Source organism: Oryzias latipes, chromosome 6, assembly GCF_053564925.1.
Source record: "Oryzias latipes strain Hd-rR chromosome 6, Olatipes_Hd-rR_3.1".
NCBI classification, from domain to species: Eukaryota; Metazoa; Chordata; class Actinopteri; order Beloniformes; family Adrianichthyidae; genus Oryzias; species Oryzias latipes.
In genome coordinates, this window is record NC_136242.1 from 9,217,973 (window position 1) to 9,333,598 (window position 115,626).

The 115,626-nt window shown below is 40.7% G+C and overlaps 2 protein-coding genes across 8 annotated transcripts; both read left to right on the forward strand.

Moving 5' to 3' along the window:
- Nucleotides 1-29,351: 29,351 nt before the first annotated feature.
- calcb (calcitonin related polypeptide beta) lies at nucleotides 29,352-33,514 on the forward strand. Of its 5 annotated transcripts, none has more exons than XM_011475715.3 (5): nucleotides 29,352-29,491; nucleotides 30,313-30,404; nucleotides 31,203-31,337; nucleotides 32,827-33,010; nucleotides 33,199-33,514. In XM_011475715.3, exons 2-4 carry the CDS (start codon nucleotides 30,319-30,321, stop codon nucleotides 32,987-32,989), a joined length of 384 nt encoding a protein of 127 aa, XP_011474017.1. In that variant the 5' UTR covers nucleotides 29,352-29,491; nucleotides 30,313-30,318; the 3' UTR covers nucleotides 32,990-33,010; nucleotides 33,199-33,514. The 5 variants fall into 5 exon arrangements, with proteins under 5 accessions (XP_011474017.1, XP_011474018.1, XP_011474015.1 ...); XM_011475716.3 differs by having other exon boundaries at nucleotides 32,830-33,010; XM_011475713.3 differs by lacking the exons at nucleotides 32,827-33,010; nucleotides 33,199-33,514 and adding an exon at nucleotides 32,009-32,590.
- Nucleotides 33,515-38,434: 4,920 nt separating this feature from the next.
- On the forward strand, nucleotides 38,435-114,499 carry insc (INSC spindle orientation adaptor protein). 3 transcript variants are annotated; one of them, XM_004069393.4, is made up of 13 exons: nucleotides 38,435-38,863; nucleotides 65,108-65,199; nucleotides 89,625-89,991; nucleotides 91,446-91,498; nucleotides 91,578-91,701; nucleotides 93,485-93,598; nucleotides 104,015-104,140; nucleotides 107,736-107,907; nucleotides 107,988-108,166; nucleotides 108,286-108,352; nucleotides 110,086-110,241; nucleotides 111,690-111,766; nucleotides 113,815-114,499. In XM_004069393.4, the coding sequence occupies exons 2-13, from the start codon at nucleotides 65,126-65,128 to the stop codon at nucleotides 113,941-113,943; spliced, it is 1,638 nt and encodes a 545-aa protein (XP_004069441.1). In that variant the 5' UTR covers nucleotides 38,435-38,863; nucleotides 65,108-65,125; the 3' UTR covers nucleotides 113,944-114,499. The 3 variants fall into 3 exon arrangements, with proteins under 3 accessions (XP_004069441.1, XP_078805377.1, XP_020559457.1); XM_020703798.3 differs by lacking the exon at nucleotides 38,435-38,863 and adding an exon at nucleotides 50,821-51,089; XM_078949251.1 differs by lacking the exon at nucleotides 111,690-111,766 and having other exon boundaries at nucleotides 113,815-114,076.
- The last annotated feature ends 1,127 nt before the right edge of the window (nucleotides 114,500-115,626 follow it).

The following is a 115,626-nucleotide window of genomic DNA, read 5'->3' on the forward strand; positions in this document are numbered from 1 at the left end:
AATGACCTAGAAAATAAAAAATGTTGACAAAGGCATGAAAAATCTGTGTCATCATTCAGTCACAAGAAATGGCACGGTTTTGTGCTTCAAGTTGTTTTTCTGCAAACATATTGTGTGTTTGCATTTATGTTGCTTGTCTTGTCAGCTCAGATAAATCCGGTTTAGCCATAAAAAGGTAAACTGCACCTTATTGTGCTTTTGTCTGCGCTTTCAGAGAGATCAAGTTAACCTGATGAGAGGCTTTTCTTGTTTGAATAAAGCCAGTTTAAAAGAAAACAAAAATATCAATACATTATTTAAATGCTGATTAAAGGAGAGCTTCAGTTAGTAATTTAGAATCAACTCTGCCTGTCGTAGAGTGTGACATGTTTGAAACATGAGCTGTGTGTCTGTTTGTCTGGTTTCTCCTCAGCCACATTTCCACTGATGCCACTTTATCAAGAATCCCTGAGGAGCTGCTCAAGAGACTTTTAAAGTTGACTGATTTTCTCTTTAACTATTACAAGTTTTCTAAAATAATGTCATTATTTAAATTGAGAAAAGTAATGTTATGGCAATAACACAGCATCCTCAAGCATCAAAGTTGATGGCTGGATTAATTGAAAGTTAAGTGAAAACGCTCTTCAGTTTTTTTCTCATTCAAGGTGATGCCAAATGAGGGGGGTCAATAGATGAGCCACATACGGCGTCATTCTTCTTTTCTTTACTTCCTCAAAAACTATGTAAAACTACAAAATGAATGAACTCAGTCGGGGTGGGATTATATAAACTTGCTTCTTCCAACTCTTTTTCAAGCATTCAATAAATCAAGCTCTGCTTGAATTTAGTTAATGATCACTATATTTAATTAAGAAAATGTGACTTAAGTGTGTCTTTGTCTTTCTTCCTTTTTCATCTATGCTTTTCATCATTTCTGTCAGGAGTTTGATAAATATGTGTGATTTTTTAAAATGTATTGACTACAATTAATGCTTGAAATAAAGAAAAAAAAATCGAATCTTTTCCATGAACCGTGTTCTGATTTATTCTGATGTCAGGATCTTAATGCTGACAAAGTTTCAACCATGGACACATGACGGACACGCGTGGGGAGGGGAACGGGACATTTCAGGCGGGGACTTCCAGCTTTCGGCGATCCCTCTTATTAGGCTCCACTTTTGATCCTCTTTTTCTGTTTCTGTTGTTTTCCATAGACAGTGCCTCTGCCCCTCCACACTCCGTTGATGATATCTGATGTATCTTTGATCCAGGAGGGGGGGAACGTGGAAAAGAGGAGGGGTGAATTAGTGAGACTGTGCTGACGAGATCCGCTCCTCTGCCAAGGCAGCAGCGGCGGCAGCAGCAGCAGCACGACGGCAACCATTACATCAACGCTCCAGCAGCCTCCTCCTCTGTGATTAAGATTGTAGAGGCTGTGCTGAGCTCAGCAGGTTTTTTTCCCCTTATTAAACTCTGCCAAAGAGCCCCCCCCCCCACCCAACCATTTAATTTTTCAAATGGAGGGCAGCCTGAGTCACTGCATGATGCGTCCAAGCCACATTGTGAGCCCAAACTTGGAGGATTAAAGCTGGACTTGGAGGAGTGCCTTCAAATGTGCTTTTAGTGCACAGAATCCCCCCCCCACAGCCACACATCCTTCATGCATGCAGACACATGTTGCACTAAATCCTTCATTGCTAATATGCCTTTTTTTTTGTTTTTATTTACACGGGTGGGCTCATGTTTGGGGAAGGTGGCATCTTTGCCAAGGTTTGCATTCGTCTGGCAGCTGTTTTTTTTACATTCCAGGTCAGAGGTTAACTGCAACCGTGCAGCCAGCAAAGGAAATGAAGAGGTTCCAGGAGTCCGAACAGGGAACATTTGACGGCTAAAAGCCAAACTCTTACGTCAGAAGAGTCCTGCAGAGATGTAGTTCACTTCCGTCCGTCACTTCCCTGGTGTTGATGAAAGCACTTATGCGGCATTTTGGTGGCAAAAAGCTCTCTGGCTCAGTTGAATCCGGACATTGTGTGCTTACTTGTGTTAGAAGTCTCTACGCCTGCGAATAGACAGCGAATAGGTATGAAGCCAAAAAAAGGGATTCCATTGATCTTTGCATGAATGCACAGCAGCCTCTGAGTCAGTCGAACTCCTTTCACCTAAAGCTGAAATGGAATTATGAATGCAGTTAAACGGAGTCATTTTAGGAACTCCAATCATCATTTTTATAATCTTTTTCCGGGCGCAAATGTCGTGAAATGTGTACACAATAGGGCCGCAGAACCGGAGCGCATCGCATTAATTTTCTGATTGAGGCTGACCTCAGCTCCTGGAACTGAAGTTTGAAGATTTCCTTTGATGGCAGCTTTCCTTTTTTCCGAACCGTTTTTTTTTAACCCTCTCTGTGGTCATGAGGAGCAGGAGTCCATCTGTGTGACACAGCGTCATGTGACGGACAAGAAAAGACACCAAAGGGTCATTTTTTTACAACGTATTCCCCCAGAGCAACACGCGCATTACACAACATTCAAAAGTTTCAAACAAAATTTTGAAGCGTTTGAATTTGCTTCCATCATAACTTTTATTGCTTTTAATTCTTTCACTTCATGCATTTCCATGAAATCCAGAATACTTCTAAGAATGGATAAATAGTTTGATTTGCTCCAGGGCGTCTGCAACAGTGGTTTTGCTTTGATATTTCAGAGGTTTTTCCTTTCTGAATTTCACAAACAGGCTGCTCGGTGTGTAGTGGTTAGCACCCTCACCTCACAGAAAGAGGGTCCTGGTTCAAATCCTGACGTGTTGCAACCGCTTTTTAAGAATCCGCTGTGTTCTGAATATAAAAACAGTGATGGTTTACTTAAAATATAAAATATAAATTTGTCAAAATTTGTTCTGACGCAATGCATTGTGGTCTAAGTCTACCAATCTAGTGAGCATCAATGCACACTGGTTTTTCGCTGAGACTTCTGGGAAATTTCTATGGCACTGGATTTAGGAATTGTAGATTCGGACAGCACTACAAAATTGTGAATGCACTTTAGTGCACTATATAGTGCGTAGTGAAGGAATTTGGACATAACCTATGACACATGGGCGCACATGTGTGTGGATTTTCTCCAGGCTCCTCCCACAGTCCAGCAACATACTAAATTGTCCATGTTGGCCTGCAACAGACTAGCAACCTGTTCCGGGTGAACCCTGCCTTTGCCCAGCTGGGATAGGCTCCAGCAACCCCTCCTCCAAAAAAAAAACAAAAAAAAACCAATAAACAAAAACAAACAATCACACTCACACACAGTTGAAATGATTGATAGATTTTCTCAAATCTTGGCAGGTCATTATTATCTCTATACATCAGACTTTATTTAGGTTTTTAGAGGCTCTAACATCCAGATTCTTGTGATTTTTGATTGTTACTGACAGTAGACTCTGTTACTCCACACAAAAGTCAGTTGAGGGTTCAGTGGGCAGCAGCAGGATGAAGCGGGGGTCTGTGAAGACAACTTTGGTGGTAGAAAACCAAAGGAGACCCTTGAAAATGGCTTTAATAGAGACGTGTGGACATTTCCATGGTTTGAAAAAAGTTAAATTACCCCTGATGAGCACATCTATAAGTTCATTCAAATCATCTCCATAGAAAATTTTGAGTAAAAATATGACTTAGAATTACAAAACGGAATCTGTTGCACACATGCTTTTGTAAATCTGACCATTTATCATGTTTCCTACACTATATGGCGAACCTTAAAGCCTTGATTTTCTTTTTTTCTGACATTGTGCCTTATGATCTGGAGCGCCTTGTAACCCTTGTGCTATCCTTGGCACTTTAACATTGGGAGTTGGGTCATCTAGACCCACTAGACAGTGCTTTGAACCTTTTTTCTTCAATGATTTGTGATCTTCACTGGTGTCTATAGATTACATGAAATCTTTCCACCTTTATCCACCTTTGACATGGTAGGGAGAACACGTCAATGTAAGGGTGGGGTCATCTAAGATAGCACAAGATTTCATGGAATCCATGAACACCAGTGAAGATCACAAATCATTGAAGAAAAAAGGTTCAGAGCACTGTCTAATGGGTCTAGATGACCCAAATCCCAATGTTAAAGGGCCTAGGATAGCACAAGGGTTACATTGCTTTGTTGAAAATGGAATAATACAAATCTTAATACAGCGATCCCCGGCCGCATTTTCTTCTTTGCCGGGCGTCAACAGCTGATCGTGTAAACAATGCACCAGTGGTTCGTTTTAGACCCAGAAGTGGTGGAAAACAGTCCAGAAAGAGGGCAGCAGACATGCCACTCTACTCATTATTGTAAAAAAAAAAAAGGTCCATGTCTGTTAAAAGAGTTTGTATTAAGAAACAAAAACAGCTAAGCTAACTGCCATAAGCTACTGTAAAAAAGATCAAATTAAAAATATATATAAATAAATAAACGTCATTAGTATCAGGATACCTAACTGTCTTTCTTTTTTGAATTTCTTTCCTTTTAAATATCGCTACGGTCGGCCACCATTTAGCTGACATTAGCTCTGAGCTTCTTGATTTTGTTTTTTCCATCCATCATCATAAACCGACTCTAACCCTGTCGGGGTCTCTGTGCTGCCAGAGTCGTCCCAGCTAAAGTGGGGTACACCTGGACAGGTCCAGGGGCTGGAGTGAGTGAGCCTGCTCCTCCTGTTCTGGGATTAAACTGGCTGGCGAAGCAGGGATCCCCCGCCCCCGCTTCACTGCCGCTTCCCGCTGCCCGGTGGGCCGGCGCGCGAGCGGGTATCCCCCCCACCGCCTGCTCGGGTTTTTAATAAGAAAAATGTCACAAGAACATGTTGAAAACACACTTGAACGGGAGATTGCAATACATCAAACCGCACAGTAAGTTGGCGGGAAACACATGGGTCAACCTGACTGCTCAAACCAGCCAGGTGGAAACAAGGCAGCAACAAAGGTGCACCCAAAGCGACCTCACATCATCCTCTGCAACGATCATTACAAAAGAGATACACTCAAAAATCATGCGATAGAAGTGATAGAATACTCCAGACTTCTTATTTTTGTCTGTGTTTCTTTGTAATTTTCAACACAAAAATACACTGAGATTCTTTTAGTTCTGACTGATTTCCAAACTTCCATCCTTTTCCTCAGTTTTGTTTGTCTCTTCTTATCAGCATGTCTGCAATCAGAGAAATCTGATCACTATTCTGGCTCTCTTTAACAATTTTTTGAACATTTTTATAAAAGTCTCTGCTTTGAAATCCAACTAATTCACCATCAGAGATGAGAACATTATGTTCCTTTATACCCCAGAACAATTCCAAACTGGGCTGATCTCAGCTGCGCGGTCTCTTTACATGATGACACATGATTTGACGACAGCAAAAAAGCTGGAAGAGGCTCAGGATGAGTCACTCTTTCTAATTGAATTTGATATTCCTGAACAGATTGTCGTTGTTTTTCTTGTGAACAAAGGTAGAATTTACAACAGATCAAACCAAGACATGGATGCTCGTCTGATGCTGTCTGACAAAATCTGAGTTCTTGACTCATGAAGATCTTTCAAGTGAGGTGGATACTGAGGTCACTTCTAGAAATGTACTGTACTCATTGAACAGTACTGAACACCATTGACAGAAAACTGTGATGTTCCTGTTTTATGTGTTTTTTAGAAAAAAAAACTATTTACTTAGTGATTGATGAAGTCAAATTAAAGCTCAATGCACAGGAGACCATTGCTCCAAACCTGAACTTTAAAGTGACGCCATCCTGACACAGATCAAGGAAGTTACCATTAACCCTTCCTGCACACTAAGCAATCTAACCGGTCAGATGCAGTCAACAGTGGGGGTGGGGGGGACTTGGTAGTGTTCCCCCTCCCATGGTTGCCTTGTGGAATAGCCCCCCCCCCCCCTCTCGGTTTTAAATGCACCTTAGACAAATAGGACCCTTGGTGGGGGGGGGGGGGGGGGTGCCTGGACATCACTGCCAGCAAGCAGGAGATGTCCTTTTAGCACCCTACCTGCCAATTTTAACTGCCCCCCCCTTAGTACACACACCCTTTAACCCTCAAAATATACACTCCAACATTTACACACATACATGCAATTCATAAGTAAGGTGGGACCTAGGACCATCTGTCCCCTACCCCATCCCTGGTAGGGGAACTGGGCCCTTGGCAGCGGCGACCGTGTTCCCTGGGTGCTGGTTCCTGGGCCCGGCGGCCCTCTCTCCACGCAGGGAGAGGGATCCCTGATCTCTCTGGCAAGACCAAGAGCCGGGGATCACATTATATCTGAGTCAGGGGATGTCTGTGTCCCTGTAGAGTGGGTTTTGGTCCTTTCCCCTGAGTGCTGGGCCTCCCCAAATTTCCAACTATGGGTGAGCCTGGTCGGGCCATGTTTACAACACCTCTTGTGGACCCCCTCTTTTCCTGGGTGCCCTCCTCCTGGGCGGGGGCGGCTGGCTCCTTCCTAGACTAACCGTGGGCCGGGTGGGTGGCTGCCTGGAGCGCGGGGCGGGTCTCCCTTGGGGGATCCTGGCTTGTACCTGGGGTTGGGGTGGGGGGATACCCAGAACTCCTGGGTGGTGATGAGGTGCTCGTCTGGAGCTTGGGGCGCTCTTCTGGGGCGGGGTCCCGCGTTGGGCCCTCCCGGTGCATGGGGGGCTGCTCTCCTGGTTGGGCTGGAGCTGCACTCTCTGTCCCTCCATGCGTCCCTGCTCTCTGGGTTTGGGGGCCCCCGTAGCAGTCCTGCTGGCCCTGGCCTGGGTGGCGGATGTGATCACCCGGGGGGCGGTTGTTCTCTATTCGCTGCCGTGCGGGCGTTGAGGGGTTCTGGCTGCCGCTGCTGCTGCGGTGGGGTTCTTGGTGTGGGGATGGCTGGGCACTCCCCCTCCTTCTTTTTAAATTCCATCATCCATTTAAGAGGAACATAAACACTCACTTGAGCCTGAGCACAGGTGTTAGCTCACCTTTGCACAAATATTTTGCGTGATTGAATGAAATATTTCACACTAGTTGGTTTGAATGCATAAGTGTGCATGTGTGAACATTATTTGTATTGTGTACATGTTGACATGTGAACATTTTTGGAGCCAACAGGTGTGTTTATAACATTTGAGTGTCTGTGTGGACAGGCCCCGCCCTTATAGACTTGTAGTACATCTGAACCTCACTGTAATGAGTACAACCATCCAGCAACTTATGCTGCTTCATGGTTTTACCCCCCCCCCCCCCTCTAATTTCCCTCTATCTTCTTCCCTTCTTTCCTTTTCCGTCCGGTCCAACACAAAAGATTTTCAAATATGATTAAAATGAATTAAGTTTGGCCTCCATTACAAAAGGGGTTTATTCAGACATACCTCTGGTTTGTCAGAAGATTCATAACCCCTGTTGTTAAAGTAAAATAGGTCAAACACAAGAGGCCTTCAGCTCTCATCTGTATGCCCAGCTGTTGGACAGGACAAGAACTCCCTTTCAGTCATTTGTTTCACTTTTTTTTACTGTTAAACATTGTTTTTTCCAATGACCCTCCTGGTCCTTCAAGGGTTTAAAGCCATCAGGATGGATGGGATCAGGTCAAAAAGGTGAAAATGTACAACATGAACTAAACAACTGTAGGAGTGGAAGAAGAAACCATTTTTAAAAGTTTAAGTGTGCATTTATTAACAAAAAAAAGGTTTACAAAGGTTTGTAGCTGAGCACAGATATGCACGACTGGCTTCAGCGAGTGCCGTAAACAACCCGAGCTGCAGTGTGTGATCATGTCATCAGCCAGGATGGAGAAATGCATCCTGACATTACGTAATATTGTGTATTTGATGCAGCAGTGCAAGCATGAGAGCATGTTAAGGCACAGAGGCTTTCCAATCAATACTTTCAGATAAGAAACCCAGGCAGCAGCCTCGACATGAACGGATTCTGGGTAACAGGGAAAGGTTAGCTCAATTTGACATTTATTCTTTTTGACTTTTTCACTTGGTTGTTCATAAAATCCACTTAAAAAGCTCAGGAGTCTAGACTCATTGGTATACATTTGTTTGTATTGTTTTATAGACTTCAGAAATAAAATAAAAGTGATATTTTTGGTCTTGCTTCACAGCAGCTGCTGAAACAAAGCTTTGGGGTGAATTGGATCTTTTGTGGGCGAGTGTTGCTCTGGAGCCACCTGGCTGCTCAGGCTAATCATTTCATTAAAGTCCCTTAATGGCTTCTTGTGCTTCAGGATCTATCATGTCAAAGTAATGGCTTTTACGAGTGAATGTTTCTTTTAAATGCACTTGACTGATTGGAAAACCTTCCCTTGTTGGGTGGTGAAGAACGGACTGCAAAGGCTGAGTACACCTTATTAATTTCACTGTCATGCTGGTTGAATCATTTACTGGTGGCAGACATAACTACCTAAACACAGGCGACGTAGCACGGAAAAGTTGAATTCCACAGATCATCTAGGTTTCATTGGCAGCTGATGGTTTATCAAGTGATATAATGGACGAAAAAAATAACACCTTTTCAAAGTGATCATGTAAACATTTTCATCAGGTTAAAAGGAAAACCTCATGTTGAAAAAAGGATAAGGGTGAATACAAGGATCAATAAAGACATGAAACAGAAAAAGAGATGTATGTAACCACATTTGAATCCTCTGAGTTTCTTTTCCCCAAATGTTGAGGATCTTTGTTTCCATTTAGTAGTGTTTGAATCCAATGACCAGAATATAAAGACCCACTGATGTAGGACCTAAAATACAGGAGACCAGGCTTGGTGACGCAAAGGTAAACGTAGACATTTAAGAAGTTAACCCAGAACATGTCAAAAACCCCATGGGGAAGCAAAGACAGGGACAATGCGGGGCAGAACAGAAAACCCGACGCTTAAATACACTCAGGGCAATTGACAGAAATAAAAACAGCTGTGGATGATCAACATAAACCTGGAGTGACTGATAGGGGAACAACTCAAAACATGACCAAAACCAAGGACACAACTGGAAAACCAAACGAAATAGCAGGATCCTTACACCCACTCCAATACAAATTGTGTTTTTGGTGTTTTTTTCTGGCATTTTTCTCATGTAGAGCTCAAAATTGCATTTCTGAGTATTTATTTATTCATATTGATGAGCATCAGAAACAAAAAAAAAAGCCATGTGAAAAAGCTTGTGGGTGTGATGGAGGTGCTACAGTCAACATGGCCACAAACTTCCTGCTACGCTCCATTCTGATGCATCCATTTATCTCCTTGTCTGTTTTCCTCGTCTGATCTGGCATCTGGTTCAGAACTGTACAGCTGGATAGCTCCAATACGTCTCGCCATTTCTGTTGCACCACTACTGTGAGATCGGGAGACAGTGTAAATAAAGGGATGATGGGAAGTCAGGGCAGGCTTATTCCACGTCAAAAGTCCCGTCTACAACTCAGAGACAAATTTCTGATGAACTACTAACGCTCTGCAGAAAAAAAGCCCAAGAAAACAACTTTTTAAAAAAAACATTTTGGCTAAAACAGCATTATTAATCTTCAGACAACCAGGGGTATGTCTGAATAAACTCCTTTTGTAATCGAGGCCAAACTTTATTAATTTTAATCATGTTTGAAAATGTTTTGTGTTGGACCAGACGGAAAAGGAAAGAAGGGAAGAAGAGAGAGGGATGTTAGAGAGAGGGGGGGATAGGAGGATGATCATAGCAGGGGGGGGGTTAAAACCATGAAACAGCATCAAGCAACAAGCTACAGGATGTTTATCATTACGATAAGGCTAAGAAAAGGACAAGTAACAGTGAAAGACAGGCAGACCATCATCACACTGAAGAATATTGGCTTTTCTGACAGACATTGTAAAGAAAGTTGTGGTGTCCATGAGTGCAGTTTCTTTTGACATCAAAACGCCTCAGAGACTGGAGGAACCCATTGACTGCATAGAGCACTAGACTGGGTGACCCCTCCCCCTGGGGTTCCAAACAGGAGCCGCTGGGTTCAAGAGGCCAGAATCCCATAGACTTCTATAGAGAGATATACAGCTGTTACTCAGTCATTGTATTGGTCAGAATAACTATTCTTGATCTGATACCTTTTATTGAAGTGTTCTTGATATTCCTCATTGTTTTCATATTTTTTTCTGGATTCAAGTTATTCAAGTTATAAAATGACCAATAAGAGGTCTTAATAAGTGTATATGATCTCACGTCAACTGTTTGAAGTGTTTGATTGACAGACCCTCCTCACTACTCTCTCTCAGTGGTAGGGGTGTGGCCTTCCAACAAGCTCACTCCTGATTGAAGAAAGTGGTTGCCATAGAAACGTTGACTCAGACAAATTCAGACCAGTCACTGTTTATTGATGTCATCTGGCTCCACCATGGCAACGTTTCACAACAAATTTCAGAATTGACTTCCTTTTTCCGCGGGGGACGTCACACTCACTTGGTCCAGTTTTCATACACATCAACAAAGGAAACTCTACCAGGAAGAGTTCTGGCAGACCCAAAGTCAGAACCGAATCAGACCAAAGGTTTCTGAGAGTTAACAGCTGCATGATAGGCGGTTCACCCTCAAGGACAGCCTCATTTTAGTAGGCAGGATGTGTTGCAACAATGCTGAGGTAACAGAAGAAGATATAGGTTTGTTTCAGCCATGAAAGATCAGTACAGGACTAATGAACACTAGAAAAAGGTATTATGGACCATTGAATTAAAGACCCAAAGAAGAATCTTTGTGGATCATCAAAAAGGTAAAGGATGGCTCTACAGTGCGTGAGATCAACTGAGAAACATGCAGGAGGGAGTGTGATGGTATGAGGCTTTTTAGGTGAATCTACTACAATGTGATATGATAATACAATGTGACAAGCTATGCATGAACTACCCAAGGGGAAAAGAATAAAAAGTTACTGGAGAAACATGGAGTGGAAAGCACAGCCTCCAGACTTGTAGCAAAAAAGTCAGCATTTTTGAGTGCTTTTCAACTCCTAAATTGTCCAATAAAGACAATTTACCTTGATTTCCTTCGCTATTTTTCCAGTAATGTACATTTCTTACATAGTCAGTGTTAAATTCCTAAACAATAAAAAAAAGAAAAGCTGGAAATGTGCAGAAAACTGAACTCAGTTTTAGGTCTAATCTGTAGAGGAAAACTGTAATTTTAGTCGTTTTGATTTGTCCTGTGAGCCAAGAATTTTCAACCCTCATCTTTGCTGCAGAGGCAGAAATAATGTCTGCCTCCTGGGTCTCATCCAGTCTTTATAACCGCATAACGTTTAACTTTCTATAAATACCACCGGATGCAGTCCAAGTTGATCAAGTGTGATTGAATCTGAAATGACTCCAGTGAAGAGAGCCAAGTTTCCTTACTTTGGAGGAACTGCTAGCCTGTGCCCAGCTTTTGACGGGGCACTGGCCTGAGTCACGCTCCATAGGATGCATCTGAGTCTTCATGCAAAAATAATGGATCCATTACACAAAATCTCAAACAGTAGCGGAGCATTAAAAGGGTCATCTTGGCATGGGTTGCTGCCTTAGGATAAGCAGTCTGCAGATTGATCCTGGTCTGAGATGTGATTTTGTCATTTCCATAACAACTTATGCTTTAGGAACTTGCATCATATGGGGATTAACCGGTAAGAGAGTTGCAGATTTTGGATTGTTTGGGCCCCTGGAGGGTTGTAGATAGGTGAGGCTGCACCTTACAGGAGGCAAAGTTGTGTCCTGGAGTTCTCTTGATGCTTGTATGAACACCTTACGGAGAAAGTGGTGATTCTTTATAACATGTTCTTTTAGCCTTTTACTGATGATGGATGACATATATAAAGAAAATTAAGCACAAAATAGCATTTGTGAATATTTTTTTATTCAAATCATTGTGAACCAGAAGCAGATGAAAACATGGTAGTTTGAAAAGGCTTGGAGTTAGCCGTGTGGGGCTTTTAGGTAGCGGGAGTGAGTGTAAATGGATAACGGGAAGTGGGGCCTGGCATACTCATGCCATAAGTTCCATCCACAACTCTGAGGTGAATTTCCAATGCAGTGCATTGGCCTCCAGTCATCCATCCGTCCATCTATCCATCAGTCCGTCCGTCGATCCATCCATCCGTCCGTCCATCCGTCCGTCCGTCCATCCATCCACCCACCCAGCTATCTATCTTACCCTGCCAACCCCGAAACAAAAACGAAAATCCAAAAGGAAGTGAGAAGAATAGCACTAATTTTATAAGCATACAAATTTACAAATGTTAATGTTCTGTTTGTTTTGTATTTGTACATATTTATCAATACTCATATTTCTGTATTTATACTTAAACTATTTTATGTTTGGACTTTGTTTTAAGCATTTACTGGTTCTGATCCACAGCTACACTCCACATATTGAAACACAAAACCCTTTTTAGTTTTTATATGTTTCTTGTATGAGATCTCAATTTTTTCCCCTAAAATTGTATTTTTCCTTTCTTTTAATAATTCTTTGGATTGTTGATGTCATGATTAGCTATGACATGAACAGACCCAAGTGCTGGAACCCGGAATGATCACGCACAAGGGCTTGACATAAAGTTTTTATTTTGCTGTCACCAGAGAGGGCGGAGATGAGGAGTGGAACAGAGGGTAAGTTGTCTTCTTTGCGTGTAATGGAAACCGTTTTGACATGGCAGGTGAGGTTGAAGCTTGTAGTTTTGATCCGACAGTGGCATCGTGGCGTGGTGAGGGCGGTTTGGCGTGGAGTAGGGAGGGCCCGTTTGACACGGACGCTCCGGCGCTTGTTTCACCTTCATGAAACAGAGTGTTTCGGCACAATGTTTCGGGGCGTGTGTCAACTAGCGCAGATCACGTGGTTGATGACGTATGAAGCACCAAATGCTTCGTTTGGTTGAACCACGGTTAAGATGTGACTTGTGTTTGGGCGCGCTATTCTCTGTAAATAGTACAAATGAATCCCGAATGTTTCCCAACAAGTTCTATTGTTTTCCCTGAATTGGAATCAGCGTCAGTTCATTGTATTTCACCATGGATCCTGGTAAAAAAAAGTACTGTGGCTCAGGATCGTTTCAACTCGGCTTCTCCTAATAAGACAATTCACTATGACCGTTAATTATAAGGAAAATACTTCTAGCAAGATATGATGGTGATGTGCGATTGCAGAAGTAGAGATAGCTCAGCAGAATAATCATGGTGTCTGCATCCCAGAGATCCTGGGTTCAAGATTAGTGTTTTACAAGTTTTTTATTTTTTTATTTGCTTTGCATTTATTTTCTTCATGTGATGTGTGTTTTGCTGTGTCAAGCACTTCTCACAGAAAACGTATCTCGTGTTGTTTTACGTTGTTTTTTATTATCATTACCAACATTCTTTTGTTTTACGTTTTTTCATATTAATTTCCACATTGAAGTGTTACAAGGAGCTTAGTTGAAGCTTATGATATACGTCCAGTTCGCCACCAGATGCCGCTGTTTTAAGTGGTTTCAAAGACCTGAATGGTTGGTTCATTTTCCGGCAAAATTACATGAACCCCTAGGAAAGCTTCATGGGGCTTCTATTCCCATCCTTAGCGTGGAGAAATCGCATGGCTGGAGGTCTGGATGGCAAGGTGGACCTAATAGCCAGGAGCTTGAGGATGAACCCAGGTAGGCACTTGTGATGGATGAAGTTCTGTAGACAGCAATGATAGCTTGGTTACTTGAATAATAAAACGAGAGGTTAACTTGGCAAACGAGCCTTTCACAAGAGATCAGGTACTGCACCATACTGGGAAACAAACTGGCGATTAATACTGGAGCAAGGCCATCTTAAATGCAGGAGTGTTGATGAGGGAAGTGCCAACAGCTGGGTTAAATCTGTGGAGGAAGAGCAGAGAAGGGAGGGGGGAGGAGAGGACTCCCGGAGGTACCATGACACTTCATTCTTTAGATATTCATTTTTAATAATTTGTTATCTGCCTTTAATATTATGTGACTGTACAATATGCTCCTAGATCACAGAAAATGAGTAATTTTCAGCTCCTCATCAAGCTCTGCAGCAGCCTGACAATGGCAGACATCAAAGGCAGGTGTGTTTGAGCAGGGTTGTATTAAAGCAGTGCTTCTCAATTATTTTTTGCAAAGTCCCCTTAGGAAAAAGAAAATGTTTCGTGGGGCTGGGAAACTCTTTTTTAATAAACTCCTGCCGCCCTGCAGGAACTATGTCCTTTTATATTTCCTAAAAACGGCATATTCATAATTTAAAGACCACTGGGAACAATTTTACAATAGATCAAAAGAGGATCCGAATGAGTCTTTAAGGGACATCTTGAAAATGGAACGAACCATTGTTGTGTACGTGGTACATGTACTGTGAAGTATTGGTAAGGATAAAAAGAGCGTGTCAGTTACATGCTCTTTTGACGCACAGATGATGCCCTGGTGCCTCACTTAATCAAAAATGAAGTGCATGTACTGACCACGTGCAAATGCCGCACACAGGCGTGTGCAGAGAATACGTAAGCATCCGAGGGGCACCCATAGGATCCACACACAAACCACAAGTCAGGCTGCAAGCATGGAGGGCGCAAGGAACAAGTACCTATAGCTTGAATAGCTCTTGCGAGCTCCTCTCGCAGTGCGCCGGGCACGACCTTCCATCTCATGTGTGCCACTTGTATACTTTGCACAGGTTTGCCCATTTTTGCCCCCCGCAGACAGCCCGTATCCACAGTTAGGGCTGTTGTCCATTCGTTTTTTCCGCACTAGGATCTGTGTCAATACACCTGAGATGATAAAGAGCTTTTGGTTATATACTGTTGAGGAGAAAGCAACCCCCCATCTCACAATCGGGGGCCAGTTTCAGGTCCAAAAAGAGCTGATGAAGTGTCCAGGCTGTGATTGGAGCATCACTGTGTGGGAGAAACGTAAAGAACGGACAGTTAATCAGCGAAGTATTCACTTAGAACATTGCTCTCCACCACCTTTGCTTTCGCTGTTTCAACACCATTGTTGATTGGAACTTCAGTTGCTATGAAATAAACAAGAAAATAAATTGTTTTATGACATGATTGCCACCATGTTTTCCATATTCAAGCTGCCAGAAAAAAGCAGCGCAATTGACTGCCCCCTCCCCACATTAATGCCGGTCAGGTCTCCTCATTCATTCTGGTGTAATCATAACAAACTGCTGCAACAGTCACTTTTCCCAAGCAGAGACTGGCTAATGTTGCTTTGTACCTCAGAGCATTTGTAAGTGTCTGGCTATTGATTGCTGAAAGGTCTGTTTTTCCTCGTTTGCTCCTTTGTCTTGAGTTCAAGCAAGAGTTCAGACGATGATTCAGTCGCTGCCAGGGGGGGGGGCTCCATCCCTCTCGTGCTGTGGTGCTGAAGGCCCCCCTCGATGAGCCCTTAAAGTTTCCACTATTTAATGCAATTTCCTTTCAGTCTGGAAAAGAAATGATGCCTGGAAGCACAGACTGCCACAGATTCTCACATCTTTTATCAACTCCAAATATTAGCATGTCTTCCAAATGCTAAAGGCTGCTATAGCACCTGCGTGGCCACTTGGCTCATGGCTGTGATGAATTCTCTGCAGGTGTTTAAACACTCCTCTGAAGTTGAACCACAAAGTGGCACCGCTTCCACTGCGCACGTTTAATCATGTCATGAGCTTCTTTTGTGGTGGCAAGCCACTGATTAGATTTAGAGATTGAGAGCCATTATAGGAAGCTGCAGTTGGATAATGACTTAAGTGCTGTTTTGTCTTACTTTCTCCTCAGGAAGTGATTTGTCTGGATGGCCCTGGCCTTAACTGACTGGGATGTTCCCAGCGGTGGGCTGTGCCATGCAGGTCACATCAGTTTGGCGCGAGCTACGTCCCCGAACTGCTGATTTATAGTTTCTGTGCATCAAAAGTAGAGTCAGAGAGTGTTTGATGAAAGCTAGCTTTCCTTTACTCTGAATTGTTGCTGATGTTTTAGATTTTTTTATATTCGGGTTGATTTATCAGAATTGCTGCTGCTGCAACGAGACATTTATTAATCGATCATTGAACACCTTCTTAAAGAAAATAATACAACACATTTTTTTTCCATTTCGTATTATTACTATCACAGCCAAACATAACAGATGATGAGCTGTTCAAAGGTGTTAAAGCGGCAAAGCATTTAGGTCCTCATTCTGTGCAGTCAGTGTACAATAGATTCAATGAAGTAGCAGATAACATCCCAGTGTAAAAAATGTAATTCAAAGACCCACTTGGGTAAAAGTGGTGCTTTGGGTGTTTTTAATGTCTTTTTGTAGCATTTTTCTCATGATGGAGAACATATATAGGGGAAATTAAGCTTCAAACTACATTTCTGAATTTTTCTTTATTCAAATTGTGATGAATCAGGAGCAGACGAAAAGACACAGTTGGAAAAAGCATTTATGTCATAGTGCGTAGGCAAGACCGACCCAGTTGCTGGAACCCAGGATGATCAGACAGGTAAGGGATTTGGTAAGTAGTGTTTAATCTCCTTTTGAGCAGCAGGGATGATGAGGTGAATTGGTCACAGTTGGTGGGGTCAGCAGAGAGAGCGGGGGGAAGAGGACTGACAGAGGCACCATGACAATTTATTTGTGATGTAGAAACTGCAAAGGGTGGGCCAAAGTCTCCCTGTTCTGATGCATTCTGATGCATCGTCTTGTAGACAAATAGATTCAAGTACGCCTTTGTTTTCCTCGTCTGAGCTAGAATCTGGATCAATTTTTGTTGCATCAATAATGTTAAGGGTGGGATTGTGAGGGGCTTTAAGCAATCAGGAGAGAATGTAAATGAAGGGATGATGGTAGATAAGTGGAACCGCTTTTCGTCTACGCTCTGGGTTGTGTTGTGATACCTCAGGAAGCCACGTGACACCAGAGGAATTCTCATGGAACTGTCTCTGTTTTTGCTCTCGTTATAACTAAACACGTGCCTAAAAATGCCCAAAACTAAAAATATAAAAAGTTTAAATTAGCATCAAAATGAAATATAAAGGAAAAGATATCCATTTTGCTCAACTCGTCCCGATTACGAAAACAGCGAAAAGGGGAGGGGGGGGAGGGGTCAACTTATACTCAGGTCGGAAGGACCTTAATAGCATGAAACACAATTAAAAGATTAAAAAACTATACAATTTTGTGTAATAATACTATACATTGTGAACCTGTTACATAACCAAAAACGTTCTTCCACGCCAACAGTTCCGCTCACAACTCAGTCGATTTTCTGCTGCTCTGCAGGCTTGTATGTCCTGGAACAACACACGTTTTTGTGATAATTGGAGTGGGACTTTAAGCACCTGACCCATGTACTGCCTCTGAATTTTCTCCAGCGTGGAATGAGAGGAGGAAGAGGCGCTCAATTTTGCAACCAATTACTGCCATCCATTATTTCTTTTCCCAAAATAATAATAAATTGGGATTTTCTGTGCTTTTCCAGACGCTCAAAGCGCTTCCAATGTGTTTCATCATTCATTCTCTTCTTATTCACACTTGGTGATGGTAAGCTACTGATGTAGCCACAGCTGCCCTGGGGTAGACAGACAGAGGCGTGGATGCCTCTGACCATCACCGGGACATTCATACACATTCACGCACCAGGGGAGCCACACTGGAGGCAAGGAGGGTGAAGTGTCTTGCCCAAGGAGCGAGGATCAAACCGCTTACCCTTTGTTCATTGTCTGACCTGCTCAACCACTTAAACAAACAGCTCTGTGTGACCATGTAAAGTCACTGTTTAGATTGCTCAACTGATTTACAATTGGCCGTGCATTTACAGCAAGATCTAGTTGTAGTTTCAGCTCTGCACCTGTAGAAGATCTTGTCAGGCCATGTTTCTAGTATGTCTGCATTCATGCAGCCTTCCTCAATTGCAAGGTCTGAGGCCACAAACACTGCAGGACAAACCTCAATTCAGCTGCTCAGCATAACGTCACCAACTTTCAAATCACAAGAAGAAGCCAAGTTTCTCCTTTTAACTGGATCATAGAGTCAGCACGTCTCACTTTATTAGACACTGATGTTTGCTGAGGCTTCAAAAAAAACCTCCATACGCTTTTTTTTCTCCATTCAGTGTTTGCATTAAATTCTATAGAATGAGATGATGCAGAGACAGTTTTCTCTCCATTTTCTTTTCTGTATTTCATCCGAACTAAAAAATGGAATCGTCGATTTGTAGATCCCTCTGAGATTCTGACATGGAATTTCTCATGTGAAATCTTATATTGTTTTGACTGGAGTTTTGACACTAACTCATTTGATAGATTGAAAGTCTAATGTAAAGCCTACCTTTCTTTTTGCCTTGCTTTTTTTTCTTTTGACCAGCTTTGCATAAAAAAGTACAGTTGATATTGGCAGAAAGAAAAAATGTTGACATTTTTGAACCAAAATGAGAAAGAATTTAGTTTCTATTTTCCCTCAGAGCATTTCCCCCTGAATCTACAGTTATGAGTTATGGGATCAAGCGACCACTTTCAATGAAAAGTCTATATAAACGAGGGTAATAGCGCATTTTGGGCTTCTGCGTTCCAAACTCTTGCATTTTCACATCGCTACACAAGTTTTCTTGCTTTATGTACAAAATGCCTATCCAGTAAACGTGCATTGAAAGTCAAACCAGGTTAAACTTTGGCCAATCACAGACTTGGATTTAGTAGTGACGTATGGATGGCGACCTTTTTAATTCACAGAAGTGCCAACTATTTTAAAATTGATAAAGGAGAAATTAATAATTGCGGTTTTGGCCCGGCTGGATTTATACGACACCAAGGATGAATCTGAATTGCTTCCCTACCCCTCTGGCTCCTCCCTGTTGCTCCAATTGTAGGGGCATTTGGAGCTGTAGTGGTGTCTGAAAGTGTCTTTTTAAGGGGTCGCCATAGCGACTTAGGGCTGGGTTTCCCTCTGCCGGGACAGTGATCTGCGTTGCACTTGTGCCACGAAGAGAATTGCCTTTCTTCACGTGGGTGTGCTCTGAATCACAGAAGTTTACATTTAAATGTAAGTAATAACTTTTTGTTTTAGCATGACTTGTCAAAGTTATAAAACCAATGTTTTTATAGATTGTCAAAGTGCTGGCAGCTACCCGCTAACATAGGTGACTGTCTCATGATGACACCATCGAGCGGTAGTTCAGAACATCATCTTCACCAAAGACTGCCATCACCGACTCATCTACTTACTGTTCTTAGCATTGTTGTCACTTTAAACTGCCACTTCAACCATATCATTGCTCTTTTGCATTATTTGCTGTTATTCTTCTTATTATAACTGTTATTTTATCTATTTTATTGTATTTTATTATTTTACAGGCTGCTTGCACTGTGGGGCGAGAGGAAAGTAATTTCATCTTGTGTATGCAGCACATTTGACAATAAAGCTGACTTTGACTTTGACTAGCAACATCTGAGTTTGAAGACACAAATCTTCCCATATCTCTCCGCTTGGAGGCATAAATGTATATATAGGGAAGAAATTGGGATTGCGCCCAAGTCTTTCATATATCGGAATAGAGATGTGAAAGAAAGAGGCTAGAGTAAGATTTAGTCATTTCTCACCAAACCTCTTCCAACTGTAGGTGGTGGACATAAACAAAAGAAGGAACAAAAAGAAGAAGAAGAAACCCCTCCCTGCTTATCCAGTGTGAACACCGTGGGATAAACACATGTTCAAGAAGACACGTCAAAAGACCATTGTGAATGAGATGATCTGATAACAACGGTTCAACAACTCTAGTCAAAAATATTGGCATTTCACCGGATCATGTATGTAAAATGATCTTACTTTGTTCTTATAAAAGGAATAAGAAACAAAAAAAGATAGGCAATTCATGACCATTTATCATGCACCTTAAATTGATGTCATTTTTTATTTTGTTTTTAATTGTGCAAACTATTCTGCAAATTAGTCATTATTACTATTTTACGTCACGGCAGTAATAAAAAAATAACATCAAACAATGTTGCTTTCAGGGATGTTTGCAGAATATTTTCACTTTAAGGACAAAATAACATGAAAAGTGAAATTCAAAGCCATCTGGCCTTAGACGATGCTACCTACATCTGTAAAGGCCTGAGTGATGTCTCATTGAAAGCAGGGATTACAAATTCCTCTGTCTTCACCAAACAAGCTCATTACTCTCATTTTAAACGCCCTCTTTACAGCTTTATTGAAAGCAAAACAACAAATATCCACTACAGATCCAATAGCCAATGTGAAGTGAACTGCTTTTAAATGGTTTTGTGTGGGTGGAAAAAGTGCTAACAATAACCTATTAGCACAGTGAAGCGCAGTGAACAAAGATTGATCCTGTGGTTAGCTTCAGTCTAATGTTGGTCACTTTAATGTAGCATTAGAAAAGCATGACCATCAGTTCTTTTAGTGGGTTCTTTTGGAGCGGTGGCATGATGTTTAGCTCCACCGCTGTTGCTGGGTTGTGGTTTCAGAGCATAATGTGAATCCAGACAAAACAATAATACTATTGAAATTTGAGCCTTAATCGGGGATTGCAAAAACGAATATGGCGCAAAAAATAAGGGTTAAAAATGCAACATTTCTGGAAATCTCAAAGGTTAAATAACAAAAACGGCCCAACTATTCTTGAATCACTTGAGGTAAGGTAACGGGGTGGGGTCAAAATGAAGACAAATTGGTTTCAAGACCAGAAAGGCAAAGAAAGATTCTAGCAAAACAGCATAAAAAAGTTGACTTATGAGAAATGTTTTTCTCGCTATTCTGCCTTCAGATATCCTGGTTTCAAGCTAATAATGAACAATAAACTATAAATATTTTGAAGAAAATTATGGAGCACTTAAAGCACCAATATATATGTAAAAAAAAACGCCCCTCTCACCCTCCGCGGGTGGTTTCTCCTCCAAGCTCGGGTCCTCTACCAGAGGCCTGGGAGCTTGAGGGTCCTGCAGTATCTTAGCTGTTCCTAGCACTGCACTTTTCTGGACTGAGAGGTCTGAGGTCTTTCCAGGGATCTGTTGTAGCCACTCCTCCAGCTTGGGGGTTACTGCCCCGAGTGCTCCAATTACCACAGGCACCACTGTCACCTTCACTTTCTATGTTTTCTCCAGTTCTTCTCGGAGTCCCTGGTATTTCTCCAGTTTCTCATGTTCCTTCTTCCTGATGTTCCCATCGCTTAACACTGCCACATCCACCACAACGGCTTTCCTCTGTTCTTTATCCACCACTACAATGTCTGGTTGGTTCGCCATTACCATCCTATCAGTCTGGATCTGGAAGTCCCACAGGATCTTTGCCCTCTCATTCTCTACCACCTTCGGAGGTGTTTCACATTTTGACCTTGGGGTTTCCAGTTCATATTCTGCACACATGTTCCTGAATATTATTCCAGCCACTTGATTGTGGCGCTCCATGTATGCTTTTCCTGCCAGCATCTTACACCCTGCAGTTATGTGCTGGATTGTTTTAGGCGCCTCTTTGCACAGCCTACACCTTGGGTCTTGTCTGTTGTGGTAGATCTGAGCCTCTATCGCTCTGGTGCTCAGGGCTTGTTCCTGAGCTGCCAGGATGAGCGCTTCAGTGCTGTCCTGTAGGCCAGCCCTTTCTAGCCATTGGTAGGACTTCTTCATATCATCCACTTCAGTTATGGTCCGGTGGTACATCCCATGCAGGAGTGTCTTCTGTCTTCCTGCACTGCATCCTCATGGGAAGACATTGCCTGAGACATTCACTGAGCACACTGTCAGTTGGGGCCTTGAGCCTGATGTACTCATGCATCTTGGATGTTTCATTCTGGATAGTGGCTTCTACGCTCACTAGTCCTCGGCCTCCTTCCTTGCGGCTAGCAAACAGTCTCAGGGTGCTGGATTTGGGATGGAACCCTCCATGCATGTTGAGGAGCTTTCGTTTTTTAACATCTGTGGTCTGTATCTCTTCCTTTGGCCATCTTATTGTTCCTGCAGGGTATCTGATAACTGGAAGTGCGTAGCTGTTTATTGCTCGGGTCTTATTTTTGCCATTGAGCTGGCTTCTCAGGACTTGCCTTACTTGTGGAGGTATTTAGCTGTTGCTGGCAGAGTTATATATATATATATATATATATATATATATATATATATATATATATTTTTTATACTTTATTTATCCCTCAATGGGTAAATTCTTCTCCACATTTGACCCATCCCCTGGGGGAGCGGTGAGCTGCAACTGAACTGCGCTCGGGAGGCAGTAGCGTTAAGGGCCTTGCCTAAGGACCCTCACTGAGTGATGTTAACTGCTCGTCATTGATATGGTAATTGCCCCCAGTACCATTGTTTCTTCCCCTCCGGGAATCGAACCCTGGATTCCTGCATGGTAGCCGCTCACCTTACCAACCAAGCTAATATATATATATATATATATATATATATATATATATATATATATATATATATATATATATATATATATATATATATATATATATATATATATATATATATATATATATATATATATATATATATATATATATATATATATATATATATATATATATTTGACCCAGGAACATCATCTCTGTTCCTCACAAATGAACATAACAGGAGGGTTAAAACAAGAGACTTTTCCTTTCTTAAGACTTTTTGCAGAACAGAAATATTGGTTTCTGATATTAATTTTGTCATGCATCTTGGTGCAGCCATTCCATCCCTTGTGACATTCTGTTCTTCCCTTTTTAAAATTTAGGAATTCAAACCATTATGATACACGACAATACTTTTTAAACTCAAGCAGTGATCATATACCGTGTACCCCCAACGCGTCCACCTTTAACCCTCTAACCACAGTTATATCCTCCCTACAGTTCTGCCACTTTTCCTCACAAGATCCCTGATAGGCTGAACAGTCATGAGCGTGACATGCAGCACTTTTGTCTGGTTCAATAACACCACGGCTACAGCCGGATGTTGTGTCCACAGTAATAATTTACACTAGGGCGAGTGTGTTGATCTCATGAGGGAGACTTGCTTCAAAGGTTACTCTATTGACTCAAAAAGTTTTTTCAGGAACTGAGGGGGAAACTTTGCAGGAGTCAGCGTGCCTCGAGCTTGCCGCTCCCTTGGGTGAAGTGTGGTGCAGATGAGCCAAGAGAAACGCCCACGCTGAGGGGATGAGCACATGAACAGACGGATGCACAGCAGAAACACATGACGCAGACAATGGAAATGTAACAAATAAATGTGTGAGGACACATTGTGTCTCATTGCCCAAACCTAACAGGAAAAACTGATGTGTTTTTGTCATAAATTTACTCAACATCTTAATTTTTTAAGCAATAAACTGAAGGTAAGTTGACTGTGATAGCTGCATGAATCATCTGTGTTTTTGTCCTGTTCTTGTCAGATCAATGACATCTACCGTTCATCCGACATTCAACATTCAAGCACTAACTGGCAAAAAAAATGTGAATCCTTGCTGCTGAAAAAAGAAATGAACCAGACAACAAGCCAGGAAATACGTGAAGAAAAGGCATAAGAAAAAATATTCAAAACTAAATAAAAAACTAGCGACATCCATTTACATTATTAAGCAAGAGAAGGTTAGTATTTTATTAAATGGTAGGCAGCAAGCTTCCGTTATCATAGACCCTGGAAGATCAGCTATAATATAACACATATAAAAATGATTTAATTTAGATTGAAAAAGAAAACAAAAACTGAAGCTATCAATGATAATAAACTGCACATTAGTTAAAAGTGCCATGATCCCAAAAGGAGACAGACCCAGATGCTGGAACCCGGAGGGAAACACAGGAGAAGGAAAGGCGAGTTAAAGAGTTTATTTTCCTGGATGGTGATCCGATGGTGAATATGGTGGCAAAATTCAGGCGATGCGAGATCAGACGTGGAACGAGAGTTTTGGTTGGGGGTCGTGGCTTGGCTGGAGGCTGTAGCTGTGGCGTGGCTGGAGGTCTTGGCGTGGACAGGAGTCGTGGAGTAGTAGTATCTGCTCTGGAGACGTAACTCAGGTGAATACTTGTGATGAACTTTTCCTAAAAGTTGGCGAGAGGCAAAACTTCATGAGCAAGAATGTACATGTACATGAGCGACCAGCACCATTATGAGGTTCCATTTGTGCCAAAAATATGTATTTGTGTCCACTGTCTATGCCTTTGGTCCATTGTCTGTGTCTACTGAATGAGTTTATTGAACATTGGTTCATGCGTTATGATTAAAACTTTGCATTTGTCTTTGTTATTGTCGTTACCCCCCTGTCGTCTCACTATGTCGTCCTTAGCAACTGTTGCTGGTGTCGTTAGCTACGACGTTTCCCCATGTCGTGTGGTTAGATCTTGTCGTTTTTCAAATTTTGCCAAAGTCGTCAGAAAAGTCGTTTATACGGACGGTAAATTGTTTCCTTATTATATAAAAAATTGTGAATTTCTGGCTGAGGATCTCCTGAGACTGTAAAGTTTATCTGCTGACACTAAATCAACAGTGAGAGATGTGACTCTGTTAAAATAAAACAATAAAAGATTTAAAGCACATATTATTTTATGCTGCACACGTGTTTGGGATCAGATGAAGAGCAATAATAGGCAAAAAAAATGACGGCTCACCAAAGGAGACTTAATGTATTTAGCAGAAGAAGCATCTTTAAATTTTATGTTAATTTTCACAGTGTCTTCTGTTTCAGAACTCGTGTTTGTCCAAACGAAAAAAAAATTACTCATGAAAAAAAGCTATTTTGTCTTAATATTTCAACATTTATTGATAAAACAACAGTTCAGATACAAATCTTAAAAAGTATTACTTCCTGCTGGACGGAGTTGGAGCTCGGACATTTTTTTTTTCTGCTGCAGACATTTTAAACACGCTGGTCACTACACTGACATAAATAAATACACAAATTGGTTTGATTATAGCTGCTTTGCTGCTCCTTCTGGGTTTAACTATGAGAGAACTGGGCCAGAATGGTTGAAAATGGTAGAGTCCCGTACGAACAGAACCGACACAAAGTCCATGTCTGCCTCCAGCGCCGTCAATATGAGACAGACACCTGATTGGTTAGAATCTGGACCAATCAGCAGCTGTTTGCAGCTTTGTCACGTTAAATTGAAACTCAACTCAGCAAAATCAAAGAGAGGTAAAAAAGTGAGATAGGTTAAAAACGTATGGGGAAACTTTTTGGGCGGTGGCAGTTTTATCAAGCTAAGCTGCGCTCAAAGAAGCCAGCAAAATCAAAGATAGGGAAAAAACAGGATTTGACACAACGCACGCAAAAACATGTGTTTTGCAAACACAAAAAAAGTTTTTGAAAGCAAAAAGAAAAATGGAAAGAGAAAAAATAATATCAAAGCAGAATAAAAAATTATTGAAAAGCAAATATTTAACATTTTCATTTGCAACTTAGAAGGTTTTTTGTGCAACGTGGTGACAGAAATATCAATCCATAATGATCAGGAAGCAGAGCAGAGAGGGGAGGGGGAGGAGAGACTGCCAGAGGCACCATGAAAAAAAAAAACTGATCAATCTAATCGAATCCAAAATGAAAGTTTAAATCAATGACAAGTTTGTGTCTCCCACTATTAAAGGTTCGGATTTAAAGTAAAGCAGAAAAATATTTCAAGTACATAAAAGATTTTGGCAATTTGAGTAATACACAGTGAATAGCAGATTGTTTGAAGGCTACAAAGATTCCACTGAGTCCCACAGGTGGTTTGGCAGAGAATTTTGCACCGGATGCTCTTCCTGACAAAATCCTGCATTTTATCCCGGCTGGGGACCGGCACAGGGAGACCCAGACTTGGGGCCCTTTCTGGCTACATAGGTAGGCAGCAGCGTGAAAAGCCTTGCCCTAGAATGCACACTGGATAAAGCTCATCACAGCCCCTGGGAAACAACCCTGACTTCCCACGTGTCAGTCCTACAACAAGCCAACTGAGCCCTCCAGCCGCTCAACAAAGCCTTTGGATGCAAAACAGAAAGAGATATTGCAATTTTATTTTTGTGGATTTAATCCTTTTGGATTAGATTTATCTGCGCTTTTCCAGGCACTCAAAGCGCTTACAATGTGTCCAATATTCTTTTAACCTTTCATTCATACTTGATGACGTTAAACTCACACACCAGTGGTGCCACACTGGAGGCAGGGAGGGTGAAGTGTCTAGCCCAAGGGCATAACAACAGTTGACTGGGTGGAGCGGTGATCGAACCGCACTTCAATCATTGGCCGACTTGCTCAACCGCCTGAACCACTTTCGTATTTGACCTATCCTCTGGTGGAGTGGTGAGCTGCACACAGACCACCACCATTTGCACCATTTCATGGTACTAACCCAAATTCCCCAATCCAACCCCTTAATTCTGAGTGTCAAGCAGCGAGGCATCTTTGGTATGACCCGGCCAAAGAATGAACTCACAATCTTCCAGTCTCATGCACTGACACAAGGCCCCTACGTTTGCACACATGTTTAGGACATTTATCTAGGCACTCCGGCGTCTCCCCCTGATCAGTGACGCGTGACTTGACTTGAGTGTGTGGTTGTCTGTCCTGCCATGGACAGGCGAATTGTCCAGAGTGAACCCCACCTTCACCTTATACACTACAAAAACAGAATCTTAAGAAAGTAAGAAGACTTGTTTCAAGAAATATTGTTGTATTTTTTGTTTTGTATTTTTTGTCTACATTTTTACCCCATTAGCAGATTTTCTTTTAAATAACCAAAATTTAAAAAATTCTGCCAATGGGGTAAAAATGTAGACGCATTTCTAAGTGGGCCTGTTTTTGCAGTGCAAAGATAGGCTCCAGCATCCCTATGACCTCACACAGAGATGATACCATCTGCAGTTTTTTCATCTATGAAACTATTTTCCTCTGCAACCATTATCATATATTTAGCATAAAACATGTAAGAGACCACACGTCAAATGTGCTTGAGGCTTAAAAACTGTACAGAAAACTTTTCTAATATGCCGTTTCAATGCGTGCAGAGTTACTAGTATATACAGCATAGTCATACCACTATTGTCACTTTATGTATCATACCTCATAGTATGTCTCAAACTTGCTCTGTGCATAGTTCTGTAGATAATGCTTGTCTGTATATTTCATATATTAATTTTTATATTGGCTTTTTGCACCGTAGGATGAGAAGACATTTTATCTGTACTGTATATCATGTGTGCATAACATATTTGACAATAAAGCTGACTAGATCTTGAAGATTTTGAACTATGATGATGTTTGACATAGACATGTTTGACTTCAATATATGGACTAAGACAGCTCTGTACGTTTTTATTCGCAGAAATGAAGGTTAATTCTGGGGACCGAGACCCACCATTGCAGCAAAAAAAAAGGCATGTGTTCAAGCAAAAAACAGAAACCCTGGAAATTAAAAGAAACACTGCTGCAAATAAAAAAAAAGCCACAACAGAAGTGGATTCTCGGGGATTGCTTTTGCCCGTGCACCACTGTGAGAAGAAGGAAGATACAGAACATGAGTCTGAATTGGAAAGACCACTAATGAGAGGAGAATCGAGTTCTGTAGCTTTAGTCCAAAATGCAGCAAAACACATTTTACATGTCAGTCTTTATTTGTCTGCCACAGACAAACACAACAAACAACTCAGAGCCCAAAACGAAGACACATCCGAGTGGAAACAACTGACGGCTAAATACTTCCAGCCTCTTATTACGGTGGTAGTTGTTGTTTTTATCATTAATAAACATGCTACAATAATCTAAGGTTTGGGTAGCATTAGTTATTTGGATGAAAGTATAGTTGGCTTTTTATTTTTGCAACATTTTTTATTTTTTTGCAACTGTTTTTTTTATGTGCAGAGTTTCTTTTTTTGTTTGCACAGTTACTTTTTGTTTTGCTGCGATGACCGGTCTCAGCCACCGTACATACGAACGCACTAATGAGTGATGCAATATGTGATGCTGGGGTTTCTTTGTTTTATACTTTTCAGGAGCGAGCAAAAGGCAACAGTGGACACACATTGAATTGAACATTTAGGAAGAAAGTTCCAGCAGAACCAAACTCCATAAGAGCAAACATCTGAGACAGAATCGCGTTTCTTTACTTATATATATATATTTTAAAATAAAGGTCATTTAGTCATTTGAATTGTACTACATTTTTGTTCCAAATGTTTTGGGGCATTTCTTGGCATCCTACCTAAATGGTTCCTCCTTGCAAAAGTTTGTAACGGAAGTTCTTGAGCCTGAAAGTGAAAGTTGCCTACGGCTGCAGATATGCAGATCCGGATTCAAGTGCATAAATGTGGCTTTAGATCCGGCGGCTGTCTATTCAGCAATGACTTAGTGGCTGACAAGGCTAAGCCATGTGGCTCAATAGCACTAAAAGGCTCATCCAGTCTAATGGGGTTCCTCTGTGACGCAAACGTGGAGAGGCAACCCCTCCCTTTGGTTTACTCCGACATGTTGTCTCACAGACGTTCACTCGATGCCCATTCATTTAGCGCTCTGCACGGAGACGCTGAGCAAACACGGGAGCATGTAGTCCCATCTCAAACACACTCATGTGACACGCCAAAAACCCCCTGCCCACTAATAAAAAGGCAGGGCAGCCACACAATGGGGCACAACAAACAGTTGTGTAATTGCTTTTGAGAAACGGCTCTTGTTGCAGGCTGTCATCGATTGGCAGTTTACTCAGTGTGTAGGAGGAGGCCGAGGCAGCAGCGCTCATTACTGAACCCACCGTGGGATCACTTTATTAACTCCATACAGTTTGATGCTTCGCTGTAGAGCAGAGGGAGAATATCAGACTTGTCGTATCTCCTTCGTACAGATGACTCAATATTCAATTGGACAAAATGGAAGAGAAGTCACAGGAGTTGATCTTTTTTTGGGTGGGGGGGAGCAGCTCAAATAGCACTGAATCAAATCAATAAGAAGCTGATTGCATCAACTCATTTAAAGACATTCATACTGCACAGTGTTGTGCAAAGCGCGCTGAAGTTGATTTACAGCGTATTATGAATGAAGTGGCTGGAAGTGCGTCAGTGTGTAGTTGGCACACTTCCCCAGTAGATGGCCCCGCCTGCAAATGCTTCCTTGTGAGGGTGGTGGTGGGGTAACGGTGGCGGGGGTGCTGGTACCCGCAATGATTTGGCATTTGAGACAATCTTACACTGTTTTGGAAACTTCTTCAAATATTTTTCGCTGCCGAAGTTTTCTCAACCGCTTTGCGTCGGCCACTTTTTAATTAGTGACATCAATGCAAATGGAGGGAAGGAAATGGTCCAAACGACGGCTGGATTTTGTGAATGGGGCACTTAGTGACTGAGGAATGACGTCAGCACAGAAGCAATATCTCTTATGAGTGAGCCAGGACAGAGGGGAGCCATGCCATTGGTTTGCCGTAGCATCCGAGCCGTCTGATTGGCTGCCGGCTCATAATTAAACACCTACACAGTCAATGCACAAATCCAAGTGGTGGGATATATAGGCTGGTGCGTTGGAGCTGCATGCAACAGAATCAAGAGTTGTCCTACAAGTTGAGAGAAAGTTTACTGAAAGGTTCATCTTATTTTTTGTTTTGCGGGGCGACTTTCACCAAAGGTAAGTGTTGGATTTTGTCCCGTGTTGGGTGCAGACTTTGACTGTCAGTTGGACTTTTGTGTGCGTCAGGAGCAGCCGTGTTAGATTGCGGTGATGGGAATGGAGTTTGACTGCCAGGGTCACCATCATCCATGCCATTCTCTTTGTGTGGGTCCACAATGTCCACCCGGGGAAGGTCAGATGCTGAGCTGAGCAGGGGGAAGGGGGGGGGGGGGGACGGGAGGAGGAGAGGCTGGAAAAAGACTAAGAGGGTTTTTTTTTCAAAACTAATGGCAAAGAAGGAGAAAAACCTCCAGCAGACGGAAAAAAATGTGCAGGAGAAACCAGTTTTGAGTGCGTGTGTGTGTCCCAGACGATGCATGAGGTAGTGGTGGCAGCTTATTACACTAATGCACTGGTCCCTCAGGGAGCTGGCAATCTAGAAGCCACCCCCTCCCATCCTCAACACACACACCTCCCTCTTTACCCCTCCTCTTCTGCAAGTTCTACCTACAATGCAGAGTCTGGGAACCTGCCCAACCCTCATCCAAACACACACACACACCCATCCTGATGGCATCTCCTAGGCACAAACGGGATGGGGGGAACTGCGTGTCCTGTGCTCTCAGCTGGATAATTGGGGGAAAAGTGTGTTTCAATGGACAAAAGTAGAGGGGACTGCTGCGTTGCCACCAATCGAGAGGCTGGGACGCGGGTTGCTCCTTTTTTCCCGTAGCAACTTTCCTCCCCACAGAAGAAGAAGGAGCAGACGGCAACAAGTGGCCCCGTAGACATTTCTGTCAACAAGGGCGCTGATGGGGTTGTCTCTTTTTGCTGTTTAGGGGACCATGGTTATGTTGAAGATCTCTGCTTTCCTTGTTGCCTATGCCCTGGTCATTTGCCAGATGTACTGCTCACAAGCTGCTCCTGCCAGGTGAGAAACTCAAATTGGATTTCATCTTCCAGCCTGCATTTAGCACAAATTTTATGGGTGAAAAAAATGCAATAGGTAGGAATTGTAGACGTTATATTTTATATAAAGATGCAGAGTTTGTAGTGATTTTCTTAAACCTCTTGATGCCTATTGATGCAACAATATGTATCAAACCAGTTCAGTTTCAAAATGACCTTAATTTATCATCTACTTCAAGGCAAAAACATTTTTTTTTGTGCTGTAAATAAATGTAAGCGTATTGCTTTAAACGGCTGCATCAACAGTTGGCTTATCTCTTATTTTCAAAAATTCCTCTTTCAGAGACTGTTATAGAAAAATAATCCATTTGAACTTTACAAAAAAAAAACGAAAAAACAAACTCGTTTTAACTTATGGTAAATAAATGAGCTTTTTTGAATTTGCCTGTGAACCTGCTTTCCAGCCACTCCCCGACTGTTCTCATGAAGTGATCGATTTTGTAATACATCTCCAGTCGGCTGCACACCAGCCTCTTTTTCAAATGGGGCACTTTCCTCAGATTGTTTCCCCGCCTTGTTGGCCAGCGGCCCTTTTCAGCATAAATGTCATTCCTTCCACAGGACAGGAGGTTAAGTCCCTGCATCTTTTTCCCTCTATCCCTTAAACTCATCCTCCCTGCTCCCCCAGCCTCCTGGAGACCCCCTAAACCACCCTCACATACATCCCTCCTTTAGACAGCAGGTCAAAAGTCAGATGTAAGATTTACATGAGTGCTCTCCTGTCTGACCTCTAACCTTTTCAACCCCCCCCCCCCAATAGACCGGGTTTAGAGTCCATGTCAGACCGAGTCACGCTCACGGACTACGAGGCACGAAGGTTACTCAACGCCATCGTCAAGGAATTTGTGCAGATGACGGCGGAGGAGTTGGAGCAGCAGGCTACTGAGGGAAACAGGTACATGTGAATCTTTTTTTTTGTTTTTCTGATACTAAAAGAGAGACGTTACAATTGAACCTATGGGTTATTCAGGAGATAAAAGGACAGTTCTTTTTCCGGGCTGAGCTTGTCCATGTTTTACGGTGGCTCATTATCTACTGGTTCACTTTTACCCCACTGAAGATGCGTCTCAGGTTCAATCAGAGCTAAAGGTATGTAACTTATCAGACAACCAGAGGATGAGAGAACTAAATCATATAAAAAGACAATGAAAAATAAAGATCTGTATTCTCTGTCATGGCCTTTCTCCCGCATGGAAGAGTGAACTTTCTGACTATATGTGATCGATGCCTGCTGGGCATGTGAACGGTCTATCCCTTTGGAAAAGTGTGCATGAGAAGCTGCATGAAAGTGGAAAGCGTCTGTTTGAACTTGAGGGTCCTAATGTACGGCGGGTGGGATTTTTCCCGCATGATGACCTTTAAATCCTTGGAAAGGGAGGGGTTGGCATGGTGTTGTACAAGTCTGGAACAGTTCTGTATTTATACCGGTCATAGCATGGGTCAGACATGCATGTGAACGCAATCCTGTTTTTAACGAAACGGGTTTAAACAATATCTATCCATCTGCATGATTTCCCAAACCTATGAGTCTGTTCTGTGCATGTCTTTTGTGTGTCCCCTCCCCAGCAGCATGGACAGGCCCCTTACCAAGCGCTGCTCCAACCTCAGCACTTGCGTGTTGGGGAAGCTGTCTCAGGAGCTGCATAAGTTGCAGACGTTCCCGCGCACAAACGTGGGAGCAGGAACGCCCGGAAAGAAGCGCAGTGCGCCTGAGAGTGACAGCTATGCAAGCTACGGCGAGACGTTTGACAGCATCTAACCGCATCTCTTCTTCCTTCCCCCCACCCCCTCTTCCTTTACCTCCTTCCCTACCATCTTCCTCATCCCAGTTTCCAGTTTTATGATTGGCAAGTTGCATGCTGACTTACCTGCTCGATTGACAAGACCAGAATGTGACTTTTTTTTTACTCTTCCCTTTTCATTTGGCAGAGAATAATTTCTTCCTTCCATCTGAGATAATCAGATTTCATGACAAACAAATGTGCCACTTTTGAAATCCATCTCTGTACAGCATGTAGAGTCATCTGATAGCGTTCCAAAGCCAACGAAAGTCAAGAGTTAAGAGACATTCACCTAATCTAACCAATAAAATCATCCACTCATGCGACACCATCAATGTTGTTCAATAAATGTATTTTTATACCAGGATGCCTTAGTCGGTTTTCATTCTAAGATGCATAAAAAAGACCCAACCTTTTGTGTGCATACACCGAATTTAAGAGTCTATAAAAGTTAAAGAGAAGCCCTCTCCAGTTCAAAAGGTAAGACAGATTTCTGTGCATGCCTGTTCGTGTTTCAAATGAAAGTAACCAGGATCCTGCGATAAATGGTCTGGAAGAAGGTGACATTTGACCTTGGCGGTAACCCCTTCTGCTCTCCTGAAGCAGCGTTACAGCACAGAAGCGAGCCTGCAACACAGCGACCTGCGTGACTCACCGGCTGGCAGACTTCCTCAGCCGATCGGGGGGAATGGGCAACAGCAACTTCGTCCCGACCAATGTCGGAGCCAAAGCCTTTGGAAGGCGGAGGAGAAGCATCCAGATGTGAGATTTCCCACAAGATAAAATGGTAAATGCTTCTTACAAAAAATCACAAGATGTTTAAGTTGATGCACGTCTCTGATTTTATGATTTTAGTGGGTGAATTTGCATATTCATTGGCATTAATGCATAAAAGAAATAAATGATGGTGTAAAGATGAGGAGCAGCTAATATCACGTTGATGACATTTTTTCTCTTTGTTTTCTCTTCTTCCAGGTCAAACCCTGAAAAGAAAACTTCAGAAAAAGACGTGTGAACAAAAATAAAAAAGAGAGATAATCATTACTGAGCAGAAAATAAACACCAAAACTGGCCCTTTATCCACTCATCAAGATTCCTACCGGGAACGAAAAAGGACATTTCCATTTCCATGGAGTTAGTAAATCCTTTTGGTTTTGGCAAATAAGAGACAGAAAGAAAAAAAAAAGCACTTTACTTTGTGTACATGAACAAACGAGCTCCTTAAAAAAAGAAAGAAAAAAAATCCTCTTTTTCTACATGAATATTATTGGAAAATAAAAAGAAAGCAGCATTGGTTATCACTTCCTTATTTTCCCTCCACTCACCTCCATAGAGCACATATGTACCCCCACCCCTACATGTCCGTCTGCCTCCCCAACTCAGATCCATACGTAACACTGTCCATCGGACGTCTTCCTGCTATCCCGTGTGCCAGAGGGACGCCATTACAGATCAGCCTACCCAAGACTCCCCCCTCAACCCCCCCATCCCCACAACGGCTGTTGTCTTGTGCCTTGATGTAGAACAATTTACATGAACGTGATTGTACAGCTCTGTTTCAAGATAACTACCCCAATGAGGGTGAAGAGATGAAGACAGACTAATATTGTAAACAATATTGTGAAAAACAATTTCAGCAAGATTAAAATGTATTTTAGATACACTTGGGTTTGGGGTTTTGTTCTTCAAAGGCTTGTGTGGAAGGAAATAACACTCGAAAAAAAAGACATGCGGTGACACTTATCACTAATCATGATTAACTAAACACGGTTATTACCTCACAGCGACGAACAGACAAACACATCACAATCACACGCCGGTTCGTCAACCGTTGCAGATCGAGGTCACAGTACTGTTCATACCTGCTGCATTTCTGCAAATGTAAAACATCACATGATGCAAAGAAAGCCGTGCATGGGGAATTACAAAATAAAAAGCAGCCAAACTTGCAGTCAGACGTGTTTTTCTTCAGTTGCGCAGATTTGCACTGACGTGTAAATGTTGGGCGCTGTTGGCTTTTTTGCATCACACCACATTTGCAGTCAGTGAGCGGTAGATGAAGACTGGCTGAACGTCTGAGGCTCCACTTGTTTTTGCAGCAGAGCTCCAATAGATGGCAACGTTATGATCCTCACAAAAGTTTCAGTCAAGCTCAGAAACGCCTCACTGGCTTTCAAAACAGCAATGAGCCACGGAGGAGATGCTCAAGGAAAAATACCCCAAAAGGGTTACTGCTGTTCTTACAAACTAAAAAAACGTCCAATCACTGACAAGAGATATGCACATAAACATTTTAATTCAGTTTTACCATTTAATGATGTTATACGAAAACCCAAATGGACATGAATGCTGCTTTTCCATATGTTTTAGCTGTTTTTGCTCATTTTGAGTCCAGTTTAAGGTATAACTTTATTCATAAAGAGCAAGTAAAAACAAGAAAAGCAGAAGGAAATTCTTCCAGGCCTCTCGGATGGATGACAAGCACTGCAGGCAAGAAGTGGAGCTGAAGGGATAATGAAGTCATTCAGATGAGGAGTAAGTGAAAACAGGACGCAGTTGATCCTGTTTGGCTGCACGGATGAATGCCAAACGACAAAATGCCGGATATTTGTCACTGTGTGCTTTATGCATGAAGTAAATGAAGACTGTTGACACATACAACAAATTACATTTTTATGGTGAGTTGTTTTACTGATTTTATGAACTACTAATAAAATTGTGAAATAAATAAGTAAAATGTCGATTCATGATGAAATGTCTCCCATGTGAGAGGAGAAATAAGATGTCACAGTGATAGCAGTCAGGGGGATTTGAGTTCCATCTCCTCTTGATCCTTGAAGCCCTCGGGGTTTTATAGCTTTTCTGCACTCTCAGTGTCACACGTCTTTGTCTGCATATCTGGCAGACTGAGCCAAGTTGACACAGAAGTCTGAGGTATGCAGAAATCAACATTGAAAAAGGTTCCCAGCTTATTGAAAAAGGGATAAAACCCTGTTCTGATGGTTCTTGATAACTGATATCTGGTCAGCTTGGTTTTGAGTGGGTGTTTCTTCAGCAACCTAACTGTCCCCACAGAGGAAATTTGAAAAGCAGTCCTAATAGCACACAGCTGCTCTGAACCGGGCCTTTTCATTTCAGAATGAAATACCATGTTTTCCGCTCTTTAACGTTCAAGATTTAATTTTTTTTCAAGAAATAACATCATAGGCCGGCAGCGCCTTATATTCATTCTGGTTCCGGGCTTTATGGACGAGGAGTGAACTGTAGAAGTAAATTTGATGAATTTGATTTTTTTTTACGTGTTCCAAACACGGTTGGGTGAAATTTAGGGATGTCCCAATACGATCCCTTGATCGGAAATCGAGCCTGATCACATGGTTTCAGACATTTCAAGCTTATTATTACAGATAAATTCTCTACTAAAAGTGTGCAAATCAAAAAAAGGATTGCAACATTTTATAGCTGTGAAGCACAGCGGAAAACAGTAGCAGTTTGAGCGGGAGGCGCATAAAAAAGGTAAAGTTAGCAAGATGTTCACTACTAGACTTCAAAGCTCAATAACTCTTTTAATAAACGTTTAAACCTGACAGCTAGCATCTCTTTCATTTTGCTTTGACTCAAACGAAAGCATTTAAAAGAAAAAAGATCAGATGTTTGTTAATTTTTAATGAGAATGGCTGCTGACAGAGATGGCGGTGAGACTGCTGCCAAGACACCGTCTACAAAGTGCAAATTTGGAAGAAAGTCATCACTATCTTTTAAGAATTTTTAACAGACATTTGAATTCCATCTGATCAAAAATGTTCAATAGCTCTGAAGATACTAAAACTACAGTCACCAAAGTTTCTCACATGACTAATTATGACTTATTTTTAACCATATGAATTGCTAGCTATTTTATACAGTTATTAGTTTCACCATTTTTACTTGATTGTTTTTTTTTTCGTGTTGGAAACAAGGTACAGGTATTGTGAACACGCTAACATGGCTAACGTGTAGCGGTGTCAAACTGCTTGTCTTTGTGTTACTAATAAGGTTTGGAGTTCGATTAGTCACAGTTATGTTAGTTTTAGCTGTATCAATCTGTCTTTTGACAAACCAGGTTGTGAATTACGGGTATTATAAATACGCTAACGTGTAGCGGTGTCGGAATGTGTTTTTTAAGGTGTTACTAGCAAAGTAGAGCGTGGCATAATCACAGTAACTTTTGTTTTTTTCGTGTTGCGACCAAAGTTGGGATTTACAGGTATTGTAAATATGCTAATGCCTCCAATATGGCTAACGTGTAGCATATTACAAACATGTTCTAGGCTATGCCTGAATTCTCACCCTATTCCCCAACAACTGAAAAACTATATGGTTCAGGCCTTTCTAGTGCCTGGATTTTAAAACCAATTCGGACACCATGCTCACTACTTTTTTTTGTTTTAAACAGCGGAAATGAAGTAATCGATTTAAGTTAAACTCTAATTCATATGAGTGTTTTGCAACAATCGTTCATAAGTCCACTGTCTTTTGAAAATAAAAATATTAAAGGTTTAATAAAAAAATAGAATTCAATACATTTCTTTGGTTCGGTCCAACGTGTATTGTTAAACCACTAGTAAATAAAGTCTAACTGACTGACAGATTTATCTCTGACTATTTTGTGTCATTGAATGCACCTTATAGTTCATTGTGCCTATATATGATATAAGTTAAAAAATAGAACATTCATTGACGGTGCGTCTAATGATCTGGTGCCCCTTTTTGTATGGAATATACGGTAGTTTATATAAGAGAAACCAAGTTGTGAGCCGCTGTCTCCATAGAGAGGACATGCCCCTCGTCCATTTCCCAGAAACCCTCACCACAAACCCGCGTGAAAACCTCCGGTTTTGGAAGACGCTTCCTTTAAATGTTTCTAAGAGCAGTCTGACATGGGAAAACTACAGAGTTGAAGTCAGGATTCTGCTGGTCAGCCGCTTTTGCTTCACCGGCGTTTCCAACTTTGCATTTTATTGGTTTTGCTGAAACACGAAGAAACCCTCTGGTTTCTTTTCACATCCACAACATTTTCCAGCACTCATGGCAGACAGTGGGGACCCCATCGCATAGTTGATGTTGCTTTTGACAACGATAATACTTATTTCCAATTTATTAAATCAATGATTTTAAAAGTTAAAAAAAAAATATATATATATATATAGTATATAATATACATATATATATGTACCACAACAGATGGTTCCTGTTTTTCCTAAATACAACATAATTCGTGATTTCCAAAAAACCTTTAAATTCTGACTCACCCTGATTAGTTTCTAAATTTATCCTTGTAATTTCTGTAAAATGTTGTTTTTACTTCTGTCATGTGGTTCAAGTCTTTAACTTTTTTGAAGCAAAATATTGTGCCTCACTGCCTGACAGCACACAACCGTTAGGATGATGCCAAAAAATAAAACTAGAAAGCTGGTCCTCCAATATTCCTTTTTAATCCAAATTTATTTTTGGTAAAACCCTGTGTAGGTTTCCAAAGTGGAGGTTTTGGTCTCATTAATTCTGGCTTATCGTGCTGCTTTAACCAGGAAATGAGGTCAAATCTGTGAGGAAATGTGTTATTTAGTTTAAGCTAAAGCTAATATTTGTAGCCTTTACAGTGTGGGGTTTGCATGGTATAGTTCGCGCAAATCTATGTGACGTACAATCGCGTAATAATTCACTGAAGAATAAACATTACAAGCTACAGCAAACCCAGAGCTGCAGGGTCTTCACTGTAATGAGAACCAGCTGACCGACGGCCGTTTATACTTTGAATTTCCTTCATTTTTAAAGCCCACAGTTTTTCCAGGAGGAAGCCATTTCCAAGGCTGAAGTGAAACCAGACGCCAAGGTGCACTCTTGGTAAAGGTCCAGAAACAACCCAAGGCCAGACCCAACATCCTCTCACCTACCCCAATCCCCCTTTCCCCAGTCACGTGTGACTGTGTCTGGGAAGGTAAACACACCTCCACCATGTCAACGAAAACCTTTTTCTTTTGGGGTTGTTTTTCTTCTTTGCTGCCATGGCAATCTCTTCATTTGGGTCCCGTTTCTGTCCCTCCCTCCCCCTTCTTCTCCAGCCCTCCCTCCTTGTTCAGCCACATCTGGAACCCAGCTTCCCATTTATTTATGCAGTCTGTTCTGTTTCTTCTTTTCCACAGCGTTATTTAAATGTTCTTTACCTTCTCTTGTTGGCAGTTTCACTCCATCTGATGAGGTCTGCAATTACTCCTCACCATATCTGGTCACTTTGCAATTACATGCTCCACCACAGAGTCTTACTTCCCTCCTCTGAGCTGCACCACTGCTCATGTGGCAGACCGAAATAGAATAGTTTCATGTCTGTTTGGATGGTGGCCCAGCTGCAACTATGCTCCAGCCTTTGACTGACAGTGGGATGAGGACTTTTCTACTCACCAACCACTTTTAAGGGTGGTCCCAGTCCTGCTCCAAAAGGCTTCGGAAGCAGTTGCCCAGACCACTCTCTGAAACAGAGTTAAAAGTGGGGAAAAGCCAAGCAGGGGACGTAGAGTTTTCAAAGCCAAGGAAAAGAACTGAACTCCAACGATGAGACACATCGCAGGAACTCTACTTTTCAGATGTTAAACAGAAAAAAAAGGTATGTTTTGAAAGTTTAGTCTGCATTCTTTAACGCTAAAAGTGATACTTCTGATGCTGCGTTTTGTTTTTGATCAATTTCTGTCAACTGAGTGAGTCTAAAGCTGACAGACTGTCCAGCAGATACGTTTCAAACAGTGATGCTGCTGCCGTGTGCAAGGTGCAATTGAAAAGCGTACTCAGATTTCATTGGCTGTCAATGGGCCGTCATAGAAGTCAATGAGAAATGTCATGCACTAATAATAATTGGTGATTTCCACTTTGGGGTATCAATAAAGTTCTATTCTATTCTATTCTATTAGTTGCCCCCATTAGCGACCTTTACAAAACCAAGATTTGTAAAGATTTATTCTGATCATTTTTTAAACTTTGCCAAGGTTTAGCTCAATAACTCTTATTACCTCATAACACAAAAGGTCCTGTTCATTTCCAAACAGCATATTTACTACCCCTCTGCATGTAAAAAACAACCAAAAGCATAATCTTTGCAGTTCACACAGGTAAACAGGCCTATACCAGAATAATCCCAGACATGTTGTGAGATTTAAAGCCTCGGAATGAAAAGAAAAAAAGCTGTTCTGCTGAAATTTCACCTAAACCTTGCAGCTTACCAGACGTAACTGTCTCCATTTTGCATCCCAAAAGAATTGTGCGGTTCAAAATAAAGAGTAGCTGATGAATTGCTGTGTTTTGTACCATTAGAGAAACTATTTAATGTACGTTTTTTCCTCTGCTTCATGGCACCGTTCATTGGGTCAGTGGTTAGGGGCCCCTGGTTTACAGAGAACTGATGACTGACTGATGACAGTTCAAATTCTTTCCTCTAGCTGGAGGGGAAAAAACGACAGAGTGAACAAAAAGGCCAAGAATCTAAAACAATGTTTGAAAGATACGTGTGTTTTCAGCTCTCAGTTTGACAAAGGTGCTGTTTAAAGTCTTGCAAAGGTCTTCACAGGTCCGGTGTGGTTGATTTCTGTTTTCACAAAGTGACAAAGAGCGCTACAAAATCATGTTTGGTTCAAGCATGCTATCCTATACAGCATACAGCAACTTTCCATCACTAAATGTAAAGGCAGGTCACTAATGGGAGCGAACCTTTTGGTGGAAGTTCTTCAAAAAACAGAGTAAATGAAGATACAGCACAATGCTCTCAGATGGAAAATGTGTTTTGCTTTTTTTCCTGACTCATTCTGTAGGTAAACATGGTGGTGGAGGTTACAATCGTTTGGAGAAGAGGCCAGTCTGCATTGTGTGGGAGTGATTTTAGTTGAGATGCTACAAAATGACCAAAAAATGACTGAGGCTGGCAGCAGTGTTGACAAAGCAGCTGTAATGCTGTCATTACTAAATGTGATGCCAAAAGAGGAAAAAAATAAATACATTTGCATGTGATAAAAATGTCGGGGAAGGTTCTCATTCCTCTTGAAGTTGAGTCGTGGCTTCTGCACTTCAAATATTCTTCCTTAAAAACTCGACTGGTGAGGCCGCTTGGATGAGTGACGAAACATTTCAAGAAAGAAGTCCAGATGTCACAACTCAACAAGAGGAAAAAATAAAAAGAAAGAGAGGTATACTAATCCTTTTGGATGCTGAAAATGTAGTTGTGCTTAATGTATTCCAAAAGTCCATAATGTTAGAGTTACTCTATAAATAAACAGTGAGGTCTGCCATCGTGTGGTGGCCGTTGTACCACCGGAGTTGGTGGTGTTTTGATGTCATGGTTGGCTTTTTACCTCACTGCAAGGCGGTTTGTGGTGATATTGGCTGCTGTTAGTGAAGTTTATTAGGTTTTTCTAGTTTCAGGTTTTCTATACATCTTTAAAAAAAATAATTTTATGTTTTTTAATTGATTGATTCTAGTCTTGGGTATACATGCAGCTTATTGAGTTTTTTTTTAAGTAGAGAAGCTGATCTGCCAGGGTATTCCTATATTTTTTCACATATGAAGGCGCTCTTGAAAGCCTTAATGAAAGAAAATGTATATCGAAAATGCGTCTCAAATATGGATTAATTCTGGTTGCGTTTACTTTTTTTACTGGTTGTAACAAAATGTCTGGTTGGGAGGTGTTGTGAATACGCTAACGCCGCTAACAGACTGTGTTTTTTTCTTTTTTACCTCACAGTAATGTTGGTTTTAGTGGTGCCAGTCTGATTTTTTACATGTGGAAAACCATGTTGGGAGTTACAGGTGTTATTTGCTAACGCGGCTAACGTCTAGCATGTTACAGACAAGTTCTATAGAGTTACTGTGAACACAGTTAATAAAGTCTGACTGATTGAATTCTCTCTGACTTTTGTCTCGCTTAATGTGCCTCATAGTTCGGTGCGCTTTTTACTGTATATGACATGAGTTCAAACATAGAGCAGCCTTATGATCCAGGAGTCCTGCGCCATGACACCATGATTCATACTACATTTTCTTTGTAAATCTACTTACCCACTAAACTGCAATACAGTAACTGAGTCCAATCCAGAAAAAAAATTAAGAAGGATGAAGGGACAGGTGGTACAGAAATCCATTGATACCTTAAATCCCACACTAATCCTCTTTTGATCTATTTTCAAAGCATCTAAAGTGGTCTTATAGTTATGATTATGCTGCGTTTAGGCAAAATCAACAAACCTGTGTCATTTTCTAGGACATAGTTTCTGGAGAGCAGCAGGAGTTCACTAGAACCTTCCACTCAGAGGGCGGGACTGTTGGTGCAGAGCTACCCTACCTCCGATAAAAGAGCTCTCTGTTTACATGGCTGTCCACTGGCTTACAGCCCCCCACAACCCCAACCTAACATTGCAGCCGCAGCAAAAATGGCGAACAATTTTGTGCCAGATACAAGCTCTGATGAGGAAAACAAAGACAAACATGGATTGGGTAACAGTAGGGTGGTCGACATCTGTTCAGGAGACTGCAGGTTCGATTCCTGCTTTACCTGCCCGTATGTCGAAGTGTCCTTGGGCCTTACTTCTGGTGGAAGGTTCAGCAGCAGAGCCGACGTCCGTGTGTGTGAGAGGGTGAAATGGAGTATGACTGTAAAGCGATTTAGGCCTTTGAGAAAGTTAGAAAAGCATTATATAAGTTAATTTAGCCATTTTTTGGTTTGCAAGTAGTCAAAATGGCTTGGAGCAGGGTGCTTGTGGCCCACCTAGCATAATTTCCACCAAATATGAACCATTACTGCATTTTTCATCTGCTCCTGATTCACAACGATTTGAATTAAGAAATACTCAGAAATGTAATTTAAACTTAATTTAAGCTTGTTCTTTATATATATCCTTCATCATCTGAAAAATGTTACAGGAACAAGTTAAAAACATCAAAACACAATTTTCTTTAGAGTGAGTCTTTAAGAAGGATACTTCACTTGATGATCAACCAACTTTTTGTCTTTGATTTTTGAAAATGAGTTTTCTTAAATTAATATAAAATATTGTTTTTGACCCGCCTACTTCTAGGACCTGTTGGAAATGCCGTTGTGTGTGTCTGGTGTGACCGTTTTCACTGACTAGAATGAGTCCTCTGATGCTACAACTGCATGAGGCGTAACAAAAGCTTTTCATTTTCCACACATCTGAGCATGACTCCACTGTGAGGGTTGTAGATGATAAAGTTGGTTGACTTGAAATAAAAGACGGTTACTGCCAACCATAAACATATATTAAGCGCTATACTCTGACAAACATAGTGGCGGCACATAAATCAAATGGGGATTCTGAGTCAGCGTGCCTATTAACAGCTTAAGAGGTGTGTGTCATGGTTGGCGTCAATGCCACATGCAGGTGTGGTCCTCACTGTGGTTCCTTGCTGCTTGGTTAGTTTCTTTTTCTTTCCTCCTTTGGGGCGAGGAACATCAAGGTTCCCGCAGTAAAACTCTCGACTTTCAACAATCCACACAGTTTTGGAAAAAGGAGAGATGCCACAAATAAATCAGTTCTGCAAAGAAGTAGAAGTGAACTTTAAGACCATGACTGAAGTCAGAAGCCGACTGTTTTGACTTTTGCCTGTCTTATTCACAAGAAACAGTCAAAGGGCTTTTAGAAGTGCTGAATAAACAGGCTTTCTTTAAAGTCTCTGCAAGGTTTTCCTGGATGATCTGATGCTTTCTCTGTTCTAAACTATTTTTTATTTCCCATTTTCCTGTCTGCAGTCATACGGCTTTGCTGAGCATTAAACGTGACCCTGATCGTTTTATTTTCTATTCTGTAAGTTGGCTATAGCTAAGATCTGATCATGATTCTTGTTGTGGTTTTAGGGCTTTGTTTGCGTGTGAGACAACACCTAAGGTCAAGGAAGGGTGTGGTAGGTGAGAAGTAGATGTTTCATACATACTTTTTTAAGCCCCCTCCCCTCATTTTTACATACTGTGCAGGGAGCCTGTGAGAGATAGAAATGAGAAAATGGGACAATCAGAATGTGGTTTGTTCCGGCATCCTACTGGCAATTACTTGTGTGCAGCATTTTAGCATGGTCCATAAGGAGCCAGGACTCCCACCTTACAACATCATCACTTATACGTCACAGGTGCGTGAAACCTATAATATTTCTGAAATACTGTACTTCACGATAAATTTACCACGCTGACGACAATTGTGAGTTTCATTTTTATGACGTTCCGTAACCGTTGTGCTATCTTAGATGACCCCACCCTTACATTGACGTGTTCTCCCTACCATGACAAAGGTGGATAAAGGTGGAAAGATTTCATGTGATCCATGGACACCAGTGAAGATCACAAATCATTGAAGAAAAAAGGTTCAGAGCACTGTCTAGTGGGTCTAGATGACCCAACTCCCAAAGTTAAAAGTGCCTAGGATAGCACAAGGGTTATGGTGGCATCATGAGCCTCAAAGGAACCACAAGACACATGTGGTCGCTCATCTCTTTGACCATCTACGGGCCCGGACCACCCCAAACCCTGTATCACCCAAATGGGTGCACGTGACAAAGGCTTTATGTAATTCTATCTCTGCTGCTTTACATTATGACAAACCTCAGCCCAAGGATATTTATCAGCCAGATTTAAGCTCAGTATCATGTCCAGAATGTCCATGCTCTGCCAGTCAGTATCTTAATCCAATTTCTGGACCTTTCTGACCCGTTTTTATACGTCTCTGGCTTTTTGCCAGTGCGTTATGCATATTACATTTATTGACTCTGCTGACATATTAATTGCATGTGACTTGCCCAACCCTGAGTCTGTATTGAAGCAGAACAAATTAGATTACAACACAGTCTTGGAAGTTCAATGAGAGAAAAAAGAAGTTCTGACGCTGTGATTTCCATCTACCTGCATTGTTTTTTAGAGTTTCAGGTTTGAGCTTTGTCTCTTTCAGAAACTCCTGATCCATTTTTTTTTGGAGATCTCCATGCTATTGTCACAAGGCTATGTATGCAGCAAACCTTTCTTTAACACACAGGAACTTGTATACTTTGTCTATTATAATACAGTTTTTCTACTTCCTGTTATTTATACGTTTTATTTAGTCTTCAGATTTGGAATATTTTATTATCATTATGCAGTGCAAAACCAAATTATTTCCAGCAGCTCTTTTCAATACATGCCTGTACATTTAAGCAAGACTATACAGTAAAATGAAATGTTTATTGCACATAAATTTAAAGTGCAGCCAGAGCATGTCAATTCATGCATTAATAACAATTGTCTGCTGTGTCAAGCAAGTCTCCAGTGTACACAGTTCTTGGTTAAATGAAGTCTCTGTTACCAACCAGGTTCTTTTTCTGTTGAGTTTGTGTTTTGACTTTAATGCTGTGTATGGCTGTGTATCCTTTTTATTTTTGTTAAAATAAAATTAAAAAACAGCACCTATGATTTCTCCAGTTGGAAAATACATTGCTGAATGTGATTAGTCAATAACAAAAATGTGTAAATGATGTGATTCAGACCCTAATAATCAACGGATGCTACGACTTATTAAAAAATTTCACTTGAATAGGTTTAAAAGGGTTCAAACCATCACTCACCGTTGACTGACACACATTAAAACTGTGGGACAATAACACTGAAGATCCTGCATGTGTGGATGCTGCTGCTGTGCAACACGTGCACACCAGACGCTGCTCTGATGTGGAGAGCAGTCGTCTGCTGTAGAGTCACTTTCATAAGTGTGACGACATTTGCGACTTCAGAAGACTCTTCCATGTTTGGCACCCAATTAGGAGAGTGCAGGCATGCCTTTTTGTGTAGGTGGAGCCACAACAGCAGACAAATCCACGGCCCCCTGGATGGGGGGTCAATCAATAAATGACCAGTTGAATCAGAGCATCTTCAAGCTTCTGTTGACCTGCTTTCTACTCTTTGTTCTTTTCTTCCCATCTGCATCAGCTAATTGGGAGGAGGACACGGTTTACTGAGCTTTGGTCTGTTTATCCGCCTTTGCTGCCATTGCTATCTATCTTAGCTGCTATATGCGGCTGAGGTTAGGTTCATCTGGGAGCTTTTGGAAGAAAATGGAGGCTCCAGTAGCGCTGCGCTTTTATTTGCTGTGAGATTCACAGAAGATAGAAAGGTCACCACTCCTCCCCCGTCTTGTGAAAACGCCTGAGGGAATTCTGAGTGGTCGCACTCGCAGTTTCTCTCAACTTCCTTGTGACGATGTTTATCTATTTGGAGAACCCTGCAGTCTCTTCTGTTGTCCGCCTGTGGCTCGCAATAATAAAATATATTCAGATTAAAATACAAAAGGCGTAGAAACAGCTGAGAGTTTTAAACAAATACTATATAAATGTGGACTTTTCATCGGAAGTGGCGGCTTGAACACGTGTTCCTAAGGGCAGTGTGAATGCAGCATCACAGGGAAAACCTGAAAAACAGAAGATGACAAGACCCGGGGAAATTTTGATTTTTGATTTGATTTGAAATGGTTCATTTTAAGCAATCAAAGCAAGAATAATGTACAAAACAATGCAATCAACATTCATATATTCATACAAAGACATAACAAACGTAGGATGATTAGACTGTAAATCAAAGATTGTCACAAAATATCACAATAGCTCCAAACTAAAGTGAACAATCCTCACAAGCTAAAGCCACGAGTGTAACTTTTCAGAAAGACTTCAGAAGTTTCACTTCCTTGTCATAACTCTAAAATCTCTCATTTAAATAAATTAAATAGTCCATTTATAGTCCATTAAACATATATTCCTAAAACCTGTGTTCTGTCTTAAAAACTGCTTGAACTGTTATCGGCCTGCATGTTGATGTATTAAGAAAAAATGTTGAAGAATTATTTTAGCTGTTCTCTGTGAAGAAAGATGAGACTTAAAAATAACATTTCAGTATGACGCTTTTAATCACTCTAAGTATTATAATAGAATTTGCTGCATCTCAAATTAGACACGGCAGATGTAATTAGCCAGAAAAACTTTTCCCAGAGTTTACTTTTCATACCCGAAGTGGAAAAGAACAGCACGGAAAAGGCTTTTTAAGTGCCACCTGGTTTTTTGGCGGTCACACATGGAACATTTTTTGAATAGCTTGGGGTTTCTTGTAACTGATACTGAGTTATAATACTGCCTCCATGCATGTCCCATTTGCCTTTTAAACTAGTGTTGGAATTGTTGTCAGCAGAAAGGGGTTGAACAGTCCCACTGAGGTAAAATACTTCATCTGTTTCTTGGCTCTGATCTGGGCAGGTCATCTCTTCAACTACAACTCTCTCCCTAAATCTGCACTACGACCCAGCCCCGTTAATTCACCCTCGCCTCCTAATGTCAAACAGCTGTAGCGTTGACTTGCGAGGAGTTGCTGCCTTTGCATCCTCCTCCCTGTTGTGTCTGTTCTCTCTACTGTCTGCCACAGACCTCAACCATTTCACCTTGTTGAACCTAATATCAGTTCAATGAAAAGCCCAACTGTGGGGTGTAACTATGCAGCCAATTCATTCAAATGGATCAATTGTGGGTAGGTATTAGTTCATGAGTTTAAATCATAGGTGAGTGTAGGGACCAACCGCTCACTCTAAATCAGTGGTCCCCAACCTTTTTGTCACCGCGGACCGGTACAACGCAAGGCACGTTTACCGCGGACTGGTGGTGGTGGTGGGGGGGCGCTGAGGTGCAATGCAAGGTGTGTATCACGTGATGTTTGATGTCGCGACTTTGACGTGCGTTAAGTGTTACGGATGTAACAGAGAGAATCCGGTCACTTTTCAAAATAAAACTTTTCTTTCGAAAAAAACAATAAAATGGAAATTATTTTTTTCTTTCTGTGCGTCCCGGTGCCAAGTGTCCCGCGGCCCGGTACCGGTCCGCGGGACACTTGGCACCGGGACGCACAGAAAGAAAAAAATAATTTCCGTGGTGGTTGGGGACCACTGCTCTAAATGACCCAGCCCTCGCTTCTCTTTGTTGTACTGCTTTATATTTCTGCTAAATTCAAACTACCTGATCCCATGTGTCCTAAAGCATATATGTATGTTGTAGGACTGTTTAGCCACACAGAGACCAGCTTCAGCTCATTGACCTTAATTTCCCAAAATTGCGTCAGAAACTTCCAAACTTTAGAGAGGGTCCTACTGCAGATAAGATGCCACCTGACATTATACAATTTACCCTAACCCTAAGCCAGAAGTGTTCAGGATTTTTTAAGCTGAAAAGGCCCTTTTGAAATTTCGGCTTAAAGCTAGGTTCACGCTGCCCACGGCAACAAATGTTCAAGTAAGGGACCAGTTTCGATTAAAAAGTCTATGTCAACACCTGTGTGACCTTTGTGAGTTTCTGGCTTCTGGTTCCAAAACACTCCCCCCGTTTACGCATTGCTACACAAGTTTCTGCGCCGGTTTTGTCAACAAGTTTCTACGACACCCTTTTTAGGCTCTATGTACATAACGAGACTTGGATCTAGTATGGATGGTGTCCCTTTCAATTCACAGAAATGCTAACCGTTTGAAAATTAACAATGGACGCCACCAACAAGTCTGAACAACAAGTCTTTCATATATCCGAAAAGATTTGTGAAAGAAAAGGCTGGAGCAAGATTCACTAGGTATGCAACATTTCACACCAAGCCTCTTCCAACTGTGGGTGGTGGACATGCGCTAGTGAACAGTAGAAAAAGAAGAAGAAGAAGAAGTCCTTCCCTGCTCATCCAGTGTGAACACCATAGCTTAACAGACCCTCAATGAACGCGCATCACATTCCTGCTGATGTAGCATAACGACTCAAGACAGTGCAGAAAATCAATCAAATGTTTCCAGATTTCCAAAAATTTTATTGTAGGCACATTTTTTATAGGTCAACTATCACTTCTTACAAAAATAGGGAATGAGACAAAAGGAGAAACTGTTTGACTTCATGCTCGTTTTCTGTTGTACAGTGCTTTAAACTTGATCAAAAGGGGCGTTTTAACAGACTCTTTTTACAGGGTTTAGTCTTATTTCTCTTGGTTTTACTGAGACTTTGTGCTGTTTGAGCGGCTCCACCAAAGCAGTTGGGAGTTCAAAGTCAATTTATGGTTCCCTGAATGCTGAAGTGGAAACCTCTCCGCCCTTGAAGAAACCTTTCATGGTGTACTATGTGATGACATTTGACAAAACCCCAGGGTGGATTCAACAAAGACTGCTGTTTTTTTTTTCTTTTGGAGCTGTTATTACGAGAGCTAACCATTTGTCATGAAAGATATGACTCAGTTCTGTGGTGTAGTCTTTATTTTTTTTAGAATGAACTGCACATCTGGGCTGCATGGTGGTGTAGTGGTATGCACTCTTGCTTCAACCAGTACTCTGAGAAATCCCGGGTTCAAATCCCAGCTGGATTCTTTCTGTGTGGAGTTTGCATTTTCTCCTCTTGTTTTGCATGTTCTCCTCTTCCACACCATTCGGGGTTTAACCTACCTTTGCCCAACAGGGACTAGGATAGGCTCCAGCAACCATGTGAACTTCGAAAGGGATTTAGCGGTTCAGAAAAAAGATAGATGGAGGAACTGCACAACTCATTTATAAAACTTTGGTTTAAACTCCTCAGTTTTCTTTCAGTCTTGGTGCTTACTTCTCTAAATGCTGGACTGGTTGGACGCACAGTCATTTGAATTGTCTGAATTCTGTTTTTATGTCACATGTATAACATTCAAGGGCTTCAAAAAAAACCACACTATGCTCAAAGAATATGTTGCATATATTGTACATCAAGAATGGTCAACTCCGGTCCTGGAGGGCTGCATACTTGCATGTTTTCCAACATACCCTGCTCTGGCACGTTCTAATTAGCTGGACACACCTGAACCAGGTAATCAGTCATGGGCGGGGCTTGGATATTTAGAAATCATGCAGACACACCGGCCCCTCGAGGCCTGGAGTTGCTTATCCCTGATATACCTTGATCAGTGGAGAACTGCAGGCAGTAGATGAGTATACCTATAACAGGATAAAAAAGGGTTTTAGCCTTCACGGAAGCTATTTCTATTCCAAACAAAATTCTTAAGCAGTGTTTGGCATTTTCTATTGTTTTAAAGCAGTAAGCTTGTGAAAATCTGGACCTCCTGATGTGTTTCTGGTTTTTGGTGTTGTGAAGTGTGCCCATTTTGGAATTGTTGCAGTCTGCAGTGCATGGAAGTACAAAAGGTTGCAAATCCTAATTTTGCTTTTTTTTTTTTACAGTCCCCTGCATGGTTAAAAGGTTCAGTCTTGAATTTGTGCAGTAATAGGGAGTTTTTTGTTGTTGTTTGGCAGGTGGGTGAACCCAATAAAACTCATTTTACTCTGCCTAATTCCCCGTTTTCAGAATATAAAACTACCGTTATTACACCTTTCTTCATGCTCAAAGGGTAATGTCAAAGTTTATTGTTAACGGGTCTGAAATGTGGACTTGAGTAGACTAGAATTATCATTTCTAATTGATTTAATAAGAAAACCACCCCAACCCCAGTTGCCATTATTAGAGAAAAAAGTTATAAACATTTAGACTGTTTTTGACAAATTGTTGTTAAAGCTTCTCCGGGCACTCCGGTTTCCTTCCAAAGTCCAAAAACAGGCTTCTTAGGTTAGCTGGTTGGTCTGGAGTGTCCCTAGGTGTCCATGTGTGGTGTGGGAGTGGCCTGTCCAGGGTGTAGCCCGCCTTTGCCTTACAGCAGCTGCGACAGGCTCCAGCAACTCTATGACCACGAAAGGGACATAGCGGGTTAGGAAAATGGACAGTTAGATGTGTCAATGCTGACTTTTTAAACCTTTAACTATCCAACCAAGGCAGTAAAAGGCTTAAACAAGAAAGTCCGTTGGAATTCGCTCACTTCTGAGACCAGTGGTCATCGTGAAGAACTGCAGTTTTTTTTTTTTCCCTAGTTTGTGACAAATTTGGTAACAGGGGTTGGCACCTTGTTCTGCTCAGAGTTTAAATGAGCTCTCGCATCTGTCAAACAAACTTGACTGTCCAAATAAATGAACTCTGGTGCAGCTGGAACAAAGACATAGTGTTTCCAGAGTGAAAGAACTCTCAGTATCTCTTTTCTTTGTGAGGTTATCGTAATTCGAGTTTTCTCTGAATTCCTATCTTTTCATGCTTTAATAGTTTTCTACCACTTTTGTTTCTCTAGATTGACTGGTTTTCATTTTTGTTTGGGTTTTCCTTCTACTTTCCATAAATAATGCATATAAACCTTTTGTAGTGACATCATGCAGAAGCAACATGTGACATTACACCAAAAAAGAAGGAAACAAGCAATCGTCTAGGCTACTATGTGTTTTCATTTTTACTCTTAATTCCTAAAAGGTTATGAAAATAGTTTTGGAAACCCAGTCTGGCACAGAAGACACTTGCAATCCTAAGAGTGATGACAAACTGTTTAGTCAGCAACTTTTGTCAAGTCCCTTTAACTGATTATAGGTATACACATATTTTCCCTCTGTAAGCTCACCTCTAATTATGTCTTTGAGACTCCCTGCCTGCACGCCGTATGGTGTCTGTGCTTGTGTGCAGTGTGTGGTGCCACTCTCCTTGCTTTGCTCATTCACTATTTAGCAGCTCCTGATGTTTTGCTGACCGTGACTGCTCTGGTGTCAGGTGCCCAAAGGATCTTTTTCATTCTACCAGGCTGAGTCAGGATACAGTTCTCGTCTCTCTGGCCTGTTTCCGTGGCTCCCAGAGCTGCTGAGCTCTTCTCCAAAACCTTTTTTGTTTACTCTGGATGTTAAATTCTTCTTGCTTTCCAAACACGAACCTGGGACGTTTGGAATATGCTTGGATTGTTGTCTTGACACAGGCGGGTTCTCAGAAGGTATGGTTGGGTTGTCATCGGTTTTTATATTCTGAATGAAAACTATGGTAGGGACTAAGGACCATATGTTGTCTTTGGGTGAAGCAGTGTAGCTGTTTATGCAGCTGAATGTCATTTTTGGAGTCTCTTTAACCCATTTGGTACATGATCTTTATGTGTGATTTACGGTCTTTTTGCTGTCCTTGACTATTAAAGTGATACTTTACAGGCTGTCTGATCTGTGCTACTGGTCAGTGAGTGAGAGACTATTTCTGTTAAACGTATGAACGTGATCAGAAAAAAAGGACAAAACTTTTTAAATATCCAATCTTTTTTTCATCGTTATACCAAAGGAAAGAACGCCTCCGAACTCTGGCTGCACAGTTTTTGGCCTTACAAGGAAACCTTTTCATATTGTGCAGTTAGTCGGGTTTTTTAAGTGGAGGAGCTTTTCATATCAGGTCATCATGCATGCAGCGGGTGATTTAGACATGCAGGGAAACTGCTGGAATGGAAGTGGTTTAAAAATGGACTTTAAAGTGATTAAACACAGTGTGCACCCCCCCCTCCCCCCCCCCCCCTGACAAATGTGAATTCATGGTTTGTTCTTTCTTGAAAACAAAAGAGGAAGTTTGGTTGACTTGTTCAACGTTTGCGTCTACAGTAGAGACAGAACAAGACTGTGGCTCTTTTGTCAGGTTTGCTGTCGGGTAAATATTTCATACTCATCTTCAAAACCTCATGACTGTGGTGCCTGTCAGGTTCCACAACTTCTTTTTTTTGTTTTACTTCACAGAGACTTACATGATCTATCACTTCTTTTTATCGTATTTTCCAAACATCTGCACAAAAACAATAAAGGGAAAGTTTTCCACCTTGCACCATCTTTACAGAAAGTTTTCTGAAAGCCCCATATTTTCCATCTTTCTGCAAAATAGCTCAACAGGAAAGAGAAAAATGAAATATTTCCTTTATGTCAAATTAAAGGGTCAAAAAAGAAAACTAGAAACTATTTACCATGTTTTGATATTAACATTGCTGCAAAGGACATACAATAAGCTTTAAATTATTTTTAGTTTAGTTTTATCATTTAATTTCTGTAGAATTATTTTTTAATTTCTAAATTGTTTCATTAAAAGGTTTTTTTTAACCCCATAGTTTTGTGTTAATTCTTTCAGGGATAAATACTTCTGGTTTAACTTGCACAGAAACACAGACTTGGCAACAAAAATGCAGTTTTACTGTGCAACTATTCCTGCTTTGTGAACACTGCAAACAAATTTACATTCTCAACAAATTCTAAAAGATTTAAGCTAAACTTTTTTTTTGTGTGTGACTTGGTTTCATTGTAACTTTGTGTGTATTATTTCTTTGTTCAGCTGGTATGAAGCAACACTGAAATAACATGCCGTATTTTCCACTCTATACAGTAAAACATAGAAAAGGTCATGTTGTAAGATGCAAAACATTCTTGGTTTATGTTAAGACAAGCACCTTCCCTCGCCGTGACCTCCATGGCTTACTGCAGTTCCACATTTCTCGAAATCAGGGTTTCGAAATCAAACACTCAAATAGGCTAGAGTCCTTACACTAGCTTGTTGCGGACGCAAAGTTAGACGCCATATTGGATAGGTGGAGATGCTGGCTCACTGCGGTGCTACAACTGCCCAAACAGAGCTGGAAAAACCAGGAGGTGACTTTTCATGGGTAAATTATTACTGTCAGCAAATAAAGGAGAACTTATAGAAAACATTTTAGGAAAATCTGTGTGAGTTAATCCTCAGAATATTGAACATTTGGGTCAATCTTGTGGTCTATTCAAAGTCAACGGTAGCTTTAGACTTCGCACTATTTCCACATTTTCCGGCAGGACCACTGATCTTTTGGTTTTGAAAAATCTTGTAATTTTATTTAGTTATTTCATATTTAGATTTATTTCACAAGCTGCAGACAAGGTTGGGTGTCATTCCAAAATATGCTAACGCGGCTAACATGTAGCCTAGCAGAGACAGATAAGGTAGGGAGTTAGCATGGTCGCAATAACGTTTGTTTTAGTGGTATCAGTCTGGTTTACAGATTGAAAAAAAGTTTGTGAGTTTAGTTTATGAATACTATGTAAGTTTAATACATATAAATTAAGTAAATAGAACCAATTTCTTGCAACGAAAATAAAAAAAAAATAAAGCCTAAATCTTTATTAATGACCTTTGTTCCTACCACAATAAGACAGAACAAATGTTTACTATAAATAAAACTTTGAGGGAAAAGGTGTCATGCCTGTAGCTGTCCTAAATATTTGTTTAAGGGCACCTGATAAGTTAGATTTCATTAAATTACATGAATGTTTTTAAAGGGAATACAATCACAGCAGTATAGTACAAAAATAACCTTAAGGTATATATTCACCATACTTTGTTAAAAAAATGAACAGTCTTCGTAAATTTATATCCTGTAGTCCTCGAGTTCCCCCCCCCCCCGTCTCTATCCAGAACTATAAGTGACAAGACTGTTTGTGCATGGCCTTTTTGCTATTACCTTTGCCGCCCACGTTCTAGCCTCTGCTGTCATCTTCCCCAGGTTTTCTCTTCCTTTTCAACTATTTTCACTTGTCTTTCCAAAAGCAGCCACTTACTGTTTAAAAATAAATGGAAAAAGCAAGAACACATCCGCTTTTCCCCCGTCACATTTATTCCTGACATCACATTCAAGTCTCTGACGCTGCTGAGGCCTGTCATCCACCCTGAGACATGCCGGGATGTTGACAGTGTTTCTCTATCATTAGCCTCCCTGTGAGCTGGTGTGCCGCTGCTGCACAGAGACCAAGCTAGGAATTTTATGTGTCTTCTCGCACAAAGGACATAAAAATTAGATGAATCCAGACAAAAGAGAGAGAACTTTGTTTCCAGCGGCGCTAACTCACTTTGCATCTATATATGACAGAAATGTCAACAGTGTAGAAAGTGGTGAAAGACCGAAACTTAACCTGGTCGAAAATGATTTAAACCTTTATGTTGCCAGTATGTTTTCCAGTTTTTTCTCGTAACAACCTTTTTTTTTAATTGAAAAGTCATTTACCAAAATACAAGACAACTTTTTGACAATACCTGGTGCTAATGTGTCATGTAATTTTACAAATTTGACATGCTGCAACGGTCATTGATTCAGATACTAGATTTGGATTCAGGACTGCACAGTCCCTTGATTGGGGGATTTAGGTTAAAAGGTCCTGTTGAGTCGACCATTTTGTATTCTCGTGTCAGAGTTTTAAATTTGGTGCAAGCATCCACAGGAAGGCATTGCAAACACCTGAACAGAGATGTAAACATGTGTCCATTATTGATGTGTCCATTATTGGCTCGTTAATAATGAAATGTGCAGCAGCACAGCAGATTTTTGCAGACCATTGATTATAAGGTGCATTTAGCAAAACAAAACAGTCAGAGAAATGTAGTGACCAATCTACCCAGAAGGCCTAGAGAGGCCAAGAAGCAGACGATTGGTTAGAGGGATTGACGGGGAGTTTCTCTTGTGAACTGCGTTGGTTTTGAACCTTTAAGACTAGAGATGTCACCGGCAACGCCTAAATTATACTCATTCTTCGACATACTGTAAAACTTTAAAACTATTTATGCAATCAAAGTTAATCAGAAGATTCTTCCAAAGAGAAAAGTAGCTAATTAGGAAAGCTGTTTTTTCCCCAATTCAGCCGATTTATGTCTATTGCGTAAGCACATGGCTGTAAATTGTTGCATATCGGCACAAGCCTACTTTTCTCTGCTTCAGTCTCCGCAGGAATTACATTAATTGTGAAAATAAAAGAAGAGTTACGTATTCGAAAGGGTGTCAACACTGGAGTTTCAAAACTACCGATGTGTTTCATTTACAATCATTTTCTACATTGTTCTACACCCATAAAATACTAAACGTTTTCTTTTTTTTTAGTTCATACTGTTCGACGCAAAGGACTTATCCCTCCCCTAATCACGGCAGCCGTAAGGCTCCAGCATGAAGCGGTGCAGCTTTGTTGTCTAACAGTCATCCTAAAACATTTTAACCAATTTTTGGGCTCCATTTATGAGTTTGAGGTCAGAAAGTGCAACCAGAATTTGCAAATAAGACGCATGTGACAAAGTAGAAATATCTACTCGTCACCTGTCTGTCATAGCTCATCACTTTTAGACACATTATGCATGTAAAGCACAATCACCAAATGTTTAAAACTGGTTTGATTTTTGTAATGTTTCTCACCTTCTCTTCCTGGTGCCCTAGGAACAAAATGGTGGCCAAGGCCTTTGCTTCCTGTTTAATAGTTGGGCACAGGAAGTGGAAAGAATTTGAATTTCTTTGTATACCTTTTGTTGTAATGATTTGAGTTGTTTGTTTATTTATGTTTGTCTTTATTTGCAGGACTTTAACTGTATGATTTACAAGACATTTCTATCTTTTGTTGTACATTTTCTTTATTGTTGTTTAAAAGTGGCTTCCTTCCTGGGCGTGGCTTCCTTCCTGGGCGTGGCCAGCCAATTAACTGGAGCCCATAAAGCGAAGGAGCTCAATGTAGAAAGGGCAGAGCATGAGTGAGCTGTGCATCTAAGGTGTGATAGAGAATAAAAACCTGTTCCTGAAATCAAAAAGTCATCTGCCTCATATGTAAACCAGGCCACTCATGTTACATCACATTGTGACAACGCACTATCCATTTTAGAGAGAATTAAAGGATTTTAATTTGTTCCTTACAGTCTGAAAAATGCAGTAAATGCTTAGCAAACAAGCGCATAAAACATAGGTTTTTCCCTGAAATATTGGGAGCTAAGTTACTATAACTGATGGTGAGATTTGACGCTTTAAACCTTTTAAACAAAACATTTAATTTCTGAATAGGGCATCATTGATTTTTTTTTTAGTTTTTAATTGGTAAAGGGAGGCAATTTAAGGTAATGGCCATTTTCCCGAAGACAGTAGCTCCACTTTCATTCACCTTTAAATGGATCTCAACTTAACAATTTACAAAATTAATGAAATTGTTCTTTTTCTCACTGGCAATTTCACAAAGCTTTTTGCAAATTCTGGCACCCACTAAGAGTACATTTCAGTGATTAAGGTGGATCAGTTAGCCGTCTCCACAGATGACAGGAAAGACACAAAGACAGCACAGTCTTTAAGTCTGAAGCCTCAAAAAACAGTTGGATCCAAGTGAAGTGCAGCAACTCATAGGTACAGTTTTGACTGAAAACCTGTTTAAATTCCATCTTCTTTTTTTAAGTAGAAAAATAATTTAACAAAATTAACAATTTAATAAGTAATATAATTACAATAATAAGAAGAAGTAGCTTTCATACATGTAAGCCCTTTATAAAGGCTTACAACATCAAACACATAAAAATTGATTTAAATTATTCAAAACCTTTGAAGACAATCTCTGCATGAAAAATACACCTGAATAAAAACTGCTAAACACAGTTTTGGGGTTCCTACAGAGTGAGGGGAGTGACAGCAAAGATGGAGGGCTATTTCCCCTCTCTGAACTCACAGAATCAGTTTTATTTGTGGGCTGTTGATAGTTAAAATATTTTACTCACTTTTGTGACATTACTATTTTTCCTCCAAAAGGCTGTATATGCAAACATTCTGCACATTTGGCAAAGGCATCATTAGTAACTTCTAGTGACTTCTGGGTCATCCAACAGATGCGTTTTTTTTCTGGGGAGTTGGCAACAATGGGGGCCAAACGCAGCATTTTTTTCAGATGTTTAAAGGACAAACATGCAGCTTGATGACCCTAAAACAGAACAGAATTAACATTCCTGTATGTAGTTTTCCCACTCCTGACATCTTGCGTGAACCACCTGAAATGACCAATTCTTTGTGCTTCAGTAGTTAGGAGCTCCAGGTCAGTGTTATCCTGAGTTTACTCTGGTTTTTTCATCATCGTGACACCATTTTAACAATATTTTCTAAATCAGTTTTTACAGTTTCTCCCTCCAAATCAAATTTTATTGACTTTGTTTTATTATGTGCATTGGCAAAATACAACATATTATTTAATCTATATTACAGTAGTATATTGCTTAGCACTAAAATTAGACATAAAGATTGGGGTAATAAAAGAAAAAAGTAATTTTTAGCCTGAATATAGCATTCCTCTTTATGCTTTTTCCTTTATGTTGACCGCTGGACAGTGGAGGCAAGAAAGGCAGGAGTTGGCGTGCGGCCAAACGTTATCCTCAGAAATACTCACATCCCTGACCCCAATTACTCCAGCAGTGCTATCAATAAGTGGTTGTTCTCACTGAACAGCTCTTGTGTTGGAGGAGCACCTGAAGAATGCTGAGGAAGCTGAATTAAGGTTGCAGGTATTTGAACTTAACAGGAATGAAACATCATCCTCACTTTGGTTTATATCTATCTATGTAACTCCACAATTGGCAGATGTTACAAACCTGATGCAACGCTTTGCAATGGGATTTCTTTTGCATGCATTTGCTGCAAGTCTGTCAAGTGTACGTGCCTTAAAATAGTTGTCCCGTACCAGTGTTATCAGAGGAATGTTCTCCATTTAAGGATCACTGAGATAACAGCTAAGAATGTTGCCATGTTTGATGAGAAAACTATGCCCCTCAAGATTCTGTTATTTGTATAAACTACAGGGATTTATCAAATAGTACATGGTGTATACTGTATCTGTACCTTCCTTGAAGGCCCAAAGCACTTTGCAGTCACAGTACCATTTACACGCTCCCCTGCTAAACACTGGCGCCAACCCTCCACCAGAGGCAAGGTGTGGTACAGTGTCCTGCCCAAGGACACGTTGACATACGGGCGGGCAAGGCGGGAATTGAACCTGCAATCTTCTGATTAGAGGTTGACTGCCTTACCTATGCTGCACCACGGCCGCCCCATAGACATGAACATTTTCACACTTTTTTCTCTTGTTTAAACTCTCAAAGTTCAAACCTTCATAGATAAATAAGTCCAGTATTAATATGAAAACAAAGACTTGATCGCGATCAAAATGAACGCATTCTGAGATGGAATTCCGAGATAAGGTCAAGATTTTAGACATCTTCCACGCTGCGAGAAGAATAATGTGAACTTTAGAAGGAAACATGCTGCATACTACAATGAAAAGCAGGTTTGATTGATTGTCAAGGTCAATGGCCAATCAGGATACAAAATACAGTGCCCTATCTTCACAAAGATTCAATTTTAGTTTATAAAAATAAAAACTGTAACCTTTTGGGGCGGCTAAAGCTATTTCCCTTTGTAAATGCAGCAGCAGCCTTGTATGGCAGGTCAAGCACAAGGGTCTGCTTTCAGCTGGCCCACGGCCTGAGTGGGACAGGAATGTAGGGTCCACAGCAGTTTCTTTCCACCCAACCACTGAAACAGTACCTATCATGCTGTTTCCATCCCCACATGACAGACCAAAATCCCCCTACATGGAACTATATCTTTAGCTCAATGGCAGGACTGCAGATCATCAGAGTTTACAATGTGAGACGTATCCACTGTGTCCAAAGCCCAGTGGGCCGAGGTAACTTCCTAAGTCTAAGTTTTCTTCAGTCCAGAGGAAATGAATTTAATTGTGAGTAGTTTGAAATAAAGCCAAACTGTGATTTACATTAGGGATATTAAACTTGGAATAGGAGGCCTAACTCATTACAATACATATTCATTTAATCTGGGGTTGACCTTTTACTTATTCCTTGTGGTTTTCCCTCAGTGTATGATTTATCTGTTTCTCTCAGTGATATATGTGTTACTTTTGGTGCAACAGTGACGCTTAACCACATCATTGTAATTTTTTTTTTCTGTCGATTTGCTTGTAATAGTATTTAGCTGTGTAGTATTTGGTTTAAGGAAGAGAGGCATTCTGCCATACCACAGCTGGGTACAAGAAAGAGTTGAAGTTGAGTTGAATCAGTAAATCAGACATTAGGAGAAGCAGGGAGCAAATAAGAAATAGCTGTTATCCAGCTCATACAGGGATGTCATAGATTAAGACTACCTAACCTGAACCCCCTTGCCCTAACTCTAACCCATTATCCCTAATCCCCAAACCCTTATTTTTTGCCCACACTATTATCAGGTTTCTTGAGTGCTTCCATTTTCTTCTGAATGCGCTGACTCCCTTTTGGAGTCACAAGGTTGCTGAAGCTTATCCCAGTTAGAGTTCGGCGAAGGCAGGGTACACCGTGAACAGGTCGCCAGTGTTGTAGGGCCACACACCCAAGCTACAGTCACACCACCCTTGGCAACTCATAATCAAGTGGCTACTTTCAGGGAAAAGTCAATGTAAATGCGTTTATAACTTTTGCGTTCATGGATAACCACGATCACTTTTGGGCTCTAAGTAGAAAACACGCTGCAATTGAACGTAGGTTGCAAGTTAAATCAGGTCAAAAAGGGACAAGGAAACTCACCAAACTCAGTGTTGCTGGTTTATGATGCGCCTGATGATATTTGTTTGTTTTTCAAACAAAGATAAACCAAGGCCACTCACTTGAAATGACGGTGTTCCGCCGTTGCAAGGATGGTGGCACTCAACCAAACCATTTCTGTTTGTGCCCAATTCATGAGATTTGCATCGCTTTGACATTTCACACTAAGCCTCTTCCAACTGTAGATGGTGGACATGAGCAAGTAAACAGTAGCGAAAGAAGAAGAAGCCCCTCCCTGCTTGTCCAGTGTGAACACCACATGCTACACATCATTTCTTCAACGCGCATCAAAAGCCTGGTCTGTACATAACTCAAACATTCTTCAATTATCAGATTCTTCATATGACAACATTAACAAAATACTCCAATGAAACATTTATCCAAAAATTATAAGTTAGTTTAAAGCATTTTCCCCAAAGGAATTTCCCAGCATGTTTCTGGCACGTTTATCCCTTTTATTTACATCTGTGTGTAAGAAAAACATGGGTACTGTGCCTATTCAGAGCAATTGCAGTTCCCTCCTCAGTCAGCGTGTTGTCTTTTTTTCAGACACATTACTTCTCACGTTTACAAAGCTAACGCTACAACTGTTAGCTCTGTTGTGTTTGCCCAGAAGTTTCAGAAGTAACAGGAAATCTAAACATTTTGTCTTTATTTACCTAAGTATTTCCAAATACCGTATTTTCCTGACTATAAGTCTCTGCGGAGTATAAGTCGCACCAGCCCAAAAATGCATTATTAGGTAGAAAAAAACACAGATAAGTCGCACTGGACTATAAGTTGCATTTTGATGGGAAATTTATTTGACAAAATCTGAGACCAAGAACTAATAACTTTCACAACCTCATATGACACAATCATAGCAGACTGTTTATCTCATAATTTCACAGTAATTCTTTCTCATGCTTATTTATTTATTCCTTTCATGAAGCATAATTGGCCAACTAATACTCTGTTTTCATCCTGTATTTGTAGAAACAGTTGTCATTTTTATTGCATTTCTGAGTCTATAAAATCATTGGAAAATAGAATATTATGTTGTTAGCCTTCAAGATCTTACTGTAAAAAAAGGTTTGCTGATTCTCTGAGTCACTTAACATCCTCTTAACACTTAGCATACCTCATACATCAAATTGACCCACGAACATCATCTCTGTTCCTCACAAATGAACATAACAGGAGGGTTAACAATGTTTTTATTTAAATTTATTTCTAATATAAATCGCTGCGGAGTATAAGTCGGACCCCTTGCCAAACTATGAAAAAAAGGGCGACTTATAGTCCGGAAAATACGGTAACTCATTTAATAGAACACATAGACCAGAAAGTTACAAATGTGCAAGTGTCCAAAGTCTAAACTGAACTGATACTCACATAATTTGAATTTTGTGGACATGCAAACAGGCTCCTTAAGCGCATAAATTTGCTTCTTTACAACAGAACACGCCGTTGGCTCTCCTCTTGAGCTTTATATTAGATTTTCAAGATAAGGTCGACTTTTATTTTTTTTTTCCATCCCAGAATGAAAAAAAAGATTTTAAAAAGATTAAACATCAAATAGGAATGGGATTAAATCCCGTTCATCTCACACTGGGGATTCCAAAGTTTGAGGGAGGAAAAGTAAAGCAACGTTAGTCTAATGTTGAAAATCTTTTGGAAATAAGTGTAACTTGAGCTGTTGTATTTGCTGGATACTAGAGACAGAAACTCATGAAACATTTCTAGAACTGATGTACGGTGACAAAAACCTGCACACATGCAAGTTTTCCTGAAAACACATGAAAAGAATAAAAACTGATCCTGCAGTAAATCCTGATGCACACCCAATTGGCTTCTCTTAAGCAACTGAGTGGTTGTTATTTTACCCAGCATGTGACATGGGGCCAAGACAGAGCTGTCCTTTGTTTGACTTGCCCACAACCGGCAACCCAACTGCTCAAGTTTCAGCCCAGACATGAAAAGAAATGCCCACATCAGCATGAAAATTAGCCTGTATATGGTCCACACTGGCCATATGTATGGAAAACTTTCAATGACATCAAACCTGCAGCGCTGATGCATATCTGTAGCTGTGCTTCACATCTGTAGCTGTGCTTCACAACACCTATGATATTCATATTTAAATGAACTACTGTATTTGTTGCTCTATAAGGCGCACTGAAAAGCCCTAATCATTTTTAAAAAACTACAGTGTGCGTTATCCTCATACAAATTCAAATTCATTTTATTTCTATAGCACCTTTCATGTAAAGAAACAGATCAAGGTGCTATTATACAAGGATTCATTCATTCATTCATTCTTGTTATTTCGGTTTTTTATGTGATACCAACAAGGTTAGGAGTAAAGGCCTGTTCACACCGGGGCGAATTTCGCCGGCGATTTTCGCCGACGTTGAACGCCTCGTGACTAAACAAAGGGCACCAATGAGAGTGTGCACACCGACGCGAAAAAACGGCACGCGCCAAAGCGTCAAAAAAAAAAACGCCTCGGGTTTGTTTTTTTTCTCGACGCGTTGCGTCGAAATCTATTCAACCAATGAGAATGGCGCTTTTGCACACGTGTCTGGAGCTTCTGAAGTTACAGTAAAACACAACTTGGGGGCGCTCAAACACAAAACTGCCTTGCTGAGCACACATACCAGCGAAGAAGATAGACGCCAAGTAGCGTCTACACTGCCGCAAAGAAATAATGACGGACATTCTAAAATATCCCCGAACCAAGCACCAGTTGGAGCAACTGGTGCTTGAAATATTCATGTTTTCTTTGTTTGATTCTGACAAGCGCGTAAATACCTTCTCTCTTCTTCTGAGTGAAAAGCGACTTTAAGAATCGTAAAGTTGCGCAGCGCCACCTTGTGTACAGGAGTATTTCTGTTTACATTAAGCGCCATCTAATGTCAGGGAATGAAATTGCATGTTCGCTCGGCTCATCGTCAGCGAAAATCACCTGGGTGTGAACACAAAAAACGTGGCGAAAAACGCTGGCGAATAACGCCTGGCGAATATTCGTCCCGGTGTGTACGGGCCTTTAGCTTCGTCACATGAACATTTGTTTTAGCATAATCAGCTTGTTTTTTACATTGGGGGCCGTGGTGCAGCGGTAGGGCGGTCGATCCATGATCTGGTTCGATTCCCAATGTGTCCTTGAGAGACACTGAACCCCACCTTGCCTCTGGTGAGAGGTTGGCGCTAGTGTGTGAATGTGTGTGTGACTGGGTGAATGGGTCTGTGACTTTCTACCTTATAGGTAGAAAAGCGCTATATAAATATACGCTATTTATCATTTATGCCATGTTGCAAACAAGGTTGGGAGTTACAGGTATTGTGAACACGCTAACATGGTTAACCAGTGATGTGTTGCAAATAAATCCTAGAGTTAATTTGAACAGAGTTTATAAACTCTGACTGACTGATGATTATATCTCTAACTCTTTTGTCTCGCTTAGTGCGGCTTATAGTTCGGTGCGCCTTATGACAAAAGTCTAAAAATATACTATCTTTTGACGGTGTGCCTTATTATCCAATGCGTCCTACAGAAAATATATTAAATTGGAAAGTTTGGCTTTTAATTAAAACATTTCATGACATAACAAATGTGAAAAATGAACAGTGTAAAAACAGAGTGTAGCCTGTGATGGAATGAAAGCGATCGCTTTCAGGCCAATGGTCCTTAACACAGCACTTAGTGACACACTCTAAGTGCTCAGGACTGAATTGCTTGATTGGACAACTCATCTTCATTTATAGTGTAATCCACAGAAGAGCCCTGTAATGAGCCAGAGCCACACATAATGGAATTTGTTGCAATCGTGACTTGATGGCTGTGACCCTTTCGTCAATTACAGGGCCGGTGTAATTCATCTACACCTCCAACATGGTTGTAACGGTGCAATTAAACTGTATCAACACTCGCTCTGTTTTTTGTGCTCTGCTCTGTTTGCACAAAGCATAAAAGTTGTCGTTTTTTCTTTTTGTCTCTTTACTGTAAGCAAACCCCACTTCCTAGGCATTGGCAAAGAACAGGTATAATTTCTGCATCACTGTGATGCTGAATATGGCTCTACAGGAGCCATGCCAAGTCTGCAGCTAAAAGACCCCCTCCTCTCTCTGTCTCTTGGTTGCTTCTTTTTTGTGAGTCCATCCTACGACTCATTCATCCATCTTGGTTTCATTCTCGGTCTGGATCAGTGACTGCTGCTGCCCTTCAGAGAATACAGCAGAAAAGCCCTTTTCTGTTGCTAGTCCTTCATCAAATTCTCCTCTTGATATTAATCACACAACCCGTAGTGTTTTAGTGCAGTAAAATCCAACTTTCTTTTCTTATATAATGTACTGCTACAGTTTAAATTCAGCTTCCTAAAATGGATGAATGGTTTAGTCATTGAGGCATTTTGTACTGTTTCTGCTTGAAGAAAATCGTGAGATTGAATGACTAACGCCTCATGTGATGCACTTTGCTGTTTCTGTGACCATTAGAGTCTCACTCTGATCATCTTTTAATCTATTTTCAGAGCATCCCCAATGGTCTTTTAATCCTGATCATGCTGTTTTTACCAAAAAAAAAAAAAAATAAGAAATTTCAGAAACCATGCCCTAGTTTCTGAATTTTTTTTTATTTTGGCTAAGCAGCAGTAGTTCATTACTAAGTCATCTCCGAGTTGTAAGCAAGCCCGCCCCCACTTTCTTTCACCCATCTGTTTACAATGCAGTTTTGATCCAGATTCCAGCTCAGATGAGGAAAACAAAGACGTACATGGATCTATTTGTCTGCAAGTGGATGAATAAGAATGGAGCGAAGCAGGGAGATTGTGGCCCGCCGTATTTTTGTTAATATAATATCTTTCAAACAGCTTTTAAATGAAGAAATTCTCACAAATGCAACTTTAAGCTTAAATGTATTTTTTTAATATGTTTTCCATCCTGAGAAAAAAGCCACAAGAACATGTTAAAAACACCAAAAATACAATTTTCCAAGCACAGCAGCTGAAAAAAAAAATCTTTTTCTAGCTGTCTTACATTTATGATCACCCCAGTGAAGGTTTGTCATTACTGGTAAAGATTGTATCCAGGTATGGTAGAAAGGCATCTCCTCACTGAAAATGAACTAACTTAAAGGGCATCCATCACTAAAACTGTGGTAGAAAGTTGTGGGGCTCTTAAGAACGTCAGCTCGTTCGCCTGAGCTCAGAGCGGGGAGTGGAGCCACCACCTGGCAGCAAGCCAGGAAGTTAGAAGATAAGAAATATTATTCCACTGGCACACCAGCAGCTTGCAGCTATTTAAAACAGGGAGGTCTATTGATAATTGAATTACTTGGAGGAAAAAATACAAGACAAGAATAGAAAGCTTTGGAGGCAGATCAATAAAGAGATTTCATAATGGATAACACTGCAGTGGTGAGCAAAACAGCCACGAAAATCCGGCAATCATGTCCGTGACACTGTGTGGTATTCAAAGCGGGCTGAATGAATAATGCGGTACCATAATGAATATTTTCAGGAATACATTAAAAAAATAGAAATTAGACAAAATGCATCTTAGGAACTGTTCATTCTTGTCTGATCATGTGATCTTATGGTTGTACATGATGTGTTTCAGATGCTGCACTGAAGTAAGATGGCCTTGGAAAGAATGGCAACTCCCCAGAGCAGCCCAAGACAGAGCAGCTCACTGTCTTCATCCCCCATGAGGCAAGTTGTAGGAAAATATGTCCACCTGATTTGCTTTGATTTTTTGATTTATTTCAAGCATAAATTGTGGACAACACAAGAAGAAGTAGTTTGCCCTCTCTGGGTGGGTGGAGTGTTCTTGCCCTATAGATGGAGGAGTTTAAGTATCTTGGTGTCTTTTCCATCACTGAGGAAGATCAGAGCGTCTGATTGACAGGCCGATTGTAGCGGTGTCCGCTGTTATGTGGTTGCTGTACCGGTCCATTGTGGTGAAGAGAGAGCTGAGCCAGAAAGCAAAGATCTCCATACACTGGTCAATCTTCAATCCAATACTCATCTATGGTCATGAGCTCGGGGTCATGACCGAAAGGACGAGGTCCCGGATACAAGCAGCTGAAATGAGCTTCCTCTGTAGGGTGGCTGGCCGCTCCCTTAGTGATGGGGGAGGAGCTCGGTTACCTACGGAGAGCTCGGAGTAGAACCGCTGCTCCCCCACATTGAAAGGAACCAGCTGAAGTGGCTCGGACGTCCTGGACGACTTTCTGGGGAGGTATTCCAGGCATGTCCCACTGGGCGGAGGCCCCGGGGAAGACCCAGGACACGCTGGAGAGACCATGTCTCTTGGCTGGCCTGGGAACGCCTCGTGTCACCCCAGAGGAGCTGGAGGAAGTGGCCGGGCAAGGGAAGTCTGGACATCTTTGCTTAGAGTGCTGCCCACGCAATCAGGTCTTGGATGAGTTGAGGGAGATGGATGTATGGATGGATGTATGGATGGATGTATGGAGGGATGGAGAACAAAAAACACAGATATCTTTACATAATTTTAGCAATGAAGAAACTAATTGGTTGAAAAGCAAAAAAATGAACACAAATGGAAGACGATGCCATTCTCTTAGCAATATGATTACTCACAATCATACATTTTTGCAGTAATGCATAGTAGAATACACACATAGGTCACATTAGATTCATCAAATTTAAAAATTATGAACTAAAGTCAATTAGAATCGGATTTCTTGCCCAAAAAGGAATTGGCAGAAGCACATTTACATGATCCCACCCCTATTGAGATGATTTATTTTATATTATTGCTTCTGATCTACACCTGGTGTTTTGTCATTTAATAATATATTCCCAAAGGGAAACCATTTCCGTGTCAGCTGCCACCTTAAAGTGTTTAGCTCAGCATTAGACCTTTGTCTTTTACCGTTGAATCAAGAGATTACCACGGTCTGAGCGTAACACTCTATTTACAAGGACAGAGCAGGAGGTCGGTGCTTCAAACTTGACAGAAAGCGTCTCTATCGGGCTTTTAATTGATTTAAATATCAAGCTGTTTTCAAAATGTTCGCCATTTGGGTTCAGAAAACAATCTAAAACTAACAAATGACATTGTTGTAGCTAGTTTGGAGACAAATTAAAATACAAGAGTCTAATGAACTTTTAAAACAACAGTTTTGAGCAGAAATGTTTGGGTGCAAACTCCTAATGGGTTTCAAAAATCCACTAGTATGGCATTTATTTTTTGAAGGAAAACAAAGAACTTATTTTTATAATGTGAACGTTGCAAAACCAGAGTTCCCAGAACAGTATGTGTCGAACACATGGGACGTCCTCATTGGGCCCTCCTCAAGCTAATTGCTTTCAAAGCAACACAGTGAAAATGCAAGTTATAGAGGAGAAAAAGCAAAGCTTTAAAGCAGTATAAAGATTTGTTGACAATGCAGACGTTGTCATTTCCAAGGAGATAATGAAGAGTGAATGTAGGCGGTATGTTGACAACTCAGTAGAGTCAGAGGAAGGCGGGAACAGACAAAGGAAGACACTTTTTTAGAATGCGAACCACATGTTTTGATGAGTTTGAGCTTAAATTAAGCCCCTTAGTCTTTCTGCACCAATGGCAGTAAAACAGAACCCTTTCTATATCAATCACGTTCACTTCACTTCTAATTTCTTACCAATCAAACAACAGGTTTTACAGAACATGATAAAAGTTCTGTTGAGATTTCTCAAGAAGAAGATACAAAAATGAAAATTCCTAATATGAAGACATCTTAGACTTCTATAGAACTAAAACCAAGAAACAGCTTCCACCAAGCATGATGTTTGCTTTATGGATTTAGGCGTTAAAAAACTCAATATAACCGTGGCTTTGAGATTGGATCTGTGGAAGTATTTAAGGTGGACTTTATATTCTGGGAGATAATTTATTGTAATGTTTCTTTAGATCTCCATGATCACTGCAACATGAAACAATTTCACAGGTAAAGCACGACATCAATGCACTGCAAATAAAGGAGGTCGGAGACCAAAAATGTTCTACCTAATACATGTAGCCATTAGGTCCAATTAAAAACAGTTTTCCTGTCAGGGTACGAAATGAACACCCGCCCATTTGTGAGCATTTTCTCCTCCTTAGGGAGTAAAAGTTAGAGCGTTAGTCGCCACATGGCGAGTAAATGTTTGCGTTAAATCCGTCAGGTTTATTACTTTTTTGTGAATTTCTTTCGTCTTTCATGCTCCTCCTCTACCATCTGCACGTGAGGTAAACCAGCGTACGGGATAGCGCTGGGTTTCAACGATAATTTCTAGAATCGATTTGATTTACTTTTTCATTCTATCCCATCTACGCAATTTGATTCATTTTGAATTTACATGGTTGACACATGTAGACATACTTGTATTGAAATATAATTATTATTTATATATGTTTTGTAGATATTCATATAAATCTGATACAGTTCACACACTGTAAAATGTATTGGTGAAATAATAAACCAATGAGATTGTTAACACTATCCAGTTTTTCATGGTTTCTCTAACAGAGAAGCTTCAACAAAAATCTGCAGATCATTAACATTGTAAAGAATTTATATTACAAAAATAAATGTTCTGCCTCTCCTGGAGGGCGTTTCAGTTTGGCCTCTAGGTGGAGCTGGCGCTATATCTAAAATAAATTCCTACGGTCGACCGAGCCGTCTTATGGGAAATTCCATTATACGTGTTAGGTACTGTAACCGGAAAAGAAAAGGCATAAAAGATTGATCTCTACCTTCATGGATCGCTTATTGATCTATTAAGCTTGGATCGATTCAGATCGATTTTATCAAACCATCCTTACAAGACACCTCCCACCCCCCAGTCACTCCTGTAATTCACCTCTCTGTTCGTTTTGGCTGATGGAGCAGCAGGACATGTGCCGATTTTTAACAAGATCCAATCAGAACTGGATAATAAACCTGCTGGACAATATCACAGCACAAACAGGAAGTCTAATGCGACGTGTTTGCTGGACACTGGTGCTATGATGCTCTGTTTCCTGTGTCACTTAGACAATATTTTCACGGAGAGGACTTTTAGACGTGGCAGATAGATATAACAAAATTGATTCGTTGGACATTTGTTTGAAAAATGATATCAACAGACATGAATTCACTGTGTTTATTAGCAGCATCTTTGTAACCTCACAGATTTCATTTCCAATGCAGTGACCAAAACATTAAGCTTTCTGTTCATCAAGGTTTTGAGTTGGTCCGATCCCAATTTTAGACAGAATGTCATTTATCAGAGTATGGGACGTTGACCCATGCCAAGGTGAGTTTAGTCTTTAAGGTCATCTCTATTTTCAAATCGTGTCCAGTGGTCTTTTAATTATGATTTTGCTGTTTTTAGCCATATCATTAAACCTGTATCATTTTCTAGGACATAGTGTCTGCAGAGCAGCAGGAGTTCGTAAGAAATTGTGGGCGCGAAGTAAGCCTGCCCTCAATTATCATCATCACTTTATTTACATTCTTTCCCGTTAGTTTACAGCCTCTCACACCCCAAACCTAACATTACAATACAACACAAACTGTGAGCAATATTGGAGCTATCCAGCAGTTTTGATCCAGATTCCAGCTCAGACGAGGAAAACAATGACGTTCATGGATCTATTTGTCTACAAGTGAATGCATCAGAATGGAGCAGAGCAGAGACCTTGTGGTCTGCGGTAGTAACCTGTACTTCACACAGACTTTTCCCAATACCATTGTGGGTCTGCTCCTGTTTAACCACAATTTAAGTAAAGAAATACTCTGGAATGCAATTTTAAGCTTTTTTTTTTTAAGTTAAATGTCCTCCAACATCAGAAAAATGCCACAAAAACATGTTAAAAACACCATTTTATCATTGGAGTGGGTCTATAACCAATAGAATTGGCTTTTCTTAGTAGTCTTTAGGGTTTAATAAAAGTCACAAAACAAATGCAAAAGCCTAAAAAGAATCAACTCATAGATATAAAATCATTGTAAAAGAGCTTGGATGTCAAGTTTGTGGACATTATATGTCTTATTTTAAGATAAGGTACCCTTTTTCCTCAATAAAAACTACAGGAAAGAGTAAAAGAAACTTTAGTCTGTCACCGATATAGGGTCATTCTCATCACGTCCTCAATAAGAATCAAATAAAGGCAAAATAAATTATCTTTCATTTTTCTACCTACTCACTCTGTTGTTTGGACGAACACCGTGCTGATATTCTGACAATTGTTAATGTTTTTTAGACCAATTAGGTGAAATTGACAAATTTCCCCCGGAAAATCTCTAATGGCACAGTAGTGTACTGTAACACACTGGCTGAAAAACATGTAGCCACACAAGTGCAAGTAAACACGGAGATGACGTCTATCATGTGTCTTTACCTTTCTGCCACGCACAGACCGAACCATAAAGGCCGTCTGAGCATCTCACGGCTCATTAACAGCCAATAAATGTGATGAAGAGAGGAGACTAATGTGCTGCTCAGATTTAGTCCAACTGCAAACACAGATGCAACACTTTAGTGCACACAGCTGACCAGACCAGTCTTTTCTGGGCATCATGTTACACTGGAAGAGTTCGGTGAGTCATTACGGTGTAAATAGGTTAGCCAAGTTCCTGCGTCTGCTTCTTTTGTTTGTTTGTGTGTGTGTGCGTTTTTACGTAACGTTGGCGCTGTTGACTCATCGCCCACGGTGGAAAATTGGAAAAGTTGCATAAGCTTGGGTTTGCTAAAGTAAAAAAAAAAATAAAAAACATGGAAAGGAAAGGCTGGTGATGGTTTGAATCCATATTGTGACATTTTCCAAATCTGCCTGCAGGGCTTTTTTTTCCCCCCTATACTGTACTTCACTGTGCATGTCATATGAGGCAAAGTCAAAGAGAAAATAAAAAGGGAGACACAGATTTGGTCTGTTTTGTCTGAGGTGAATCTAATCTTGGCTGCACATGAAAAGCTGTCTGAAACATCTGGGAGTCAGATGTCCGCACCGATGCCAGGTCTTTCTTATACCAGCCAGAAGCCACATTTATTCTCTACCCATGTGGTTCTTCTTAGGAGCCAAATGGCTGACCATGATCCACAAAATCAATCTGGGATGCACATCTAAAACTATGTTTTGATGACTCATTTTACAGTATTAGTATTTTAGCTCATCTGACATCTATTAGAATCATCTTCATTGTCTGTGCAGGAAAGTATTGGGCTTTGGAGAAAAATAAAGCAATCATTTTGTTTCTTTTTGGTGTCTTTATTTATAAATCGATTTGGAAAAAAAAACTTTTTCCTGGCCCAATTTCCAAAGCCACAAAGTTTGGTCCATAAAACATCTCGGCTCATTTTGCTCATATTTCCATCCTCTCTGCACCAGCGGTCGATGGTTCTGTTCTGGTATTTGACAGAGTTTCCGCTCGTTCTTCGGTTAGGAATTGCAAGTCATTCAATCCAAAGACTCCACTCTTTGACTTCCAAACTTACAAATGCAAGAAAAGAAAAGCTGGAGACCTAAAATCATACATTTGTTAAACCTATTTCTTAAAAGACCCACTCTATTGTACAGAAGAAAGAAAAACAAAGGCATAAAAAAAAAAGAAAAAGAAATTTCTATGCCCTTCTTTTGTCTTTCTCCATGGCCCTAATCCTCTTCCGTACCAATGAAATCCCGTTTTAGGATATTTTTTTTACATGTTCTTGTAGCATTTTGATGATGGAGGACATTCATAAAGACAATTAAGCAAAAAATTTCATTTCTGACTATTTCTTTATTCAAAAAATTGTGAATCAGGAGTAGAAGAGTTGAGTCGAAGTTGAAGATCGTATTTGTCTTGGGCGGGCTAGAAGCTCCCTGCTCTGCTCTATTATGATGCATCCACCTGAAGATGATGATTTATCATTTTTATTGCCCAGATAATGTTAGGTTTGGGGTGTGTGGGGCTGTAAGCTAGCAAGATAGAGTGTAAACAGTTGGAGGATGGGAAGGGTGGGTTTACCCTTTGTTGACGTTCTTGCCGACAACTCGGAGGTGAATTTAAAAGACCACTGGGAACACTTTGAAAATAGATCAAAAGATGATCAAACCTTTTAAACAGGATTTAAAAAGAATAACTATATATAAGTGTGCTGTTTAAGAGGTACCCAGTCATGACAAAGTGCACATTTTTTATCATATGAAGCTTACAGAAAACCTTTGTTGTCAACATCTCAATAAAAGAAGAAGCTTTTGGTTGTCACGACAGTTGCCAGAAGTCACCAAACATCGAATTTGCTCTGTGTAAAGAACAGGCAATGTGGAAATTTAATATGGAGAGAGTGAAAACAATGAAGGAGAAGTGCGTGACTGCAGGTGGGAGGGGCTGCTGGTCCGCCTGTGAGCCTGTGGTTCTTTTTTAATGCCCATGCCATGGGTGTGGTGCGTATGGGAGGAGCCTAAAGCAGCACTCAAAGGACTTGTTTTCCATTTTAGAATTACAAAGCACAAGAAAACCTGAAAAAGAGTTATTACTGGAGTCCAAACTGCCACTGAAGAGACACAGATTTTGAATGGAAAACACTTTAGAAGTATCTCCTGATACACGGACACTTCGCCTAACCTTGCTTTGCTGGAAGAGCTCTTCCGTTGGACTTTAAAGTCCCACTCCAGCTATATATTTGCCTATTATAAAAGCATTACCAGTGGTTCTTCAATAATTATTATGCAGTCTTTAGCCAAAATATTTGAAAAAACCTGTGTCCTATTCCAGGACATAGTTTCTGCAGAGCAGCAGCATTTTATTTCAATTTGTTTTTTTTAACTTGTGTAACGTTTTTACTCATTTTAATATTTTCCTACATGTTATTCCACAACCTCAACCCACAAACAGAAATGCACAGACTGGTGTGTTTTAGTAAATAACCCCCCCCCTTCCCCCCCTTCTTGAAAAGTCATTTGTTTTAGCTTGGATTGTATTCTCTTTGTAAACTTTTATAGAATAAAATGCAGGTGTGTTCATAACATCTCACTGAATGAATTGTTCTTATGTCTCATTTTTTAGTGTGCATAATAGCTGAAGGGTGGGTAGAGGGTACCTCAACACTAGAGTTAAAGTACGGACAGTACTAAAGGCCAATGTTGACGGACTGGAAATACAACTCCTGCACAAAGTTTGTGTAGTGTTGCATTGCTTTGCTTTGCTTTGTGTTGCGTTGCATTGCATTACTTGGTGTTGCGTTGTGTTGCTTTCTGCTGCTTTGGTTTGTGTTGCATTGCTTTGCTTCACATTGTGTTGCTTTGCGTTGCATTGAATGGCTTTGTGCTCAGTTACTTTGTGTTGCTTTGCGTTGCATTGCTTTGTGTTGCTTTGTGCTGCATTGCATTACTTTGCGCTGCATTAGATGACTTTGTGCTCCGTTACTTTTTGTTGCTTTGCGTTGCATTGCATTGCTTTGTGTTGCGTTGCTTTGCATCGTGGAGGGACAGGCATCAGAAGCTGACACTAAGGAGGCGGTGTAAACCTTCAGACTAATTTATGAACGTTCTATTTTTTGGGGTGAACGCAACCAAGGCACACCACAGATGGACACGTGGGAACTCAATTTAGTGGCATCCAAAAACTACTCAACTTACCAAGTTCAGCCACAGTTGTTTTTTATGTCTGTTCGTGGGGAGCGCTGGTAAATCTGGGTGACATCTAGGGTTCCTCTTGGTTCAAAACCTGTAGGGTAACAGCTAGGCAGCTTTTTTGATGTAAGGAAACCATTAATCAAGCAACAAGGAGCAGACATTACTCAGCATGTGCTTATGATCTGTGAAGTGCAGCACAGTGTGGACAGTGTGTAGAACTGGAGCACTGCATCCCCTGAAGAACAAATAGGTCCATGTTTTCCAATAATGGTCACACATGACAAACTCTGCTGTTTGCCCTGTGAGCTGAAACTGTTTGCAGTGGAGGCGATGACTCACAAAAACACATATGCCGTCACTGACTGTAAATGGATTTATGACTTATGATTAGAAACGCCCCATAAACAGCAAACACTAAGGGATTAACACTGTAGCCTGCATTTATGCGGGCATTTCTGTTTTTAGCTCCAAGTTCAGTCTGTGATTAATAAGGTTCCTAGACCTTTGGGCTTTCCTCCAGACTGAATGGTTCTGCTTTGATAAAGACAGATGACACAGATTGAAGGGTTAAAAACTCTTACAGCTTTTCCAGACGACATGCTTTGAGAGATGATTTTAGACCAGACGCCTCTAACCTTTAGAATGGGCAGTTCTGAAACGGCTCGGTCCTGATGGGAAAAGTGAGAGCTTTTGGTGTCCTGCCAGACCATTAGGAATTTATTTTAATGTATTTGCTGTCACAGGTAATAGACAAGCTGATTTTTTTTATTCAGGTCAAAATTTAGGTCCAGGCTGAAATTATGAATCCACATACAATTTTCATGGATTGTTTTTATTTGCTTTAATAATTGCGATCACAAATCCCTGGTGGGCGTTGGAATCAGATTGTTTTCCCTCAATCGAGGAGTAAAAATGAAAAGTGCTCTCGTTTAGATTAAATGTACTTAAGGTTTTTGATTTTTGCTGTGAACTGGGTAGTTTTTTTTTCTTTTTACTGATATAAGACAGTTTTAAAAAGCTAGCCTCCTTTTATAGTCCAAGAAATTAAACTGAGTTATCACTTTCTGCGTTTGTGCAAAGCAGTTTATTATATGAAAAAAAAAAAAAAACATCCCGCACAATTAAACCCAATTACAAAGAATAAAGCTAAAAAAAACCGTTTTACCAACCTGGTAGTCAGGCAGACATTTTGACACTTGTAATCTGAGTGATATTTTAATCTCACTCATAGGTTTATTTTTTAAATCCCCAGTTTTTCTTCTTAAATCTGAAATGAAATACTGTTTTTAAAACTGTATTTGATGAGTTTTGCTTTATTTATTTGTTTCATGGCCAACGTGGGAACTATTTTATTCTAAAATCAGCTGCTTTGATTTGATTACTTTACATTTTCCTAATGGTGGGGCATTTTTCTGATGGACTCAGCAAAGTCCTTCCAGTCCTTCCAATGTACTTTAAATGACGAAACCAAATGCAGAGTTAAATGTTATGTGTCAGAATTTAGAGATCTGTCTCCCCCTCTGGTCACTGGGTGGAGCCGACTCAAGAGTTCTAGACGCACTACATCTCCCAGCAACCCCAGTTTCTGAAAGTTGCACATCTGACTCTCATATACTAAATCAATCAGAGTCTACAAAGCCAGGGGTCCCCAAATCCAGGCCTCGAGGGCCGGTGTTCTGCTGGTTTTCCAGAAACCCTACCTTATCCCTTGTGGGGTCCAGATGACCCCACTCCCAACGTTAAAGTTGGGAGTGGGGTCATCTGGACCCAAAAAGACAGTGCTCTGAACCTTTTTTCTTCAATGATTTGTGATCTTCACTGGTGTCCATGGATTACATGAAATCTTTCCACCTTTATCCACCTTTGTCATGGTAGGAGTAACACGTCAAAATAAGGGTGGGGTCACCTAAGATAGCACAAGGGTTAAATGTCAAGCAAAGTCAATACATTACAACTGACATGGGACTTTTTTGCACATAATCAGATAACACGTCAATGTAAGGGTGGGGTCATCTTGACCCCATAAGATGGCACAATGGTTATTTGCTGCTGATTACATTGATCAGGCGTGTTTCGCTTATAAGGAGCTTCAATGGTAGGTTGATTGAAAAACATGTAGGCCTGCATTTGGGGCCCCCTGAGCCTCACTCAGTGGGAAGTATTGTTTGTGCCGCTCTGCCTTCATACCGAGGGTTTTATCAAGATCTGATCTTCTGATTTCCAGTCGTCTGCCTGTCCTTGTGACAATATGAAGTATCTGCCAAATAAATGCATAATATTTGAGCAGCTGATGCAGAAAGCTTTTTAAAAATATAACCATACTTACAAATGGGTACTTTTAGATGATTCCCTTTTCAAATGGGAGAGCATCACAACCTGGAGAAAATGATGTATGATGTACTGAAGGAACATAGAGTCCTACTACAAAGACATCTGATGGTCTGGACTTCACAAGGATGAATAATGTTACATAAAGCGGTCATAAATACGTGAAGATTTCTTTTAAAAAACAAAAGCGATTAAAGGAAATTCATTTTTCGCTGTCGTCTTTTGTGAGCCAATGCAGAAAAATTCAACTTAAAAGTCTAGGACAAGTATTTTCTAAAAATGTCCTCCTCCATTCTCATTACACTATAAATTAAAGCTGCAAGTGGCGGTGATACCCACCCCAGCTGCCCTCCCAATGCCCCCTTGCTGGCTGAGTGGCCCCTTCAGGCCCCTCCCCCTCTGCTACCTCTAGCCTGGTCAGAGCTGCACGTGACAAATTTATGAAAAAAACCTTACAAAATGTTGGCTTTCCTGTTAGTTTTATCTCCACAGCATCCATTTGGTGTTTTGGTCGGCTAGCGTTGACCAACAGGTCTATGTCCTTTTTAGAAGTATCTACAAAATTATAAATTTGGATTTCCTTTGTGTTTGTTAACCACGCCCACATTCCTAAAATATTCATATCACATGTTCTATCATTTTGTTCTTCTTGAGCCAATGACTCATGCATTACATTTTCACAATATTCTGGTAAAAGATGTGTGAGTAACAAGGAAATACCACTTTTTCAAACTCGTAGTTAAAGATCTAATAACTGCCTTTCAAATGATTTTTAGCAAGTAGGATCGCAAAGGTGCTCCAGGAGTTATGTTGCAATAGATAAAGTCCCTAGGGAGGAGTTTAAATTTGCAGCTGCTTCTGTATATTTCTTTCATTCACGATAGTGGCCTCTTCCCAAGGTCAAAGGTCAATGAAACTTTGGTGGTGGTTGTAGACTTCCCACCCTAAACCTAACTAATAACAAACTATACAGTGCAGGACTATGTAGCGGCCTGAATTTTAAAAGCACTTCAGACATCATGCTCACTACTTTTTTTTTCAATTTGCTGAATATGACAGCGTCGATTTCACGAAGTTAAAATCGAATTGATATGAGCGTTTTGCGACAAATTATTTATGGGTCCACTGTCTTCTGAAGATAAAAACGTTGATGGATTATTGGAAAAAAAAAACTTTTAAATACATTTTTTGGCAAAAATTGATCAGACGCAATGCATTGTGGTCTATATTCGCTGATTTAGTAAACATTGATGCACACTGGTTTTTTGCAGGGACTTCAGGGAAATTTCTAGGGCACTCGATTTTGGAATTTTAGATTTGGACAGCACTTCAAAATGGCGAATGCACTCTATAGTGTACTATGTAGTGCACACTGTAGTGCACTATGTATTCTATGAATTTGTAAATTGCCTTAGATGGTCTTGAATAAAGGTTTTCTTTGCCCTTATCGTGGGAAAATGGGAAAATCATCAAATTTCACACTTTACCACAAAAGATTCGCCAAGTAGGCATCCCACAATAATTTCAAAACTTGGTTTAGATATCCCGACACGTGTGTTTTGGTTTCATTAGTGTATTTTAAACAACCAATTTTTTATTTTTAGCCCCATAAGAGATTTAGGTCCCGTTCATTTTTTTTTCTTTAAGGTTTCTCCCGTTGTGATGTCATTATTTTAAGGGGGTTATTGACTATGCACAAGATTCCTTTTCACCTGGTACTAGGTAGGTGTGGGCACATTTTGGTGAGTTTATGAGTATGTGTGTGTGGGGGAGGGGGGGGGGCATTTTAATTAAAAAGCGCAGTAAGACACAACATAGTGATTTGATTTGATTGTTTATTTCAACCATTGTGAGAAAAGAATTGTGAAAACCAGGAGTAGTGCATGCAGGACAAAGTGAACTCAATAAATGAACATGTTTTTCTTAATTTGGATGATTGTTGCCTGATTCTTCATTTGCATCTTATAGAGGAAGAAGAAACCCAATGCTTCATTACTGAAAACCTCTTTGTGGGAAAATGCTGTGGACTTAGTCTGTATTGGTCTTTGGTTCAAAGCATTATTAGCTTCTCCCTGCAAGCCCAATTCTACACCATTTATCCTTCTTTGGAAAGCAACCCTACTATCATCCTCTTTTCATTTCTGCAGTCAGGGGAGTGATGTCTGGCTTGGTGGGCAAATCCAGACAGATTTATCTTTACAGGATCATTTTACACAGTGGAGGAAAATCGCTTAAAAAATGCCAGATACGGTCAAATTTATATGGGATGACTGTTTTTAAACTTGGGTTTCTTACTTCATTTGTCTGTCTGTCTATCTATCTATCTATCTATCTATCTATCTATCTATCTATCTATCTATCTATCTATCTATCTATCTATCTATCTATCTATCTATCTATCTATCTATCTATCTATCTATCTATCTATCTATCTATCTATCTATCCATCCATCCATCCATCCATCCATCCATCCATCCATCCATCCATCCATCCATCCATCCATCCATCCATCCATCCATCCATCCATCCGCGGGTGGTTTCTCCTCCAAGCTCAGGTCCTCTACCAGAGGCCTGGGAGCCTGAGGGTCCTGCAGTATCTTAGCTGTTCCTAGCACTGCACTTTTCTGGACTGAGAGGTCTGAGGTCTTTCCAGGGATCTGTTGTAGCCACTCCTCCAGCTTGGGGGTTACTGCCCCGAGTGCTCCAATTACCACAGGCACCACTGTCACCTTCACTTTCCAGGCTTTCTCCAGTTCTTTTCTGTGTCCCTGGTAGTTCTCCAGTTTCTCATGTTTCTTCTTCCTGATGTTTCCATCGCTTGGCACTTCCACATCCACCAAAACGGCTTTCCTCTGCTCTTTATCCACCACTACAATGTCTGGTTGGTTCGCCATTACCATCCTATCAGTCTGGATCTGGAAGTTCCACAGGATCTTTGCACTCTCATTTTCTACCACCTTCGGAGGTGTTTCCCATTTTGACTTTGGGGTTTCCAGTTCATATTCTGCAGACATGTGTCTGTATATTATTCCAGCCACTTGATTGTGGCGCTCCATGTATGCTTTCCCTGCCAGCATCTTACACCCAGCAGTCATGCACTGGATTGTTTCAGGCGCCTCTTTGCACAGCCTACACCTTGGGTCTTGTTTGGTGTGGTAGATCTGAGCCTCTATTGCTCTGGTGCTCGGGGCTTGTTCCTGAGCTGCCAGGATGAGTGCTTCAGTGCTGTCCTGTAGGCCAGCTCTTTCTAGCCATTGGTAGGACTTCTTGATATCAGCCACTTCAGTTATGGTCCGGTGGTACATCCCATGCAGTGGTCTGTCCTCCCATGAGGATCTGTCCTCCAGCACTGCATCCTCTGTTCTCCATTGTCTGTGACATTCACTGAGCACACTGTCAGTTGGGGCCTTGAGCTTGATGTATTCATGGATCTTGGATGTTTCATCCTTGATAGTGGCTTCCACGCTCACTAGTCCTCGGCCTCCTTCCTTGCTGCTTGCATGCAGTCTCAGGGTGCTGGATTTGGGATGGAACCCTCCGTGCATGGTGAGGAGCTTTCGTGTCTTAGCATCTGTGGTCTGTATCTCTTCCTTTGGCCATCTTATTATTCCTGCAGCATAACTGATAACTGGCAGTGCGTAGCTGTTTATTGCCCCGGTCTTGTTATTGCTATTGAGCTGGCTTCTCAGGACTTGCCTAACCTGTTGGTGGTATTTAGCTTTTTCTGCTTCCCTTGTTTCCTTGCCCCCTGGTTGCCATTTGCCTGTGGAATTCCAAGGTACTTGTAACTGTCCTCAATGTCTGCCATTGTTCCTTCTGGGAGTGAGACCCCTCCTGTGTGGACTACCTTGCCTATCTTTGTCACCATCCGGCTACATTTCTCGAGCCCAAATGACATCCCAATGTCAGTACTGTAGATCCCGGTGGTGTGGATCAGGGAGTCAATGTCACGCTCCCTCTTAGCATACAGTTTGATGTCATCCATGTAGATGAGGTGACTGATGTTGGCCCCAGTTCTGAGTCGGTATCCATAGCCAGTCTTGTTGATTATTTGGCTGAGGGGGTTCAGACCTATGCAGAACAGCTGTGGGCACAGAGCATCACCTTGGTATATCCCACATTTGATGGACAGTTGTGCAAGTGGCTTCCAATTGGCTTCAAGGATGGTTTTCCACAGCTTCATCGAATTTCCTTTGAAGGCTCTTTGAGTCCTGTTGATGTTGTGCAGCTCCAAGCATTCAGTGACGTGGCATTCGTGTGTGGCATTGAGTCATAGGCTTTCTTGTAATCAATCCAGGCTGTGCACAGGTTGGTGTGTTGTAACTTGCAGTCTTGAGCCACTTTTCTGTCAACCAGGAGTTGGTGTTTGGCTCCCCGGAGTCTTTACCAATGCCCTTCTGTGTGTTGCTCATGTATTGATCCTTGTGCCTATTTATCTTAGTTTCAATGATGCCAGACATGAACTTCAATGTTGTGGAGAGACAGGTTATTGGCTGGTAGTTGGATGGGACTGCACCCTTTGAGGGATCCTTCTGGATCAGGATTGTTCGCCCTTCCGTTAGCCATTCGGGGTGAGTCCCATCTCTTAGCAGCTGGTTCATTTGTGCTGCCAGGCCCTCGTAGAGTGCGGTGAGCTTCTTTAGCCAGTAGGCATGTATCATGTCAGGGCCCGGTGCTGTCCAGTTCTTCTTACCTCTTTCTTGGATGTCTGCCACTGTGATGGATACTGGATTCTGTTTAGGGACGTTGCTATGTTCTTTTCTCAGAGAGACCAGCCACTGGGCATTGCTGTTATGTGCTGTCACTTTCTCCCATATACTGTTCAGTTTCTAGCCTTGGTGGGTCTGATCGGCTGTTTTGACCCTGCCACTGAGCGTACACTTTTGCAGGCTGAGTTGCCAACAGCCTGTTTATCCATCTGGCTTCATTGTCTCTTGTGTACCTCTTTAGGCGGCTGCTCAAGGCTAAAAGCCTTTGTTTGGCAGTTTCCAGTGCTTCAGGTATGGGCATCTGGCTGTATCTCTTAGGTACTTGCTTTCTCATTGTATCTCTTTGAGCCTCTGTCAGCTTACTCACATGCCCCCGAGTTGGCTTGATTTTGGCCACTAACCGTTGCTTCCATAGTGGGTATTGTTTTCTCCCATGGTTGCTCTTATAGCCAAGCATCTGAAGGATCACTGCTGCTGAAGTGTAAACCAGTTCATTGGTTTCTGTGATTGTTGTGGTAGGAATTGCCCTCAATGCTTCATTCACATCTTCCAGGAGACTTTCAGGCTACTCATCACTTAACCGGTGTAGCTGGTGACGGGGTTTCCTAGTGTTCATTCTAGACATGATCTTGTCTTTCAGGTCAGTTGCTGCCTTGCTCAGCGTATCTATGGTTGTTGGGGCTGTGTACCCAAGCTCAGGGTGGGAGTGTGGTATAGCCTCCTCTCTGACCTGCTGTTCTGGCTACCCCGTGGTGCGATTGCAATTGTATTGTACTGCTTCAATCTCAAGTTGTGATAGGAGTTGCCGTTTGTGGATGTTAGAGCATTGGGCTACCAGTTGTTTGGCAGTAAGCCTTGATTGTGGGTTTGGAAGCATCCATTCATTCTACATTCTCTGCATGTAACCCCTCTGGGTGGGATTGCTTGAGTAGTGACATTCTAACAGAACCTTGTTCTCACATCTAGTCCATTTCCGTCTTGTTCCAGTAGCCCACTTTCCATCATGGTGCTCTGGTCCCCCAGCACCTGATGCAGACCTTGTTTGGCCGGGCGACGTCTGAACCGGCATAACATGTGGTTCATTGTCACTTAAATTATGAGGTAGGCAGTAGGGTTAAGGGTCTTGTCCAAGGGCCCTCACTGGGTGATGTTATCTGTTCACCATTGATACCATTACCATTCATTGATTGTTCATTCCCCCCGGGAATCAAACCCTGGTTTCCTGCGTACCTAGCCGGTTATATATGTAGATATATACTGTACATATTGCAATTTAGTCCGATTGAGTGCTTCAGGAAAACTGCAAAATAAAATAAATTTTTATTGTTTTTCTAACTTCTTTCGGAAAACTATAACAATATTTCCTCTGACAATTCCTTATGAGGTTTTTATTTATTTATTTGAAGGAAGGGATTTGGGCGCAATGGTACCCAATAATAAATGTATATCTTGTAAAATAACATTTGAAAGCTTAGGTGGATAAACTACTACATGGATTCGGGAATTGATGAATGTCTCATAATTATCAAAAAGAAAATCTAGTTTTCCTCATTATTTTTGTTATACCTTCTAACAAAAAAGACGAGAAAAATGCAGAAGCAAGCAGTAAAATAATCCCTACAGTTTTTCTTTAAAACTGACAACTAGGAGCCATCAGGTTCTCAGATTTGACTTATGAGTCACAGGAGACACATCCTTACAAGCAGGTGTTTTTGTATAATTTCTTCTGAAATTGTTGGTATTTGTGTTTAATTATTTATATAGAGGTAATATATGGAAGCAGATTGCATTCAATAAAAAAGAACATCTTTGTTCTAATGCTTTCATGTAAAACAAAAAGAAAGCCACTATGTGTCTGTGCCATAGATATGATCCATGTCCGTTTAGTTTATGTGCTTTGAACTGTTTATTTTTGTTTGTGGTGATGCAGAAAATAAGTTACAGTTGCAGTTTCTCAGTAACTCACCATAAATAATCTCAAAAACATCACAAAAACTCATTTTTGTTAAAACAAACTCCACAAGAATCCCTAATATTACTCTTTCTGACAGAGTGAGCCAGCATGTTTGAGTAAAGGAAGTTACGACGTGTCTTTTTCTTCTCGCTTTAGGACTACAATTGTTGTAGCCTTAAAAAAGATAATAGCAAAAAATCTGACAAAAAGTTTTGAGAAAATCAGACAAAAATTACAGCAAAAAGTCAATAAAAATTATAGCCAAAATCAGAAAAAAATGAGAGTGAAAATCTGACGAAAATACACAAATCAGAAAAAATTTATGGTGTAAAATCATAAAAAATTATAGCAAAAATCAGAAAAAAATGACAGCTTAAACTCAGAAAAAATTAGAGCGAAAATCAGAAATAATTATAGCAAAAAACAGAATTCATCAACTATCATTAAAATTATCTACAGGAGCATCAGTAGGTGACCCATTAGGGTGGTCCTTCCAGAGGGCTAAATTTTCAAATTAATAATTTTTCTGCTCCAAACCCTAAAATTTGTTGGAATAGCTGAAAAAAATCTCCTTGTAAATTTTTTTCCAATTCCAACAACATTTACCCCTCCCTCAATGAGAATGGTATGGTGCCTCAGCAGAAGACTAAGGAGAACTAATCTGGCTGCCAATAGATGGGCTTGGCAGTCTCAAAGACTAACAAATATTTGGGACAGAGACCATACATTGGATATGGAATATGAATATCGCTTTTTTAAGAATTTTTTTTCACATTTAGAACAAAAAGGAATAAAAGCATACTCAGTCATATAATGGATGTTTTGAATGTTTACAATTTACATCATCATTGATATTAGTTCTTTTTCTTACATGTAGAATTGTAGATTAAATTGTTTGAGATCAGTTCTGATGTTAATACTTTCATTCTAATTTTAATTGTTATGTTGTTTTTATTCCTTGACAATGCACACCCATAGGGGCTGAAGGGGAAGACTTCAAGGTCACTGAGGGAGGGGTAAATATTGTCCAATTGAGACAAAAATTCACAAGAAGAGTTTTCTCAGCTAATCCAACCAACTTCAAGGGTTGGAGCTTAGAATTTCCAACTTCCACTTTTTAGGACCATCCTAGTGACCCATGGACTGTCGTCTGGATTGACTCACAAACAAAAAATAAATAGACACTTTATACTGATCAAAACGTAATACTTCCCTAACGTTTTTCTCTGTAATGTCGGTGGATAAAGTCAGTAGGAGGAACAAAACAGATCATGTCTATACGGACAGTGTGGCTTTTCAACTTTTAATTGCAGCTCATCTCATAGGATGGATGGATGTCTGGATGGATGGATGGAGTTTTGACCGTCATGCCATTCACCCAACTTTGTAAAACAATCTTCATAACAATGGTCCCCACTCTTCTGGCCCATCCAAATAAGTGACTGCCATGGAGTTTGCTCTGACTGTTTCTTCTCTATTGACCTCTCCTGCTAAAACCATCAGATCAGCCTCCAGGTAGATGTCACTCCTGCACACCTGGATGCCCTGTTTATAAGTCAAGAGCTAAAAGCGGAGAATATTCTTTATCTCCTTTTCAAATGTTGACTCATAGCAGGTGCCGCTGTAGCCATCGACCAACACATTCTCAGGGAACTTTGTCTTTCCGGCTGCAAAAGTCTGAGCTTGCCCCCCTTAAGCCTCCATTCATTAGAGTCAGTGCAGGGAGGGATGAAAGCTGGGAAAAGTGTTTGCACAGTGCAGCCTGTCGCTTTAGCTGTCGTCATCCTGAGGGAACATAAAGGGTTAAACTAACAACGCCAGAAGCTGGCAATTATCAGAGCATTGACCTTAAACACACATTATTGATTCCAGGAATGCCATGTGGATTTAGCTGAAATCCTGGTGTTTCCTGTGGCTATTCATAGCTCCATTTGGTAGAAAGAAATAAAGGTATTCATTTAAATTCTTTACATCAGTGATAGGCAACACAGAAGTTGAGGTGTTTTTTTAAATAAAAAAGATAACACAGAAATAAAACGTTTCTGAAAATGCAAAAAAGTGTTTTCATTGTTAAAATATAAAACTGACTGGCAAAGTTTGAAGCAGTTTCTTCAGCCCAAATCAAAGCCCTAAGAGAAGCATTTTTTTCTTTCATCAGTCAGTGAACAACATTGACTGAAAACAATCTGTTTTTTGCATTTTTCTGTGTTCTCTTTGTAATTCTAAGATAATATTTTTTCAAGTGCAACTTTCCCAGAATTTCTAAGTCTTTCTAAATGTTGCTATTTGAATGCTCAATTATGTTCTCTAAAGTAGAGATTTTACCTCCCATGGCTGCTCCTCTTTAGATTTATTGTTCTGTTAAAATCCCACTCTGATCATCGTTCCCAGCGGTCTTTTAATTATTATTAAGCCATTTTTAGCCAAACTCAAAAAACCTCTCATTTTTTTAGGATATGGTTTCTGCAGAGTAACAAACGTTCATCAGAAATTCACCTCCGAGTTGTGGGTGGGACTGCTGATGCAGAGTAAGCCCACCATGACTTCCCATCATCCCCTTGTTTACACTCTCTCGCTAGCTTACAGCCCCTCACTCCCTCAACCTAACATTAGCAGTGCAACAAAAATAGCAAGCAATATTGAAGCTATCCAACCGTACAGTTTAGATCCAGATTCCAGCTCAGACGAGGAAAATTCATGGATCTGTTCGTCTGGAAGTGGATGCATCAGAATGGAGCAGAGCAGGAAGCTTGTGGCTTGTCGATTGTAGCACTTGTGTCACATCTACAGCTGAATTTTTTTTTGTCTGCTCCTGATTTACAACAATTTAAATAAAGAGTCAAAAATATAATTTTGAGCTTATTTTTCTTTATATTTGTCCTCCGTCACAAGACAAATGCCACAAGAACACGTTTAAAAACACATTTCTTACCTGAGTGGGTCTGTGAAATGTGCCCTGCCTCTTAAGACCTATTGAGTGGAGTGTTGTGTGCAGATCAACCGTCTACAATGTAGTCAGTACGCCTGCTAGAAAGAGCACCGCCGTTATTACTTGATCCAAACACTGTCTCACAGGGTCAAATAGTGGGAGGAAGAAAAATAAAATTACAGTGTGGCCATGTTTAATGACCTGCCACTGATTCAACACCCACTTTGGATTGATGGAAACAGCCTCCTTAATTTTGAACTGATTAAGCATGTTATTATATGTGGAGGAGGCAAACGTGATGAAGCTTTCTCATGTAGACCAGCTTGAGCTTAATCAGGAGGGTGGTCAGCACCAACGAGTTCCCATTATTTTGTTTGCAGAGCCTGTATGGGGTCAGACTAGGTGTTTTTTTTTAACAAGCATATTTTCCGCTCTCAAAAACCTTTTTTATTTTATCAAAAGATTAGTGTGCCTTATAAGGTGGAGGACCTTGTGAATAATGGACTTTATTAATAAAGTTTGACTGACTGACACACTGAAGGTGTGCCTGATACACTGTATATGACACAAGTTTGAAAATAGACCATTAATTGACGGTTGGCCTCATAGTGCAGACATTATGGTTGTTTAAAATTTGATGGTTAACCACTAACTGCCTTCCTATGTTAGATTTTGTGGCTGCAAAGATTCCTCAGGCTGTCCAGACATTAATCTAAACAGCAATATGGTCACGCAAACCATCATTGCGCACAAAAAAGCCAAGCATTGTGCCCTAAATCCCCATAGATTTCTTTTCCTTACATGATTTTGCTAAAACCATTAACCTGAGATCGAAGGAAGAATCACATTCTGAAATTAAAATTTAACTTTGCTGCATAAAAAAATGTCTAAAATCCTCATTAAACTATTACACCGTAATTTGAAGCCAAAGGGACTTCATTTTGGCAAACACAGTGTGTTAGATCGTGGTTTACCTTTCACAGTCTTGCTGGGTTTTTTTTCAGTGTCATGACTTTTTCTTTTATTTAAAGCATTATGTTCTGCATCCTGGCTGTTCTTTTTTTTTTTTTTTTTTGTTTTTTTTTTTTTTTAACTTGTCATGTCCAACAGCTAGGCAAACAGACGAGAGCTGAGGGCCTCTTGTGTTGGACATATTTTATTTTAACAAGAGGGGTTATTCATCTTCAGACAAACCAAAGGTATGTCTAAATAAACCCCTTTTGTAATTGAGGCCAAACTTTATTAATTTCAATCATGTTTGAAAATCTTTGGTGTTGGACCGGACGGAAAAGGAAAGAGGGGAAGAAGAGAGAGGGACGTTAGAGAGAGGGGGGGGTAGGAGGGTGATAATAGGAGGGGAAGGGGGGTAAGACCATGAAGCAGCATAGAGCAGACAGGTTTACTGGTTGTTTATCGTTACGGTACGGTTCAAATGTAGTACAAAAAGGGCGGGGCCTGTTCACACACACTCAAATATTATCAACACACCTGCTAGCCGCAAAAATGTCCACATGTCAACATGCACACAAGACAGATAGTGTTCACGAACGCATACCTATGCCTTTAAACCAACTAGTGTGAAATCTTTCATTCATTCAATCATGCAAACTATTAGTGCAAAGGTGAGCTAGCACCTGTGCTCAGGTGAGTGTATATGTTCTTCTAAAATGGATGGTGGAATGTGAAAAGAAGGAGGAGGAGCGCCCAGCCACCCCCACACCCATACCCCCGCCGCAGCAGCAGCGGCAGCCGGAATTCCCCCAACGCCACACGGGAACAGGCAGGGAACAACCGCCCCCCGGGCGACCAAGACCGCCACCCAGGCCAGGGCCAGCAGGACCGCCGCGAGGCCCCCAGAGCCAGAGAGCAGGGAGGCGCAGAGGGAAAGAGAGCGCCGCCCCAGCCCAGCCAGGAAAGCAGCCCCCCGCCGCGCCGGAAGAGCCCAACGCAGGGCCCCACCGGAGAGGGACGCCCACAGCCCCAGACGAGCACCCCACCACCACCCAGGAGTTCCGGGCATCCCCCCGCCCCGACCCCAGGTACGAGCCAGGACCCCCCAAGGGAGACCCGCTCCGCACTCCAGGCAGCCACCCACCCGGCCCACGGTTGGTCCAGGTAGGAGCAAGGCAGGGGCCCGCCGCCCCCGCCCAGGAGGGGGGAACCCCGGGGAAAAAAGGGCGGCCCACAAGGGATGTTATAAATATGGCCCGACCAGGCTCGGCCATGTTGGAAGTTTGGCGGGGCCCAGCGCCCAGGGGCAAGGACCAGGACCAACCCCCAGGGACACGAACACCCCCGGTTCAGGTGTAATATGAACCCCCCCACCGTGCGGAGAGAGCAACGCCGGGCCCAGGGAGCCGGCACCCAAGGGACACGGCCGCCATCGCCAAGGGGCCCGCACCCCCCACCAGGGAAGGGGTAGGGGACAGATGGACCCAGGTCCCACCTTCCTTGTAAAATGTGTGTGCGTGTATGGGTGTTTGAGAGGGTGTTTGTGTGCATGTTTATGTTTGAATGTATATATTGAAGGGGGAGGGGTGTGTGTACTAAGGGGGGTGCAGTTAAAATTGGCGAGTAGGGCACTAAGGGGACATCTCCTGATTACTCACAGTGATGTCCCCTCACCCTCCACACCAAGGGGCCCTAAATGTCTAAGGTGCGGTTAAAATTGGCGGGTAGGGTGCCAGGAGGACATCTGCTGCTTGCTTGCAGTGATGTCCAAGCACCCCCCCTACCAAGGACCCTACATGTCTAAGGTGCAAATAAAACCGAAAGAGGGGGGGCCCACTCCATACGGCAACCATAGGAGGGGGGCCACTCCCAAGTAGCCCCCCCCCCAAGGCGCATCGCAGGCTAGACCCCCCACCCCCTCACCCTAATATGAGGTTATATAAGGAAGGGGGTAAGTTGGGGACAGCTGGTAGACTGTCCCCCGGTGGTAAAACAGCCGTCCCCCAGCCCACCCCCAGCAAAGGGGCCAGGGCCACCCAGCCCAGGGGCCCACCCCCGGAGGCGCCGACACCCCAGGCCCGGCACCACCCACCCCACACAGAGAGAGAGGAGCCAGAAAGCGTCGCCCCCCCCGGAGCAAGCCCAGGCCCCCACCCCCAGACGCCGGCCCTAGAAGAGCTCTGGTCAGGCCTCGACGGGACCGAGGAGGCCAACCGGCCGAGGCAACCACTGATTGCCTCAGCGGAGACCCCGACCCGCTAGCCCCCCCGACCCGTACTAATAATGGGCCCCCCCTCCCCCCCAGAACGCCCCCCCACAGGACAGGGCCGACAAGCCCCCCACCCCACCCCACCCCAGACCCCGCAGCCGAAGCGGGTGACACCCAGAGCGACCGGGGGCCCCGAGAGGGTTGTCCCGTCCCGTCCCAGAGCCAGGGAAGGGCCGATCCCAGCCCCAGGTGCAGATGGGCAGCCCATCCGGCGCCGCTGGGCCCCCCCCACCCGAGCAGGGCCCCCCGCCAACCCCCCCCAGCACAGGCAAAGGGACCACCCCCCCAAGCCAAGCCAGACCACCACCCCACCCCCCCACCACGCACCCCCGCACCCAAGCCCAGAGGACCACGCAGCGCCCCAGCCCGCCCCACCCAGGCACCGGACCCGACCCCCCGACCAACGGAGCCCCCCACCGCCCCCGCCAGGCACTGGAAGCCCCGACCCCCACCCCAAACCACGGCAGAAGGGCAAGGAGCAGCGACGACCAAGCCCTCCACCCCCTAAGTCATGGAGTCAACCACAGGAGACCAGAGAGACTGAATTCTTTCAAAGTTACTTGAGCTTTGGGCTGACATTTTTTCCAAGCTGATATGATCAAACAGCAGATTTCTGTGTTGACTTATGTTTATATTTTTCTTGTTTTTCCAATTTATTAAAATAGTTTTTTTGGCAATACAAAGAGTTATGAAAATGATAGATGCTAATCCTTCTTCTATATCGATGGCACTCATGTCACCAAGCACACAAAGTGACGGTGAGGCAGTGATTGAAACCTTAAGCCAGACTGATAAATCGGCACATACCTGCTGCCAGAGAGCCTGGACAGGAGTGCAGAACCACAGTGCGTGCATGTAGCTGTCGGGTAGATTATTATCACAGTGCTCGCAAATGTCTGAGGCTCGCAAATGTCTGAGTGGCTGTTCTTGTCTCCTCCTGTCGCCTGTACAGAACGAGCTCAGTTTGCCAAATTTACATTAATTGTCAGTCTTGATCAGATCTTTGTTTTCCTACTGTAATCATTTTTCTGTGATGGTTTAAATTGTATAAATGTTCAAATGTCTATCTGACAAAAGTGTGCAGTGTATACTTTTACAGCTTTAAAACATCTATAACAACTGTAAAAAAGGAAGTTGATCAATTTACTGATTTCTGCCTTTAAAGCTTATTTTTGTAATGCATCTTCCCCAATAAACGAGTGTCCACAGTACACATTAAACGGTGTGAACAGTTTTTTGTTTCTCAGGGGGGTTATCGTGTCTCTGACCGAGCAAGCAAGCAAGCATATTTTAAGTAGCCATTTCTGCTTTAAAATCCTCACCTTATGGCCTAAAATGATATCCTGGCTCATCTGGCTGTTACTATAATGTTAACTCTGAACACGCTTTCTGTTCTTTTCTTCCGCAGTACCCGCACGCAGTCTCTACAGGTTGATTCGGTCCAACGCTGGATGGATGACCTCCGCCACATGACGGAAGTGGAGTGCATGTGTGTTCTCCAGGCCAAACCCATTGGGGTGGAGGAGGACTCCCAACACGGAGAGCTGGTTTTGACCTCCGGGGTCAGTGCAGGGGACCATGTTGCTAGGAACAACCTGCAGACTCTTCTTCGTCGAGCGCTCGTCGTTAGCACAGAGCTAGGAAAAATGTTCCAGAGGCTGGAGAAAGGCCGCTGGCAGAGGGTCCACAGTACAGCTGTGCGCGCAAACTGCCACGTGCGCTCTCTGGTGCATGAGTATGGTGCTGCTCGGAGCATCCCACCTGAGATGCAAAAGGTAATGGTGGATGAGAAGTTATATTGAGCAAACTTATATCAGAGAACAGACAATTGTTACTTGCCTGGGTGGCCCTAGTGCAGTGGTAGAGCGTTGAACCTCTGATCAGAGGATAGCAGGTTCAGTTCCTGCCTTACCTGCCCATGTGTCGAAGTGTCCTTGGGCAAGAAACTGAACTGCCCTCCATTGAAAGCCTATGCTTCTTTCAACCAATATAACTTCAACATACTTTTACCTAGAGACACCATTAAAACGTTAAAATGCTAAACATGCTTTTGACTACAACATCAGTTTTGAAATCATTATGGGATGGCGACATGACCTACGGTTTGGTGGCCATTTTTTGCCAAAATATGAGGCGATTTTTACATTTAACTTCTTGTTGGGAGTTAAACGTTGGGAAACGTATTCATTGAGATTTCGTCTTGTAACTTCTCGGGTATCAATGAAAAGCTACTGTGGAAAAAATGTTGCAATTAGAAGTTATAGATTTTCCTTGTGGCTAGCTCGCAAAAGTAGCGAACTCTTATAACTCGCATGTTTTTCAATGGAATACTGTGAAAATTGAATCCATGCATCCATGGCTGGAACTGAACACATTGAAACGTACTGAATACGGACATATGAGGAATGTGGGCGTGGTTAGCAAACAACCTCTGTTGCTTAGGATGTCCAAAAATTTTCTTTTTTTCGTTTAAAATGGTTGCTATGAAGATAAAATGAATAGAAACGCCGCCCATTTGAAAGAAAGTGGATTTTCTATCAACTTATCACATGTAGCTCTTTAGCTTAGCTAATTAGCTTAAGCATTGGGTTTTTCTGAGTGAGTTGATGATGCTGATCACAATGCTAGCACTTTTAACCATGTTAGCAACATCTTCAAATTTTCAACCATTCAGCCATTTCTTCAGCAAATTACGTTTTCATTCAGCAATATAGCAATCAACCCTGCATTTTCTTCTGGAAATGCAGTTCCTTCTAGTTTCATTTTTGCTTTTTTTTGCACTTGTTACTGTTTTCTTCTTTTACTATGGTATAACATGTTCTATATTTGACGTTTGTTCAGTTCAGATTGTTGCAATTATAAAATTAACGTTTTTATTTGCCAGAAGTCTCTGTCCCATTTTTTATTATACACTTAATTAACAAAAAGTGTTTAGGGAAATATTCTAAAATACGACATTTCAAGAAAAAGGCATCAATATTGTTATTGATATCGGCAATACTAGCCCCGTAATTATTTGGCATCGGATCAATACCCAAATCCCTAGTATTGCCCAACCTTAGTTGGTTCCAGTGTTTGGCAGTGAATGTGTGTGTTTGCATTAGTGAAAAAGTAAAAGTGCTTTGGGCCTTAAAAGAAGGTAGAAAAGCGCTACAAAAGTGGACGCCATTTATGATGATCAACAATAATTCTTGATTAGTAATGTTTTTGTCCGTCTCCTATGTTGCAGTATGAGAAATCCTTGCTGGAGAAGTGCATGGAGCTTACCAACATTACAGAGAGGTAACCCTGGCGTTTTGTCGTTGTGAAGTTTGTAATGCACGTGTTTATGCTAAACAGTTGAGTGTTTTGTCGCTTGCAGGTGCCTTCACACAGATGATGAATTCTTCCTAAAATCAATGAGAGAGGCCATCCATGAAATCCTCACAGATGTCAGTGATTCGTTCAGCAACATGATTGACATGGCTTTAGCCAATGAAATCCAGGTATGCAACTTTGTCCACAGTCCATATCAACAACACTTTGTAATGTATCCCTGCTTAACAAGTCTTCCCCTTACACACATCGTCAGTCTTCCAATACAGAGCTGTGATGTATCAGGGCCATAAATATGTCTACTACCCATTTCACTATAAATGCTATTGATTACCTGATTTGTGTGAATTCAGTGAAATATAACCTGTAATCTACTTGTTACCCGCTCAAACTTTTAACAATGGAGCTTTAGCTCCAGTGTTGACATGCTTTCGACTACTGTCACTCTTCAACTGTTTACTCAATTAACATAAATCAGCGAATTCTGTGGTAGAGAAAAGCGGCTTTGTGCCATTGAGCAACACTTAACATTAGTGTGTTGTATTCAGTGGGGCAAAATAGTAGTTATTCAGCCACCAATTGTGTTTTCCCACTTAAAAAGATGAGAAAGGCCTATCATTTTTGACAAAGGTATATCTCAACTATGAGAGACAAAATGAGAAAACAAAAAATACAGAAAATCACATTGTCTGATTTTAGAGAATTTATTTGTATGTTTTTATGGTGGAAAATAAGTATTTTGTCAATAACCAAAGTTCAACGCAACACTTTGTTACAAACACTTTGTTAGCAATGACAGCAGTCAAACATTTTCTTTACGTCTTCACAAGGTTTTCAAAAACTGTTGCTGGTATTTTGGCCGATTCCTCCATGCAGATCTCCTCTAAAGCAGTAATGTTTTGGTGCCATCGCTGGGCAACACAGACTTTCAACTCCCTCCAAAGATTTTCTATAGGGTTGAGATCTGGAGACTGGCTAGGACACTCCAGGACCCTGAAATGCTTCTTAGGAAGCCACTCCTTCGTTACCCGGGCGTTTGTGTTTGGGACTGTTGTCATGCTGATAGACTCAGCTACATTTTCTTCAATGCCTTTGCTGATGGATGGAGGTTTTCACTCAAAATCTGAGGATACATGGCCCATTCATTCTTTCCTTTACATGGATCAGTCGTCCTGGTGCCTTTGCTGAAAAACAGCCACAATGCATGATGTTTTCACCCCCATGCTTTACAGTAGGAATGGTGTTCTTTGGATTCAACTCAGCATATTTTCTCCTCCAAACACGACGAGTAGAGTTCTTACTGATGGTAGTCTTTGTCACTTTGGTCCCAGCTCTCTGCAGGTCATTCACTAGGTCCCCCATGTGGTTCTGGGATTTTTGCTCACTGTTCTTGTGATCATTTTGACCCTAAAGGGTGAGATCTTACTGGGAGCCCCAGATGGAGGGAGATTATCAGTGGTCTTGTATGTCTTCCATTTCCTAATCATTGCTCCTTCAATATAGATAAAGAGTTCAAACAGGAGGCATTAATACAGGTAACGAGTGGAGGACAGGGGATCCTCTTACGGAAGAAGTTACAGGTCTGTCAGAGCCAGAAATCTTGCTTGTTTGTAGGTGACCAAATACTTATTTTTCACCATTATTTACAAATAAATTCTTTAAAAATTAGACAATGTGATTTTCTGGACAGACTTTTCTTATCTTTTTAAGTGGGAGAACTTGAACAATTGGTGGATGACTAAATACTTTTTTGCCCCACTGTAGCCGATACGAAAAGCCGCTTTTCTTCACATCAGAATCAGTGAATTGATATTCTTCACGTCAACTCTCAAAGATTTACGGTATGTCAAAAGCGTGTATTATTAAAGTGTCCTCGGCAATATCTCTGCTGATAAGGGTTAAAATGATTTAGATCGGTTTATGTCTTTAACCAGAATGCTCAACCTTTCTCAGGTCCTGATCAAACAGATTGAGTCTTCAGATAGCACTTCTACCATTGGTACTTCCATAAACAACCTCTTGTCTCTAACCCAGGATGGACCTCAGCTCTGCAGCATCATTGCAAAGGTACTGTGGAAATGTCTGTTTGTCCAATCTTGTGTTGACTGGGGATATAATGTACAATTGAATTGGTTAGTTCAAAAGGGGCCCAAGTCAAAGAGGTTTGTTTTTCCAGGAAATGATTTCAATTGCATAGCTTAAAGGGAGGCTACACCAAATTATTAACGCTTTACCCAGATTTAGCACCAGTTCATAGCTTACAAATGCTATAATATGAAGCACCTCACTTTTATAATTTCAGAGGACTAGCAAACTAAAGTCTCTGGACTTGGGCCCTTCTTGAATTAAACGGGATGCTGCCGTATTGGATAACTAGTGCTGCCATCTATGGAATAAAGCAAAACCCTTGCAAGAGAGGCCCAAGTCCAGGAATTTTGCACTTAATGCATTGTAACCCTTGTGCTATCCTGGGAGTTGGGTCATCTTGACCCACTAGACAGTGCTCTGAACCTTTTTTCTTCAATGATTTGTGATCTTCACTGGTGTCCATGGATGACATGGAATCTTTCCGCCTTTATCCACCTTTGTCATGGTAGGAGTAACACGTCAAAATAAGGGTGGGGTCACCTAAGATAGCACAAGGGTTAAATGTCAAGCAAAGTCAATCCATTACAACTGACTTGGGACTTGGGACTTTTTTGCACATAATCGGATAGCTTTTCCCTTGAAGATCATAGAACATTTAATCTCTATTTTTAAAAATTGTGGACTTGGGCCCCTTTTGAACTAACTGATTCAATTGTTTGGACTTCTTTTTGTTTTAATGGAGGCCTGTTTTGGAATACAGAGCCTGATTCTATGTAAGAACACATACATTCCATCCTGTTAGGACTACATCAGGTAAGACTTCATTGTCAGAACCAGCTAGAAGGCAGTTTCATTTACAGATAAGAATAGATCAGACAACATGTCTAAATCAGCCATTAGTTGTCTGATCACTGCTGGAATTGTTTCGATAAGACTTCTCCTGATGGTTAACACACACAAACATCCACACACACACCTACACACAGACACAACACATTTGTTGTCAGATCAATACTATCCTCTTCCATTGGGAGTGCAGAATAATAAAAAATGCAAGAGGCTCAGATCCTTTTGCTTTTCTGTCTATTTTAGTTAAAAGAAACATCAGGGGCCTATGTGACGAAAAACGTTGAAGTCCCAGCATAGATACAACCCCATCACCAAGTTTAAGGTTTAAAATTAGTGAGATTTTTAAATGTGCTCGCCACTGTTTCCTCCCAACGTCATGTCTATGCCAAGTGACTGTAAAACGGACTCAACAAAGCCGTAGACCAGGGATGTTTGACTCCTGGGTTTGAGGGTTGGCATCCTGCTGGTTTTTCAGAAGCCCATCCCTACCTGCTGCTGATTACCTGGATCAGGTGTTTCGCCCAATAAAAAGCTTCAAGGCTAGGTTAATTGGAAAATATAGAGGACACTGGCCCTTGAGGCCTGGAGTTTGACACTTGTGCTGTAGAGCCTATGACCGATTTGGGCAGTATCATCAATCTTAAGCCTTCGTCACATGCACCCACCCATATGGGGGTTTGACCCGTACGGGTACTGCAGGTTTCTTGGTTGTCTTGGCCTATGGAGGATTGTTGAAAGGAGCGCCTTCATCTTAAGGGAAGTGCAAGTGGGTCTTACAGTTTTCTTGAGGCTCATATAGTCACCTCCTCCATGTCATAAAAGTGGAACGGATGATTAGTGAATCATGAAATATGCTTAATGCTACTGAAAATTTAAACACTCATGACATACAGAGACAAGACAAACTTTAGTCATTAGTAAGGTTTGAGTATTAACACCTTACTGTGAATGTGAAGCCTGCCCGCACGGGGTGTGTATGAGATGTGCAAGTGTCTGTGGAACGCCCATGAGATATCCACACAAACGTCACACTGATTGTCTAATTTCCTAATTTCCAACAATCAGGCTACATGCAAGGAGCGCATGAGGAGCATGCACTTATTTGAACAGCACTTACCGGCTCCTTGCGCAATTTTTGGAGGAGTTGAAAAGTGAAAAATCTGTCCGACACTCCTTCATCTCCCCTACCTCATCCTAACTTGTCCTTGCGTGTTGCATGGATTTGGTACGAGCAGTCACTTGCGAATGGCATGTGATCTGAACGCAGGTTCTTGAACGCTGTTTTAGCATATGGTGTTCAGAAGAGGCTTGGTGTGAAACAACTCTAACCCTGTCCACCGGGTCCACTGAGTGCCCACTTAAGCCAATGTAGGCAAATACAGGTAGGGCCACTAGGGAAACTGTGGACAAACCCATTCGGGGACACATTTTCTGTCCACTTTTAAGACATATGGGGCCCACTAGGCCTTGCTGTCTGGGAATTGGTATTTTTGTTTTAAAAAGGACGCTACCCATAAATCACTACCAAATCGAAGTCTTTACATTGGTCAAAGTTCAACTGGTTAAACTGTTCAATGACTGTGTGTTATGTAGGTATAGCGTGGAAAACATGTGCAGCGATGCATGCATTTAAAAGTTCTGAACAACACTGAAGCCTGAAACTCGCATATACATGCATATATCTAGACTTTTCATTGGAAGTTGTTGCTTGAATGTGTCTTGTTGAGGCCAGTGTGAATGTAGGATAAGACCCTTAACACTATAGATCACATGTGTCAAACTCAAGCCCTGTGGGCCAAATGTGTCCCTCCATGTCATTTTATGTGGCTGGCGAGAGCATTAAAATTTTTAATTTCTTAAAATAAAAATTGGTGTGTATTTATTCATATCTAGGGGGAATCTGACTTGAAATATGGGATTGGGCAACTATACATTAGGACTTAAACACTGTCCATATAACCTAACCTGACGGAATCAAATTTAAAAGGATTTATGCTAGAGCAACAAGAAAATATAAGTTTTTATGCAAATGTAATTGTCACTTTAAAAAGTTATAATAAACAAATAATGAGTTAACATTAAGGAGTAGTTACATTTATTTTTCATTACTTTTAGTTACATGTATAAGTTATATCTGGCCCTTTGACGACAGCCACTATGCTGATGTGGCCCTCAGTGAAAATGAGTTTGACAGGCCTGCTATAAATTATAAACATGAATGCAGTTTCTTCTGTAAAAGGCCTCTGTACATTAATCTGCGTGTTGTTCAGGTAGTTCATGTTGTCTCTTTTCTTTGTTCTAAGCAGGATGAGCTGGTTAGGAGTTCCTGAGATTTCTGTTTGTCTGGTCCCAAAGCCACATTCAATGAGTGTGTGAATTGGTGGACTGTGATCCGACCACTTGCAGCTAAAGAGCACAGAAAGCAAAATGTGCACCCTTCAATTGAGCAATATCCCTCTGCCATGCACACTGTAGTGACTTCACTCATCCACTTTATTTAAATAAAAGAAATTAGCTGTTTAAATGCTTGGGTGGGGACCTCATCCGCCTTCTGCATGTGAGTGATGTGCTAATGGAAAGGCTCAAGCACAACATGGGTGGAGTTTAATTATGTTGCTCTTGTCAGGGATGCATAAAACGGCGATGCTTTCTTTGATAGTTCTCTGGAGATGATTGAAAACTCGTGCAAACAGGTTTGGTGTTCATATTTGACTAAATTATTTGCTGGGAAACTGCAGAAACAAGCTGCAGAGGATTTAATTACAAGTCCAGCAGCCGTTATTGCATCCACAAATGGAATGGATAAATGGTCAAATCCAGTGCAGTCTGGAAAAAAATGGATCTCTGTCAGGGTGGAGCACTCGTTTGAGTCACACATCTCCTTATTGGGGTTCAAATAAATTGTGCTTGTTTGTAGCTGTTCTATAAAACACACTCCTGAGAAATTCATACATATACTACAGCCGGTGTGTTGAATGTTTGCAGTCGCAGGGTGAGTGTCAGCGCAGCCGAGCAGAAAACCATTTGATGGAAGGAAATTACACACTGTATGAGCCTGCGGCTGCACACTAACACGAGGTTAGAGAAGCATAAATGTGCAAGTTAATGTGCTCCACAAGCTCAATTTAAGGGATGGCGGTGAAATCAATGGAAGCAATTGTTTACCAAGAGGCAGTACATTGAAAAAAACCTACGGTAATTATCTTTAAAAAGTAGTGGAAATGCCTTCAGGATCAAACAAAGACAAGCATGCTCCCACAAAAGAAATAGTCAAAGACTTTAGAAGCGTTTTGGGAGGTGCAGGCCATTATTTGTCCCATCATTGCACTCTGGGATACACCGCTCGTCATTTATCTCATCGTTTAATGGTTGAATTTAGCAAACAGAAACAGGTTTAGTCTCTCATGAGGAATTCCAATATAGGAATATTATCTAGCCAATGCCATCATCTAAGCTAAAAGAGTAACCTTAATCACTATTGATGACTTTATGTTACAGTGATGATTATTTAGCATTTGAGCCATAAGACTGACAGCAGAGCCGCAGTGTTTCCTGTAGGAAAATAGTTTAAATCAAAATCCTAAAGCTAATGCTAAAAAACTGAAAGCTTAGTGAAAAATCTGTAAACACGTATATTTATTTTCAAGCTCTGTAAGTCTTAACTACGGGGTTTTAGCCAATGTTTGGCACTTATGTAAACCAAAAAAAGAGGTAGCCTAAAAATAGGAAAAGTACGACGGCGTATTAGAGCAATCTTACAAACAATTTTTGTTTTTAATTATGACTTTAAAGTCGTACATTTATGGGAAAAAAGTCGTAACTGTTAAATTATGAGAATAAAGTCCTATATTTACGACTTTAAAAGTCATAGGCTAAATGTATGCCTTTTTTCTTGTAAATTTATGTTTTAAAGTTTAATTTTATGACTTTAAATGTAAATTTACGAGAAGAAAATACATACATTTATGAAAGAGAAAAAAACAAGTCAACAAAGTTGTCTGTTTATCTGAGCCGTGCTCGGAGATGAAAGCGACATATGTCGCGTGGAGCCTTTTGTACAGCTTTATTTCCGGATAGGTTTCAAAAGCAGAAATTCTTACCTAAATTTGTGCGTAAATCAAATTTTACTAGGGCAAAAACATTGAAAAGAATCTGCTGAAAACCAGGCTTCTTCAGACGAACACGTCACACAGGAGATCTGGAGGAAATCTTGTTTTTTGTGGAGGAAGAAAGGGGACAGCTGCAGGAAATCCATGACATCATCAACAGGCTACAGAGATCCTGCAGGCCGCCCATCAATGCATAAAACATTATTCCTAAACTGTAAATCATACAATGAAGCTTCCAAACATTTGTAATCTAATTAATAAACAGTTGACTTCTTCGAATCAAAGACAGTTTGATCAAATTAAGATCGGTCTGTTGCCACACATGGCCTGCACATCCTGGAGTTTAGGTCCACCTCAACTTTAATGTCAACTTCTTTTTTGCTTTGGACCTAATCTTCTAGATTTACAAGAGTAAAAAGTTTTAAATTTACGAGATTTAAAGTTGTTGATGTACACGTTTCTTTTTCTCGTAAATGTACAAGTTTTAATCTTGTAATAATACTTTTTCAAATTTTTTTTTTTTTTGTGGTCTTAATACTCCGTCATAGAGAAGAACACTAATCATTAGAAGAAAATCACTAGAAAGTAGTAACATTTTCTGTTGATCCAGCAAAGGCTTTTTTACTTAACAAGAAATCTTGTAATACATATCAAAATCTAGAAGCGCGGAGGTCCACACAAGCATTTAAAAATAAAAAAACTAAGCTAAAAAAGCTAATTATTAGATAGAATAATAATAGCTTCAATTTAATACAGCCCAATCAATAATAAGTATCTTTAATAGTATTTATAAACAAGTGGTTTGTTTTTTTGACTTTTTATGGACATGATTATAGTTCATTTTGATTAAAGATTAAAATGACCAAAAAAAATTGGTGTAAAGGCGTGAAAATGACTCAATTTAGGACAGACTATGAACAATAAGAGAATAATATTCTTAGCACAAGTTGGCCCATCCTAATAAATCCAAAATTCATTTTTGTCCCCAAAATAATGACAATTAATGCCAGGCTAACTTCAACATTTAGCAAACTTGAAAATAAGATTCCTGATTCTTGAAATAGTACAAAAATTACTGTGAAAAAGGGGGGGGGGGGGGTATTTGCACGGATGTACATGTGATCAAGCAGAAAAACTGATATGTTGACCACAACTAATCTGAGCAGCCAAAATTCACGTTGCTGCATTCTCCAAATGCAAAAAAAAAAAAAAAATTCTATTATTTTTATTATTTAGTTATTAGAATATTTGCTACTACCATCAAGATCTGCACCTGCGGCATATCCTATTATTTAACATTTATTTCCTTATTTCTACCTCCTAGCTTTAAATGAAACAAAAAAATCTCGACTGCTGATTTTGAGAATGGCTTTAAAATAGCAAAGAGGAGTTAAAACAGCTTAAAACCTGCAAACACATCCTGGATGTCAAAAAAACAATGTTATGAATCTGCTGGTCCTCCCTCCAGGAGGAATGGTCCTAAGGGAGGACTCTCTGCAGGATAAATGATAAAGCAACATTAGAAAAACAAAAGTAAAATTCCAGAAATCCAAATGAGAAACCAGAAGAGGTTGGGGATAACACTGATTGGTTAATGAAGTTTGAGTTTTGAAGAAGAGAGAAAGCAGAAGGATGTTTTTCCTGAACTGTGGTGAAGAACTGGTTGATCATTCAGTGAAATTTCACAGTGTGTGGCCAGAAGCGGGGAAAAAAAAACATTTCCTTTTTTATTTTGTTAAAATTTTGTGGATTTACATTTGGTTTTCTGGAGTTTTGAATTCATTGTTTTGCTTTTTTTGATTGCATTGAGTGATTTGCCCTTCAGGGCCACCATACCTTGGTGCTTCTCCTGATTAAAATGAAGTGTGAAACAGAATAAAGGCAAATGAAAAAAGAGCAACAGCATGACTTTGTTTTCAAGTTGTATCTGTTACATGCAGGGATAGAAATTCCAGGTCAAATATGTCCTAATACCTAACATGACATAAACAGATTTCAAACTGGATAATTAAATCACTGAATGTTTATCTAAAAAAAACTCCCATTTCTTTGTAAAGTGAGGGTCAGACGTTCAGAGGGTTGACTCAATCTGGTCTGACAGTGTTGGCAGTTCCTACAGGCACGCTGGACCAATACTGCGTAGGCAGTGAACAGGAAGAGCAGTCAGGCTGGAGGGCAGAATGATTAACCACTTCAGGCCTTAGCAGAATATGATCCATGCCTGCCCGGTATAATGGCCTTATTAGGATAATGGCTGCAGTTACAGGCTCCGTCTTCCTCCAAGTAATTCCGCATATCTATCTGCACACCGAACACAATTCAGTCGGTCCAAGTGGTTTTGGTTTGTGTTTGCCTGGCCTCAGTGTGGGCACAGACCCAATGCAGGAGCTATTTTGGTTTGTTTACTCTGAGCATTATCCAACACAAAATGTCCAGCTATTATGACTCGCTCTTAGATTTTCCTGCACACTGTTTTCATTCAGGAAATATGTGCATTTCGGCAGGTCTGACCCCACATTGTGAACTGTGGGGGTAATATGATAGCGTCTATGTTGTCAGGCTCGCTGGGCAAAGTTGGCCAAATCTGTAGGCCGTTGGGGGGTCTTCTGGACAGATTAAAGGCGGATCCTGGTCCAGATGTGTGGGGTCTTTGGCTCTCACAGCACCGTCCACAGAAAGAAACAATGACATTCCTCAATTTGGGTTAAAAATATGACAGCAGCACATCTTATATGAGGAGAGTTCATGGAATAGTGTGAAGCTTTTATTGATTGTTTTTTAATCTTTGTCAATAATGATACTAATTTTGACACAGAAATTGGGGGCAAGCAAGGCTTTTTGCTCAGAGGGCATCTGCCCCCCATTGTCCCTTTGTAGCTCCGCCCCTGTGTTCCATCTAGTCATCCTGAACCATTTTTTTCAAACAAAAAGGCTTTTTTTTACTCAGCAATCTGTCTTTTCTGGGAAAAGAAACATGGGAATGTTTTGGTAGCAAATTTAAAGAAAGCTAAAAATTAAAAATATGTTAATGAGACATCAACTTAAGAGGGCTTCAAGGTTTAGGGAAGTTCTTTGTGGCTTGGGAATCTTATTTTTAAACTGCATAGAGACCGTTAGTCTGGGTTTGCTTTTGGGAGAATTAAGAACTTTTTCACTTTTTTTTCACAGCAAACCATCAAACTACTAGATAAAAAGATGAAAAGAAGCAGCTAAAAACTGTGCAGCAAACGACCTCAGTGTGAGTTTTTAATGGTCAGGGTGTAACTGTTAAACAGCTGGAAAAGATTAGCACTCTCTCACATGGCAGCCTCTTAAAATACAGGTGGATTTTCTGGGAGCTTTGCACATTCCCACTGCAGACCTGAGCCTGAAGAACGTGGATGGAGCGATTTAAGCTGCTTGAGCCCGTGCATGAAAATACAGGAAGGTTACTGGAAACATACATATAGCTGTCTTTCCGTTGACTATGAAATTGCGCGAATTGGATTTGCGATAACAATTTTGCTTAATGGAAACATGGCAATTTGGAAAAATGTCGCATTTATTGAAAAAAGGTTTTTGCGCTTGGAGGAGGTGTTTTTTTTTTTAAATTGACACATTTTGCAGAACTGCAATGGAAGCAATTTTTTCAAATGAAAAACAACCAGATAGTAGTGCGCTTCTTGGATGGAACTGGTGGCCTTGGGCGCTGCACGGTGGGAGGTCCCACAGCATCACACAGCTCATCAAAAGTTGAGCATGTCCTGTGGAATTGTTGGATCCACAGCTCCTCTGTAAAAAAAAACAAAATGGCTTCATCCTTAGCCACTCCCACATGTCAGGAGCTCGCCGCTCCATGGCCTGAGTAAGATAAGATAAGATATTCCTTTATTAGTCCCACGATGGGGAAATTTCCTTATTGCGGCAGCAGTACAGGAACAGAGAGCAGTATATAAAAGAAAAAGACTATGGAGTAAGTATAAACACCTATATACACAATATACACACATACATTCCAAAATATTGCACAGGATGATCATATGATCGGTTATTGCACAGGGTAAGATAGGACAGAGTCGACGATGTTGAATAACGTGGTTCACTGGGAGCAGCTAAGGTTGTAAAGTCTGATGGCAGAAGGTAGAAACGACCTGCGGTGTCGCTCCTTCAGACACTTAGGATGTCTCAGTCTGACGCTGAAGGAGCTACACAGTGAGGACACAGACTCATACATGGGGTGGGCGTCGTTCTCCATCAAGGATGATAGCTTAGCTACCATCCTCCTCTCTCCCACCTCCTCTATTGAGTCCAAAGGCAGCCCCAGAACGGAGCTGGCCTTCTTCACCAGCTTCTCCAGTCGCTTCCTGTCCGCTGCTGAGATGCCGCTGCACCAGCAGACCGCTCCATAAAAGATGGCTGATGCCACCACAGAGTCATAAAAAGTCTTTAGGAGTGGTCCCTGCACTCCAAAAGACCTCAGTCTCCTCAGCAGCTAAAGCCTGCTCTTTTTGTACAGTGTGTTTTTTGTACAGTGCTTTTGTATTGTGTGACCAATCCAGTTTATTGTTGAGGTGAACACCCAAGTACTTGTATAAATCCACTCTCTCAATGTCCCTTCCTTGGATGTTCACCGGTGCTAATGTAGACGCAGACGTCTACATTAGATGCAGACGTCTCCTTTGATAGATGATGATGAGCGCTAGAAATTTGAATGTATCTGCTGGAAATGAATGTATTGATCACGTCCATCGCCATGTTTTTCAATGACTTGTCCCGTAAGTTGGTTTGTGTTCATTCACATGATGAGGATTTAGTGGAAACTGTGTAATTGTGTTGTTGTTGTTAGTTTTTTAGTTTTAGGCAAAACATAACACAAGTATACGGCCTTGTGTGGCTCTTCAAACAACAATATAGATATGGAAACAGCTAAATCTGTCACTGTTAAACAAATTCAAATAATTTTAAAAACTGGGGGATTTCAAAATAATTCAAATAGTGTTGGGAAAAAAAGAAACAATTATCAAAGAGCATCCAAAGATTCTTCCAGTCTGAGAGAGTCTGAGAGGATCAAATACGTTGTGAGAACAGAAACTAAACTTCACTGAGCTGCATGTAAGACATTAAAAAGAAATTTAAAGCAACTCTAAAGTGTGATTTAAGAAATAAATATAAGAGAGTCAAGAACAATTGATGCATATTTCCTGTAATTCTGTAAACTTGAGTTTGTACTGAATTAGAAAAAAAAGAGCCTTCCATTCAATAAGTTGTTCATCTTTATCTAAAGCCTATTTTGGACTTTGCATATGTAGTGTGTTTGTTTATAATGCTTATTTTTTATTTCATTAGTTTGAAATAAATAAAATAGAAATCACCAAATGGAATAGCTGAGCTGAAAGGTTTCGGTTTGTGTGTCTTCGTAGCTCTGACGTCTGCTTGAATCTGAATTCCTCCTTCTCAGGAAGGAGCTGTGGTGGCTCTGTTCAAGATCTGCAGACAGGACCGCTTCAGGGAGCTGTACGCTCACGCCCTGAGGACGGTGGCCTCCATCTGCTCCGTGGAGGAAGGCATCAACCAGCTGGACAAGGTAAACCCGTCTCTGGTGCCTCCCTCTCTGCAAAGTTAGAGCCTTCCCTCCTCCAATTAAGACAAGAAAAAAGAAAAAAAGAAAACACTTTAATGAGAGTTATTCAGTTGGAGTAAGTTTGCACAAATCACATGACATTTTTTCATCTCGTCATGTTATTATTGGCAGGGTGAACATGGAACGTGCAGCGTCTTTCCATCTAATATTATAATCTTGGTTCACTGCTGCCAATACTTTTAATTTGGAAATCGAGGTGTGAACAGGTCGACCGTTAGGGAGCTGGAAGATGTTATGGTGTGTGTGTTTGTGTGTGTGTGTGTGTGTGTGTGTGAGAAAGAGAGAAGGAGACACTCATTATTGTTGCTCCTGCTTCTCTACGGAGAGTACAGCCAGCATAAACAAGCGTCGCACCTGCGTGGACAGGCAGAAAGGCAAATAGAAGTGGATTCCAGCCGTGTCTGTTCACATGACGAGCAGCTGGAATCACCCAAGTGTGAAGGCGCTTCAAAGGGGACCAGTGTCCGCCTCCGATTGGCGGTCCGGTCCTGGAGGAGAGGCAGCCAGGCTCAGCGGCGACCGCTCAGGCTTAAGAAACCCAACTGTCTCTGTTAAAAGAATGATCCAGAAAAAGAGGCCCAAAAGCACCTGTGATGTTCAGCGCCGCATGAAAAACAATCCCCAGCTGAAATATTACACAATAACACAAGTGAATCATCACTCTTGTTAAAGATGATGAACTCGGAAAGACAATAGTTTCTTTTAAAGACGTATGTCAGTGAAAATGGTGTTTTTATTCTTTAATTTTCTTTAAACTTGTCCTGTCCAACAGCTAGGCAAACAGATGAAAGCTGAGGGCCTCTTGTGTTGGACATATTTTATTTTAACAAGAGGGGTTATTCATCTTCAGACAAACCAAAGGTATGTCTGAATAAACCCCTTTTGTAATTGAAAAAAAAAAAAAAAAAAGAAAAGAAAATGGTGTTTTTAACATGTTCTTGTGACATTTTTTACATGATGGAGGACATGTATAAAGGAAAATTTACCTCCAAATTGCATTTCTGAGTATTCCTTTATTCAAACTACAGTGAAGTAGATGCTACCCTACTACTACTCTAATGTATCCACTTGTAGACAAATAGATCCATGAAAGTCTTTGTTTTCCTAGTCTGAGCTGGAATCTGGATCAAACTCTACAACTACATTATTAAAATATATTAAATCTGACCTAAGTGTTTTTTTTGCTTAATCTTTAGCAAAAAAAGTATTCTATTTAAGTGTATTACAACTATACTTAGTGCTTTAACTCTATCCATCCATCCATCCATCCATCCATACAATGCTTTATATACTGTTGTATACTTAAATTTTTCCTATTTAGAAGTATTTAGTTAGCAGGTACAGTATAAATGTACTAAGTATTCATAATAACATAAACTTCAGGTGTTCTAATTTTTGCTAAATGAAATTGGGTTTGTCTGTTGCTGAATTTCTGTCATCTTTTCAGCCGTGGATCTTTTAATGTCTTGTATCTTTTACCGAGTTAAAAACTCATGCTAAATATATTAGAAATAGCTTTTATTTAGTTTGAGATGGTCTGAAATGTTTAGGTTCTTTAAATGTATTTGAAAGGTGTGTCCTGCAGAATTTGCTAAACATCATTTTCATTTACTCTTCATTGGTGTCATTTAAAATCTTTATTTGAGTGCATTTATTCTGAATTGTTGTTTTTAATCAGAACAATTGGACCCAGTAATCACGTATGTAACAAACCCAAAAACCCAAATGAATAAACATTTTAACAGATATGCTTCCTTATTACATGAAAAATTTCATTTTTACATAAACCAATTCCATAATTTAAGTTAAATCAGTAAACTTAAGTTAAGTTTGTGAAGTTCTTTCATTTTCAAAGGTCGGTTTTGCTCTGGTTAATTCCTATTTTGAAGAAAACTTTTCTAGGATCCGTTTATGACGAGGAGCTCAGAACCAAACAAAACCAGATCTCTTTCTACCTTCTAAGTGAAGAAAAAGGTCCAGCTGGAAGAAAGAAAAAAAAAGTTGTGGAAGGAGGAGGGGGAATCTGATGAACGGGGGTGTAGAGAGTTGATGGTTCCACGTCAGTGGGCCGCTCGCTGCTGCTGACGTCCACAGAGACAAAAATAGGGAACGTGCCTGTAAAGCTGATGCTCGTCATGCAGAGGAGACTGACAGGTGTAGCTGCCTCAGAGCTGACAGTCTGCTGCACTTCAAATGTTTATGGATAAACCGGTGTTTTCAGGGCGGCTGAGCCTCTGCTTCGGAAGCAACGCTTGCTTCTTTTCCTCCATAGATCATAGTTGTGGTTCGAACAGGTGATGAGTTAATTTTATGGTTTCTTCTTGGATGGTAAACTCCAGGAACCTGTTGATGACTCAGTCTTTTTCGTGAATGATTCTCAGATTTTGGCCTCACACAAATGCACAATCTAGGAAAGAAGTTTCTCAAACAAATGTGGAGATGCAGGCTGAACTCCAGCTAGTTGGCTTTTATTGAGCAACACTGCCCCCAAGTGGTAAAAAAAAATAAGTCGAGTTAACCGCTGTTTCATTTGCCACTTTGATTGGTTTTAGATATAACCTGTTTTTATAATCCTCTGCACACTGCCAGCAAATGAAAATATGAAATCATATCACCGCTTACCCTTTGGGCCGATTTTCAGTAACCGAAATAACCTCCTGCTTTGTTACTTAAGATCCACTCCAATAAAAATAGTGTTTTCAGGGTTTTTAACAAGTTATCCTGGAATATTTCTGATGATGTAGGACATATATTACAAAAATTAAGCTTAAAATTGCATTTCTCTCTTAATTCAAAAAGTTGTGTGCATCACTCCAGAAACACGATTGGTGACTCTGAATTCTCTTTGGAGTGTGACTGTCTGTGATGTCTAGTTTCCTGCCTTTGCCCTAAAATCTTCGAGATAAGCTCCTGCACATTTATTGTCATAGAAGATCCATGTTGGTAGTTAAAACACACAGCCCAAAAAAACTTGGAAATAGTTAAAACATTCTTCAAATGTAAAACAATTTTCTTTAAATAAGAAAAAATCCTCCAACGGAGTTGGAAAATTTTTTTGTACCAGGAAGTTTTTTTTCAATAAAGCCATTTCTGAGACCCCTATTTCATTAGCGTGATCCAAACTTTCTTTGAACTGGTCCATGTTTCTCCCCTGCAGATCATCATTACTCCACTAGGGGCAGTAGAAGGGCTTTTCCTGCTCATTACAAAATGGCTGCTTCCTGAAATCTCACTTTTGGCAGGAAAAGTTTTGATAATTTTATGGTGCAAACAACTAATCTTTTGTTATTGATTTTTTAAAAAGATTTCTTCCTGTATTAAAACATTGAAAAATGAGCTTATAGTTAATTATTTATAAAATCTTTTTCATTTATTTTGCTACAACAAAACAGTTTCTGTTATTTGTTTGAATGTATCTTGAGAACAAGGCCTCTCAGTTGTTGTCTCCCTTCCAACACAACAAATAAAACATCCTTAAAGGGAAAATAACAAGTGTGTCGTAGTAATGGGCGTGTGGCTTCACGTTTTTTACCTTCAGGTGGACGGGATTCTGTGCCTGGCAGACATCTTGACTGATGAGAGCAGCGTGGAAGCAGCCAGGGCCGAGGCGGCGGCGGTCGTAGCTCAGATCACATCTCCCCACCACACATCCACCCAACATCTGGCCAGCTTCCTGGAAAGCATGCATGACATTGTCACAGCCCTCATCAGTGAGTAGGAAGGCCTTCGTCTCACCTCCCTTTTAAAATGTTTTACCTCTGCTCAAATGGTGTTCTATTAATCCTCTTAGAGCTGTGTGAGAACGCCTCCTGCGGGGAGGTGTTCCTCTTGGCGTCTGCAGCTTTGGCCAACATCACCTTTTTTGACAGCATGGCGTGTGAGATTCTGCTGCAGCTGAACGCCGTCCACATCCTGCTGCAGGCCTGCAGAGACCAACAGAGGGTGGACACCCCGTACTCCAAAGACCAGGTACACAGTGAACAGGCTGTAAAAGAAGAGAAAAACGACATAAAACAAAATACATAAATTGAACATTTGTTTAAAAAGAATGAATTAATTAAAATTCTGTTGTACTGTTTAAACCACAGGTGGTGACAATTTTGGCCAATCTGTCTGTCCTGGAGCCTTGTGCTTCAGAGGTTATGCAAGAACAAGGTAATTCTTTCAATTTTATTAGTCAAAAACTATTTTTTTCCTGTTTTTTGTTTTGTTTTGTAAAAAACCCCCAAAAAACCAACAACTTGTTTTTCCCTTGTTATTCGATAACTAAAGGGAAAAAGAATTCTTCACCTTGCCTCTAGAGGGCAGCATCGGGGAACTTATAAGTTACCTTTGTTTTACAATTACAATTTCTAGGCATTTCTATTTAATTTAGATAGTTTCATATAAAATATTGTTTCTTTTTTCCACAGAATTGTTCGAAATTTTTAATATAAGAATTATTTAAACCCATATCTTTCCTGTTTCGATGTTTTAATCTTGTTTACAGGAATCTTGCTTCCATTGAAGCTGACAAATAAAAACCTCCTTACTTATATTAAACCTTCATCTTGAAGAAAACTCTATCGAGAGATGAAACATGGTCCCAAAATTTTTGTTAATTTTTTTTCAAGGAATGTCCAAAGTTTGGGTGATTTATCATGCAAAATTAGAATTTTGGAGCAATACATTGAAGTTCGGAAACACACAAGAAAAGAAACACAAAACTCAAAATGCTCAGAAACATGAAGCATTAAAGTGGATGAAAGAAATATAGTTTTACTGCCCAAAAATATATAATGTCTTCAAACGAAACTGAAGGAATCTTGCAGTAAGAAGAAAAAAAAAAGAAGTTTGACTCATGGACTTCCTGAGTGCAAAGAGATGATGAAGGAACTTTGGTTTGGAGCAGGTCCAAAGTCTAAAACAAATAATAAAAATAACCCAACAACCTCCCACAGGCATCAGAGGTATGTTTGCTGAATGCCACTAGAGTGCAAGGAGACAGCATTAAATAATTCCATCAAGCAGGTTTAGAAAAATGCTCATGTGAAAACATTTCCAGGTGAAAAATGCATTTTATTGAAGCTTTAAATGACAAATGTGCAAATTCAAAGCAACAAAAACACACAGACGCACAAAAAAGAAAGGAAGAAATCTGAAAAGATTTCATCCCAACCTGTTATTTTCAGAATCTGAAAGATGCTGAACATGTTTTTCAATAATCAAGCCTGCAAAAACAGTGTTTCACTTTCATTTACTTGATTGATCAAAAATATGCTTTTACTTGCAACAATTTCATAAAGTCTGCAGTTATTGTGCAGAACATTCAGTGTTTTAAGTTATTTGATTTCAAATGCTTTTTCTTTTTCTGTGTTTTGAAACAAAAAGATCTTTCTTTCTGGATTTTTATATAACAAACAAGTTTAAATGTCTGCAAAGCAATTTATTAGCAATGTTTGATTATATTTTTCCTTCACTGAAAAGCTTTTCAGCTTTGTCTACATTGTACTCAAATTTGCAAATATTAAGCTTGTTTATGTTTTTGTATTAGACTAAAATCATGTCAGTATTTCCAGTTTTCTCTGCTCTTTTGTTTGTAGTTTTATAACTGAACTTTGAATTCAGATTGTCAAAACCTTTTTGAAAATATTCTGATATTTAATATTTCTTGAAGTGATCAAAAATCCCTTAGAACAAATTTGGCTTAGTGAATAGTTAACATTTACATTTACTTGGTGCTTTGTGTTTGGTTTAAGTACCATATATTACTAAGGCGCATTTTTCTTTCTGCATAGTTTGATCAGGGCTGCGACTTATACTCAGGAACGACTTATAGTCCAAAAACTATGGTACATATAAATCTGTGTTTTGTTATATTTCCCATGTTCCTGTTGTGTGCGCATCAGGAGTGGAGCGGCTGCTCCTGCTGCTGGGAGAAAAGCCGTCCTCGCCCAGCCCATCAGAGGGCGCCGCCTGCGAGCGAGTCCAGCAGAAAGCAGCAGTCACCCTGGCTCGTCTGAGCAGAGACCCTGATGTTGCCCAAACAGCCATCCAGCTGAAAGGTTTCACGACCGCTCATTGCTGTTATTGAAGTTATTAACTGAACTTTAGGAACATCTACACAGAATCTTGACACAAAAAGATCAATCGTACTCCAGTGGGTGCACAAGAGTGGCAGAAGAAAGAGTGAAGACAACACAGTCTCTTATTGGAATAAGAGACTCAAATTTGATATAATATTATATAAAGATATAAAGATTATAATCACTATGAAAACATTAAATACCGTATTTCCGCACTAATGGGCGCATCACCTCTTTTTGAACTTATGTCATTTATAAGGCGTACCGAACTATAAAGTGTCTTAAGCACAACAAGAGTCAGAGGTACATCCATCACTCTTAATAAAGTTATTAACTGAATTCACATTAACTCAGGGGTATTACAAAAACTATATAGTTGGGCACTTGTAGTGCCCTGGATTTGAAAAGCAATTCAGATACCATGCTCTCTACTTTTTTTTCTTATTTTAAACGGGGGATATGATGTCATACATTTCACAAAGATAAAATCGAATTGACATGAGCATTTTGCAACGACCATTTATGAATCCACTGAGTCCTGACAATAAAAATTTTGATGTTTTGTTAAAAAAAATTAATTGAAATAATTAATGTGGTTATATTCGCCTATCTAATGAGCATCGATGTGCACTGAAACCTCTGGGAAATTTCTAGGGCACTGAGTTTTGGAATTGTAGATTTGGACAGCATTACAAAATGGCGACGCACTATAAAGTGCTACCGCTAAAAGAATCGTTACTGTGACTAAGTTAACTCCCAACCCTGTTACTAACATGTACAAAAAACAGTCCAACACCGCTACACATTAGCTACGTTAGCGTATTCACAATAACACTCAACTTTGTACGTAAAACATAAAAAAACAAAGTCTGACACCGCTAAACGTTAGCTTCGCTAGCCTATTCACAATAACACCTAACCTAATTTACAATTGGTAAAAAACAGACAGCGCTAAAGCAATCTTCCCTGTGACTACGCTAACTCCCAACACTGTTTGTAACATGTACAAAAACAGTCAGACACCGCTACACATTAGCTACGTTCACATTAAGGCTTAAGATGTGAATTATTGTCCGGAAAATACTTTAATTTATTTGCACATAAATGCCTCAACTAATGGACGAAAAGTATAAAATTAAAAGTGTATATTTTAACAATTAAAATTATAACCCTTGAGTTAGAAAAGTTACATTTTTTCACATACAGCTTTTATGTTTATTTAAATACACAAAAAATGCCTAAGCAAAACAGAAAACACATCATAATTGACACATTTTTCTTTTTGCATTTCTGCCTAAAATTGTTGTAAATGTTTTTATTTACAGTAAATTACTCATGTGTCTGCTGTTCCTTCTTGATGTGTATAATTTTAAGTCACCTACATATCAGGCGAGCCCTTAAAGGATTGTCTCCTCTGTTGTCTTCAGCGGTCCCTCGTCTCATTCAATTGTGTCGCTCCCCTACTGAGAGAAATAACAGCGACTCTGTCCTGGTCGCTTGCCTGGTAAGTGCACACGATGCACCCCTGTGTGTATGTATGCCATCAGGCCTGCCAAAACCACTAAATGATTCTGTGTCCTGCATGAAAATATGTCATTCAAACATTCAAATTGCCTATTTCGGCTATGTGTTTTTTGGCCTACTACTCATTTTCATCCATAGTCATCATATAGTCTGTCCTATAATGTGTAAAACAGCTGGTGCACCCAGCCAAGGCTCTATTTAATTACCACTGTATGGCAGCACATGAAAAACATCATAAAGTTCCGTTTACTCAGTACGCAGAGCTATAGTGGACATGCGTTTAGACATTTTTCATTAAAATAACATTCTCTACATGACATTAGGAAACCCTGCTTGTGCTGACTGATTAATATTCACATTTTGGTTTGGAGCTAACATCTAAGGCTACATTCACATTATCCTCGGCAACACGCATTAAAGCGGCCACTTCCGATGAAAAGTCTATGTAAATGCTTGTTTTTGGGATACGTGTTCCGAACTCTTGTGCTCAAAAATAGCTATGCACATGTTAAAGCCCGTTTTCTAGCTCTACGTACAAAATGTGCGACTATGTAATGGACGTTGCAAGTTAAACCAGGTCAAACTTTGACCGATCTGGGACTTGGATTTGGTGGTGATTTACCCTTTCATTTATGCAAGTTCCAACCATTGGAAAGTTGATCATGGAGGAGAAAAAAATAATTGCAGCTGGAATTCTCCGACAAAAAGTCTTTCATGAATCAGAATCGAGCTGTGAAAGAAAACGCCGGGAGCAAGAATCCTGAGATCTAAACCGCTTCAACATTTCGAACCCAACCTCTTCCAACTCTAGGTGGCGAATATGTGCTAGTTATCAGTAGAATAAGAAGAAGCCCTTCCCTGCTTGTACAGTGTGAACACCAGGGGCTATGTGGGCGTTAAAAAACACCCCTTTGGCGTCTTCTTGTCAGTTTCCTCACATTAATACATTAAAGGCCCGTTCACACCGGGACGAATTTCGCCGGCGATTTTCGCCGACGTTTAACGCCTCGTGACTAAACAAAGGGCACCTATGTGAGTGTGCACACCGACGCGAAAAAACGCCACGCGTCAGCGTCAAAAAAAAACCCGCCTCGGTTCGTTTTTTTTTTTTCGACGCGTCGAAATCTATTCGACCAATGAGAATGGCGCTATTGCACACGTGTCTGGAGCTTCTGAAGTTACAGTAAAACACAACTTGGGGGCGCTCAAACACAAAACTGCCTTGCTGAGCACACATACCAGCGAAGAAGATAGACGTCAAGTAGCGTCTACACTGCCGCGAAGAAATAATGACGGACATTCTAAAATATCCCCGAACCAAGTACCAGTTGGAGCTACTGGTGCTTGAAATATTCATGTTTTCTTTGTATTATTCTGACAAGCGCGTAAATACTTGCTCTCTTCTTCTGAGTGAAAAGCGACTTTAAGAAGCGTAAAGTTGCGCAACGCCACCTTGTGTACAGGAGTATTTCTGTTTACATTAAGCGCCATCTAATGTCAGGGAATGAAATTGCATGTTCGCTCGGCTCATCGTCAACGAAAATCGCCTGGGTGTGAACACAAAAAACGTGGCGAAAAACGCTGGCGAATAACGCCTGGCGATTATTCGTCCCGGTGTGTACGGGCCTTAAGAGTTTCTAGATGTTGATTTTTTTTTCCAAGGATGCTGAGCTTTCACACATCATTTGTAATCTTAAATATAAATGTCAGGGGCTTTCCTGGCTGAATGGGTAAGAGATGTCATGCATATTAGTCACTCGCCATTCAAAATTAATTGTAATATTCAACATGTTTTTGTAGTATCTACATTTAAAAAAAAAGATTTTCTTTAGAACTTAGGGTAAGGGGTTAGTAGACGTGTTGTGCATGTGTTTAAACTCTTGATATTTCAAGCCTTCACGGTTAAAATTCTACCTTTTCTACCATGTTGTGGATGCGTGTCCTTGCACTCTGCAGCACGCAGCGTGCTGTGTTGGGGCTTCCTTTGTGCCTGCTGTGCATGCATAATGCGTGTGTGTGTGTCTGCAGGCCGCTTTGAGGAGGCTGGCAGCAGGCTGTCCGAGCAGCATCAGTGTAGCCGACCACCAGCAGCTGATCAAACCACGCCTAGTTGACTCTTTCCTTCTGTGCTCCAACATGGAGGAGAGCTTTGTGTGAAGAAGGAGCTCATTAAACCACTGAACTCATCTTCACTCTGACCCGTTGCCTCAAACTTCAGCAAAACTATCAGCAATCTCTTTCATTTAAACTCACAGCATTAATAGTCTTTAACAAAATGTTTTCTTCAGGTTTTACTGGCCTTTCAAATTAAAAGCGTAATTACTTAAATTATGAAAAATTCACTCTGCTTTTATTATTGTTTTTATCTGTACTTTTTTAGGCAAACACTTCAAGAACTCCAAAACCAACTATCCTACAGATAATGTTAATCTTTAATTTATTAAGCTTTGGTACACTTGTGTAATTTTCTCTGAGGTAAAAGATTAGCTGAGCTTTTGGGAAATAAAACAAAAAATATTTTGTAATTCTTCTGCAAGTTGCTTTTGGGAAATTCAATCTTTTGGCCGCTGGGTATTTTTTAGTAAACATCATGCCATAATTCTGTTGCATTTGCTACTTTGAATATACATTTTACTTTTGGAAAATGCTTTTGTTTTTTAAAGAATTATCCTTATTGTATGCATTTTATGAAATAAAGGAAATGATTTATCCATGGCTGAGTATGTGCTTTAATTCCAAGTGTTTTATGGTACATATGTTTGCTTTGTATTTACATTTCTTTTTCATTAATTATTATTTCATTATTTAAAGATTTAGGGAAACATTTCAGACTAAATCCTTCCATTTTCACGTTTTTTAAAATGCAGAAATGTGGTTAAAGTAGGTCTGGGTTAAAATTATTCACATTGATCTAAAATCACAAAATCCTACATTAATTTGTTCAAAACTATGAATTGATTGAATCTAATTAAACATTTTATTTGTTGTTTTTCTGAAAAATGAGAATGCTTAAGTGTTTTAATTTATGTTCAGAACCTTAAAAAAAACTATCAATATTTATCAATTATTTATTATTAATTTTTTTAACTTTTCTGATCAGAGATTGGGTTCGGTTTTTGCACTTAAGGTACCAAATGAGTAACGTTCTGATGATTTATCACTTCATTTTTCGTTCTGATGATCTCATTTCACACCTCATCCTCACTTGTGTTCTTCTTGTCATTGTCATGAGAAACAAACACACAATTCGGACAGACATGGTTTAAGCTGTTCTGTCACTGTTCACAAAGACCATTAAAAAACACTGCAAGTATATCAACAGTCTTGTTTTTGCTAAGGCAGAATTTACAGGAGACAGATTAAAAATATTGGAATATAAATTTTTTGTTCATTTATTTCCTCTTTGTATTATTTCGTTGTCTTTAAAAAACACTTTTTTAAAAATTTAGAATGCAGTTTTAAGTGATTAAAAAATATTGTTCTGCATTTTTTAAGTTCTCCATTTTTTGTTTGATAGAACAGCACGATCAGCTCTGTTGTTCTGGAATGAAAGTCCACCCATTCACAAAATCCTGCCCTGCTTTTGTTAAAAAAACAAATACCTTTACCTGGAACATTTACATTTGGGTCAACAGAATAAAATTGAGGCCAGTTTTCTGCAATGACTAAAATAAAAAAATCCTTTTTACTCCCAATCAGCCTAAAAATGGTCATGAACACAGCTGTACGGTGGCAGCCAGTCCTTTTGCTGAGTGAAAACACGCACAAAGCGAAAACATGTAAGGCTTTTGCCAACAATTCACAAGGTTGAGAGCCCAAGTCCATTCATCCAGCTTGGAA

Excerpts from the sequence above, each read along its gene's own strand:
- calcb (XM_011475713.3), top strand. The coding sequence starts at position 30,319 with ATGGTTATGTTGAAGATCTCTGCTTTCCTTGTTGCCTATGCCCTGGTC. Across the intron at positions 30,405-31,202 it reads TCACAAGCTGCTCCTGCCAG|ACCGGGTTTAGAGTCCATGT; the intron begins GTGAGAAACTCA and ends CCCCCCCAATAG. Across the intron at positions 31,338-32,008 it reads CAGGCTACTGAGGGAAACAG|CAGCATGGACAGGCCCCTTA; the intron begins GTACATGTGAAT and ends TCCCCTCCCCAG.
- insc (XM_004069393.4), top strand. The coding sequence starts at position 65,126 with ATGGCCTTGGAAAGAATGGCAACTCCCCAGAGCAGCCCAAGACAGAGC. Across the intron at positions 65,200-89,624 it reads CTGTCTTCATCCCCCATGAG|TACCCGCACGCAGTCTCTAC; the intron begins GCAAGTTGTAGG and ends TTTCTTCCGCAG. Across the intron at positions 107,908-107,987 it reads CATTGTCACAGCCCTCATCA|AGCTGTGTGAGAACGCCTCC; the intron begins GTGAGTAGGAAG and ends TAATCCTCTTAG.